This window comes from Corvus moneduloides, chromosome 11 (assembly GCF_009650955.1).
Source record: "Corvus moneduloides isolate bCorMon1 chromosome 11, bCorMon1.pri, whole genome shotgun sequence".
NCBI classification, from domain to species: Eukaryota; Metazoa; Chordata; class Aves; order Passeriformes; family Corvidae; genus Corvus; species Corvus moneduloides.
In genome coordinates, this window is record NC_045486.1 from 7,673,807 (window position 1) to 7,795,128 (window position 121,322).

Sequence of the window (121,322 nt, forward strand, 5' to 3'; positions counted from 1 at the left end):
AACAAAATGAGTCTGGAGGAGCTCAGCTACAGAGCAAGTGTGGTCCAGAATGTTGGGTGGGATCCTGCATCCCACAAGATAGCCCTGGGCACCAAAAATGCCCTTTGCAGGAGCCAAGCACCCTGTGCCTGCCCCACCACCCAGCTGTGTTCCACTCCAAAAGCACTGTGTTTTTATCTTATTGCCAACTTCCAAGGGAATACAGTGGCTGATATACAAAGTGTTGTAAAGAATAAAAAAAGGGTTTGACTTCAGGTATCACCTGGGGATGAACCTCAACGACTCCACACACAGGCCCTATGGAGGCACAGGTTATGCCCCATCTGTAACATGTGGCACAGACAATTTGTGGACAGCCCTGGTGAGGAGAGAGAGCGCAGCAGGACCAGGGCCAGTGGGGTGGGGTGACACATGGGGACCACCCAACCCTTCTGCCACCATTTTCACTCGATGTTCCCAAGGGAGGGAACATGCTCCAGCACTGGCAGTGTTTGCTGTGTGAGGTTGGGAAAGACAAAATCAAAGATGTTTAATAAACAGATGGAGAAACATAAAGAAAAGCAAAATGAGAAGTAGATCAACACGGGCCAGAGTCAGGTATGACTTCCGCACAATCCTGGATGAGATACAACCAAAACCAGGGTTGTTTAGGCCCTTTATTTGCCTTCTATTTGTTTTGTGCCACAAGCTCTGGTGTAACACATTCCAGTTCCTTTCTGAAACTACAAAGGCTACAAACCCACTTTTCCCTGTAACTCCTTCTAGGTCTGTGTCCCTCCCCTGTGCCCAAACAGCAGACAGGCCCTTGTGAACAGCCCCTTCCTAGGCCTGGTCAGCCTTGAGAAGAGAGAACTGAGAGGGGACCTCATCAATGTCTGTCAGTGTCTGCAGGGAGGCTGCCAAGAAGACGAAGCAGGCTCTGCTCAGGGGTGCCAAGCAATAGGGCGAGAGACAATGAGCACAAACTGATGCACAGGAAGTTCCACCTCCAGATGAGGAGAAACTTTCCTGGGCAGTGACCGCACACAGGAACAGACTGTCCAGAGAGGCTGTGGAGTCTCCCTCACTAGAAATATTCTAGAATCATCTGAACACAACCCTGTACCCTGTGCTCTGGGATCATAGAATGGTTTTGGCTGGAAGGGGATTTTGAAGATAACCCAGTTCCAGCCTCTCTGCCATGGGCAGCGACACCTTCCACAAGACCAGGAGCCCCTTCCAACCCGGCTTTGGACACTTCCAGGAACGGGGCAGCCACTTTCCCTGGGCAACCTGCACCTGTGACTCTGTGGCGACCGTTTCTGTGTTTGTGTGGCCACGCTGCCCTGTCTGTGGCCAGACCCGCTCCCGCCGTCCCCCAGCGCCCCCTTCACCCGCGCCTGCCACGCCGCCGCCAGGGGCCGCCCCGCGCCCGCGCCGCCTGCCCGCCAGGGGCCTCCGGGCCGCCAGGGGGCGCCGCGTGACGGAAGCGGGCGGCCGCTTCCGCCCGTCGCGGCTGAGTCACTGCGCCGCGCCGCCCTGCCCGCCCGCCGCCGAGAGCCGCCCGTCCTGTGGAGCCCCAGCCCCGCGTCCCCCGTCCCGCCGCCACCGCCATGCCGCTGGAGAACCTGGAGGAGGAGGGGCTGCCCAAGAACCCCGACCTCCGCATCGCCCAGCTCCGCTTCCTGCTCAGCCTGCGGCCCCGCGCGCCCGACCCCGCCGCGCGCGACGAGCTGATGGCGGCGGTGCGGCTGCACAGTGAGTGGGCCCTGGGGAAGGCTCTGGGGGTCGGGGGGGGCAGGGTCTGTCTGTCTGTCCGTCCGCCGGCCCCCGGCTCCGACCGTGTGTCTGTCGGGCAGCCGGGTAGCTGTCTGTGGTCATCGATCCCCGGGCAGGGGGTTGTGTACACGTCCCCCCGCAGTTCGGCATCGCTCTGCCCCCGGGACTGACTCCCCCGGGGCATGGACAGCTCGAGAGCAGCGGGGTAGGGCGAGGGTTGGACGTACCGGTGCCGTGCCCTGTCCCCAGCTCTGACCACTCTTATGTCGTGCTGGGGTTGTAAGAGCTGTGAGTTGAGCATCACGGGCTGCCGTGCTCACAGTGGGATAAAGAGAATCATAGAACATCCTGAGCTGGCAGGGACTCACAAGGATCATCAAAGCCCAACTCTTGGTCCTGCACAGGACACTCCCAACAATCCCACTCTGCCTAGAGCGTTGTCCAAGTGCTCCGTGAGTTCTGTCAGGCTGGTGCTGTGACCACTGCCTTGGGGAGCCTGTTCAGTGCCCGACCACGCCGTATGGGGGAAGAACCTTTTCCTGATATCCAACCTAAACCTCCCCTGGCACAGCTCCATGCTGTTTACTCGGGTCCTGTCGCTGATTTCCAGAGAGCAGAGATCAGCGCCTGACCCTCTACTTCATCTCACAAAGAAGTTTTGACAGCTTTGAGGTCTCCCCTCAGTCTCCTCTTCTCTTGGCCGAACACACCAGGTGATCTCAGCTGCTCCTTATACATCCCCTCCAGACCCTTCATCGTCTTCATGTCCGTCCTGTGGATGCTGTCTGACAGCTTAATGTCCTGCTGGTATTGTGGTGCCCAAAACTGCACCCAGAACTCGAGGGGAGGCCACCCCAGTGCAAGGTACAGAAAGTGCAAATGGGAGCAGTGTAAAGAGCAGTGATGAAAAAGGATCAGTGAAAGGAAGCATGAGGGGCAAGGCCTGCAGAAACAGTGGCTGTGCTGTGTCTAGATCAGCAGGTACCTGGTCATAGAAGGGGCGTCTCTGGCATTGACAGTCATGTTCTTCTCGGAACAAACACACTCTCATTGTAGCAGTGAACAGCAGAACCCTTCCTGCTTCTCTTTTAGACATGGCTCCATACTATGAAGCCCTGTGCAAGTCTCTGGAGTGGCAGATGGACACGGATCTGCTGAGCAAAATGAAGAAAGCCAATGAGGAGGAACTGAAACGTCTTGACAATGAATTAGAGGATGCGGAAAAGATCTTGGGGGAGAGCGAAATCCGGGATGCAATGATGGCCAAGGCTGAGTACCTTTGCAGGATTGGGGATAAGGTTGGTGACAGCAGAGGCTTTATGGACTCGTAGAAAATGCTGCATGGGAACCCTGTTAGCTGGGCAGGTCCCAGTGAGGGCTGGGGGATGTGCAGATGGTTTTCTCTATGGCACAGCTCACACATGGCTGGCAGATAGGGAGGGGTCTTATTGAAATTTAAATTATCCAGAAAAAAAGCAGTCCTTGAAAGAAAACTTGTTTTTTCTTGACAAGGGGAAAAGTTTGCAGATACCATTATTCACTTTCCTTGCGCCTTTAGACTTTACCAAGCTATTTAGATCATACTGCTGAATTTCAAGTTACAGAGTAGATTTGCATAGTCTTTAGCTTTAAAAGACACATGAGGAACAGCTTTTCTAACTTGATTTAAACTTGGATATGTTAAGATTATTCAGAATGCATAATGTGAAAGTCGCAACTACCAGTGGGAGACAACACGTGTTCTTACAGCAGGTATTTTGTCAATGTTCTGGGTGCTTTTAACATTCTTACAGTAGAAAATACTATTTTGCCAGGAGGGAGCTCTGACTGCATTCCGCAAGACTTACGACAAAACTGTGGCCCTGGGGCATCGTCTGGATATCGTGTTCTATCTGCTAAGGATTGGCTTGTTTTATATGGACAATGACCTCATCACACGGAACATTGAAAAGGCAAAAAGGTACTGCTTGGGTTTTCTGAGTGCACTAAAGCACTTTTGAAACAAGCTGTAAAAAAAGAAATGGAAGATAAATACCTTTCTGTCCAGAAATGACTGGGACTGGTAGTGAGAGAGAGTTATAGTCATGACTGGGTGTTACCTTGTTTTAGAGCACTTCCTACTCCTGGATTTTTTTAGTGGGGGGGAAGAGAAAAGAAAGGTTAAAATTTTGTGGTAGCTGTTTTCTAGCAGCTGGCTCAATTTGTATTTATAGCCCAGCTCCCACTCCCACTTTGGGTGTGACTGGACTGTGCCAGCTGAGTCCAGCTGCTCCCAGTGGCACCCAGCTGGCTCTGTAAAGAGGGAGTTTTTCCTCTAGAAGCAAGAGCGGCATGGTGTGTTTTGGTGCCACTGTCCTTACCGTGTTCCACTGGTAGCTTCAGTGTCTCTGTGCTCCCAATGTTTTGAACCTCAGCAGTTCCTGTAGCACGCTGTGGTTCCAGTCTCTCTGCTGCTGCCCTGAGACACCAAGGCAGAGGAGGTTCCCACTTCTTTTGTTGCCTTCTCAGCAGTTTTGTCTCACCCATGCCCTTCTTACAGTCACACCAATTTTGTGCTGATCGTTAAAAAGTGGCAACTTGTAATTGTTTTCTATGCCGCTGGTTGAACAGCTTTGATTTTAGCAGCAAAGGCAGCGGAGATCTGTTGCCACAGTCCAGGCTGACAGTAATCACATAGTGACCTGCACATCTACAGAGACTGTTGTCACAGCTGAAGAGGCCATAAACTTTTCCTTTCAGCTGAAACTTGCACTGTGTAAAAGCCTCTAGCCTCTCCTGTCCCAAGGAAGCCACTTTCCTACACCAGCAGATGTACAAAACCTGGGCTGTTTCTACAAGCTGTAACGTAAACCAAATTATTCTTTCTCTAATCTTGTGGTATCAGTTGATTTGTACTTGTTTCATATAACTTATTACATGACACGTTTACATAAGTAAATATTCTTTGTTCTGTTTTAAGTCTAATAGAAGAAGGAGGAGACTGGGACAGGAGAAACCGTCTCAAGGTGTACCAGGGCCTTTACTGTGTAGCCATTCGAGACTTTAAACAAGCAGCAGAGCTCTTCCTTGATACAGTTTCCACGTTTACATCCTATGAACTGATGGATTACAAAACCTTTGTAACATACACTGTGTATGTCAGCATGATTGCCCTGGACAGGCCTGATCTGAGGGAGAAGGTAAGGAAAGCATGTGGAAACACTGGTGCAAACTGACAGAGCCTTTCCTTAACCTGTTCATCTCGAGGCTGAAAGGGGTGGTGGTTAAAGATGTGTGTTTGCTTTCAGGTGATTAAAGGAGCAGAGATCCTGGAAGCCTTGCACAGTTTGCCAGCTGTACGGCAGTATCTCTTCTCTCTTTATGAATGTCGTTACGCAGCCTTTTTCCAGTCGCTAGGTAAGGCTGAGTTACGTCCTACAACACTTTCAGGTGTTCCAGTTATTTGTTTCAGATCATAACACAACTTTTTTGGAGTAGCTACAGTCTAGAACTAGAGCTACATGCAGAAAAACAAACTATAGAGATTGTTTTTAACAGTGATCTAAAATTTTCTGCTTTGATTTTTCAAACAAAGAAAGACAAATTTCACATCCAATGAGCCTTGCGAAAGGTCACATCTGATTAGGTGAAAAAACATTTTGAAGATGGCTGTGAAACACCATCTTACCTGAAGAGCCAAATCAGGAAAGCTTTGAAAGGTTTTATCTTCATAAGAACCTATAGGAGTTGTAGTCTAAAGGCCCTCAAATCTCAACCTGTACGAGACATTGCATAGAAATTTTTCAGTGTTCTCATTGGCTTTCTGCTCTGGTTTCTGTGTAAAAGGGTGACACCAAAGAAAAGCTTTTCAGAAAATCCTCATTCTTGCCAGTTCTCAGACTGCTTGTTTTTCTTCTGTGAAATCTAGAATACAAGAAAATGAGATATTTAGGAAAAGCAAGGAAGAACCCTTGATTTTGTGGAAGACTAGGCCTGATGAGACTGAGTTAAAGGGCAGCATCTTCCTTTTGCCGGCCTCATCCCAAGCCAAGAACTGACATTGGCAGGGAAAAAATTACTTAAGTGCCTGGAAATCCTTTTAACTAATTTAAGAGCTAGTAGCAGAGAATTAATTTTATTTCCTTATACAGGATTGGGTAACAATGTTTTTTCAAGTAGTTACATACGAAATTCTGCTTGTTACCCATCTCCAGGCTGCTCCTGTGGGCAGCAGATCCAGCTCTTGCCTTCAGCAAGGTGGTCCCTCTCACCCCTGAAAGAAGGATGCTGTGCTGATTACAGCCTCTCATTAGCTCTGCCACAATGTTGACTGCTCCTGGTTCCAGAACTGATACAGATTACATGAATTTACTTCTCTTTAGTGCAGAATCCCTTTCATATCTTGAAGAGTGCAAGAATACAATGTAGTTATGGTCACACATATTACTTATTAACTGGTGCCATGTGTTTTATTTACATAACTGATATTTGACATTTCTTAGAAATTACTGGTTTTTTTTATTTTGCATCTTCTTTTTTTTTTTCTTTTCAGCTATTGTAGAGCAAGAGATGAAGAAAGACTGGCTGTTTGCACCTCACTACCGATACTACGTGCGGGAAATGCGAATCCACGCCTACAGCCAGCTTCTCGAGTCCTACCGGTCCTTGACGTTGGGGTACATGGCAGAAGCCTTTGGAGTCAGTGTAGAATTCATAGATCAGTAAGTTCTTTGGCTTTTTCAGTTCACAGAGATCTCCCTTTATACCTTTTAAATATTTATGATGATCTCATTATGAGTAAAAATCTTTGTTCACTTGTATTCTAAATATGCCAAGTTATGTTTCTATGGAAGAGTGTGAGAAGCTGGTATTTTATTAATTACTTTGTTCTTTATATTGCTGTATTTATTGACCTTCATGTGCTATGAAACTTTAGATTTCAGAGGATAGCTTAGTTCACAGCTGTGCGAAAACTGAGCTGTTCCAACTTTGAGGATCTGCACATTTTTTGTACTCTGCCAGTCTCCCTCTCTCATTTTGCTTGGTTTCTTTTATGTGGACAGGATCTGATGTTTTTCACTTAAATCAAACATACCCTGGAGTCCCAATTTGAAATTCTTTTCTAGAATAAAATATAACAGATTTAGATTATGATAAGAACTAAGTGATGAGAGAAGTGAGAAACTTACTCTGTGTACATGAAGCACATTATTTCAAATGCCTTCACAAGAGTTATTCTTGTTTCAGAGAGGTTTCAGATTTTCTAACATAGAAAACTTACAGAAATATTAAAATGCTTGAAATACTCAGAAATTAATAAGTGTTTCAAGGAAACCAAATACCGTTCAATTCAAAGGTAATTTTTTTGAGTCATACTAATTCTTATGCTTTCCAGTAATTTATTATGAGTTGTAACTTGTCTTACTGTTGAGCACAGGAACATTTTCTTCTACCATCAGTGCTGTAGATCACCAGTTGATTAAACAAAACAATAAAAATAAAATTTTTAAAAGCATTTGAAAAAATTAAATATTATTGAGACACTTTTCTAATTAATTTCTAATTAATTGACTGGCATGACAATACTTACCTCAGGATAAATTCCAAACAGGCACACTGCATGACTGCTGCCTTTGGATTTGAAGAGTAGTTGGTACAAAGCTCAGTGATAAGTTTCACTAACTCAAGTACAACACTTTGGCCTGAGAAGAAAGAACTAAGAGGTTTTGTGTTCAGGTCAGGTCATGAAAATGATTATTTTTGGGTGCAATGTCCAAGGCTTAGTACGATGAGGATGCCTAAGATACCTTATGAAGATCCATAGGCTGTTGCTTCAAAAATACAGCAGCAGTTTCAGTGCTCTTAGGTCTGCAAGTCCCTGGTGAAACCAGATTTAACCAACTTTTTTTTTTCTTTAGGGAGCTTTCAAGATTTATTGCAGCTGGGCGATTGCACTGCAAAATAGACAAAGTAAACGAGATTGTAGAAACTAACAGGTATGTAATAGTTCCTAGAGGTTGTTTTTGACAGACCAGTTGAATTCTATATATTTTGATGACATTTACTACCGAAATGTTTAGTGCCTTGGTATAAATAATATTCTTAGTTCTAACCCCTTTTTTTTCCCCCTATGATTCCTAGGCCTGATAGCAAGAATTGGCAGTACCAAGAAACCATCAAGAAAGGAGATTTGCTGCTAAACAGAATTCAGAAACTTTCCCGAGTAATTAATATGTAATTTTTTTAATGCAAGGGAATGCAAAATTTAGATGTTTAAAACATTTTGGAAGTAACCTATAAATATATTGTATAACTTGGTATACTATAGGGAAAAGAATAACTAGCAAGGAAGGTAGTGTTTTAACTTTCCACTTCATTATGTACACACTGTTCTGTTCTGGTGTATGGAACCCAGTTCATTAAATGTATGATACCATTGGTGATCTTTTGTAATAGACTTTGTTCCTTTCCTTGCCTGTGTATCCAGTGTTCAATATTGAACAGCAAACCTGTGAACACCAAGAACTTATGGCCATTTTATGCTTGCTTTTTTAGAACTTCTGTATTGGAATCAGAGGTGAAAACAATCAGTTGCATAATAGTAAAGTGGCCAAAAATTTTAGTGAAGAGTGCACACTGTCCAGATGGGACAGAGTCTTGCGATGAAGGGATTACAGCTTAAGGGAGAAGGAATAAGGATGCAAGTGATTGGAGTGAAGCAGTAATATAAGCACAGAAACTGCGGGACTAAAACTTTGGGAACATCTATAACAAAAGTAGCCTCTCTTTATTTTTTTGCTAACTGTTGAAAAGGAAGTCACCACGTGAACAAAGCATTACATTTGTAATTATTGCCTGAGTTAGATTTACAGATGTCAGCGATGGTGGGAGCTGTGGAAGGGACTACTGCAGTTTGACAGAACTGATCAAGTCCTGCAGGGGTTACAGTTCCTTTCTTCACAGCTGCTGAGGAATGAGTGTCTCACTAGGTTGCTGCCATGCTGATGACATACGGTTTCTGGCATGGCAGAGCCTCCAGCAGCAGCTATTTACCCTGCTGGCCTGCCTTGAAGGTTTTTTTCCCTCCTCTCAAAGAAGGTCTGTGAGTGAGTTCTGTGAGCTTTCGATGCCACTGCATTTGGAACAGAACCCATTTACAACCTGTATGCATTGCAGCTTCAGTGCTGGAAGGAACCCCGGCAGGTAGGTGTACCCAAAGAGCAATCCAAGCGAAGCTACCGTGCCACAGACAGGACAGTATGGAATTTCCCCTGCCCACCCCTCCCACTGCAAGATCATAGAGGGTCTCCTGTCCTGAAATCACTGCTGCCTGCCTGAGGTTGGACTCCTTGGTGCTGAGGGGCCATTACTATTCTCTGATGAACTGTTCTGAAACCCAAAATACAACCTCATGATTTTTGGTTTTCTTTTACGACTTACTGGAAACGGTTTTGGTTGTTTCCCTCTCCAAGAAGCAGCTACTTAGCCAGAGTTTAAAGATTTAAATTTCAGACAGTACTAATTACTTCTTCAGAATAGGCAGAGTAATAAACAAGAACTCTAGTTTACCCTGTGGTCAGCTATGAATCTGTTCTGTGTGTTCACACACACACCATTTCCTGTAAAGTTTTAGTTGAACCCAATATTCAGAGTTTTCAGACCTGCCTCTCTTCGTTTTTGTAGATCCATGACATGCCAGATAAGTAGAGCTAGCTAGGAAGACTTAAATCAGTCTTTCAGGAACATCTTTTCCACCTTCCATAGATGCAGGTGTGAAGCCTATCAGAAAACCATACTGTATTTATGTCTTCACTGAATTGAGGAATTTCTATTTGATGCACAAATAAATTTTCTTTTCTAGCATATTTATACATGAACTGGCCTTAATTAACTACACCAAAGCTTCCATTCAGCATATATATTAGCATGTATTTTTTTAACTGTAAGGTAAAAGAGAATAGAAACGTACTCAAGAAAATTGGGCTAACAGGGGCTTCATGCATTCCAGAGAAATCTTGCTGCTCTCTTGGTGTAGGTAAGAACAGCAGAAAAAAAGGGAAATCGCTACTCTGTGTGGAAAATAAAAGCATTGCTAAAGAGTTTTAGTGCTCTAAGATACTTGCAGAGCTATCAACCATTTTATTCTAACCACGGCTATCATCCAGTGGGAGCAGAGCATTTCAGAATCCGGTGTTCTCTGCTCAGGTGGGTGAAAAGTAATGTTCCAAACAGAAGTGCACAGTTCTACCACAGCAAAGACACCCCCTCTTTAAAGATCCCAACTTGCCTCACACATTTCCTGATTTCAGCCTACGTTCTGCAAAAGAGGATCCAGGGAGAGCCTGGAGATCTTCTGGGCAAAGATTTTTGTGCCACGGCCTGGCAGGAAAGAGTCACAGCAATTTTAGCTGAACTTTTTAAGGCTTTGTGCAGCAGTTCATCTTCTCAGCGATGCCAGATAGTGGTGGGATAAAAATCTGGGAAAGGCGAAAGGCAATACCTGCTGAAGCCCACAGCTGGAGGCACACAGTTTAGCCAGAGCAGCTGTTCACACTGTTCTCCTGAAAAAAAAATAAAAAAGCAATCTGATGCATAGGTTTTCCAAAGAGTAGGAATACTGAGGGGCACAGGGTGGTCAAGCCTTGAGCTGATCAAGGGCATAATCTTGTCTGTTCAATTAACTGCCTTCTTCCATCTGCATGTCAAATCAGAAGCATTAGAATTTCTACTTCCTGAAGTAATTTCAAGTTAATTTTTACTGTCCCATGGTCATGTTAGTTTTATCTTCCATTTATCTGATCTCATGGTTTCCCTTTACTTAACTCTGATTGTGAGCAGCACTCCAGACACAGATGTTCCTGTCTCACTTTTGACACCTTTCCATTGATTTACAGTCCACATGCCAAAATTGTACATTCTCTCTTGTAATTTAAGCTTGGGCAGTTCCTTGAGCTAATGCCCTTCTCCAATTTTGCTTTGCAAGGCTGACTTCACCATTGCTACAAGGTAAGCCAGAACCAGACAGAGATTTCAAGCCGCAGCTTGAACCTCTCTCTGCAGCATTCATTTCCTGCACTAATGGTGGGGAAGCAGGTGGGAAGGGCAGGAGATGGGGTGGTTTAGGATTTGTTAGTAAAGCTCTGCTACAAAACACTTGAAATTAAGTTTCTGTGCAAGTTTCTGTGCAGTTTCTGTCTCACCTGCCAACACCTCTGATGCTTCTCTCACTGAACACTGGCCTCCAGAGCTCAAGGTCCAGCCTTGCAGGCAAGGGAAAAGGCAGTTGCTTTAGGAAAATGTCACCTGTCATGGACAGGAAAGGACTCGAGTGAAGGGACCTCAGCTGCAAAATGGAGGACAAAAAACTTCCAGCACTGTCAAAGACCACCGAACCCAAGCAGCAACAACACAGTCCCTGCTGATGCTGAAGAAAACTTTTGTATCAATTTGAGCACAAATATCAACACCAGCTATTTCTCATAGGCTAGGACAAAGCTTTACTGCTTTTCTCAGGCCATTTTTCCACCTTGGCAATAAAGTTTCAATCCACACTAGTTTGGACAACTTCCGTAAAGGTTTTTGAGATTCCCCTGAAGTTTGTTGGGTCAGAAAAAACACAAGCATATGCCACTTTTCCATAACAAAGCTCCCATGCTGCTTGTTAGGAACAAATCCAGCAGCTAACAGCTCTGAGCCAAAGCACTGAAAAAAGCATCCAGTCAAAATACGAAGTCCCATGGTGGATCCTACAAGCCACATTTTTGTGGCTTTGATACCAGCTTTGATACTAAATGGAAAGGGTGCTGACAAGATGCACAAACTACACAGGGAACCTCTGATCCTGGGGTTTCATCACATGCACTGGCAGTCTCCTACATCACCAAGTAACTGTCCCAGATATAAACTGTCCTATGAGACAATCACAGATGGGAAGGAAACTGTTTTCCTCCCATTCAGGAACATCTGTGCTCACTGAGTTCTACTCCAGTACCTGGTCGGACAGCATTTCATCACTAACCCCTTTAGTGAACCAAGTCACCAGAAGAGAGAACCCATGGAGCAGCTTGGCTCTGCTCCAGGGTCTGGGCTCCCTGGCACTGCACTGCACCAAATGCAGCAAAGGAAGGGTAGAGGGAGGATGCTCCAATCCCACTGAGCTCCAAGATACCTCTGAGAACTCGGGGTTACACGGGGTGAATGCACCTTTTTTTCCCTTTCTTCACCTTGCCAGTTTTACGGGACATTGAACCCTGTATTAGATGCAGTAAAATGCAGAGTTATTCCTTCACCGTTGAAGCACTCAGAGTCACAAACCTGCCTGAACATGATGCCAAGCACAGAGCTCTGCTCAGCTGCACAAACGCCCGACTCCCGTGTGCTCTGGGCTGTGGTCACTTGTACAGCTCAGCACAACCAGCTGAAGTGCCAGCAGCTCATGCAGAATGGTACAGGTGGTAGAAATGCTACTAGGAAGGAAAAGGATTTGCAAGAAGGCAAGACAAAAAAAGAAATAAAAATACTCAGTAATGCAAAAAGTAAATGTAAAACTACTAGAGGTGCTCATTATAAAAAGATGAAGCAGAACTTGCCTGTTGTCTGAACCCCTTTTATAGCTTGTAGCATTTATTCCAAACATTAAGAAAAACTTGTTATAAGAGGGGAAAAAACCCAAACCAAAGCAAAATAGAGACAGAATAAAGGAAGCTTTGCCACAGATGTCACTCTGAAGTCCTGTCCCACTAAGAGGAGTTTAACCGGTTTTACCAACCGCTCCGAAGTCGCCCACGACACGCGAGTCCTGAGTCACGTGCAGAGAAAAGCTCTGCAGTAGTGTTCAACCTGGATCTTCAAACTGTGAAAACACAGAAGATACTTTTTTGGAAGGAAAAAAAAAAAACCAGGAAACACAACAACTCAACAACCACACCTGGGGCTGTAACAGCTGCTGCTCATTATTGATTAGAAAATTATATTATAAAGTGTGAACCTTAAGTACCAGAAGGTCCTTTGCACACAAAAATGCTGCAGAGCCCACAGAGGCACTGCTCAAAACCAGGTACCAACCCCCTGTAGGATGGGAAAGCTCTGATCCTACTGGGCTGATTCGTGATGCCAAGGGACAGTGACAGAATTTGACCACATCCAATTCTCTGAAATTAGTTCACATAGGCACTGATACAGATAATGTTTTCCTTTAATAATGAAGGATTTTATAATGAAGCAGAAACATATAATATATTCCATGCAACCAACCTCATTTATTGAAAAGTCCTAACTTTATTGCCTTGTTTAGTAACATGTTTGTTCAACAAACTAATCTTTTTCATGAAGCAAAGCACAACTTTTTCTTATAAATAGTATAAATTATTTTATTTACAGAAACTTGTTACAAAACAAATAGACTATATATTTATTTTTCTTTTAAATATCCAAAGTAATTTTTCTATCCCATGACATTTGTTCATGTACTATACAGCAGCCAACACAGAGTTCAGCTGATCAGATGCTCTTGATTATGTATACAAATTATCAAACTATTCACACATTTTACACAGGAGATTGCTTTTAGAACCAGGCTCAACACCGAGCAAGATGCTTCCAAGGCCTACATTCACATTGACATTATGTAGTGCTCATTTCAAAATTATCTTTAAAACGTAAAATATCTCACACAAAAGGTAAAAATTATTATTTTCTGCCGAACAGTGAAACATTTAAGAATCTTTCTAAGCCCAATTCCCTCCTCCAGGACAGAATGAGTAAAAGACGAGAGATTCCTTGGCAAGAGAACTTTTACAGGAAGACAACTGCCTTAGAAATGTCATTTGGAAATCACATCTTTATTTTTTTCATGGTTTTTAGAGGTACTTACTTGGGATTTTTTGTTTGTTTTGGAATACCAACAATTTTGAACATTTTCTAAATTATTTGATTAATGAATATTGCTCCCTCCCCTTCCCAAAATGAGACAGTTAAATAAACTGCTGGTTAAAACTACATTTCAAACCCTTGGCAGTATACTAAATATGAGTTATCAATGGGATTGTTCCAACACAAGGTATTTGAATTAAAAGATTATACAAAAGTTACCAGCATAATTTGCTTTCTTTTGTCAATCCATCTCAATATCAGAAAAATAGATGTACGTATGTATGTATATATATACACACACATATCTATTATATATAGGTGGAAAAAGCAAGCTCCAAAATTTCAACTGAACATTCAAGTCTTTTAAGGAGAAGCTGTCTAAACAGTCCAAGCTTAGAACTAGTTATATCAGGCACTTTCAGTTTTTCCATTAGTTTTAAACCACATGAGACCCACACGGATGCACACGCGCACACACACACACACACGAACACTAAAAAAAGAGAAGCAGTGTGTCACTTAACTAAATGGATCTTCTGGGAATCAGGCAACTGATAAGCAATGCCATATCAACCACGTGGGCTCTGGGCTCCTGAGGCAGGACCCGGCTGCAGGACCCAGGCGATCCTCGGCATGGATCCACCCACTCCCAAGACAGGGCAAAGGGACACAGCTTTCACAAAACGGAGGCATCCCTTACATTGCAAAGTAGGCATGTTTACTATTGGCTTGGCAGTGAACCACTTCAAATTATAAAAAGGTATTTGCTTTTTTTTTTTTTAATTAATTAATAAATAAATACTAGATGATCTCAATTGTACCAAAACTGGATATAAGAAAAAAAGACCTGTGCAAAAATACATATTTAAATATGTACAATCAATTAACAAAATATGTCTTCTGAAATAGGGATACTTCAATATTTATAATAGAACAAGAAATTCCAAAATAAAGATACAAAAGTATGTTTTTTTTTCTTGTATAATTCTTTGTTCATCATTGCAGCAATTTTTTAGGTTAAGAAAACTGCAGGAGTCATAATGAGAAGTTGGAAAGACTATAAAAACTGTATCTCTTAAATTAATACCAAAATCTGTCTAGAAACAACCCAGCCACTGCAAATTCAATTTTGCAAGGAAAATTAATTTTAAGCTTCCTTAATTATTTACAGTAAGAACTATGTAACAATAAAAGCTTCAGGAACAATGTTCTGCTTATAACCAAATCTAAAACATAATTATTTAGAGCAGGTCTATAAGAGCAGACAGAATTTATGCTCGGACTCTTTGCACCCAGTGGCTCAAGCCCACACGGCGCAGGTGGCTGTACACACTGGCTCTGCAGGAGCAGCCATCAGGAATTCACTTTGTACACATCTGCATGCTACTGAAGGAGCGCAAATTTGCCATTTTGCTTTCAGATCAACAGAACCTTAAAAACCAGAGGAGAGTTCGATCACAAATTCGCCAGTGTCCAATCTTGCTGAATTTTTGTTTCCTTTACCTTTGTTTCTACCAAGAGTCAAATTGCACTTGTGACTGATGCTATCCTGAAGTGGAAGCTCTGCCCCTGGGACTTCATCAGAGCATGGATTTCTCTCCAAATGTGCAGGATTTAATACACTTGGATTTATCTTTGTGGCGTTTCACTTTGGTTCCTTTTACGTTAAACCAATGCACAGTTCTAACAATCCTTTCAACAGGGCACCCTATTAAATATGAATCCTTTTGTTCCTGAAAAGTTGTCTATTTTTTTTTTTTAAAGTTTGCATAATAAGAGTCTCTAGTACATTGCTTTCTCAGTGTGATCTTTTGTATCAATTCAAAGCTAAAGTGTCTGCATAGAGGCTTCTTGTTGTTTTGCTGTATAACAATGATTTCATAGGAAGTTCAGGAGAAACTGAAAGCGTCGTTAGGTAAACAACTAAGCAACTGCTACTCAGAGTGGCTTTGGATTCCCTGATGTACTTACTACTTGCCACCAGAATGGGGAGAAGGCTGGGCTACATGAACAGCTGGACAGGCTCAGATTGTCTCTTCTCAGCAATAGCTGGTGCCCCTTTAAGGCAGAAAAAAAATCTTCTTGATTAGGATTTCATCTTCCTTTGCTTTGCCCCCTTAATAAAAGTTTAGTCAGTTTTAAGCCTTTACCTGATGTTTAAAAACTTAACAAAAACATCCAGATGAGTCAAACCATAATACAATGAGCCCTTTAGTGGAATTCATTTTTAAGGTGTTTGGAAGCAAGACAAAATGCCTCATAAAAATTGGCTGGATTATACAAAACTGTAAAACCCTCCATGCTCATAAGGCCTGGGTGGGCCTGGGATGACTGTGATGCACAAACCAGTGCTTCACAGTGAACTCTGCCATCAAATTGGCATTTATTCCAGAATTTGACTAAAAAAAAGGTCTTACTGAGTGGTAGAAGGCGTCACACATCAACAATTTCATTACACAAACAAGGCAGAAAGAAACTGACTTTTATGGTTGTTAGAAAATACTTAAATATTTTAAAAACTTAGTTTTAAAAGGGCTAATTTTATCAGCTGGAAGAGGAAGACAAATCCAGCCTAACTTCACCAATACAGTTATTTTTTTAAAAAAAACCAAAGGCCTGTGGTATACAGTAGAGGTCAATAAATATGTTCTTTGGGCATAGAGTGTTAGAGGTTATTTGCCTTTGTCTGCTTGATATTTTTGGAATTTTTAAAGAACAAAATTAGCTTTTCTTCCACAATCAAATCTCATTCGTAAGAATAGAAAATAGGTTTTGTATCACACAAATATGACATTTTTATGCTTATTTCTGAGCAACGGCCTCAAACAAGTTTTTCTGGTTTTGTTGGGTTTGTTTTGTTTTAAAACTCCTGATAGCTTCTTATCCCAAATTACCTGCAAAAGGCTGGGCAAAACAGACTATTTTTTGAATTGTGCTGTACTTTATATTCCATTAAAGGAACATTGCTATAAAAACACTAAAGCCATTCCCTTCTTGAGGGCTTCTTTCCATTGTGCCTCACACATTTTTCCCCTTGTCACAGGGTCCTCTCCATTGAGGGTGTCTGTCTGGTTAGCTATCACCTACAAAAAGACACCATCAGTATAAAAATAAGTCCACAGTAATGTTTATTTCCCCCCAGAAAACATTCGTTTGCCCAGCCAAACTATGTCGAATAGTGGCAAGATGATGTAGTCCTGTAAGGAAAATCTCACAGATTTGTAGCAAACAGTCCAGACCACTGTTAACACTGATAAGAGCAATTATGTGGCTGAACTTCATCCAGTGTCCATTTCTAGTATATTCGCTGCTACAGACATGGCTTCAGGGAAATTCCTTGTTTAAGTGACAGTCCAGTAGATTTCCACACCTGAGGACCATGGGAAGTTGGGAAAACTCAAGGCATCTTGGAGTCCAGAAATCCAGATGGAGGTTTTGCTTGTAGTGAAAACTGTCCAGTTTGTTTCTCACCATGGTGCCTTCAGCTATCAGGGACGGGCCTTCGGCTTGGGGGCAAGAAAAGAGAGAAGGATCAGGGAGGCAGGCTGCCAGAGGCACTGAAATCAAACACATTTTGTGGCTAACAAGGGCATATTTGGGGGAAAATCTCAGGCACAAAGCAACCTTGACAACATGAGGTTGGCCTCTCTGAGGCTTGACAATCCTCAACTAAACCTCTTCAAAGTTATAATGGTTTCAGGCATGATTTCCTTCTTAATTCACTCAAATTATATTTCTCCTTTACTTATATTGCATAGTTGAAATAGTAATTATTAGGTAAGTCCAAAAATAAATTCAGCCATCTGAAGGCTTTTCTTGGTTAAGTAAACACACATAAAGGTAAAAATCTTCCTCTGCGGTTGAAACTGAAAATTAAGAAACCATTCTGAAAAAGCTCTTACTGACCTCCTGGCTCTCCAGCTACAGAAATTTCAGGTTTTTAGCAGCAGAGAAAAAAAGGTTTCTTGGATTTTTAATCCTGAACATACTACTTTTCCAGTGAGATTTGTTCAAAAAAAATCAAAACTCCAAACTAATTTTTAAAATTGGATCTTACATATTTATGAGATCTGCTTCCTTTATAGCATAACTGTTTGCCTTACCAACTAAAAAGGTTTATTATCTGATTTATTATATTTAATCTTATTATTACTAAGAAGTTAGTCAATGACATCTTGGGATAAGAGGCTTATTTTATCACAGTTCTGTTATCAGCATCATTATGTTCCATTTTGTAGAATGTTTATTCCTGACACAAACAAGGAGTCAGGCTTAGGCACCCAGCTCAGCTCCACGGCAGGCTGGAAATTTCACTTTTAAAATTAAGGTTTAAAAATACAAGGAATGAATTTTATCTGAAAGCAATTCACAGGCAACAGCATCTAAGGAACTTGAAACATCCCATTTAAGGTTTCTTTCATAAAGTGTAGCTTTTTTATTTAGAACATTTATAAAAGTCTTGCGTAAATGCACTCTAAGAACACTCAAAATGAGTAGTGGACAAAGAGAAGAGCTACCTTTTACTTGAGCAGGATCTGGAACTGACTACCTATTTAATACTTAAGAGAACACATGTACAAGCATGTGAGGAGGCATTTCATGCTGGCTTAGTTTGAGACAAGATTTCCTACCTGATGAAACAGAGAACTGTTCATCAGTCCTTGCGTCCCTGGGATTGCACCAGTATGTTTTGCATGAACATTGTTCACCGATGTCAATTTGGCAACTTTGTTTGATTTGCTGCTGCTGCTGTTGATGCTGCTTGAACCAGGTGAGCACTTTCTTTTCTTTCCTATTAATTTGTCAAGGGAAGTATGTGAATGTGAAAAACTACTGTGTGAATTTACAGTCAGCTCACTAGACTGATGAACAAATGGCCCTAAGGAGAGTGTGGAGTCGCTGCTGTTCATCATCACACTCATTCTCTTTATGGATTCTGCAGGGCTCCCGGTTGGAGGACCCCTCCCTGATTGGTCATGTTTGAGGCTAACAGAGTTAGCTTTGCTAGTCATACAGTTGAGGCCAACACTGTGGGACGAAGCTGTCACTGATGGATGATAGGAGGTCCCAGAGTTAACCACACAGTTTTTTCTAAAGGACTCTGTGGAATGAGAAGGTGCGAGCAGTGCGGAACTGTTTTTACGCTTCTTTCCTGAGCCGCTGCTGCTACTGACGCTGCCGGTGCTGTTACAGGTGCCACTGCCAGCAGGAGATTCCTTAGGTTTAAAAGATTTGCTGGATTTCATTTTCTGAGGTTTGCTGGGCATAGGTGAAGGTACAGAGGAAAGCACTGTAGGCATTGAAGGGGATGAAGACACTTGTCTTGATTGCATACTGCAGACAGGATCCACTGCACCCAAAGCAGCGGGACTGGCATTTAGTGTCGTCCCATGGGATGGTACCGATTTGTTGTTCAGAGACACACAGGAAGGAGAGACCAACGCTGGCGATGACATAACTGTGGTGGGTAAGAGGAACCCTGCTGCATTGACACCATGCTGAGAAGCAGGCATCGAGTTTGTCCGATGCGGGGCACGGATTGATGCTGTGTTACTAGACGCTGGAGGAATTTTCCTGCAGGTGAAAAGAAAAACACAGATAAAACCCCACATAGCCACCATTCTTCAGGCTAATATCCAGTCTAACAATGCTACCTTAAAATGATTGTATCTTGGGGTTAATTAATGCCTTTGCAAGATTTTATTAAACTGATAGTTAATTGTTGCAAAAAACGTAAAGAACAGACCATCAACCTTCAGTCTGAACACAAGATTATCGTTATTTAACTAGAATCACAGGTTCCATGTACTTCTACAAACACCAAGAAGAATAAGAACTCTTTCATTTCTACTCACTTCCACATCTGTGAATTAAGATGCTTCTCCAGCATGAAGTCAAGTGCACATCGAATATGGTTCCACCGCTTGTCAAACACGTAATAACCTCTTCCAATTTGCTGACTACCAAATGTGCAAAACTGAAAAGACATGATTTTTATTGGTGTTTTCTACTTTCAATGACAACTCTCTGAATAACAATTCGTTTATAATAAATATGATTTTAGATGTTTAAGTAGAGGATAAAAAAAATACAAATTAGAGGTTTTATGTCTATGGCCTAACAACTATTTTGAATTTTTCGCCTTGATATATTGAGATAATTTTCTTCTCTTCTGATATTCCCATATTTAATAGAAGAAGCCAAATTTGAATTCCTCTGATTGAACAGAGGAGGTTAGCGGTACGTCTTTTTATGTATAAACATTACACAGACACACACATATTTATGTAACATCTATTTCTGAGGACCTACCAGCTATCTGCTAGAAGTCTGTTTAAAAAAAAAAGGGTATAATTTGACATCCAGGCTAGGCAATAAATTTGCCTTTAGTTAGACTAACTAACTTTTGTCAAGATTTAAATATTAAAATACCTTACTGCTACCTTTAATGTGACATTGGTAACTTGAGTAAAAAAATGTGTGCGGGTGTGGAGGGGGGAGTCCAATAAGAAAATCGCACCAAAAAGACACTGTTTACATGTCCTTATTCCAAAACCATAGCCCTTTAGAGCAGTTACCAATTTCATCTTTAGTATTCTGGCATTTTAGTTTCTTTTGGATTGGGGAAGTGAGCTATGAACACATTTTTTAAACATGTTTATTTTGCCACTAGTTAAACCTTCACTGCCTACTAGGCCACAAAATAATTTTCTCAAAATATAGCAAAAAAACCCGAAAGTCACATATTCCACAGAAAACCACCTGTAAAACCCCAAAGTAACTTGTTTACAATTAGAGCCAGGGAGAGACTGAGGTTAACTTTGAAAACATACAGCGGCTGGTTGAGGATGATGACCTGAATAATGACAATCCAGTTTTTCAACAGGCTCTTCTTTTTCATCACATTCTCCCTCATCACTGGATAACCGAGATGCTGGCTCAGCTGCAGGCAAGGGAGGGTGTGGGGACTCGTGGACAGAAGGAGACTCGCTGGGGGCATTTCCACTGTGCTGGGCTGGACAGCCTGGAGGCCTGGGCAAGGCAAGCAGTAACCAGGTGTTATTGAACCAAGTCCAGCTAAAAATTCCACCCTTTAAGTGCTTACTATTACTGAGAGAAAGAAATCTACATTAACAGATTCCTGGTGTGGTCCGTGGTCTTGTAACCTGCCAAGGGAAAGCACAGGGTATGGTGGTACCCCTGGAAAAGCAGTATCGCCCAACTGTTGCTGAACTGCTTCCAGTGATGCAAGTCATCTTTTACTACTTCAACCACCAACCCCTCCTCGCCAGGAGTTACCCTCAGCAGGTAATTGCTAACTGCAGACAGGCAACAGGCCTGGGGCAAACACACTGCCCCATCCAACAGATCCGTATTGCTCCCTCAAAATCCACCTCATCAAGCTCCCAGTATTCATTTCATACCACTGCATCTGCAGATTTTCCTTACCTTGGAAGACTGGGGGGGTGAGGTTTGGGTTTATTAGGTAATAAAGGCTTTGATTCTGTAAGAGTAACTCCATGAGAATTTTGGTGCAGCTCCTGGGAAGTTTTAGTAGGTGAGGGATGTGGTTCCCTGAGAGGGGGCATCTGCTGATGATGATCCGAATGTCGAAGAAGTTCCTTTTCCCTGGTTTTGCTCTTGTGCTCAGCTAATAACACATCAAATCGTTTTCTTCGACCCTGTACAGCCCTCCGCTGGGTTAAGGAATGTGTCTGCAGAACCAGGAATAAATCATTAATCGCGGGCTATGACATTTGTGGAAGTCAAACACTCAAAACGCATGTCTAGAGCTCCAAAACAGAGAAAATCATCACAGTCCTGTTTTAGTAAACAAATGGAAATATGACTTAGAAAACAAACTTTAAAATTGCTTGGTGGATGATTATATCCTTGTCTGATACAGTGTAACAAAACCAGCAATTCGGTAAAAGGCTTCTTTCAAACTTCCTTTTAGAAACCAAACTGCCAAATTTTTAATATGGTTAAGACTAGAACCAAAAACCTTTTTTTACATTGATACTTCAATTGCCAACTCCTGCAAAACCAAAAAGAGAAAATATTTACTTTCACTTACAAAAATATTCAACAAAATAATGTTAAAATCAGACTTCTACTGGGAGACCTGAAAAATATTTATAAAAGTACTGTGCTGCCTTCTATATACTAATATATTCCTTGAAAACTAATGTAATCAAATAGATATTAAGGAATTCAAAACATCCAGCAGAACCCAGAGTCAGTCAGGACTCAAAATTCTTTAAGTGTCCTGAACACTACAGACAGTAAGACATGTATGTGTAAAAATGGCACCAATTCTAAGTAAGGTGAAGTAAATGGAAGCTGTTTTTCTGACTTGTTAAAGTCACACACAATACCTTTTTAATATCGCATAAAGGGCTTGATTTGGTTCCTTTTAGTAGGTAAAAATTTTTATCACATAATTTAGGCACAAATAGCAATTAAAAAAAATATTTTATGAGTGGCATATTCTAAAGAATTGCTGAGAAATGTTCTTATTTTTTTCTTTTCCACTTTTGGTTTGCTATTTCTCTTGTAAAATCTTGCAGCTTTTCCCTCCTCTATTAGCAAAACAACTTCCTCCCCTCTGTAATTCCAAAAGGGCAATGTGTTCAAGTTCAGTTCCTCTGGGTCATTAGTGCCAGCTTCATTTACCTTTGTTCTGTAGGTGGTTTATTTACCAGACGTTTCCCAAACGGAGGGTAAAGCTGCTCTGCAGGAAAGCAGCAAAATATTACACAAGTACAGGGGATCTGGATTCTTGGTTCCTTGGGACCAAGTGGCAGTCCTCTGTCCCCCAGGATTTTGGAGCCAGAGGATACATTTTGTCTGACTGAAAGTTTTTATGGATTGTTTAATTTAGAGTTTGACCTCTAGGCGTGCTCCATGGCTCTTTCAGGAGCTGGCTGTAGCAGTACATCCAGCAGCATTAGCATTTACACAAATTCCTACAAAGCACCTGCTGCAGACTCTGCTGGGGGGAGAGGGGAGGGTGTCAGAGAGGAAGAGCTTGAATTATTTAAATCCTGCATAAGCAATATTTTCAATGCTTATGAGGAATTTTAAAATTCATAATTTACAACCTGAAGGTTACCCCCCAAAGAGAGGAACACACTGGTCCCCTGCTACCTACATGTGGAGTAACACAGTTGGTCGCATGTAAACATCCATGTTTAAAGGGTTTATACAAAAATACAATTCTCCAGGTTACTTTAAGGAATACTTTTTGAATAAATAATTAACCAAACTTCAAAAACAATTTCTTCTTGGTTCTGAGCAACATGTTTTGAGAAGTACCATTTACAGTGGTAATTAACAACAGCAAAAATTTGCAGTTCTCCATTTTCTATCATATTCCTCAGGAATTTGAATAAAAACTTCACAAAATCTTATCCTGATTCAGATATCCTACCTTGCATGTTAAAGACCTAGTACAAGGTTTTCTGGTTTCCACATCAATGACACCACAGTATATATCAGGATCAAATTCTCTCTCTGTCAAAGACACACAGTATTGAAAAGTTATCAAAAGATATTTTGAAATACTAACATTTAGTTTCATTATAAAAATTAACCATATTGGAAACTTTTCAAATATGACGCAGGCAAATGTACAAATAAAAATGCGCAATTCAATTGTACAAATAAATTTTTCTACACTCTCAGCAAGCTTATGGTTTGCTGAGAGAGAGATCTCAAGTCTACAAACACCTGTAAGTGACCTCAAAGGAAGATTGGATGCTGCCTATTACGAGCAGAGATTACCACTATGGATTGTGACAAACAAATGGTGGGTTTTTGCTTGTTGGCTACGGTGTCAAGAACATTTCTACCATTCTACTAACACTCAAAATAATTGCGTTAAAAAGTGTGAAGAGTAGATTGGGTTTCCATTTTTGAGTTTATGAGGTGCTAGTTGTTCTGTTTTCTGTGTACATTTGGACCTTCCATATAGAAAGAAGGAAACTAAAATCTTTTCAGATAGTAGAAGAGTGTAATTTTAAAACTGTCAGAACTGACAGGCCATTGAGATCTGTGCAGGTTTCTGAAAGGAAAAGCCAATTTCAAGGTGTTTGCATCCTTAAAGTGTATGTCAAATTACAGGTTTCAATTATAATATTAAATAACTCTTACTACAAGTTACAGTATTACAGGAGTTTTAATTTACTTCTGGAACTTATTTCCATATATGTATTTCTACTAAAAGGAATATAGCTAATAATAATTAAAAAATAATTACCTGACAATCTTTTATGTAAAAATTTCCTATTATTCGTATTTTCTTCAGGTTTCTTTTCCAAAAATGGAGGCACAGAGAGAAGACCTTTACCATTCAGTATCTGTCCAGGGGAAGGCAAGGGTGGCTTTGGTATTGAGGGACAATTAAGGCCAGTCTTTATTGAGGAACTCACAGTAGTAGAACAAGTTGGACCAACAGCAGCTTTCAGTTGGGCACCATCTATCTTTGGATGAATCTTTTCCACTTTGACAGATGGAGTCATACTGTTATTTATGAAAAACAAAGAGAAAAAAATTGGAAAAAAAAAGTTAAAATATGTTATTATTCAACAATACTCTGTTCTATTCCCAATATAAATGTAGACCTCCCTCCTATTATCTTTTTAATTTTCACATTTTTTCCCCCATTTCCCTGACATTTCAGAGTGTCCAGGGACTTCAGAAACCATTATTTGCATTCCTGAACAGAGAATACCACTGCAAACTGTCCAAAGCAACTGCAATGGACCCATTATGTCCAGGGAGAAATGCACGATTCTGTAGCAGTAAATTTTATCAGCAGTGCTGTTATCTCAGGTGCAGGTCAAAAAACACCTGAATCAGAGCTAAAACTCCCTTATGATCAAAGTATGCAGATTATATCAAAGAATTAGGAGCCTCTAGTAAAATGACCTTTATTCATGGTGATTTAAGATGCAGCTTTGCAATTGTTCTTCTTCAACACAGTTATGAGCATTAACTATAATCTTTGACTAGGCTGCAGGAAAAAACCTGGAGGAGTTTAAAATTATTATCTCTTAAACCAAAAACCCTCTGAAACGAAAGGAAGCTTTCTTGACACAGCAGTGTCTATGCAAGTAATGACATTTAATTCCCTATCAAAAGGCATACTCACATTTTGTCATGGGGAACTTTGCTGTGCTGTACCGAATGCATCAGCCTGTTGTTTCCGCTGATCTGCAGCTTGTCTTTGGGTGATTTCAACAACTTGGAATTTGATGATGATGCACTAGTACCTCCACTGGATGAGCGATTGCTCCCACTTCCACTGCTACCTTTGTTTTTTGAAGGGAAAGATGAAATGAGGGAAAATACTGAAGAGGCGGGAGGAGTTAAAGGCGGCTTGCTGGAGGAGCTGTGTCTTCTTTCTGAAAGAGTGAAAAGGGATTTTAAGCTCCCATATAGAAAGAATTCATAAATACTTCATGTTGTCATTTTCTCCATTAACATTTTTCCTTTACTGGCTTGGGAGGTCCCCTTCCACACACAGAGCATAGAGTACTCAAGCCTCTCTGTAATCCATGAGCTTCCAATCAATGCTGGCTTCCATAGGATTACCAGGGTCTCTTTAAGCTTTGGGAGCTACATTTTGCAGCCACTAAACCTTAGTTCTCCCTCCACCTCAAACAATCAGCTCTGGACCTCAGACACACAAAGGCAAGAGACCCCTATCCTCAGGCCAGGCAAGCTTAATCGTATTCCCTTAAAGGATAAGAATTATCTGGAAGTATGTCTCCTAGTCATCAAAATAATATTAAATCCAACATTTTCACTTTTACTTCATGACAAACTTTCGGTATGATCTATCAGACCTTCAGTATGGAACACCTCTGAGAACATCAGCTCAAATATTGACCTGCATTGGGTTTTTTGAGCATTGTTGCATTTTGTTTGGTTGGGTTTTTTCCCCTCTTGTTTATTTAGCAGCAACATCAAAAGCAGCAACAGATATTCTTCTACAAGAACCTGAGTTTTTGTAGAAGATTCCGTCACTGAACGTGTTATTTAATTAACACCAAACTATGAACACTTCTACGTTGCTAGCAGCATTTCAGGTAAAATAGTGTCTATTGTAAAGGCAGTTCTTTAGAACCATGAATTCTCAAAACATCTGGCAGCTTCCAGCTCTGCCTACATAGACACATTAATGGACCATGTCCTCACTGATAGAATGGACACCTTTGATCCCTCAAGGATCTGTGTAACCAACAACTACTTAAGAGACACTTCCAGCAATCAAGTAAACGAAAACCACAGATCTAAGAGACACAAGGAAGAGGTCTGTCAGGGGAGTGGAAAGGCAGTGGTAACACCTCTTTTGCAGCCAAGTATTGCTAGAGGTGCCCAAATCCACCACTCATCAATCTCAGGATCACCTTACAGATTTTGACTTAAGTGAACTGTGGAAGCAGCAGGCTACTCATGAAGTTACAACTACAGTCAAGAGAGACAGCCAAGTCCAGTGCCACCTGTGCAGAAGGCTGTAACACTCTGGGAAATGTAAATTAGTACATCTGTGTTCTGCTTATATGACTTATTTCCCTTGATCTTGAATAGAGCAATGACATGTCACTCAAGTGATGGTCAGCCAGGACTCCCCTGGTAGCTGGAAGCCATTGAATAAGAGAGCACCAACCCTGCACCAGTGCCATGGGGCTCATCACCCCCAATGCAGCCCCTGCAAGCGGGACTGTGACAGAACAACAGCAACAACCAGGGGGAAAACTGAGCTGCTCCAGCAGTGCCAGAGGAAGACACAGGAGTCAGACATCTGGCAAGCCAGTTTTTGGTGGAGGTGGGGAAGTAGCACTTGAAATGTGTTCATTAGCTCAGAAAAATAAAAATAATGAATGAATATAGAGCTTAGACTAAGAAAAAAACTGAAAACCAACTCCTGTGTGTTTCTCTGTTTAACTGCAAAAATGGGTGCAAACTACCTAACAAACCTTCTGCAAAATTTTGCAAAATACTCATCACTTCTGAATAGGTAATTACCAAGAAGACAAGTGGAAAATGCCTGACAAAAATACCAAACAAATGCAGTAACTTATCACCCACCTCAAGGAACCACCTGCTTTAAAATTGTAGTATTTAAAATGATTAGTTATCAAAATCATCCACTTAGTTTTCTAGAACCAGCTGCCATTGAAGAGTCTATAAATGAAATACTTTAGCTTATTTTTGTTCTAGTAAATGCCTGTGCTTCTAATATGATGCAGTGCTTATTGCCAAATGGCTTTTTATAGCAATGGCAAGAATCCCTGAGCAGCTCTGTTAGGTTACTATTTGAGGGGCATTAGAGTTCAGTGATGTTACACCCTGTGAGACAATGAGAAATTTTGCTTGATACTCTTCCACGTTCTGTATATTTAGAAAATTCAAAATCCAAGTGCTTATCACAGTTACAAATAATCTCCAATAAATCAGTGGATGACTAATGCAATCCTTGGGAGTTTGTTATGATGACATTTGCTTTTTGAAGGAAGTGAGAATATTACTTTTTGAAAAAGCCTAGCAAATAAAAAGAAGAAGGGACTAGAGTAAAATCAAGAACCTCCTTGCATTCCATCATTAGGAAGAAACTAGACAAAATAGTAATCTCAGCTATTAATCTGGATGATAAGAACATTTCTCTTCTGACAACTGTAACTGGCACTGTTCTGGCACCAAACTGAGATGCTACCGCTATTTGCATGAATGCTTAATAGCACCAGGCTCGACCAAGTGAGTTTTATATAAAGTGTCGTAAACTGGCGATAATAAAAAAATTATCTAAGAGAACTAAGGCTAATGGCTGATCACACACAAGTTTACAGTCTACCTGTCAGAGAGGATTTCCATACACAGACACACCCAGAAAAAAACCCATCAAATTAACTTTTTCCAGATCCTGGGATAATTTCTGAAAGAGATACTGTAACACTGCAGGCCTGTGAAATCTTCACTTACCACTTCTTTGCATAACCATGACTTACGTTGTCTATCAACAAAACAAGAATAATTTTCAGCTCATTTTTCATAACCTGCCTAGACCTGTTTTTTTGTTGACATACATACAAGTTGAGGTAGGGCTGCTACTACAATTTGCTTATATTTAATGTTTCAGTCTTTTTATAACATACATGGCTTTAAGTGAAATCTGCTTAAGATCTGTTTTGCAAACCATGTGAAGAGCACTGAAGTCTCATCACAATAGAGAAAGCTAATATTATTTTTGAAACCAGATGTATTAAGAATTGCATATTTGATCTAATGAATACAGTTACTGACAGACTGACAGTCTTTTATAGGAAAAATTACTACATAAACTGTCACTGAATAATCAAGACCACCAAGCTTTTATGCTAAGCATATTATAATAATAAAATCTACTAATCTTCTGCCAATTTAACATAGCTCCCATTTGTCATGAATTCTGATTCAGCCCAAAAGCATTTAAAAATATAACTATCTCCAGGTGTTCAGTTTTCAGATTTTAAAGGTTGGCACTCACATCCCTTCCCTTCACATAATTCTTGAGAGGAAAACAATTTTTTAATGTCATGATTGATTATATAATCATCAAAGTGATATTTCCAATTCTGCACCTATGTATGATGATTCAAAACTCTAAAATTTAGGGGAAGGAGGGGTTTTATTGTTGTTGTTCGGGTTTTTATGTTGATTTTTTTGTTGGTTTGTTTTGCTTTGAAATATCATAAATGTAATTTTTGGCTTTGGACAAAGAACCAGAAAGTTTTCCTTGATGCCACAGCACTGGAAACAATCTGATCTAAAATGAAAGCTGTGTTCAACACTAAACTTTAACAGATAAAATCCTCCTTAAATATCTTTGCATTTTTACAACAGGTTTGTGACACTATGGAGAAGGACCGGGCAGAGTTAGAAAGCTGTGAAAAGAGATGGCATCCCAGCAAATGATGTCTCTGCTCCATGACCAGGATAACTGTTAACTATCAAGTTGGAAAAACACAGCATCTCTGCGCTATACCTGAGCAAGAATTATATATGCATCAGGCCGAAGGACACAGGACTTCCTGATAAAATAGATATTGATAATATAAATCTCTTCCAGAGCTTGAAAAAAGCTTTACCTGGCCTTTAGTCTGGCTGCCAATTTTCTTGGGTTTAAAAATCCTATTTTCCATTGTTTATTTCCTCAGCATGCAGCAATCTCTGACAAAACGCAAAAAAGTAACCAGGAAGGGGCAGAAAAAAGGAAAAAAAAAAAAAGAGAAAGCTGCTCACCATGTTTGGCTACTACTGCTTATTCTTCTATCAACGAGTAAATACTTGGACTTACTGTGATTCATAATTTATTGCTATATTAAAAGATGATAGCCTTTTATAGAAAAAAGCATTTGACTTCTCATAAAACACTACTTTCTTTGCTGCATGCTTGTAAAAAAATTAAGAAAAATAATTTAAGAGCAACAATACTCTTAAAAATTTTCAAGACATTCCTCCCAGGTCTATGCTTATTTCCCAAAAGCTAGGAAGTATTTTGTGCTGTTCATTCTCTCTGGACATCAATTAATAGCTTTGGGCAGCAAATACAAGATGTACAGATCAAGTTTCACAAACCCGTTTTTTTTATACAGACTCCTTACATAAGTACTGGGCAAAAAGTCAAAGTGCCCTGTGTCAGTGCTGGTGCAGCTGTGGTAAAAACAAAGCACAACCAGGAGAACACACACAAGTTTGGTTCGGTCAGACATGTTGTAACTTCAGTGAACGATCAGAAAAAGACTTAATACAGTTTAAGAGTATTGTGTAGAGTAAGTGTAAGAGTACTCCTCAAACTGTAGGATTAGATGTGTATATCAAAACAAAGTATAAAAACCCCTTTATGCTTAAGCAATTGTTATTTCATGTCTGCCTGTATCACAAAGTATAAGCATGATAACAGTGAAAGCAAATTTGTCCTTTTCTCCATCACACTGAGCTACTGTGTAACTTGTCATTTGAGAAATTTAGACAGGCATATTAAAACAAACATCTTTTACCTGAGGATGAAAAATTTATTTGCTGTCAGTAAGAGTATTTCATTCCCAGAGTAATGAAGAACTAATTGACTTGGAGAGCTAATTGACTTGGTCTTCTCATTTCTCCAGGAAGTTCAGATCAGTGTCATGACAGAGCACAGACACTGCTATGGAAGGGCACCTCAACATAGCTCCAGATTTTACTTGGCAAGCAACTAAAATCCCTTGTGCAGCTCTAGCCCACCACCACTCTAATCTCACCATGACAAAGATAAAAAAAAATTAAATCCACAAGGATTTTGCAGGAGAAACTGGGAGCTAAAACAATCCCAGGCACAGCAGGCAAATTACTCTTCCTTTGCTGCCACCCTGGCAGGGTGCAGCAGCTTGGTCTGGGCAGGAGCTTGATCTGCTGCTCACTCACTTAATTGCTGCTTCATTATCCTGCTCTAATCACAGGACCTACATACCAAGGATTCTGCCTTAATCTTCCACTGATGTCCCTTTAATCATCCCAGCAATTCTGTGCATACTGTAAGTCAGGATGAGGTCACTCCATCTTCAATTGTGTGGTGTTTGACCATACACATTTAGCTGAACAGAGAGCAGCTGAACAAAGTCATCTTCACTTCAGCAAGAAGGCTACAAAACAGAATATTCATGGAGCCCAAGCAACCAGTATGACAGACCAACAAGGCCTGATGGGCACCAGTACTATCCATCGCGTCCTGAGATGCTTTGTCTTACTGTTTCATAAAAAAGCACTGGTTTGCATCTGGCAGCTGATATTATTATTTATCACTCAGTGTTAGCAAAATTATGAAAAGAAGCCAACTGATAGTCACGTATGCTTGTGGCACTAAGAAACAGCCGTATTTAGTATCTTTTAAACAGACGATGGCCAAGCAATACTGATGCAACCTTATGTCTTGCACTTCCTCCCTTAAAAAATATTCAGCACAGGAAGTTTATAGTTTTCCTAGACATTTCTTTTGAAGAACCAAAATCCACTCACAAGTGATCACTGTGCAAGATACATTAGATAAAGCTGTTAAATTAGGCGTAGGCAGGGTATTTTTGTTGCTGCCACTGAAGAAAAGAGAGGGAGAAGTGGAAAATTATCATCCTCACTAGTAAGATTCTGAATGCCAACTTCAGTACTTTGAAATATTTCAAAGAGGAGATAATCCTGTAACTATAATTTAGGACAACTTATGCTTTTTATGGTATAATTACAGCATAGCCAGGATGGATTTTAATTCTCTAGTAGCACACACTACCTGGGGCAGGAATGCCATCTCCTCGTAACTGCTGCAGAACAGCCCCAAACCCAGCACACCTCCCCTGACATCTAAGATTGACACCACAGAAAAGAGAGTGAGGAGCAGATTGCAAACACAGTTATTAAGAATTTAACAATAAATTAATGTATTTAAATAAATAACCGTCAAGTATCTCCGTTTCCCAACTGCTGCCTCTCTACAACCAGTTTTTAAATTTTTCCTTATTTGTTACCAATCCTTTCAATACAATACCCTTGGTATTCAGCACACAAGCAGTTCTGTAATCAATTTCAACAGGATTTAAAATTCCTCCCTAAAATACATGGGTTTTCCCCCAAGAGATGTAAAATAGCCTTTGAAGCATCAAGAATAGTGCCATCCCAAGCCTGCAAACAGACTGGGGCTTTCTGTGCTGTGTAGTGGCTAACTGGAATTAAGGACACTCCCATCAGGTTTGCTTGAGCTATTCAGAGCCCCCTCAGACCCGTAAAACTCCTGAGAACAATGTGAGAAAACTGAGAAGCGGGACACTAAATTATTCATGGAGCAGAACCACAAGCAAAAATGGAGCCAGAGAGATGAGCTGTTGGAATGTCTCCCCTCATCATCCAGAGAAGGATGTTTACCCAATCCTCCTCCTTGCTCAGGTAAACCCAAACGCAAGGGCTTTAACATGTCAAAAAGACAGCGGCATAACATCCAAGCTCAAGCTTCTGGTACAGCTTCCCAATGAACTTGCCAAGAGGTGTGGTCAATAACTGTCTTGTAATCTGTTAGGCACTGAAATACAAATATGGCAAAGTTATTATGGAAGGACAGCAGGCTATCTTAGATGTTAATCGGGCCATAGAGAGATTATAACATCCCCATTATGAGCACTAATCTCTGCGTAGCCTGTTGATGACAGTATCTGCACTGTCTGATTAAAAGGCAGGTGTTGAGTAAGTCACTCCTTCACTATTAAAAAAAAAATCTTATTTGAAATAAACTTCAGAAAAGCCACAGCAATGATAAACAAGAGCATCAAACAGACAGAGGTAAGCAGTACAGATCAACTGTGCCTCAAGATGAAGTATGGGTCAGCTTTCTCAAAAATATAAGACAACAGTTTTCCAGCTGTGTATGTTTACCCTGAATGACCATAAAGAAAAGCTTCAGTTTTTCAAAAAAAGTATAAAGCAAATTCAAAACAAATACCACGGCCCAACATTATTCCAAAGTTTTTATTAAACTTTGGTAAACAAAAGATTAATAAAGAATGGTGTATTGAAAGATACAAATAAAGAATTAGGGGAAGAACCACCACCTAATTTCTTCTTTTCTCTCTCTCTCTACACAGAAATTAGGTTTATGTCTTTAACACCATGCCCTTCCTCTTCAGTATTAACAGTGTTCCTTAGAAGACCTTCTCACATAGTATAATATTGTGTCATGACTTCAGATGAGCTTACTTATCCAAATGCTTGCCTGGCTTTCATCTTCCTAATGCTTCTATTCACATCAGATTGAGAATTTGAGAATTAAACATTTTCCCCTGTAGCTATTTCTTTACATGTAGCAAACTTTAAATGTTGTATGTTGACTGTCAGACTCGGTTCTGCTACAAAAAAATAAGATGCTGACAATGAGAACTTGCTTAAAAGCTGTTAGTGAACCAAAATACAAAGGGGGTTACAGGCTAACTCAAAGTCCTGAAGATGGGTGTAAAAGAAAGGCCTTGAAATGGAAAGCTCTCCATGCTAAAGAGATCAAGAAGAGGGAAATTACTTTGAGTGTGGAAATAAGAGGAAATATCACAGGGTATACACAAAAATAGTGATGTCGGCTAAGGAAATCACATTCTTTGATTTTGTCATTAAGAAACTAGAGGATAAAAAGACACTGAGCACAAATATTTTTCTTATGCACTGCATGATTAACTAGTGACATCCACTGCCATGATACAAGAGCTTTTTAAGATTAAAAAATAAAATATAAACATGTACATGACTATTTGAACTGGCCAACTACAAAGCCCCTCTCTGCCCACAGAAGAGTCAAGGAAGTGCTGACTGATGGACCTGAGGAGGGAGCTCCTGCAGCTCTCTCTAATGTCACACCCATGTCTCACCTGTCACCATACATGCATGGACACCCTACGGCTGTGACAACCCATGTGCTTCCCTTTGGCAAACAGGACATACTACACTTATAGGCAGTGCCCACTTGCAGGAAAAACTCATCGAGAAATGAGAACAGCATGGGAGATCTGGCTGAGGTGCTGCCTGCAGAGCTAGCACCCCACTTTCTGTTCTGAGGTTTTAAGTGCAAAATTCTTAACTCTTTCACAATGGAAAAGGACAATGGGAAGCAAACCTGTTGTATTGCAATATTTTTCAAATTTCCAAAATTTGAAATCTCTTGATATGTAAACATACAATTTGTAACATCAATGGAAAACAAAGAACTTGGTTTCTTCTTTCAAGTCAAATCCTTACATTACCCCAGTTTAACATTTTTAGGCATTAGTAAGTCTTGAAGGATAAAAAAGGATCATTGCTGCTTATTTCATTAACACTGGTCACAACTGGCATAAAGCAACTGTTTTCATGTTCAAAAACACTGACCACGTTAACTATACACTAATTAAAAATTTACTGCAGCAAAATCCCAGTGAAATCACTAACACAGTCAAATGAGGGCACAGACCTACTGTGCCAGCACAATAGGGTCTTTCAAATTAAATATTACCAGCCTTTTCACACTTCCTTTTGAAAGAATGGAGCAGTGCTGTAATCAGAATGTGCTACCTAAAATGTTTGTGCAGTTTAACCTTTTAAATGAAAAACATGACTGCACTTGACACATGCAGGCTGTGCCTGCATTTCCCACTTCCTCCGGAGATGAAACGAGACAGCACAGACCATCCTGCCAACAGCCAGCCATCCACAGACCTGTAACAGGAATGTGTTTGCTCTCTGATTTATAAATGACACAGGTGAGCACGCTCAGAAAAACAAGCTAAAATGAACACACTCCTAATAGATCCTTTAATTACCATTTTGATTAACAGCTGCCAATTTATCTAAGGGCCTGACAGGACTGCAAGTGGCTAAAGTTTGACTGCTACTTTTTCTCTTGCCAGTCTCCCCATCTGAGTTGTGGCTTTTGGGGATTTTTGAGTTTCCGCAGGGAAACAACTCAGAGCAGTGTCTGGCCCTGTCAGGTACTGACTCTGCCCGGCCTGCAGCTCTGGACGATCAGAGCTCCTCGGTTTGTACCTGTCCATGGCCAGATTGCTGCCTGCCTGCTTTTGGAGCTGTGCCAGACAGCTTCGGTGACATCTCAGAAGGGCTCACGGGGCCGCTTACAGCGCTTAATCCCTCGCTGTGGGATTATCCACGTCGTGCACAGAGCTCGCCGAGGCCCACGGCACCGCGGGCAGCACCGCCGGCCACATCCGGCCACTGCAGCTCCAGGCTGGCCTCGGGCACCCTGAAGTCAACAGCTGCCCCCAGACCCCTGCCCAGGCTCAGCTTCACCCACTGCCAGCCCAGCAGCCAGCCACGGGCCCTGCAGCCGCAGCACTGGCATCAGCACCAGTCAGACACAGCCATGGCACCAGGCTCTGTGGATGATCTCGTGATTCTCCCGGCAAGCTGCCAGCCCTTGCCAGTGGCTCCAGGACAATTTCTCCAGCAAATGCGCCCGTCACCAGCCACCCCACCTTGGGCTGGCATCGCCCAGCCTGGGGCGATCCACCATCCCCACAGCTGCAAGCTCCCTGAGTTGTCAGTGGTCTGGCAGAGCATTCCTTGGATACTCCTGCTGTGCTTTTCCAGCAGCAAAAATTCACTCCATTATTTACTGTTCTGAACTTCCAGATGGGTCTCCAGATCCTAAGTCTCCACACTCTGAGGTCTAACTATCAAGGTCTGATTTCCACCCAAAGCCAGCACATGGACAGTAAAATTTAATTTTTACCAAATGATTAATTTCTGGACCATTTCCTAAGTAATCACTTATAAAAATTACAGCATATCTGCTGACAAATGGAAGAGGGAAAAACAGTTTGTGGCTCTTACTTTAAATTACCATAATCAAAACTGAAATTTTCAGTCTTCCCTCGCATCTCAAATGACACACAAATTCATTTTTAAAACCAAGCAAATTACTTTTTTACTAAAATAAGAAGTTTTCCAAGAAGAGAGGCAGCTGGCTTGTACAAACACCTTTGTGTATTAGCATCAGTGTGTTAGCATATTACTTTTCTTCATTAAGAAGGTTTAAATAGAAGAAGGGAGTACCATTTCAGCAGACTGGGCTTTGTTTGGGTTGGGGTTTTTTTCTTTATTTAAAGAAACTTTCAGAAACCTGGAGGCTACAGCTCCCATTACCATGCTTAGAAATTAATACTAAATCCTAAACCACAGATACTAAATACTAATGTTCCCATGTCTAAACACACAGAATACGAGACAACAACCAGCTCCTCTGTGCTCCAGCTCCTCCAAATTTCAAGAAGTTGACAGCTCATGTCACCTACCCATTAATTGTTAAGGACAACTCAGGGATACAAAGACATTTCCTTGGATTATGCTGTTTTTAAAACACTACTCCTTCCACCACTAAAATGAGTACCAGAGGCGTGCATGTTTTTGGAGGATTTGTTTCTATTGTACACTCTTCACACCCATAATTAAAACTGGCTAAGTCTCCAACAGATTTTTAGTGGTTCACAAAATTCTTGACTTCAAACTACTACGTGGGGAACCAGCACTGACGTATTTATCTTAGAAACTAGAACTCTTAGTCTTTGATTTGGCCCATTCTTATTTTAGGGACAAAAGGGCAAGTAAGTTCTATTTTGTTGCTTGTTCCACAAATAGACTGACCAAGATCAGGCAATGTAATTCCCACAGGGAACAATGCAGAAAGCTGTCTTCCTTCTGGGTAAGGATGAGGACAAAGAACCAACTGCTAAGAAACCCCAGAAGCTGGGCATCAAGGCAGGAGCTGGCATGGAAGGGAGAGGCATGACAGGACACTCACACAGGGAGAGAGCAGCCTCAGCCCATGGGAAGGCACACAATGGCACAGAGAATGCAATGGGATTTTTTGCCTGCTTATGTTATAGCAGCAGCATATATGCCAACTGTCTCAATCCACGCATTTTTACCTACTATTTTCCAATGTCTAAAGGCTTCTGAGTAACATTATGCAGTAAATATTCACAAGGTTTCACCTTGAAATGGATTGTGTGTGTGGCACAGTGAAATCACGTGTTGCCAGTGTACTGTGACAAATGCAAAAGTAATTTTACTTAACGTAGTAAAAACAACCCATTATATAAGGCAATGAAATTAGTAAGTTCTGTTCCTGGTACTAAACATTGTAAGAGGTTTTATTTTCTATCAACAGTGCTTGAAGCCATTGAAAAAAATCCCCAAAACATCAACAGCATTAGATTCAATATAAACACTCACACCATCAGTTAATACCCAAGTTCAGAAGCCTAAAAATAGCCCTGCAAGCTGTGATAATGCACTGCGCAGATCCCCACACAAAGAACACCCACCTGCGCACGCCACTCGCTCCCAGGGAACGAGGCTGCAGTGAGGAGACTCCTGTTCTGGCATGAGGACAGTGCAGGAGGGAGAGAAGCAGTTTGATATGAATCACTGCAGAGAATCTAATTTCCAGGTCTTTGGTGTTACACAACCACCCAAGAGGGACAACTTGAACTGTGCCAAAACCATTGCAATGGAAGAAAGTTTGCTTCCTACCACTCCAGATAACAAAGAACAGCATCAAACGCCTCTTTTTTCTATTTTCTCACTGAACACATGTAACATAAAAGGTACTTATATAATTTGTGATGCTATCACTATACACACACATACAGTAGCTCCCTTGTATAAATGAGTACTGCAGAATGTCAAGAAATGGAAAACAAACAAACAATAATAAAATTGGGGGGGGGGGGGGGTCGGGGGGTGGAGGGAATCCACAAGTTGAAGTATCCTGCACATTTTGCATTGCAAGGAAAATTGGTTTTAAGATTAAAAATTCCCTAGCCAATCTTTCACTTTCATTACACTTGTTGTCTGGTTTTGTAAAGTGAGATAAATGCAGCTCTATCACATCCTTCCCCTTGCCTACATTATAGTGTTCTGTTATTTCAAAATTGGGTGGATTTTAGTAAAACTGAAGAGCTGGATTTGAAATGGTGCCCTCCCACCCCCTGCTGGGAGATGTCCTGAAGATACTGGTGTTTATCAATAACAATAAAAGCAGCAGTCTGACAGCAAACGTAGGACTTCTTGGTGCTCTTACTGGAGGAAGGCAGGAAGATCTTTGCTAGCTGGACACCATAAGCACATTCCAGCCCAGCTGTACATGTGTCTTATTAAACTGGCCAGCAAAAAAGAAAAAAAAGAAAAAGGCAAAACATTATATGAAACCTGAAGCTATGTCTGTGCACAGAGCAGGAGGTGCTGCAGTGGGAGAGTGATGGCAAAACATACAGGACAAAGCCACAGACAACCAGGCTTCACTGTCTTCACTGCATATTAAGACTCACTTACCCTTTTTCAAAAGTCAGCAAACTCAGGCACCAATTTCACAACCACTTTAAACTGGCTGGTGTGAGCTAATACTGACACAGGCAAAAAGCATTCCTGCCCTCTCCCCCAATCCTGACCACTCAGTCTGAGCCTTTGCACCATCTGCTCTGTCCAAAACAAAGAGCAGAACCATCCACTCAAAGGCCCAACCCAAAGGTGTCACAAACCAAACGCCTGCTTGTGCCAAAGCTGGCAGTGAACTGAGTGAGGACTAGCAAGAATTAAACTGTGACCTGATCCCAGGGAGAGGGATGCAGGCATAAGGACTGGCACAACAACGAACTGGGTTGTGAGCTGCAGTAATGATGAGTTTCCCGGTTCCTAGAAGCTCTGAGGGGTACATAGGAAAAAAAACAGACTTCCAAGGAATTTCATCTGATTGATATCAGCAGTGCATAAGCTGGGCTTGCTTACACTGCAGCCTGCTTATGTTTACATTTAGTACTGTCTAAGATGATTTTGTCGTAAATATTTTGCTTTAAAGAGATTGTTTGGTTACTGGCTGCTATTATCCTGGAAGGAAGAGAAAAATGGGCCTTGAGCTAACATCATACTTCTTAAAGTTGATCAATTGAGGATTCCAGCATGGTTACTTGGAAAATTGACTTTGCTGCTATATGGGGTGCATAGAAAGAATACCAGCATTTGCTACATGCCACCACAAAGCCAGCCTTAGTAAAGGAGCAGCAAAATCAGATAAAACGTAGTGCTACTGCCTTGTATTTGGAAACAAGTGCTCTGAAGTACAGCATGAATTAAATTCCCAGAACCTCCAGAACCACAAGGCAATGGCTTTTGAAATACGTGGACTTCTATTCCTCTAGAAGCTGCCACTTTGGAGAGTGTTTTACATCCTGTAGAACAAAACACATATATTGGGCAAGATTACTGGTTTTGATGTTTTCTTTTCCAAGTGAGCAAGCTTAGAAGTTCCTCAGGTTTCAGAAAACTGGAGCGAGTCCAGAATAAAACAGATGACCGAGTACAGAGGAACAACTTGACAGGCTTGTTGGTGCACAATCAAATGACAGCGTTTTATGCCTTAGAATCAACTCCACTTACACAACAGGCTTGTTTACACCAGAAATACAAAATATAATTACTACTCATGTAGCATGTGTGTACACAGAGAATGAAGGTTTCTGTACAGAATTATGTCATTTCCAGGGACTAAAATCAGGAAAGGACATTGAGTCCATTAGATTTCAAGTGTATAGCCACAGCTATTGTGAATCTCTGCCACCTAGACAACTGGGACAGGGCAGAGGAAATAGCAAACAGCCCAGGAGCTCATCAGGGCTTTCAGCACATCCTATCTGCCAACTCCAGCCTCCCCGGATATGTTCTTGCGATCACAGAAAAAGGGGATGAGTATGGCCCTAAAGGTCAGTGCCCATCCTCAACCTGAATAGAGACCAATCCTACAGAGAGAAAAACTTGGCACTGACCAGTTCCTAGGTGTCACTAGCTGTCATTCTCAGTGTGTGGCAAGCAATAAGTGAGCATCAAGCCTTGCAATACTACACACATATGTATTTTCTATGGCCATTAAAGCAGTTCCAGGTATTTTTAGAAGATAGCTGGTGGATTGCTTCATGATCCACATGATGACCTTTGGTTAAAGAGTACATGGCACTGTGATGGGGGACTGAACTATGGCAGTTTAAAAACCTTTCCTCTGACCTTAGAGGCCAGGAGAGGGCTAGTGTGGTATCTTTCCAGGCATACACATGGTTACATGTAGCTTATTAGAGGCTGCAAGCCAAAATGAAACTGAAGAAAATGAGCGCTAGCTAGTCCCATGCCAATGATGAGCAGGGCCAGAGCTTTACAGAGTACTGTAAGGCTTCTCATTATAATCTAGAAAAGTGAAAGAAGTAAAAACAATTACTTCACTAAGCCCACCTTAATACAGCAGAAAACCAAAATGCTTAAGAACATAGTAACAAAAGAAACACAGACAATTTTCCTCTTAGCAAGGAGAAGAGCCATGAATTCCATGTGAATACCATATATACCATCACACATTAATAAACAGCTCTTGAAACTCTCAGTGTACATCACACAACTTCTGACAGCTCAAACCCAGCTCTACAGATAATCCACAAACATTGGAAAGTCTTAGGCTCAAAATGGAAGGGTGCCCTGAAAGGGGCACACCTTCTACCTAATGCACAGAATTCACCATAATGTTCCACAGAAACCAGGGCTTTTCCAAGAGCCAGACGTGACAAACAGGTTCTTTGCAACCAGCAGGGTCACACAGAGAGGACACAGCACAAAACCACTCCTGGCCTGGCAGAGGGAGAAAATCCTGTGGGGTAAAAGCATAAGAAGGTGATCTCGCTAAAAGAGAAAAGGCTACCTTTTCTAAAAGGGAAAGAGAAAAGAGTACCTGGCTAAAAGACAAGAGTACCTTTTGGAAAGCTACTCTGTAAAGAATTGTGAATTAAAGGTTTTCTGACAATCTTGCCAAACAACAAGGAAAAACTCAGTTATGCAGGAACTGCTTCAACCCTCCAGAAGCCTGGTCTAATTGCATCCTGTTACAAAGCAGTGCAGAGTGAGAGTGTCATACCAACCTGGACAACTCATTATTTGGGGAAAAGAGAACAGAAAATAGGACAAGAATCTCTTGACAGTGGTCCTTCTTTCTCTAATACAACTCAGGGAAACAAAACATCATTGCTGTCTTTGTGGCCAGCAGAGCTCTCTGACATGGCAGAACTTGCCTAAGGCACCAGAATAGGCAGAGTTTATCAGGAGTTTACGTATTAGACATACTGATGGCTATTTTCCTACATTTTTTTGGTATTGTTGAAAAGATTAACCTGTTACCCAGCTGCATGACAACTGCAGGAACATCTACACAAATTATAGAGTAAAAATATTTATTTTCTATACAAACACTACATTATGTATTTGTTTCATCAATAGGAGATAATAGGGTTTGGAAGTATTTTGGCTGTTATTACCTGAGCTAATAATGGCCTATTAGTCAATAATATTACCACAAATTTACGTAAAATTACATATAACATTTATCTATTACTGTTTATTTTCTACATTTTTAAAAGGTATTTGTAATTGTTCCATACTGTTATGGAGCTCTCACAGAGTTGGATAATGCAAGAGCTAATCCAAGACTGCTACTGAAAAGCTGTTTGAATCTTTGTTACAGGTAGACACAACACAGAGCACTTAGGAATCTGAACTGCCTTCCAGGTCAATTACATTACTTGGATATAATTATTTAGTGTTAAACTGAATTAAGCCTAATGAGAAGCTTAAAATGTTGGCATTAATTGTATTATTTTGAAAGTGAATTTGAGCCTACAAATATTTTTTAACTTAGTATATAAGTCATGTGGTTATTGATTGCTATTCATCAATAAACTTACACGTTTCATTGTATAGAAAGTGTTATACACTCCCTCTTCTGGTAATATCTTAAAAACACAGTTTCTAGACTAAAAGTGTATCATATGTTAGATTTTAAGTGTATTATATTGCTTGGAAGAAAAAAAACCCTCAAAGCAGTATCATGTTTCCTTTTAAAAAGCCAGCAAACTAGTGATCAAAACCAAATAAATAACAGGTGAAAACTACTTGACATAATGGCCAACTAAAATAAGCAGCTACCTTTTAGCTGTGCCTAAAACCAAAATGTTATTCATTCTTTTTAATTTGGTAAGAAAAATATTGTCCCAAGTTTTTCCAAAAGTGTGATTCGTGCCCAATGCCTGGTTACCATTCCATGCACTATTGCTGTAGGTGAGAATATAGATTTTAAAATGCTGCCTATTTTTCCTGAGGTGGCAGATGAAGTTCCTACAAAACATTGTTTTCATGTCAGTCCAGCATAGATAACCTTCTTCCACCTAGCACACTACATACACCTCCTCTTCTCTGGGGGGCATTCTTCTGGTAGCAGAAGCAGCTGAAGGCTACACATACATCCTACTGTCTAAAAAATAGTATTCACAGTATAGAAAATGAGAATTGTTAAATAAAATTAAGAAGTCCAAACAGAAACAGTAAAAGCAATGCATAAGAAACCAAAAGATGAACTATTAATAAGTGCTCACACATGCATATATCCATCTCTTCCCTTGATGGTTAGTGCCTGACAAAGCCAAGAGATGTGTCTCAAGTAGGAAACATTCTTGTTCCCCTCACCCCCCACCAAAATGTGCAAAATCCAAGAATGCCACAGTATTACACAAACCACATTAATAGTATTGCTGCCGACACACTGAGAGAGGAAAAACTTGTGAAAAAGCTTTTGTTTGTTTTGCCCTGTTTAGCCTCTCCTCATTTCTACCACTTTTACCCCTCATTACAGAGTAATAAAACCAGCACTGTACCTACTTCATTCTCCCTCCTCCAAGGTAATTTTGTCCTACCTTCCTTATTTAGCTTCCTCCATATTGTCTTCATCTATTTCTTTTTACATGTATTTTACTCAAGTTCTTTGTTTTACATTTCCCCTTTTAGCTATTCCCTAGTGTCCTCTCTTTCCCCTTCTCGGACACACACACACAGACTGCAAACCACTTAATTCCAAGCTGTGCTGAGCCAGCTCTGCCAAAGCTGTCACCCCCCTGCCCATCAAAGCTGGGCACTGCTGCCCCAGCCATGTACTGCACAGCTGTACCGGGTGCACTGGTATCTTCGCAGAAAGTAATGTAAGTGATGGTTACTGGTGGGATTTCCTATCTGACCTATGAAGTTGTGCTTGTAGAGAAAAAGAGACCATCCCAAACACAGCAGTTGTTCAAGGGTCAGATGCTGGGATGAGAGGGTACACAGTGTGTGCAACTGGAAACTATGTACTTCCATGGGAAAAAAAAGGCAAAAAAACAACCAAAAAATTATTTTCTTTGTGACAGTTCAATACTCAAAACAATTTTACAAGCTTCCCAGAACACTCCTCCCTGGAATCACAAAGCGCTGTGGTGTTCATCTGAGGTTTGCAGTTCTTGGAATAAATGACACAGTTCATGAGAACACACACTTCTCCCCAAAAACTAAATGAGAAAGTCCTTATAAATAATTGATCTCTATGTGGTTAGCTTTTGAAATTAAACTACTTCTAATCCCACCTTCCAAGACCAAGTTCGTATCTCCATGGCTCTGACACATTCCCATCTCTCCAGAACAGCAGAAATTTGTCTCTTTTTTACTTCAACTTGGGCTTCTTCCACCTCCTCAGCTCTCAAACAGGTTGCAGCCTCATTCTCCTGCATTCAGCTTAGGGCAGTGTGCCAGACCCTGAGCGCCCATGGCCTGTCCTCAGTGCAGGCCACCTCCCCTGGCTGGGCTCCAGCCTGGAGGAGTGGCTTAGGCAGTAGAAAGAACCCTTTTAGCTGTGAAGGAAACCTTCCAAGGATGTGGATCACGTAAGCTGATGCAAAACGGCCTTCCCTGAACCTGCAAAATATCTGGAATGATGGTTGGGAGAGCTGTGCCCTGCTCCACATGCCATTTCCTCTCACAAAATGAGTTTTGAGTGATGAAACTCAACCTTGACTTCTAGATTGGTTAAGTCTCTCATTGTCAGTTACTTTTAATTGTAGACTGGATGCAACTATCCCGGGTGGCTTCTTTCAAAGTGAAGCTGTAGTCAAATACACTCAATAGCTACTTTTTACTGGAATTACTTGTCCTCTTTAGATCTCATTCCAATCTACACACTTTCTCCCTCTTGCTGAACAACTATTTCTGTGACAGTGAACATGGCACTGCTTCTTCTTTTCCCACAAAGATAAATACTATTCTTTCTTTCCACTTGTTCTTCCCCATCAGCATTTACTTTGAAAAGCAAGCAGTCAGTCCCAGTCTCCAAGCAAATACCCAGCAAGAAGATCACTACAAAGGAGCAGGGTTCTCATGGAACCCTTGCTAATTTTGTATGTTAGACTTGTTTTAAATACTTTAACATTTCAGTAAGGATAGAATAATAAAAAAAAATACTCTCTCTTCAGCCAATATTAAACCAGAAGGATTTTTGCACCTAGACCTTCTGCTGTGGCAGAACAGCATAAAATTCATTTCACAATAACCAAAAGTAAGAAGAGCCTAAAGCACATCAAGCACTTGAAGTCTGTAGTATTTTAGCACACACAGTACTGTAGAGAGAATAACATGAGTAACACGGTAAGCAGTAAACTGAATAATCAGTATCTCTTAAATCTGAAGCTAAACATCACTTCTGTTCTTAGCTGATACTTAAAATTTGCTTTATTTCTTCAACTAGAGCTTGACAAACCACGTACTCACAAAAAAGGAGGAAGTTTTACTAGAAAACTGCCATCAACTTCTCAGACTCCCTGTGCTTTCATGTAATAAACAAAGACCACAGCCATTCTGTGTACAAAAATAATTTTCTGCATGTGAACAGTTTGTAATGATACAAGTAACCACAGCACCGAACTCCACTGCTCCATAAAATCTGCATAGCACATTTGGTATTCAGCTAATGGCTTGGGGGTGCACATTTCAAAGCTCAAAATACGTTTACAGAGTTTCTTTCCACATTATAATAATTTCTTATTTAATTATGCATTATTTAAAAATTACTTAATAGTCAGCTGAAACGTTTCTTTTCCTTCTGAAACGAATTCTGTGCTGACCGCTGAGCACATTCCCTGCTATATGCCAAGATGATTCTTGCAAAAGGTACAGAATTTCACAAATCTCTACCAAGAAATTAAACTAGTTGCTGGACCCACAGATTAAGATCCAGCTCCTGGAACTTGGACTGTGTGAATTACTGTGAGACTGTGCATTTAAACAGGAGCTCCTGAACAGAAGCTGCCAATGATAATTTGTTTAAACATACACATTAACTGGAGCCATAATATGCCAAATGCCACCTGTGCACGTTTGGCAATATGCTTGGCAGATTGCTTCAGCACATCTGTGACACACCACAGAATATTCAGATTTATTTTGGTTGTTAGACTCCTACAGAAGATCACTGATACCCAAGAAAATTCTTATGATTTAAAAAAAACTTTTCACACTGCTTTAAAAATACTTCCGTGAACAGTGGACATTAATTGCTGAAACAAATTGCTTGCTGCCAGAAGTATGCAGGCCATAATGAAGGCTTATCCCTCCAAAATGAGGATGAGCTCAAGCAATGTTCCATGAGGGGAAAAAAACCCACACACACACACACAAAAAAACCAACCCAAAAACCAAGCAACAAACAACCCAATCCTCAGGTCTAATGGCTTTGGAACAAGATTCAGTACATTCCTTTCTTTTCTTATCAGCTTTAAATGCTGCCTAGTACAGACACTTTCTCTTTGACTTCATAATCCATGAATCCATGCTAAACACACTCTCTTATTCTACTCTAAACAAGCAATACATATACAAAATACTTCAAAAAATACAACTTAAAAATATTAAATACTGTCAGATTTTTCAGAACAATTAGCTGCTGCTAAATTTAACAAAAATATAGGACAAATTTACATTCGATTCATAGTGTGAGAAGAACCCGAACATGTAGTGCTGCAGGGACTGTAATACTTAAGTTATGTATGATACACATCCAAAATACATCACCACAATGACAGAGATAGTTAACAGATCATTTTTCCCAATTGAAATCACAAGTATCACATGTTCTCTCTGAATCCAGGCGCTTAACACCAAAAAAACCCGTAGGACTCCCAAAGTGGAGACCTGCAAATGAAAGGTGGTTGTGGGCCCTGGCTGAGGGAGGAAGGACCTTGGTTATAAAATTAGATGGAGAATCACAAAAGATCTCACCCAGACTCGGAGAATGGACCCAAGTAACCAGCAAACATCTCTTTCTCTACGGCCAGGATCTGCCCTCCGAGTATACGGTTGTGTGATGACTTCTCTATTCCAATTCCACAACCTCCTAGAAACCACAATAGATGGACATATCTGTACAGTAACCCTGCTTCTGATTCCTATACCTCAGATTTAAGCCTGCACTGATTGGAAACCAAAATGTTTAAGTAACTCCCCACCAGCTCTCAGGACAGCAGCAGCAGCAGGCAAAGCTCACTGTGGTTGCTCACCTTTGCCACCATCCCAAACCCATGGAAGTTAATCAATATACTCAACATAGCTTTTTAATAGCTCAACAGCCCAACACACCATCATAATCTCTTTCCATCATGTACTGTATTCATGGTTTTCACAATCACTACATGAGTCACAGGCACTCTCAGTGTAAGTTTTACAGGTAGCCTTCATTATTATTGCTGAGAGTTTAACCTTATTTTGTATTCATGGATACTAAGGCACAGAGAGAAAAAACAACCTCTGAAAAAAAACCCATAAGGGAAGTAGAAGGAAAAAAACTCCACACATCTCTATGCTGATGCTACTTTCACACTGCTGAGTTCTCTCTGAGCAACAGAGCAGCCCAGACAGGGCAGAGAAGCAGCTCCCATCAGCCAGGAGGCTGATAACCACAGGGAGATGAGATAAACCTGTGGAACAGCTGAAATGCCAACAAAAGGTTACACAGCCTAAAAACCACAGCACTTCAGGGTTTCCACGAACAACCTGAAATAACTGTCGCAATGGCTTCCTCAGAGAGCAACCTTTGGGTGCAGCACAAGAACTGTATCTAACATGTCTCTGGGAAGGAGAGAATGGAAATCAAAAGGGAGACAGGCACATCCCGTTGCCCCGAGGAGCATGACACCTGGCACATGATCATCCAGAGTGCAGAGAAATACTCCTGGAGAAAAACACTTTCTGGGAATAGGTCATATAAGTGATCTCAGGTGTTTCACCCACAAGATTCAATGCCTGAACATTATATCTTTTTTACATCTTTCACCTCTGAACTGATCTTGACTCATCGAAGGAAGATGCTGATACCATGAAAGTGTAGCCATTCACAGAACAACAGCAGGAATAGTAGCAATGAAGGACTTCAATCACTTGCCTGGCCCCCCAAATGAAAACAGCTGTGATCTGACAGAACAACTCTTCCTTGGCTGGCTGGCATGCTCCGGCCCCACCATGTCCCCAGCAGTGCTACCACCCTAAGCCAAGGGCCTAAAGCCATTGGACTGCACTGCCAGCCAGATACTATACCCAGACTGGAAGGAATACCACAATTTGACTTCTGATATCTCATTAGGTTAGATTGCTCTAAAAAACAAACCTGCATGTGGTGTTATGTGTTGGAGTGAAAGCTCCTCTGGACTCAGGCCCAGAGGGAAGCCAAAACATACGGGTTGAATTAAAACCTTTGGACAAGCTGAGATACATGAAGCCGCACCAAAGTGAAATAGAAATACAGATTTTTAACTTTTAGTAGAAATATATTATGCTAAGTGCCTTAAACATTAGAAAGCTGTAGCAGAGACCTTAAACACAGTTCTTGCTGCAGCAGTGTTACCTTTTCACAGAATTCTTTACTTTAGACAAAATATAGATAGAATTGTACTGTTCACATTTTTTAGATAGAGTGTTCACATAAACAATAAGAGCTGATAGAAACTGTATACACAAATCTGTGTAACACTGGTGTAAGGCTTACTATTGTTAGAATTAGACCAGGATAGGTTAAGAAAGGAAAACTAGAATCGTGTGTTCATCTTACTGGTCAGTTAACAAATATAATCCACACTTCTGTAAGAAAAAATACATAGAGTACAGAGCATATAGAGCGTATGGAAGAAGAAGCTGTTTCTGCCTGCTGTTTGCTGTTTCTGCTTGCCTTTATCATGTAACCTCCTTCGAACTCTGCCTTCAAGAAAGCTGTGAGACTATGAAATAAAGAACTTAGCAGAACAGCAGCCTCCTCTGCTCTCTTACCCTGGTCTGAGAAGGAAGGGTGTCCCATCAAAAGCTCAACAGTTATGGATACCAACTCTACAAATCAAGCATAATACATATACCAACACTATTGAATAAATTATTAAAATGGAAATTCATAGCTCAAACACATTTGGATTGCCTAAAAAAGTAGAATTTAATTTTGCATTAATATCTTTCCTAGTCAAATGCATGAAATAGAAAAGAATCAGTTACATACACAAATCTGTCATTTGTATCAATAAAGTATTTTACTAAAAAGGTTCTAATTAATAAGGTTGCATTTAAATTATTTCTGACTACTTGTGATCCAAAGAAAAAAGCCAGCATACGTCCTGCAAAGCACTTTCAGCCTACCTAGTTAAGTAGTTTAATCACAAATATGCTTTGGAAGAAATTAATTAGCTCATTACGTTTAACTAATAGTTTGTTTAGCTTTCCTTTGACAAAAGTGACATTTTAACAGAGCATATTCTACTACTTTAGAAAACAAAAATCCACATGACAAATTTCAAAGAACACCAAGTACCAGCAACATACACAGCAACATACACAACCAGGAGCTGTAGAATATTTTAAGAGATTAATACTTCTCTGGCAGCAATTAAAAGACCCTAAGAATATCACAAAAAGATACATGGATGGACTGCAAATTTTCAGAATTTTTCAATCCCTGAAATCATATCATCAATAAAAAACTTAATTCAGAGTAAACTGACTGTGGTGAATCCAAAGGGTGCTTTACTTTCTTGTTATCACAACACCACACTTTCTGTTTTAAAATAACCAAGTTTTTTGAAGATTCAGCAACTTCCTTCTCCTGAGCTATACAGGGTTTAAAAAAAAATAGATCATTGTCTGGTAATCTATCACCTGACATACTTATCAGCTTTCACATTTAATTTTATAAATTAAGGGACAACTGCATACGGATTTCAAAAACGGGAAGGCTGATATAAGGCTTTGAGAACTAGTGCTACACAAAATCACCAAGTCAGCCTTCTTACGTTTCTGAGGCGATTAGTTTGGCAAACTAAGGTCCTTTAATGATGTTCACCCCACCCAAGCCTGTTTTTCTCATTGGAATGACCCCACCTGTTTCCTCTGCACGCCACAGCCCGTGCCAAGATTCTTCATTGTTCAGAACAAGCTTAAGAAATACTAAGAATAACCTCATCATTTCTATCTCCTCCTTCTACACTTCTCTTAAGAGTATGAATCTGCCACTGATGTAAGGTTTGCATTAGAGAAGTTTTCACATTTAGAGATCACACTTCTACAGAGTGATACAGAATAGAAACATTATGTTAGTATTTATTACAACTTTTAAAAATACTTTCATACCTTCATTTTGCAGTTCCCTGTTCACTCTGCGCCTTTTAAATTGCAAACAGTACTTACAGAAGAGTTTCAGTTAACTTGACATAACAAGTCTAACAGCAGTACAAGCAGCATTAAAACATGCCATGTTTTCATGTCTATGCTCAAGACATAATGCTGCTTCTATTCAGCTCCTGAGCTGCTTCTGCCACCTGTCCATAAGGGCAAACACAATGCTGGTTCCTACCATACAGACGCCAGTTTGTCAGACTTTAGAGATCTCCTCATTTCACAAAGACAACCTTAGGTGTCTGCAGCTATCCACAGCTCTCCATCACTACCATATTACTGACCTCAAGATGAAATATTCAATATGCCACCACTCAGAACTCTGCATCATCTAGTCCTCCCCCATAAATTTATTTTTAGCCATCAGAATCAGTTTAATATGAAATTTTAGAAGGAGTTATTGGACATCTTAAGCTTATATTCAGTGACACGTGAGGAATCTCACTGGCAAGGGGTATACTTGTTCCTGGCTAACAAAAAGGCGTATAGCAACCAGAGCAAGAAGAGCAGATGGCCTTTTCTTCTTCTGGTTCCCAACAGCTCTGGAGACTTATATCCAAAAAACTGTGGGTTTTAAAAAAAAAATTAGCACAGCCACCCACAGAATAACAAGCAAACTATTAAGAATTATGACACAAAACTTATTCAGGTTCTTCTCCGAGTCACTCTTTGTGACACAATTGCAGGATCCAGCAGCAAGGGTAGGGCTATAATCCATAAGGCAATAGAACACAAAGCCAAGCGAGAGGGAGAAAGGGTAAGTAGTTCACCCTCTGCACAGCCCTTCTCCAGTCTCAAGGAACCAGAAGTGAGTATATATTTTCTTGCCAAAACGTTGGATTATTTAAGATGCATGAGAGGTTATCCATTTTTCTCAACACCAGAAGAAGCTCCCTGCCCATACCCAGCCCATATCCTTATAAACACCAAGCCAATCCGTAGGTGCACTGGCCTAGAGAAAAGAGACCATGTACAAATACACGCACACCTGGGGAGGAAGGACTAGTTCAGAAGATGCTTTGTCCACCATGTTTATTAGGAGTTGGTCAGAAAATATCTGATGAATTTCTTCAGAAAAAAAAGCTGAATTCCAAAAAACCTCCTATCCAAATACTGGCATGAAATTGTTCGAGGTTAATTTCTAGTCTTGAGGCGAGCATGGAAAAGCAGAACTGCCAACCACCTCCAGTCAGGCCTGGAGGAAGTAACTGAGCACTTGAACTGGCATAGCACTTCACATTTTCTTAGTCCTCTCTAAACACTGGCCAACCAACACAAGAGCTTCCCCACATAGTTTATATACAAAACCACTGGGCTAGTAAAACAAATACAAACTGATAATTCTGAAAATAAATAAATAAGCTTACTGGGTATTAGAAGTCTACTACGTTTTACAAATTTCACTGTAAGTTTAGCTTTCAGCTTCAGTTCAGAATTCACACTGTACTAGAACCCATGTAAAAATAATCTGTGTAAATACACAAAGAGAAATGACACAGAGACAAACACACTACACATATTGGCTGTGAAATACACTAGATGTCATTTTGAAACTGAACTGTAGCTATGCAGCATTTCAAGAAAGCATTAAAAAATTTAAAATAACAAGATCTATACGTAACTGCATTACAATGTATATAAAATTATTAAATACAGGTAGGTTATGTTCTTTGACATTTTTTATAATGTAATGATCTATGTACCATCAATTAAAAAAAAAAATTGCCAGGCTTAATCCTGATTTAACCTCACCCTTAATTATTAAAAATAGTTAAGCACTTACCATAATGTGATTGAAATGCCTGTGGTTTTACGACCTGATTACAGTGGTTACACATCACCAAATAGAAATCATCATGAGCCGGGCAAAGACCAAATATTGGCATATCTAAAAACAAAAAGACAAAATGGCATCTCTCAGCTGCTGACAATTATAGAAAAACAGTTTAATTACAGAGCCATGACACTAGTGTTGAATCATAATTTTAGAGACATTTGTATCAAATTTGAAAATGAGGAGAAAAGAGCATATAATTCAATAGATAATTTTGTGCTGGAGTATTACAAAAGCAAAAATCTTCCTACAAAGAAAAATGTAAAATGAGTGATTACTTGTAGAAAACATCTATTAGAAAACTGATTTAGGACTGATTATTTTATACCAGATGCAAGAATGCAATAAAAAAAGACTGACTTCAATTGAGACAAACACAACAGAAGTGGGGATGTTTTATGTATTCTGAAAAGGGGTTCGGATTTTATTCCAGTGTCATTAAATGAATTCAAAAGTGAACTTCATTTGCTATCAATTTTTTAAAAACCATTTTAAACACACAGTCATTTACCAGGCAGAATTATATGCCTAATGGTTTTATTTGTTTAACAGTGCATTATAGTCCAGCCATCTGGTGCCAGAGATCTGTGTAACAGCTATACAGGAGAGAGAACTAGAGATAACAGTCTGTCAGAGCATGTGTGGATTGCAGAGATAAAAGACATACTTGGAGACTTTTACTAATAAAATTAGTTTCTACGATTTTGTTTTTAAGAATACAGTTTGTTAAGAATATATTTAACAGTTATAATTGCATTCAGAGACTACTGGAGTAATAAATACAGCATTTACTACACAACTTAAAGGTATAGTACATTTATATAACTAAAAATGTTATTCAATCATTAAAAGACAAAAAAAAGGAAACTGCAAACATAATATGTGGCTAAGGGATCTGTAACACTATTTAAAGGTTAAAAATTGACATAAGCAAACTTACTTTCTTATAAAAACCCTCAAATAATAGATTTGTCTCAACAGTAATTATTTTCTAAGTTAAACTTATTTACTCCTGCGCTAGAACTGACCCCAGAGTTTTGTTTTACAGCTACTAATTTGCCTATGTATACTTTTAGCAACATCCACTGTTTTGTTCATTGATAGAAAAGCAATTATGAAATAAATTGTGTTGCACATTGAGTATGCCATAACACTAGGCAACCACTGGCAGAAAGACACCGTCAGCCCTGTCCACTTTGTTTCTCACAGACAGAGAACATATCCACACCAAAACTACTCCCAGAATTAGTATGTACCTTCATCATAAAAAATTAAATACTTTCTTTTAAAAGACATAAGGTCTATCCCACATGTTCCAAAAATCTTACTAGTGCTACATCAAAATTAAGCATGACACCTGCAATAACAGCCCTAACTGGATTTTGCAGTTGGATGCAAATGCAATGACCGAAGACGTCTGACTTGACTGAGAGAGATCACAGCCACCTTCACCTAAGTCACAGGCACCTTTTTGCAACTGAGGTTACATCAAATAAACATATAATCTGATTTGCACTTCTTTAAGTGGCAACTCTTGCTTATTTATTTATATGATATTTATTGAAAAAAATATTAAAACCTCTGGCACAACCAACTACTGCAAACTAGGTGAAACTAGTAAATATATGCTGAAAATCAGATAGGAAAAAAATAAACTATTTTTCAATATCTACTTTCTGTGATGTAATATTAAGCTACGTAAGAAAACAAGTATAAGCTTAAATTTCATTGCTAATATTTCATGCAAGAGTATCATCTTTGGATATGCCCATGTATCAAAGTTTATACACACAAGCAAATACTCCAGGGTCAATGGGACAGTGACAGCATACACTGCCTGATATTTACGTTGTTAATAGCCCACAGAGAGGCTACTCCTGTGTGATGCCTAGGGAACGGTAAATCCACACCCTGGAACCCGTTCCTATAGCTGTACCTTTCAGGCTGGATTGTCAGCCTTTACACCAACTTGTACTGAATGCAGGGGGAATCGGTAACAGGAGAGGAGGATTGCAAGATAAAGCGCTCCTTCACACCAATGACAAACACCACATCCATGTACCATCCCTCTAAGAAACCTTCTAGGAATATTTGCTGGCAATACAGAACTACAATTTTAAATGGCAACTGAGACAAATTGACAGAAATTGACGTAAACGAAAGTGCTTTCCTATTTCAGTTTGAGGATCCCAAGAAATCTGAATAATTTACAAAGGTCCTTTACACTGTGAAAACACCTTCAGTTTTAAAATCTTAGCTCCAAGTGACACAAAGCAATGACAGAATACCAGGAAATACACAAACTCACAAAGGACCATTCTAAGAGTAAAACCACTTGACACTGAGAAAAGTTATTTGCTGCACACCCAAAATCACAACCTGATTTCAAAGGAAGTCGTGCACAAGACTCCAGCCAGATCACACAAATCAGTGTAAGATCTTGTAACCCACAGTGGTCTCCTACAGCACTGATATTAGAGCAACATCTGGACACAACTGTAGCAACCCAGAGTACTGAGAGTATTTCTCTGCCTGTTTTGAAGGGTTTTACCCCCCTGAACAACACTGTTTTGACTTCCAACCTTGGACAAAATTACCAACGATCAGACAAGAACTAGAAAATACACTGGTGTGAATTAGGTGATAGACTACTATGTAAGATTGTCACAGGGTGAAAAATTTAGAGGTTTTGGGCTTCTCTTTGTAGTAAATAGATAAGAGCAAAAAATATCAAAATGGAGGATTGTTGTTGTTCTCCAAACCCTCTTCTTCTACTACTGCTACTCCATATTCTGCAGTAAAAGTAATTTCGGATGATTGGATAAAGAATTGCACAGTTCCTGGCCGTGTTACTGAATAATTGGTAGGAAAGTAAAAACAATATATGTTTCTAGTAACCATTGGTTAAATTATCTTTAAAAGGCTGTGTAAATCTTGATAATTTGACTTCTCTCCTGCTTTCTGTGCTCTATGTTATGCCTGGGTCACGCTAGTGGCTCTGTTCCTCTGATAAAACTTAATAAACAACTATCTGGCAGCACTGAAACTCAAGGAAAAGTCTGGGTTTATTCTTTGAAACTCCTTGCAAGGACTTTAAAATATTCTCCCCCATCAGGAGGGATTTGATTTACAGCACGGTTTAGTGTCACATAACTAGTAAGGGAGTAGCAAAGTTTAGAGGCCTAAATGCAATTTAACAATGGCGTTGGGAACTGTAAGGAGTGTGATGCAACCAAGATCAGTTAAGGCAACTGGAAGAAACCCAAGTCCACACTTCCCAACTCAGGAGCCTCATTCTTAGGCAGGTAAGCTCTCACATCTTTAATGTGCCTCACTGTCAATTAGTTGAGCAGGGGAAGAGTAGGTTTCAGGGAAATCTTGCTTCTCTTTCTGTGTTACAACAGGACAAACACGTATGTGGTACTGTTAGAGGAATGACAAATTAGACCATGCAAATTTTAGAGAACAATATACAGAACAGTTTAACAAAACTTACATAGTAAGTATGTACCAGGAGTAGGTGATGGATGCCTAATTTTTCTGTCCTGTCAGCCACTTATGAAAGTTCACATATATCATGCAGTTGATGTTCTAACATCTAATACTTTATACCTAATCCACTACATGACATTTCTATTTAAAAGTCTAATGAAGTTTATAGTATTTCACCAGTGTCATCCAAATGCACTGTTAGTCTTGGTTTGAAGATGACTTTTTGAAATACTTCACTATGTAAAGCCTGTGCCTCTCAAGGAAGAGCCTGGCAACCGTGATTCATATGCTCCTCTTTCAAAGCTGGGCATCTGGGAATATTTTTCAAGGTCACACTAAAAATTTAAATCAGGACTTAAACTTTCCATGTATTTTTCCATAAATACAGTATTCATAGTATCAACATACAGATACTATTATAAGACCTGTTAGTTACATTAATTCTATTAACACCAGAAAGTAAAAAAACTTCATTTACCTCCATAATAGGAAGCCACTGGACATTGTGACCTCCAGAATTCACTTCTCCTTTCAAATGTAACTGAGTTTTTAAAAAGTAACTTTAAATGATGCATTACTGCACTCTTTATCAAGACTAGAACAAGCCCATGCCATACACAGTTCTGAGATAACTGCATCACTTGTTGAGCATGTAATAAGGAAAATGCTTCTTACTTGAAAAAAGTCAGTGTAGCATCATTTTCTAACAAAAAAAGAAAAAGCAATAATAGATAATTTGGCATATTGTACATCAAGTTAAATGGAGCTCAGCACACCTCATCTGGAAAACTTTCTTACACTGATCTGCCATCTCTTTTTCTCTGAAACACATTGCAGAAACACACAAATGATTGAATAATTTCTTAGTTTTTCTAGCACTCTCTTTCAGGACAGCTACACCAAAGAAAGTCATTCTCATGCTCATTAACTGTGCCTGTGTACTCTTAATCTCTCAATTCTATTACTTAACATCACACAGAAGACATAAAACAGGCTAAAACCACCTCAGGGAACAGGCCAGCACCTTGCATTTATTTAGCCACTAGATTTCAGTGACTACTACAGCTACCTATTTCAAAAGGATTTTTCTTTTTTAACTCCCCAAATTTATCAAATTTCCTACAAGTCTTGTTGTTTCTTTTCAGACTGCGGCCATTGCACAATCCATCTATCCTAGTATCTAATAAGACAACATCCCTTCTAGAAATGAAATAAAATATCAACAAAAAAAGTGAGGTTAAGATCTTCTCCAGGACAGCAACTGCTGGAGGAAGAGAGTAAAGGGAGCCTGTGTGCAGAGACCAGAACACCAGTTTCCTATTTCCCAGAAGGCTGCTTATTGCAAGTCAAAGAAGGAGGAGAGTGAAAACTGAATCAGAGGAAGAGAAAGCAAAACTACCAAGGGCAGAAGTGAAATGGCAAAGAACAAACTATCAAGGTTATGACAAAAGAATAGAAAACTTGATCAAAAAAGCAAAAGGAGTATGTAAAAGCTCTGCAGGAATATTTTTAAGCCAGAACACTGATAATGCTCTTTCTCTCCTTCCCACTCTCAGCATAAACATCTGCTTATTAAGATTAGTTTTTAAAGTCCAAGCCTGATTTATGACAAACATATACATACTACTCACCACTAAGTGTAATTTTACAACAGACATTGTAGGCTGATGCCTGATGTGAACAGTAAAAAGTTTTGGCTACAAAGATTCCACAGAACAGCATAACATGCCTTCAGCACTACACCAACCTGGTTATACTTCCAGAAAAATTTTAATCACTATAGTTAATATTAAATGCATTAAAACCACAGTGCCCTACACTATTAAATTTATACTCACCGCCCAGATATAACTCCCTATTATCTTTACAAACTCCCAAACACAGCTTTTTTTTTTTTTTTTTCTTCTCTGGAGTCTGATCCAAATCCACCTTAAGTAGATGCACCAACTTTTATCGATTCACTAGGTTTTCCTTTAAGACATCAGGGAACTGTTTCAGAAGTACTATATAAGGAAATTGCAAATAGATCCCATTATTTTGGAATGCTGCCACAATCTGGATTGTTTGAACTATTTACTTCATGGACCAAGTAAGTTCAAATAATGTCCACCAACAGCTATCTTGAATACATTTGCTCTGTACTAGCTGGGTTTTTTCTTCTAGTTAGAAGGTAATTAGTCTTGATCATACTAAGGTAAAAAATATGCAAGTACACCTTGTTTTAACTTAACTGGTAGATCTCTTTCTCTACAGGCACACTTTTAGTAGAAATTTTAAGATAACACAACTCTCCATTAACATCTGAAAAATTTTGAAAAGGGGAGAAAACACCACAGTTGTAGTAACAAAATAGCTGACATCTTAAAGGAAAAGAAACTTTGTGATAACTCCCATAATTTGCTTGTAACACGTGTCTCAGGTACTGTCAGATCTGATAAAGTAATAAAAATATTTCTATTGTTTTACCTTTTATGGCTGTGGTAAACATGTCATTTATTATCTAAAAGCAGACAAAACCTCCCAAATTACTATTTTTAAGGGCTTATGACCTTGAGGGAGAGGCACAAGGAGGGAGAAGGAAGATGACTAACCTGCACTGAGGACCACATGAAACAGATTGTACCAAAACCAGGCAAATTTCAGACAGAAACTTCAGCTCTGTTACCACCAGACTAATAACTTGCAGTCAGCCCAAAAAGCTAAACTTCTGCCAAGAAATCTGCACAGCAGGTAAGTCCTGCTGAATCTATTGCTGACATTAATAGTCAGTAACAGGTAATCTTCAGGCACAAGGAGAATCTTGACTGCAAACTGAGGCAGCTACAAACAGCACTGCAACGTATCTTAATTAACCTGGTTATCTTAAGTAAAGCTCCCATCTATTCAAAGTAACATAGGCCCTTATTTGAACTGATATGAATGTTTTATTAAAAAAACTAAGCACTCCAAGTTAGGACCTCAAAACTTCCCTTTCATACACATATACTTCACTTTCTGCAACTAAACCATTATTTTCTGAACAATATTTTCCAAACTATTTTGGAGAAACACTCAAGTGCTTATCATTCACAAACACATGTGGTTTTGTATACTTATCAATGCTGAAGTAAAATTAAACTACTGCACTTTTTTTACTGTGTACCATGCAAGAGGATAATAAGAGTATTTCTAAACAGATACTGTGAACAAAATAATTAAACCCATATAGGAATTAGAGTGCTCTGGTTTTCACAAGTTTTGAACGAAAATAAGAGATTCTAGTAAAACATACATACTTCAGGGTTTTCAGCAAAATTTCAAGTAATGAACACTTAGATACTACTAGAACACAAGTATTTTATGAACCATATGTGCAGGCCTAACGAATTTGTGCCTGCAAAGAACATACATATAATCAAACAAACCAAACATAAAATGATCAAATCTACACACAGAAACACTGTTATAAAAAATCTCTCCTGTAAGGTTTATGCTCATGTTACCTCAGATACAGAATAGCCTTTTAATACAAAATAAAACAAACTAAACGCACATTCCCATATCTGAGCTGTTTCATGTAACTTCAGAGGGAAGCATTGCTGAAGTATTTTCTTCAAGGTTACCCATTTTTAAAATTCCTTGCCAACTCCGCTCTGTACATTAAGTAACTTACATTTCCTGCACATACAGCTTTGGAAGTCCAGCTACTTGAGGGGACATTTGAAAGGCAGCACTCTTCTTGGGTTCTGAGCACAAGTGCATGAACTTTGTTTCACTGAGTAGTTGCTGATGGATCAGCTGAAGGAAGGAACAGCTGAAGACTCAATTAACTGTTTTTACTGTGTTTTCCACTTCGGCAAATAACCTGGCGTCTTATTGAATACTCAAACCTCAAAGTTTTGGCTCAGAGAAATGACTTTCAGTTCAAGACCAAAAAACCACACAATCTGGTTTAACTAGACACAGGAGCTGCATTGTGAGATTTGATCACTGTCATAAGTCTCTACTACTGTTAGAATGCTTTCATCATCTCTAAAAGACGAGTCCTTTCTGTTCGGTCGCCTTTCAAAACTCATGACAGTCTGTATTTCCAAAGCCACAGCTCTGTAGATTTTACTTTTTGCTTTTCCCAAATTCAACTCAGACTGTCATCTGGTGAAAGGGCAAAGGATGACCTACCTCTTTTCCAGAGGTTGTGTTGCATTCCCAAAACCCCATCCCCTGCACCACCCCCTCAAGCTTCACTTCCAGCAAAAAGGTTTGCTGCAGGCAGCAACACTCCTCTGTGCACACACAGGCGGCAAATCCAAGAGCCATCCTTGTGCAAGGCTACGGGCACAGCAATTACCCCAGAGCCCTTCCTCCCTCCCTCTGTGAGAATGCAGAATGAAACACTAAATTTTAGTTCTCTAAAATTTAACAGTTCTGGGAAATGTTTGTATTGTACCCAAGGATAAAAACTGAGCAGCAGATACCAAAGAGAAGTGTGTCATGCACACCTGCACCTGTAGCCTAGTGCATAGCTAGGAGTTCTAATTTTAGGCTCCCAAGATTTCGATGTTCCTGTAATTATATATAAAGCATATTAAAGTAGACATTTAAGTATTTAGTTAAATTCTTTGCATATGAATTCAACTACACACAATTTTTTGGAAAATCTTAACACAAAACATGTCAAATTGTTCATTCAAACTATTAAACAGATTTTCTACGTTTATTGTACAGAATAATACATAATTTCAGTGAACAAGCTTACAGAAGATTGTCTATAGAAAGACTGATGAGTAAATTTCTCAGTGAAACACAAGTAGCGTATTTTAATCTGCTGAAAAGCTTTATAAGTCTCCCTACACACATTGTATCCTGTTACATCAATTTTTCATCAGCAATTTGAATTAAGTCAGTCATCTGCAAAAACCATTCCCATTTACTTTTTAATGAGTTTTCAGACCTAAAGATATCTTTAATTTCTCCAACCAATTTGTATATTACACAAATGTTGAACACAATTTGTCTGTAAGATATCTTCATTCAAAGTCATGCATTATTTTTAGGTGGCATGATCTCATCATGCCACTGCTGTATTTTGGGAAAGCCAACAAACTATTATTTATGCTTTTCTGTTAAGAAAAACCAAGCCAATTCTAAAGTAGCTTAAGGGACCCTCAAAAATGAATTGAGTTTTGCAATTATGACACAAAAATGAAACTGAATTCAGAGAATAAAAACCCTATAATTTGCACAGTAAAATTAAAATCTGGACTAAGCTAATATGAAAGGGTACACAGAAACACTTCAATTATTATGCAGAAAACCTATTAAGAGGCAGGAGGAAAGTTCTGGATAAGCTACTAGTCAAACACAGCCTCAATTAAACTGAAATAAATTATCCATAGAATATTCTAAAATGTATCTTAAGTCACATAGCCTGAAGCACACTACAATTATGAATTGTTTTAACATCAACAGGTTCAGTACTTTACTCCTGTTTTACACACAGCATTCCATATTCTCTGCAGCAGCTGTGCTTCCGGAGTAGGAAAAAGGAAGTTTGTTTTATTTAAACCTAAACTCACAGTTTAGCTAAAACTGCTAATCACAGGGAAAGTATCTTGGTACAACATGACTGCAAATGGTGAACACGTTCCAGGCTTCTCAGCCTCTCCCATCTCCTACCTAGACACGCTTTTAAGGGAAAAAACCCTGGCATGTGTGTGGCATTTTTGCCACTTTCCTGTGTGACTGTCCATATCCAGCCATGCGACTGGGCACTGGCTGTAACTCAGTAACTGAGGAAGCAGAGCAGTAACAGCCACTCAGATTTACGTATTTTCTTACTAAATGGGAACTGAAGGAATACAATGTGTCCATGACTACATCTTTTGTGATAGAAGAACACACCAAAATCTAGCAACAATAAAGTGCACCTTTTTCCCTGCTACCTGGGACATGCACAGCACTCATCTTTCCACCTCTTCCCCCTCTTCCCTGCTAGCCACAGCCTCAGCTCCCATGTGACAGCAGCATGGTGTTAATTCTTTAATTGTGCAAACACAACACATCTTTGTGCAAAGAACAATCCAGCCACTTTTCACATTGTGCACCTGATACCTGAGAGAGCAAATCAGCATATTCAAAAAATAATTTTAAAAAAATGAGTAAAGAAAAGAATACACAGAACCTGTCAACTGAATTGTATATCAATATTTTCTTTCATAAGGCAAGCTAACTACCTAAAACCACCCCACCCCTGCCACTCCCATTCTCCATGCACTGGAATATCCACCTCAAAAATATGACTCTTTCAATCATGCCTAATATAGCCACAAGGAAACTGATGCCTGTTGATTTTCACATACCAGCTTATACTTCCTCACTCATCTCATTAGTTTTTCCATTAAAATTTACTTCCTTTGCTTAGCAGATTTACTGAGAGTTGATTTGATACAATAGAAAAAATAGTGTGAGTTGTGCAGCAACAGGCATATAAACATACTATAGCAAAAAAACCCCAACAGCACAGTGACATTCAATATGACTAAAAGAAAGAGGAAAATAAAAGTGTTTTTGTTATTATAATGCAGTAAAAGGGCTAACCTGCTTATTATGTATTTGAACACACATGTAGTTACACAAAGTATCTTGAACTTGGCTATTGCATACCTTTAGACATACAAATATGACTATTTCAATTATTTAGCTACGGAACTGGTAAATCTTGAGTCTTTACTTCTTACAGTTGATATATTCCAGCACATACAGAGCTACTGTCATCAGAGCTTTCCTTCCAAGAGGGGACCCACTTGTTCAGAAGGGTTAGGCTTTAAACCAGTGCTAGCTGTCCTCTGACACGCAGTTATACAAATTAAATAAGCAAGCAGGGAAGAAAAAGCAGGCTACCTATTCACAGAATAAGGTCAGTAATTTCACTGCTGGCTATTTGTGATACAACACAAATACAGTTCAGCCTAAAAAATCTTCGGGGAAGTGAATTTTTTTTTATTGGTATGGAATTTTGACTTCTTCTAAAGAAGAAATTTAGGTCTTGCCTTTGCATGTCACCTCCCCTTTAGAATAAACCCATCGCTATCCATATTCCAAGATGTATTTCTTCACTGTTAAGAGAGATTCACCTTATTTTCGGAGCCCACCTTCACAAAATCCTCCAAAATTCCATCTCTAAATGCTACACATAAAATACATGATATGTGTGTTACAGGGGGAAAAAAAAAAGACTTTGAAAACACTGGGTGAACAAATCTGCACCAGGTATTATTCTTCCATATCTAGCACTAGCTCTCTGCTACCGAAATCATGCATTTCACTCTTCAACAGAAATGGGTTGGGAAGGACTGCAACTTTTAATATTTTTAAATTAAGATGTATTTAAAAATTAAGATCACTTAGATCATATTACACATGCAGAAGATCTGAAAGGACTGACATGTTTTAAAGTAGTTTTTCTACTACTTTCATGGTTTGGGCCTCTTCAACATAACTGAAACACCAGCCCACTTGTGATGTACACAGAAGGTAACACCTTCAGCAGAACAAAACAAAAGGAAAGGAGAAAAGAATATGCTCAGACTACTTAATATTTTGATTTGGTTGGTTTGATCCAACTCACATTTTTGACAGATACTTCTAAGACTACTTCCCTCCTCTGGTCTCTCTGCTCCCCCAGGAACCCCCCCAGAGCTCAAGTGGTGGTCCTGATGCATTGTGTTACAAGATGAGGCCTATTTGCAAAGGAGAAGTCACAGAAGACATATGGGGTCAGTATTAAGGAACAGGCACAACAAAGAACACAGAGCTGGTATTTCAAAAACACACAGAAAAGGACATTTCAGAGCACCAGCTAACTGCCCCTGGATGACTCAGTAAGATTAAATAGACAACAGAAAACTGAAAGGTAAACAGGATCCTTTGATATTTTAGCAAATTTGTAGAGTTTACCACCCTTCAGTACACTGAAAACAAATAGCACATCCACCTTCCTAAAGCAGACAAAAGATAACTTCTGCAAACATATCCAGAATAACAAAAGCATGGTTTACAACAGAAGCAGATCCTCTGCCAGGCACAACAGTTGCACACACATGACTTTCAGGACCTAGGCTGGGATCTTCAGCTCAAACTCTCTGGGAGACTAGGGCAATCTCTACTGCTGCCTATCCAGGGTAGGCAGGAAGCCAAAGCTGCTGCCGCCAAACTTGTTGAGCCAGTCCTCCCAACACTGGCCCACAATGCACTGCTTTGTGTTTGGAAATTGCTCAAAAGCTTTTGCTTCCAGCAACAGCGTGGAGCACTTGGGGAAAAATGCCAAAGGAGTCCAGGAAAGGCTATTGCCAGGCCACCGTAACAGTGCGGACACCTCAAATGCTCCCATGAGTCGGCGACATCACCCTGAGCCACTGCGATGATGAACACCACCACACTTCCTGCAAGACCTCTGCAAGAAGTCATGACACTTCTCACACAAGTGCAGGAAAAGTCTTGGAGGGATTAAATTATAAATAAAACTGCTGATGCTGCACCTTACCATCATGTCTTCCTATTTCACACTGAAGAGCACCATCTATCCAGGCTGTGATTTTGGCCCTTTCCTGGGATAGGGGCCTTTCTTCACATTGTTGTGGTTATCCAAGACAATTTTGGATGGCATCAGCAGGACAGAGAATTGCAGTGTTGCACAGAGAACCCCTTTTGCATCCCAAGCAGTTGTAAACAAGGCTCAGATGAGACATGTTCACAGCACACTGAAGATTTTACTCCTGTGCTCTACTCTGAGGATAAAAGTAGTATTCTTATCTCCAAGGCTATCAAGCTAACACTTCAGATCATTAAATTCAGGCCACAAAAACAAGAAAAGAAACTTACAGGTTTTATTCTAGTAAATGACACAGTGGTCTGTGCCCCTACATTTCAGGGCACAAGGTGGGAGTCAGGCAGAACCAAAAAGAAATTTCCCACACAAGGACTGATGTGTTTAAGACTTCTCCAAACACCCCACGGAAATAGTGGTGCTGAAAGAGCCAGGCACAGTCAGCTGGCTGTTAAAGCAGGTTCTACAGAAGAAATATCAAACAAGAAGAGGGCTCTGCCCAGCCTAGACACAAACCGTAATCAAACCATATCAGGTTCCTCTCAGACATTAATATTTCCCCTAGAATCTCACAACACAGCTGGTAGTAAAAGTCCTCCTTCAATCACTTGGCCACAAAAAGTCACAACCCTGTATTCAGGACAAAAATTTGCAATCTATTATATAAGCACATATTAGACTGCCTTTGGTAGGCAACACAGATATATTAAATTTGGCTCAAAACTTCTCCTCTATAAATTACAAACTACAACATGGAACAGAAGCTCCTTAACAAGCAGGATTTCTAGACAGCTGATTTGAGTAACACAACTTCACAGAAATGAAAAACAAAATTGCTTTTGGGAATTCATCTTTAAGTATTTTTATGAAGTAAATGCTGCCTATTGGGAAACTAATTTAGGTCTTTCCTCTCAAATACTTCCATTTAGTACCAGTGAGAGCAGGACAACTGCCATCTCTCTTAGCAGAGCAGAACAGACAACAAAGAATGTGTTCTATGTTTTATAAAACAAATAATCTGAACATCTGTGTTGGTTTTGCATGGCCTAGTTTTTGGATTGGGGGGGCCACAGAGGTGGCTTCTGTGAGAAGCTGCTGGAAGCTTCCACCATGTCCGGCAGAGTCAGTCCCTGCTGGCTCTGAAGATGGACATGCTGCTGGCCAAAGCTGGGCCAATCAGAGATGATGGGAATGCCTCTGTGATAACATACTTAAGAGGAAAATCAAAACAAAGTGGGACACAGTTTTTTCCTAGCCAGGGAAGAGGAGGTGGTGAGAGCATGTGAGGGGAACAACATGGAGACACCAAGGTCAGTGGAGAAGGAGGGGCAGGAGGTGCTCCAGGCGCTGGAGATGAGATTCCTCTGCAGGCCATGGTGAGGACCATGGTGAAGCAGCTGTGCCCCTGCAGCCCGTGGGGATCCATGGGGGATGCAGAGATCCATCCACAGCCCATGGGGATCCCCAGGGGATGCAGAGATCCACCCACAGCCCATGGGGATCCCCAGGGGATGCAGAGATCCATCCACAGCCCATGGGGATCCACGGGGGATGCAGAGATCCATCCACAGCCCACGGGGGAGGTGCCTGTGCCAGAGCAGGTGGATGCCTGGAGCAGGCTGTGATCCAGTGGGAGACCCAGTGGAGAGAGGGAGCCCCTGCTTCCAGGCTGGAGCAGCCTGGCCTTGGAGGACTGCACCCCGTGAAGAGTGACCCACAGCGCAGCAGTTCTGGGAGGACTGTTTGCCTGTGGGAGGGACTCACGTTTCAGCAGTTTGGGGAGGACTGCTGCTCGTGGGATTTGGAGCCACGCTGGAGAAGTTCACAGGGAACTGTCTCCTGTGGGAGGGACCCCACGGTCTCACAGGGGAAGGACTCCCCTCCCTGAGCAGTGGAAGAAAACCTCGGGTGATGAACTGACCAAACCCCCATGCCCTGTCTCCCTGCACTGTTGGTGGGAAGGAGGGAGGGGCTGGGGAAAGAAAAGGTGCTTTTAAGGGCTTATTTAACTTCTCATTATCCTCCTCTGATTTTGTTAGTAATAAATTCACTTTGTACATCTATGTTGAGCCTGTTTTGCCCTTGGAGTGTTTTCTCCTAGTCCTTATCTCAACTCATGAAGCCTTCATTAAATTTTTCTCTCCTCTGCCCAGTTGTAATGGGGTGGGGGGGCGGGTGAGCAGCTGTCATGGGTGCCTGGAGTTTAGCCAGCGTTAAACCACAACAACATTCTAAATCCCAAAATTATATTCCTTATAAACCAAAGCCTAGAAAAGCTTTCTAGATGTCAGAGGCAAGTCAAACTCCTTTAATACATTTCTAGAGTCATTCTAATTGAACAGGAATGAAACAGATGATTTTAGCATTTCCTGTAAAAAGTGGGGAAATTCTTTGGAAATTGTATTATTTTGAAAAGTGCTTTCCAAATTGTTTTACATGGCTGTCTCAATAATCCAACACCCACACTGTCTGACTGTTCGGAACACTTTCTATTCCTTTGACATACCCATCAAAAATACTGCCAGTTAACCCAAATCTTTGCAGCATTTGAGGCTTCTAGGTATTCCAAACAACTACAGATTTGTTCTGAGGGGATAAAAAGAGTATTTGGTATGGAACACATTTATGTATACTGTATAAATTATGCTTCTTTCTCCTTTTGGCATAATTTGCAACAGCCCTCCAGTAAGAGATAAAGATAAATGATGCTGTAAGTCTTGTTCAGCAGAGTAACCCAAATTCAAAAGGTATTTTCTCCAGTTCACAAAGTTACTGGGAACCACCTCAGGAATGTTAGAAAAACTTCTGATTTCTATTACCTGGCCTCCTGAAATAACTAATTACAAGAAAGGAATTAAAAAAAAAATACTAACTAATAATAACAACTAGTTCTTGTTTCGTTTTCACAATACACCACTTACAACTGATCCTGATTTACACTGCGGTTATTCACTGACACAACATCTTTAACACTCAAACATAAACAAGATATAAGATCTATTATGCTATATAGTCTTGTAGGCAGACATGTAAAAATCAGATCAGATTCACTCTGAAAAGATACATAATCAAGCACAGTCCAATGGATTCTAGATTTTCAGACCAAACACATGATGGAAAAATTCAGGTTCCCCTTTAATCAGCCATCACCTTGTTTTGGAAACAACTTTATGGTTAGAATACAACTAATATTTCACAAGTGTTTCACTGAGCAGAGACAGAAGAGCTACTTAACCCAGCATTACTAGGAGGGAAAAAAAAAAAAGATCGCAGAACCACACCCTAGGTGTAAACTGATACAGATTTTCCTCTGTAGTTTTGCCTGAAACAATAGCCAGAGGGTGTAATTTAGGGTATATACACCTTGACAAAGCCATGGCTATAATATCTAGGGAGTGACAATTAAATGTTTGCATACTGAAGTACCTTTGGTGGCTGTCTGATCACGAGGTTGCAGTGAACATGGCTGTGTCCTCTCTCACCCACTGAGCCCCACAATCTGGTCCTACATTCTCCTTCCAGTCACAAGAAAAACACTGCTGACTTCAGTGGCTCACAAGAAGACCTCACATCCCCAGGTAACGCTTAATAAACCAGCAGAACTCCCATCTTTCTACTCACAGCATCTACTACACCACTTATGCAGTCAATGGACAAAACTGTAGACTGGAAGTTAAATTTATGAAGGGTAAAATACAACAGCATTTGATGTCCATGGAAAGCAAACATCCCATTTACTGTGTATTCATCATAGGACTTGATTTTCAAATTTAACTCATTAAAGCCTCCACATTTCATTTCAAGGCAAGCTGCTATAGGACTTCCAGGCAACTGTATCTGCAAGAAAGCATCCAACCAACTCGCTTGCAAAGAAAAAAAACCATGAGAGCTCTAGATTTCAGAACCAAAGTGCACAACGTGGACTTAGCCTCAAAATTGCTCCCTATAGAATTTTAGTCCTTCAGCTCCTTCGTACACATTTTTTCAGTGCCAGCTGAGAAAGCTGCATTTTCTGTTGTACTACAGACAGTCGATGAAGATTCAAGTCCTGCTTAGCAACAGAAGGAAGAGCAGATCAAGAACACTACATGTTTTCTGCCTATTATAATCTCCCCAGCAGAAAAAGGAGGCATAACCAATTATCCCTTTCCCCTATATTATCAATGAAGCTCATCCATGGGCTATGCCAAAGCTATCAGAAGTGGAGATCAGGGTAGGGATGAGCTTGTAAATAAACAATCTTTCTCATTTGGAGCACATGTTACCACAAACCAGCTTATTCCACAGGGCTGATGGGCAGCGTGCACACACAAGTAACTGAGCATTTGAGTATTTCTAATCTACCTGAGACAATAACCCAGAGTATTTGCCATTTCCAAAGCTAGCAATCATGACTCCAAGCAATGTGGAAGCAGCTGCATGTGCAGCTTACTTGGATGAAGTCATATCCTGTCATACCCTGTAGTGTCTGGGGTTACCACAAGTATCTGACTTGCCACAAGAATCAGTGTGAGAGCCACCATCACCAGTCCTGGCTCACAGCTGCACACAGCCTGCACAAGAAGGGACAGCTTTTGACTGGGCAAAGCCTTCTAGCAGTGGGAACACAGATTACAATAAATTTATAGCCTTCCATGACAACTGCTTTTATAGTCATGCTACTCTGCTACATTAGACTATGAATTCCCTTTGTCAGATTTGAACACTTGCTGCTAAAAAACTTGAAGTGTAAGTACAAAGTTCTATTCATCTCTGTGCTGTCACCTACATTGTACGAATGTCTAGGAAATATCATTTAATATCATATATATGGGGAACTTTCACAGCAGTGGATGATTTCATTCATTACATAGGAAGAGAAACAATTTTCAAGCATCCTAGAGATTATTTAGAATAGTTAATTACAAGTCAAATATTATAATGGTTTGTGAAAGACAAAATCCTTTCTGTCTTGTAAGAGACGAGATCACACCTATCCCCAGACAACCTTCAGCAGCTCCAGCCACAGGCTGGGCACAGCCAAGAGAGGTGTAAGAACTAGACACATTTGCTTTTATAGATCTGCTGCAATGGAAGAAATACCTTTCCAAATACTTACCTTACAAAGAGTAATCTGCATCCTCTTAACCCAGTTTATTTAAAAGTATCCCTCACTAAGCCTTTTTGTCTTTCCTGCTCTACTTAGAAGATAAAATTACCACCTTGTATGAAAGTCACATTTCTACATACTTATTGCATTGTTCTTCTCTCACTGAGTATTTGTTGTTAAATATAGCACAGAAACTACACAAAAGCCAATCTTTAACGAAGTATTATCAAGATATCACCTCTTCTGCACAGGGATAACCTAGCTAATCATACATACCGCTTAAGAAGCATTAGATAACAGTGAATTCCTGACTGTTACATATGTGTACAGACAACTATTTCAAAAGGTTCCTATAAAAAAGAAAATATCCTGCCTTCTCACATATTATGGACAGATCAAGACAGTTTTGTGGCTGCAGCTCCAGTCGAAGTCCCCAAGGCCTTGCAATATCACACTAATACTATGGTAATATCTAAAACCTGCAAAGTATCTTTAAAGCATATGAGATGACACAGTTCTAACTTGCAGTCTAACATCATAATATTCTATTTATAACATCTGACTCATCTTGCCAGAAATAATTAAATATTGTAAACAGAACTTGGATTTAAAGGAAAAAAATGCCAAGAAAAAAAATTAGGGCAAATCACTGCAGAGAATTTCAAAAGTAACATCTTTCAAATTGCGTGTTTTTCAAGCAATCTCATGAAACCTCTACAATTTTCTTACACAGTTCAATGCAATTTTAAAGTCTCCCTGTAATTGTTTTATGATAACCAGTCCACAAAACATTAAAATACTTTGTGTAAGTAGTCAACTAAAATGCAATGAAATGAAGAAGAGATTTATCTGATTACAGACTGTGAAGAGCTATGCAGAATGTCAAAAAAGAAGCATGGCACTTTCTATTGCTACCTTAAAATATTTATTTCAACCTATTAAAAATTCTTACAAGTGTATTTGCAGGTAGTCAAGGACTACAGAGCCCTCTAAGCATCTCTGACATGATTTGACACAACAAAAACCAACTCAACTGAGCACCTCCCAAGGCTGAATAAAAACAAATTTAAATTTGAAATACGATGCTGTTTCTTACTTGTATTTACAACTTAGTATTGGAACAGAAGTTTCACCAGTCCTTTAATTATTTATGGAACCTGCTGCTGGGAAAATTCTAGACCTTGGGTCTATGTGATAAAGATACTTCTAGTGAGCCTCCCAGGCCTGGATTTCACTGCTCAACCCTGCCTAGAAAGAGCTCTAGAAGAACAAGGGTTCATCGCATGGCTCTTGGTACTGTCACAGCTCTGGTAACTTCCATTAACAGCAAGTAATATAATCAAACCTCAAAGCTTCTGCTGAATGCCCTAGAGGTTCACAGAGCCTTTTTTTTTTAATCCCCAAGACATATTAGCTGTCGAAGACCAGAAGTTCAACTGTTACCAGGTGACACGATGCTGAACAGAATTTGCTCCCACCTGCTCTCCTGACTGATTCCTACTGTCACTAAGCCTTCTAGAGCATCTTCTGAAGGAACCTACCAAAAACTGACAATCTGCATTCCCACAGAAAATTCAACACTTGCCTTATTAAAGACAGTATAGTCTGAAAGCTGTAAGACTGGTACTGCACCACATCACCCCACAGTCAACACCAATTCTGACCTGTGACCCAAGTTACAGATGTTTTGTCCTCCTCCTCAATTTGTTGCCAGTTAACTCTAAGCTATGGTGACAGTACAAGTAAAGTGCTTGAAATAGACAGTAACAAGGGAGTCGCCTCTCTATGGATGTAACATGCACACAAATACCCAAACAAACTAAAAAAAGGGGCTGTATGTGTAACTGAAAGAATGAGGTGCTTAAGCTGTAGTAGACAGCATAGTTTCAGCACGCACTGAATACGCTTTAAGAAGAATTAAAAAGAAACACTCAATTTTAAATTGTCTAACCAAATCTCTTTTCTGCTCCCTATGCTTTTATTTTCCCATTTGAGATGCTATAGTTTCCTTTTTTATAGTTCTACGTATTTCAAAAAATTTTTATGAGTCAATATAAGAATATAGCAGACTTTTATCCCAACCACTTCAAAAGGGTTGTACAAATTAATAAGTAATACTGTAAGTAATGATGATGTACATGGGTTGTCTCTCTCTGACTCTTCAATATAGATTTGGGGGTGGAGATGACTTGGTTTTGGGTTTCTTGTTTTGGATTTTTTTTCCATGTTTTTGTTTTATTTAAAGAAACATGCATGATAAATGGTAGCAATTGAAAATTTACTCTGGGGAGAGTCAGAGTTTCTTGAGTGGTGGGAGAGTGTTATGCCCCCAACTCCAATAAACAACTTTGGTCCTCACTGTTTCTAGCCACAGCTTCTCTACTCTTCCACAGAGCAAAATGAGCAAACCTGTTGTTAAATTTCGCAAGAAGCAACAGTTGCCTCCGTTGAAGCCTGTCAAAGTTACCACGCATGAACTCTACACTCACAGGCACAGTTCTATTTAGAGATCCTCTTCACAACAATGGGCTAGAAAAATTTTTAAAAGCAAACTAAATTCAGCACAAGTTAGCAAGGATCTCCTGAAAAACTGTTTCAAGCACTGATTATGAGGCTTAATACAAAGAATCAATTTTTTTCAAATCCATGTCAGGTACTACAGACACATCAACTTCCTTTTAAGATCTACTGCACCTCCAAGGTGAACTGAGTGTCTGAAAATGTTTTGGCTGCATCCAACGGCACTCATTCCCACTATCACACAAGTTTGGAAGATGTACTTCAGCAAAGTTTCATTTTAAAATATAGGAAAAATGCATGAAGTGGATGAGATTTTGTGCCTTGCTGTTTTGGAATTCATCTACATATTATATAATGCAACATGCTATCCTTGCTTCATCACAGCACAAGTGAACAGCAGGAGATTCACACCTTTAGATGGTTCACAAAGCAGTAAATAATTAAGTGACTGCACGAGCCAAAAGATTCTGTCACATCAATTACATATGAAAATGACTAATAAGCACAATTGCTTCTAACTTGTTCTTACCTTGATAGGAGTGCTCAGCACAAGGTTTCAGTGTACAAAGTCAAAGTAAATTTTAAGGCTTACTTTAAAGTAAAATCTTCCCATCCCACTGGGCATCCCTCTCTCATTTCCATCTCCTGGGGATTTTCCATACCAAGTGCGAGTCAAGTCCATTGGGCCCATACCTTATTCCTGCAGCTCCGATTTCTACATCAAAGCTCAGTATGGACTGTTACTGTCTCAAAAAGCAACATGTAGGAAAGTATCCAGCGAGTTTCTCACTCTGATGAAGATCTGTGAGGATCCCACCAGGAATGATTTAATATAACGTATTAGCAGAACAGAAAGCATATAAGAGCAGTGAAAAAGAAACAGGGAAGTATGAAACACAAACACTGGGAGTCTGGGAAGCCCAAATTCAAATTCTAGTTCTTACTTCAGTGTGAGCTTGGTTATGACAAGGAGGGTTAGATACAGAAAAAGACAGGTTTGAGACTATGAACTAATTTTAGTTTCCTGATCCCTGCATGGAACTAGCATCATTGACAGGTATTAAGGACTCATCAGGCTTCACAACCACTAAAATGCTGAGAGAACAGCTGCCTGATCAGCAAATAGAAAGTGCCGCTGACAAAGGTGTGCCTGAAATCCTGCCTCTCTCCACTGCTTGCAAATGTTGCCCTGGAATGACACAGTTACATCCTCCTTCATTCCTTTAAAAGAAATAACATGCATCATTTTTTTTCCTTTAAAGCTTAACAAAAGGAGAAGCTGGCAATGTTAAACCCCCTTTTTAATACAGTGTTACAAGAGAAACACTCACTCTTCATTCAGGAGACTCAGACTCAACTGCCTGCGAGGCTGAAATCCACATCTCCCATCAGGCACGCTGAGGATGAGGCCATTCCCACCAGGAGATGCAGAGAAACAGCATGTGGGAAAAGAAACAACTACCACCCATATCCCAGTGGGTACACAGGCCAGTGGGAGCCTGACAAATGTTAAATAAAGAAGATCGTTCTTGGTTTTGAACCCAATTCTAATATGTGGGCTGTAAAGTCATGTTCCTTCCTTTCCTCCCTCTCCAGGCCATGAATATTTAATTATTTTATGCAAACTGAAAGAGTTGCAATGCAAGGTTAAATTAGCCTAAATAACCTTGAAATCCTTTAGTGAAGTTGGGCCTCAGAGTCAACTCCCAATCTGTAGAGAAATACCCCTCTTACATGAGGAGCTCTGTTATTACTTGTATTAAAAATACTGTGGGGTACCATGACAAAAAACTTGAGGTTAAAGTGGATTTAACAAAATTTATACTTTTGGTTTACCTTTCTCTGTTAAGAACCAAGGTTTAGACAGTCCAATTATTTAATAAATGTTTGTTCCTCAATTTTAAATGCAAAATTCTTCCTGGGAAAAGGAATCTGTTACAGTATTTTCATAGTTTTATTTGGTAACACAACACGTACATATGCTGGCATGTTTGCTGCTCCCCTAGTTCCTTAAGTTAATTTAAACTTAATTAATACTACTTTAGCTCTATTTTGCAGCAGGCCAAGCTCCCTACAGACCAGCTACAGGTATATGCCAAGTCAGTGTCTCATTCATATGTCATAAAGCAACCAAAATAAACAGACTTCTGGAAGCCTGACAGGACTACTAAGTTTCACTTTTAATTCTCAAAGTATTTTATGAACTTCCTTCAACTCATAACCCTACAAATCATTCACATGGTTGGAGTCAGTGCAGAAAAGCTGTGTCTCAGTGACCAGCCTGTGCAAAAACAATTTCATGATCTCGCTCCAGAGGGAAAAAAATAGGATAGATTACTCTTTACCCTGCCAGCTAATCTTTAGAATCTGGAAACCTTAGATGCTTGCATTTTAAGAGGTAGAAATAAGACCAAATGTTTGAAAATCCTTATTGGTAAAATCTTTACTAGGATAATGTGTATGTTTATTATTGTAAATGCTGTTTTAGCACTTGAATGACTTGCCTATTCAGAAAAACGAATTACATATCCAGCACAACTATTAGATTGGAACTTGGCAATGAAGTAACAAGTGATTTTTCAAGTGCCTAAGAACTTAAGAAGATGGCAAAACAACACAAGTGAATCTGAATGCTGCAGCACAGCTGCCTATTGCATCTTTCTTCCATGCCACTGACTTTGATCCTAGAAACTATATTTTCCAAATTTCAGCAACATTAGGAATGCTACAAAAAATAGCCATTTTTATTCAGACTCAATACGGATCACTGTCTCCCAATCCAACTAGCCCATGACACATTGCTTTAGCTTTCATTTGCTGCTTGCAGCTCACAAGTCTGTAAGTGCTGAATCAGATCATCTCCTAAAGTCACTGGCAAGTTCTGCCTCCCGTGATTGTAAACCATGTTTACAAACCCAGTCTTCACTTTCTAACAACATCAAATAAATGACCTGGGTCTAACTGCTCCAGTATTTAAAACAGCTGGGCCTGTTCTCTGGCACATGTCTCAGGCAGTCAGAGGGAACCAAGAACCAACAATATTAAGAAAGGTTCTAAAACTTTCTCTGTTATAAAACAATTGTTAAACTGGAAAAACAAAAAAACAAAAATTAACATCACAAATCAGACTCATCGCTTCCTTTTTTCCAATACCTGTTAGAAAGTAAATAATAATCTGTAGCTTTCATTCATCATCTGCTTACAACTCCAAGTAGCATTGTTACTCTTGCAACAAACTAGGCCGTAATGGGCTTTTGCTAATCACAGGTGAAAGGTCACTCTCATTTAGCAGAGTACCAAGCAATAAACACAACACATTGACATGATAGAGAAAAGGATCAGTATCAAAATACTGACATGGATTATACCAAGAACAAAAATTATTCTAACTTAAGACAAGATATTATCAGTGTTGATCACAGGGCTTCCTTAGGACAATTTATAGTCTAAAGACAAAAAAAAAAAAAGCCACATAGAAACACAGTGTAGACAGTCCATGCCCTAGCTCACAGTTTTCCGAATATGTACCACTTTAATAATAATGCTAATAACACCAGTCACTGACAGGCCACCAGTCCTAAATCCAAACCGATAGGAAACGCTGATCATTTCTCCTTCCCATGCCTGACCCTCTCCTAAGTAGTTATGAGCAAGAAAACTTCTCCACACACCTTTCTTCAAGAATGAATCACACTCACCTTCTCGGCAAAGTCGCATTGCTTCTCGGTTTCTTCCATATTCCTTGAAACTTTCTTCTAATGGTGTTCCTAAAACCAAAAAGCCACAAGATCTCAATCCATGGAAAAGCCAGAAGGTAGGGCTGACCCCCCGTTCGTGACCTGTAGCCCATTCCCCCGTGGGCACACACAGGGACACGACAGTAAACACAGGAGCAGAGGGACTGTCAGCGGCGGGATGCCTCACCTGCGGCGGGAGCTCCCCGCCCCACGCAGCGGCTGAATCGAGGGCAGGAGGTGCCGGGCTCCGGGGACCGGCTCCGACCTCCTCGCACCGTGTCCCGGATTACAGGAACTGGGGCAGGCGCTGCCCGCTCCGCGCCACTCTCGAGCCCGGCCGGCGGGCGCGCACCGGACCACGAACTCGGCCGGGAATGCTGGGGGTGGGAACGGACCCAACCTCCCCGCCGGGCCCGGCACCCCGCCGTGTCGTCGCGGGGCCGCGCCCAGGGCACCCGCAGCCCCGCGGGGTGCGCTGGAGAGGAGCGGGGTGGGAGGGGGGAGGGGGGGGGGGGGGGGCGGCCACTCACCGTCGTTCCCGTGAAGTTTAGCAGCATCGACCCAGTGGCTCCAGGGCTGCCCGAGCATCGCCTCGGGGCTGGGCAGGGACCTGCGCTCCCCGACAGCCGCCATTGCCGCTGCGGTGGCGGCGGGGCCGGCGCCGCTCCCGCCTCCTCCGCCTCCTCCCTCGCCGTGGCGGGGCCGCCGCTGCCGCTGCCTGGCGGCCGCGCCGCGCTGCTCCCTCCTGACGTCACCCGCGGCCCGCGCCGACATTCTTTCCGCTGCTACAATGTAACGAGAAAAGTCAGCGGCCGCTTAAGGTGGCGCCGCGCTCTTAAGGCAGCGCCGCAGCGCTGTCAGACCGCCCGCTCGCTCTGCTTCCTCCCCGCGGGGAACCTGCGGCCCTGCGGCGGCGCCGACTCACCTCTGCGGCGGCCCAGGGGGCAGCGCCCGGGTGCCCATTATTGTGCGGGGAGCGCTGCCTTCCTCTTCACCATGTAGGTGAGGCGCGCTTGTGTTCGCGCTAACAAAGCGGCGGAAGGGAGCAGGGGCGGGCAGGGCTACGCCGCCTGCCAGACGTACCCCAACTCCATGGGCCGCCTCGCTCCCTCCGCACCGCGGCCCCGCGACCCTACAAAAACAACGGCCGCATCACAACCCCGCCTGGCGCCCGCTGCCCCGGCGAGGGGGGCGGACCGGAGAGCGACGCGGCGGGCGGAGCCGGGCGGGCGCGCCCCGCCCTAATCGCCGGTCCACCTTAAACCCGGCGCCTCCTTAAAGGCAGCGACGAGCAGGAAACTCGCTCCGGGCGGGCTTGTCCCAGTCCCTTCCCTTCCCTTCCCTTCCCTTCCCTTCCCTTCCCTTCCCTTCCCTTCCCTTCCCTTCCCTTCCCTTCCCTTCCCTTCCCTTCCCTTCCCTTCCCTTCCCTTCCCTTCCCTTCCCTTCCCTTCCCTTCCCTTCCCTTCCCTTCCCTTCCCTTCCCGGGGCGGCCGCCCAGCCTCGGGCTCAGGGGGGATACCGAGCGAGTTTCCTGCGCGCTGCTGCCCTCGTTATACCCCTAACCTGTCACCCAGGGAGAGGGTCTTGGCATTGGTATTCCACATTTCTTTTTTAAACAGCTTTTTTTTTTTCCTTGACTAAACTTTGCCATGACGTCGAGCCGTGCTAAAAGCGAGGATTAAAGTACGCTGTCGTACCAGGTAACTCTTAGTAACAAAGTCTAAGTTTTGCAAAATCAAGTTCTTTGATAAAAAAAAATCTGGATTTAGAATTCATTTATTACAGGGTTTTCTCTTCACTGAAGTGTTGAAGTACCAATGTCAAATTAAACTGTCAGGCTATGATCTGCAACGATTTCTGGCTATGCTTGATGCCACTGTCAGTAACAATATCCTCGAAGAACAGCTGAAAATATATAAACCTGATGTGCTGCCTCCTCTTCAGATACTCGAGAGCACGGGACTGACACTATCAGTGGAACTGCTCACAGATCTCATACATGTACTTGCAAAACTACATAGCAGAAATAAGAACTGCAAATGAATTTGTTTAACCTGCAGAGGTGCATATACATGCAGGCTTAGCTAATTTTCGTTTTCTGTTTTCATTTGAAGTGTGAGACAAGCTAGAGATGTTTCTTTTCAAGTTTATGCATATAAAAGATCTATAAATTCAGGCCTATCACACCATAGTCATATGGGATAGGATAGGCTGTAATTATAAGAATAGTTTCAGTGTTCCACCCAACTGATAATTTATGTCACACTCAGAAGTTATCTCATAAAACTGCAGATATAATACAGAATAGCTAGCGTGATTTTTCTCTCCCCCTGATCACTGCAAGTCTAACTTAACTCCTTCATAAAAGGCCAACACCATAAAATTTAGGCAAAGAGAGCAACATTGGCTTCTACTGCAGACATTTGCAGTAGAATGGTTAATTATCAAAGGCCATCAGCCTCTTGAGCTGGCCCCATCAGCCTCTTGAGCTGTCTGATGTTTCAGACAGTTATACTGGCTCTTCGCTGCCCTGTCTGTAGCTTCCCAAAACTCTTCATCTTAGTCTGAGCATGAATAAAGGTGTTCATGGAATCAGAGTCTAAAGATGAATGGAGGGCATTATTGTTTGATTAATTATCAAATAGCATACTTTATGATATAGAAAACTACTTATAATTAAAGCTAAGAACATCACTGGAAGAAAAATGTCTGTCAGGTGCTGAACAATTTCTGAACAGAACATCAGCTTTTTTTGTGGTAAAGAAGCCAGATAGGAAAAAAAGTCTATGACTGATTTCTTTCAAGCTTAGTTCTTCAACAGTGCTTCACAAATGGAGTCCAAGATAGCATCCATAGCTGGATTCAGACACCAGCCATAGGATAAAGCAAGTTACAGACAGACCTATATTCTCTGTGTCAAATATTCTCATTTATATTACGAACTTCATTCATGCAGTTCTCCTTTGTCCTGGAATAAAGCTGTCAGAAAGCTGCCTCAGCTGCAGTTTGAAAAAGAAACCTTGATATGTCCAAGTGTCCATCAAATTCATAAAGGGTTTTTCTGTTATTTACTTTACATAAATCGTAAAGCAAATATAGTGACAAGTGACCAAACAGAGCCATAGAATACCATCACCTACCCTTTAACTGACAGTCAACCGTGGCAGATCAATTTAATGTTCGCACATCACAGGATTCTTTTCTTTAAACATTACCAATGTATTTATGTCAAATTATGCAAAAATTGGCAAAATTACATCAATTAACTAACTACATTAACAAGCCAATAGATTATCAACTTCTTCATTTCTAAAGCTGACACTCATCAAGTTACTCAGAAGTGCCTCTTGCTTCAGAAGTGCCAGCCACACACGTAAAAGCACATGCCACTGTTACTTCATACAGCTTTGATTATCCCCTTTATGGCTCTTCTCTTTCAATCTGGCTGTTACACTTTTTTCCCCTCCCTCTTTCACGACTTTTCTTCTTTCCCTATATATTCCCACTCAAGATCTAATTCTGCAGTCTGGGCCTCAGCCTGTCCTTTAGTAAACCTTCCGCTACTGAAGTATTTTCTCACTGTGCCATGAGTACATCAGTGTTCCAATAGAGGGAGGGAAGTGGCAGCGGAAGGACCAGTTCATCAGTTCAGTGCCCAAGACCAATTAGTCAGACAGCAGAAATAGGGGCAGAAGCAAAACTAATTTTACAAGAACTGGAAGTGGCGAGAACTTTCCTTTCCTACAAAATCATTAGGCTGAATGTGTTGTTTGGGTTCTTTAAATTAAGCACACTAGTTCGATTTTCTTACTTTGTTTCCATAATGCTGTACATGGATGCATCAATTATTTTAGGCAAAAAAAGGGAAACCCCTGAAAATCCATCATGTTAGAAGGAGATCAGAATTGAAAACACATGTACAAGCCGTAGACTTTAACAGATGTGACTCTTACAAATCTGAGACATCCAGTTAGAAGTGCAGTCATCCAAAGCTCCCTTGGTGGTCAGCAGAGACGAGGGGATACTTCTGGGATCAGTTTGGTCCCTCCTGGCACAAAACACTATTTGAAGAAGCCCTTCTCTTCCCACTGACCACAGAAGTAGCCATGGGTGACCACACACATAAATTAGGCATCTGCATTAGACATCCAGAATTAAGTGGGGTGAATCTGGTCAGGAGTGGGGAGAACGTTCAAGTGTGGAAAACTGCCCAGAGGCCAATGCTTCTCTTTAACAGAACAAAAACAAGCTTGGAAATGCCACTAGTTCTAAGAATTTATCTGAGGAAGCAAAATAGCCCAAACAGTAGCATTGGGACTTAGCCAATGTGTGAAAAAACATTAACTGCTCATACCTGTGAATCAGAACAAGTATTCTGCAAACAGAGAGAAAACACAAGGAGGACTTAAGCTCAAAGAGAAAGTAGAGAAGGAAAAATATGAGGCAGAATACAGTGGATGATAGAGAGAAAACAGTCAAATAATGATGTGAAGAAAGCATAATGAACAAACAAAACATGTAACACAGCCTGCAAAAGCAAAGAAAGGAGACAAAAATAGAAAACAGAACATACAGAAAAGGAAAACCCACAGTTTTAAAGCTAACTAAGTAGATTTAAAAATATATTAAACATGGCTGATAACATAATGATTAAATGTATACCTACAAACAGCATGCAACTGCAGAAAACTGCAGTGAATGGTTATTTCGTGGCATGACACTGCAGGCGTTTTTTCACCTGTACCAGCAGGTTTCATTCTTTTGCCAGGTGGTCCGGGAAAGCCGTTCAAACAGGGAACACCTACTTCAGCTGTTCAGTTAGAACCTGTATGACAGCCTCCGTATAGGACCTGAGATATGACAACTCTTAACTGGAATGAAAAAGGAAGGATGAATCTGCAGTTGAACTCCTTTAAGAGCAGAAGTACAATGATACAATTCACCGATGATTTTCCACAATGGAAGTGAAAGGATGTGAGAGTTGAAGTGCAAAGGGTGAGACAGGGAGAATCCATGGGGGTGTCACTTCATCAGTACTCAGAAGAAAGAAAAGAAGAAAGGAAAATAGTGAATTCACAAAAAGTCTGTGAAGGAGAAGCTCTGAGGGGCATTATGGCACTAAACGACATCAAGCAAGTTAATTCTAGCCAAAAGGTATGAAATGACCAAGAAGGGCTTAAAAACTAAGAACAAATAGACTTGTTGGTAGATGGGATTCAGGATAAAGTGACAACTCGAGCAGCTGACATGCTGAAGTCCTGACCCTCCCATCAGCTCCTGCTGACAGCGCTGGAACAGGGAGCACATTCTGTGCATTTTAAAATGTATATCCAGTATGAGAAGTGTAAGACTATAACTGGGCAAGTATGGAAGCAAGAGATAAAAAGTTCACATAAATCTGAATATCCAGACGAAGACAGAACTACCCAGCTGCAACAAACAGACCATTTAATTTAAGCCCCATTATGAAAAAATATTAACACACTAAGAAAAACCCATTATGGTAACCTGTAGTTCACTCTGACATCCAGGAAATTAAGCAACTCCCTTTATAACTATACACAGGATTGTGGTTCTGCAAAATAATACTAATCATAAGCAGCACACAATAAAAAATTATATAAGAAATCATGCCAGCCTATTATCCTTTTTCCCACAGATCCTGGGAACAGGTTGATGTGTATAATTTTATTTATGAGTAACATTTCAAAGGTGAAAGTGGAGATGCTCAGAAGCATTGGGACATAGCTACTTTAAATGCTGGAATATAAATTATTGTGCATACCTACTATAAACCACCTGTACCAGGGGAAAGAACAATACTGTTAAGATTAGAAGAGTAACTTAAGGTATCCTTTTCTGAGAGGGAAGAACTGGGGAATGGAGGCTAATAAGTAAATCTGCAAAGAATTCTGCATTAGGATGAAAATGCAAAAGATGACCCTAAACATTTATCCAAACATCACAATAACACTTTTACATCCAAATTATAAGACAATGTCATTGCCATGCATTAAGAACCTAGCAAAAGACTACAACCACTTCCTTCTTTAGTTCACTTTCAAATATGTCTGCAAGAATTAATGACACAGTGATCTAAAGCAGAATAATGAATAGAGGAGCACAGATCTTTGCCCTGCTAATGTCACCACATACTGTCAATTCTTGAAGGGAAATTTACAGAGAAAACACTCCGTAGCGATACAAAGTTTCCAAGTGTTAAAGGTAAATAGGCAAAACTACACAAAATACAACCAGTTAATGATCTGGAAATCAAACTAATGTTTACGAATTTTACATAAGGTATTGAAATCACTTTTTGAATTTGAAAATGTTAAAACAATTTCAGTAACCTAACTGTGCAGATGAATCATTTTAATCAGAGGAATCATTAACAGGTATGACCTTGTAGATTCTCATTTATACACAGAGAATATGATATTACAGCTTAGAATTATTCAAGTACACAGCTATTCAAGCCAATTGTAACAAAACATTATTACTGGATTTCCATTTATTGAAACCAAAGCACTTAATGGGGACAATTTGGTACTACTGATCTTCTGCTGGAACCTAACTACCATGCAAGGTTTCATAACCCTGCCTGTTTTCTTGCCAATTTAAGACTCTGGGTCCAAGCACAGCTCACAGGACTCGAGTTCCTTGAGGCCATAGCCACGCTACCTATGATGGGAAGCTACTGAGGCCCCATACCCTCAGGTGTCTGATGTGCTTTCAACATCAAACCAAGGATCCTAAGAACCCTGGCACAAAGCAATTTCAATTTAAACTTTCTTCTCATGTTTGACTGCTATCTGCTGATGCTTTGATGATGCTACCTGCTCTGACCACATGCTTAGCAAGTTAACAACAAAATATTACCCAAATTGGACATGGGCAGGTCTATGGGACTTGACAGGACGCACGTGAGGGTGCTAAAAGTTTGAAAGGTCACAGATGGGGACCATGAGATTGCTGGCAAACTGGCTAAACTGCTGTTCTCAAAGGTTGGGAATGGCTCAAAATCAAATGGCAATCAGTCACAAACAGAGTTCCCTGGGGATCAATATTGGGCTCAATCCTATCTCATATCTTTTAGTATTATCTGGAAGATCGGAATAAATACATCATCAAGTTTGCAGGTGACACAAAAACTTGGAAAACAAATAGATCCACCAAAAATGTCCCTATGTACAGAGACTGTGACAGGCTGGAAGACTGAGCCATTTCAAGAGACACATTAAAAAACTGGACAGGGTCCAGCAGAGAGCCAACAAAGTGATTAGAAGGTGGGAAAACTTTGTGAAAAAATGAGAAGGAATTGGGTTCGTTCAGCCTAAAGAAGAGAAGATTCAGGTGAGATGTAATCACAGTCTTCCAAGTAAAAGATAATTATAGGAAAAATGGAGGTAACTCTCTTCACAAGGAACAAGGTGACAGGGCAAGAGGCAACAGGAAGAAGTTGTTTCAGAAGTTTTGTCTAGATACAACAACAAAATGTTTACTGTGAGGACAACTAAATATTGGAACAGGCTGCCCAGAGAAATTGTAAACTCTCTCTTGCCAAAAAATATTTAAACCTTAGCTTGACCAGGCCTCAGATAACCTGCCTTAAACAGAAGGCTGGAACAGATGATGTCCAGAGGATTGTTCCAATCTAGACTTTCCTAGGATTGTATGAAAGCCTGATAGATGATATGGCCCTATTCAGTGATGAGGAGCAAGGAAAGAGAAAGAACAAAGCCAGTTTTTGCAACCCCAGACACTCTGGGTTCACTAAGACAGCCACCTCTCAGGCTGCTAGACAACCCAGGGAAGCATTTTGCTATAAAAATTTCAGGTATTACAGTTTCCAATGTTGCATATTGCAAGATCCAGGCTGTAACAAACATTCCTCACAGTTCTTGAGCCTAGGTTAACTCTGCCACTTAAATAAGCTCTGCAGACCAGATCCATGCTACTGTAATGGCCCTTTCTGTTGCAATCTATTTTAGAATATACTAAAAGGTGATTTGCCCAGCAAATACTGGCCAGACTGTAATAGTCTGGATTCTTCATGTCTGTGCATAACAGTGAAGTCTTTTTTTTCATGGAGTTAAGCAAAAATATACAAAATGGTGAAATGCACATGATGATAAAGAGTAGAGATAAATGTAAGGGAAACAGAGAAAGAAACAGATAATCTTTCAATGAATTAGCAGTACCTGATAAAATAATCTGTACCAGCAGCCCTTCAGACAAAATTTCAATTCATTATCATAATTTTCTCTTTTTTCTAACATTCTGCAATGAACACTAGTCATGCAGAATAAACCCACTCTGTTAGGCAACTGTACAGTCTTACCTCAGATTACAATTCTACTTTCTGAATTTGTAAAATAATAGGACTGATGCAGCTGGTAGGCTATGGCATATGCCAGAGCCTAACAGCCTTCAAATGCTTTAACATATCATGGAAACAGAAAAAATAATTATTCAGAAAATGAAGGTTACTTCTTCTAAAATATAAAAAATAATAAATTTAAAATACTGATTCTATTATATTCCCTATCTGCCATAATTTACTTTTCCAAATCACTTCACCTAATTGCTTGAAAGATATAATCCAGTTTAGTTTCATTTTTTGAAGTTTGGCAGTTGCATGCCAAGTTGAACTCCTTTTAGGTTGACTGTAAGGTTGCTTTATTCCCCACTGAAACACACATTAAACATCTGCATTTAAAAAAAGTCTCCCCACTGCATCTGGGAACACTTCAGACTTGCTTTGCAACCCTGCTAATATCCTGTTCTCTACACTTCTCACATCTAAAACATGAGAATCTTTTGCTTGAGGAAAATATTTGGTTAAGCATGTCACAGTACCTTGAAAGTAGGGTGAATCGCTGGGTTGATTTATCAATTTATCTTCATCTGTTCAGATTTTGGAAGCTTATCCTAACTTGTACCTGATTAATTCTGAAAGAAAAGAAAAAGAGTACAGCACTAAGACATCTGAAACCTTAACTCCGTTTCCTAACGATACATGTATCTATTTAAAAGCTAATATGAAGCATTTTATCAATTTTACAAAAACAGTTTGTGCAATGGATTTCAAATTGAAAGGTAAGCAGGGAGCTGTTATGGTGTCTGCTGTACAGAGCAGCTCTCTAAATGGCAGTCTGACATTACCAGAAAGGTATGCATTGGATGAAACCTCAATCTTCAGCCCAGTTACTGCAATTGCATCGACTCTTACTGAACAGATTCTCAAGCAGATGGTTGCGTTTGTAACACAAGCTGGAAACACAACAGGGCTGGATTTTCTGCACAGGATTTTTCTAAAATACAGCACAACTCCAAGAACAGGGACTTTACCACCATGCCACAGAACGTGGAGAGCTAAAAATGATCCTTCATGTAATCAACATCAGGGACTATCCCTGTACCACTAATGAAGAATTTAGAGACATGTATAGATTGAGGCCTTCCCACAAACAAGGACCTTTATCATCTCAAGCTCAGGTTTTTAAGATCCTTTCATTCAATGCTTTTAAACTGGTTTATATAAACTAAACTTAAGCCCAGTTTCCTTTGGTTTAGCATAAATCAATGCCTAACTGGTTAAAGCTAAACCAAAGCCCTGTTAAAACTTAGAAAAAAGTACAACTATTTTCATGCACAGCTTATATTTAAGATCAATTAATTGATTTTTACAAGGGCTTTGAAATGAAACTGCTGATCATTTTTTCATCACTAAAAAGCCATGAAGATACATATAAATAAGCCAACATAGCACTGGGACTGGATGACACTTTAAAGAAAACTATTTTTCTCCCCTCAAAGGACTAAAGTACAGACAAGAGGAATGCAGTCCAAGAGGGCATCCACGCTGTCCCCCAGTCTGTAGGGCTCTGCTCCAGTGGAAGGTACAGAATGAAGCTTTTCCTGGCTTCTGGCTGCTCCTCTGGGAAGATGTCTGCTAACTAAGTTTAAGTCTTTAAAGTCTTTTTATGCACTGTGGATAAACCCTTTTTTCATCTTTTCCTTTAAACTGTAGCTTAGTAGCTAACATTACCTCAACAAAAATCCTCTGGAGATATATTTACTATTTCTAGGATTGACTCTGCTCAGTGACATAACTGATCCTAACAAGAACATCCTCAATTATATCCTCGTTACTGCATAAAATCCAAATTTTTCTTGTTTTCAATGGACAAGAGTTGAGAGCAAGTCCAGGATTTTTTTTTTCTCTCTTCTGCAGGCACTGTTCTGCTTTGTGCTTAATAGAAGTGATCATTAGCAAATTTCTGCATCAGTAGAAGTCTCAGAAAATGCTGTATTTCCTTGTTACACATACAAATCTCACTGAATACTACAGTATAAAATTTTCTCTTCAACTCCTGCTGCTGCTAACTAGGAAAATGCAACACGGTGTTTATCAAAAATCCTTTTTGTCCTTTGTTAGTTTAGGACAGGAGACTCCAAACTGATATGGATCATCCCCTTCCCAGAAGATCATTCAAAGTTCAGCCTCAAAGTCCCAAGCCCTTTGAGCATATGACCTACCTGCTGTGGAAGTAACTCACTCCCCTTCTCTACCCCAATTTTTTTAGGGGATATGAGAGCTCTGCATGCAAAACACTCATTCTTTTATCCTGATGTAAATGTTACTTTCTCATAAAAGGCAAGTTCTGTTCCTTCAGGCAAAAATGAAAACAAAAACTATAAAGCAGAAGACATCTCAAAAGACTTACAAGTCTAGAAATAGGGTAGTAAAGAAACAGACAAGACAAGGGTGAAGGAAGGATCAGCAAAAATTTTATTCCTGTATATAAAAGATCAGAGCATACTATGTCACCACCTGTGAATTTTGCTGCAGGGATTACACCTGCAGTTGAGTTTGAAAGAAGTTAAAAGAATAAGTTTCAAAAGAATAAATCGACACCTTAATGACCCTTTAAAGAGAACTCTTTCTCCGGAAAATGGGTGGCAGAGAACAGGAATGATTCTTGTTGAGAATTTACAGCAAGTCAATTACAACCACAACTGTCAGTAGAGAGTAATGCAAGGAAGTCATGGGATGATTGAGAACAAGCCAGGTGGAGCTCTCTCCTTGGTACCCTGGAAAAGGGAGAGCTAGTTGAAAGGTGAAAAATGACAAAAATAGCCAAAGCAGCAATCCAGGAAAATGGGAAAAGCCCTGCATTTCCGAACCAGTGAAGCATTATGTCACTCTCATTGCCTGACTATCAAAGAAATTTGGATGAAATTGCTACTTAATACTTTGAAGAGTTACTGATATGCAAGACAAAAAAAACACAGCCTGGCAGAGCAAAAGCTATACTCCAGTCAAAACTGTATCTACACAGATTACATATCATATAGGAGAGTTACAATTATGAATGCATATTATCCATTTAAGGGGAAACACATTTACATGAAAATTGTAATTGCAAATCAACTCATTAAAATAAAGAAAATGGAAATATACATGATAGAGCATCCCTAACTTTTGAAAGCATCAAAACTAATGCCTCAGCTATCACGGTCCTTTAACTCTGTTTCTTTTCAGGTGCCAGAAATATGCACCAAAGAATGTGCCTAAATTTTGGAACACTCTTTCATCTATGTTATCTACTAAATATTCAAATTTAAGATAAAATACAAAGGTTATATTTATATAAACAAGGATGTGAACATGCAGGGTATAATCATACCCAGTACTGGGCTTCATTTAGGCATTTTATAGGTCTGGGGATAACCTCACAAGGTCTCATTCTGCCCCTTGGAAAGGCAGGAGCAGGAGGTGTGTGTGGAGGGAGCAGGAGCCAGGCAGCAGCAGGCCAGGGGCTGCTGTTACGGCCAGCTGGCAGCTCAAGGGTAAATCCCAGCAGTTCTCGGGCTAACCCTGCCTGTGCTGGAGACTGACTCTGAACTCACCAACTACAGAATCTCAGGGGGTCAAAGACGGTATCAGAACCAACAATTGCATAACTGGCCCTGCTAGTCTCTCCAGGAGACACAATTCTTCACATCTTCACAGACTTAAAAACAACTACCAGCTCCATGCTTCAGAGATTAAATACCAAACTTCCGTAAACACCAATTACAAAATTACAGCTTCTCAAGATTTCATGTATTTCCTATATTCCTAACACCAAGAGCAAGTGTTTCTCAGAATCAACTAAATATTTACTATTATTTGTGCAAACACAAATGCAACAGAATATTTGGTGTAAAATATAATAATGATACAAGTTATTCTGAAACTATTTCAAACATGCATAGGTATCTTAATTAATAACGAGAAAGGTCAAACTTTAATAACTAATACACTAGTTACTACATAACTAATACCTTAATAAATGGAGAAGCAATAACACCTTTTGGATAATTGATAAAAATTGCAAAATAATTATGTACAGCAAAGTGCACTTGATGGATCTTAACTTTGTCCACCATAATTTTCCTTTGTCTAATGACAACAGGCAATGACCAGCTTTCATTATCTTCCTCAACAAATCATGTCATCACTGATTTTATCTTCCAACAATTTCTCTCTTAACTTAGAAGTCTTCTTCAGCAGTAAGATTAACAAAATCATAAGAACCCTCTGCATATTCCACTTCAACAATTTAAGTAAAACCACACAAAGCATTGAACAGAAAGGTAAAAAACATACCTCCTTTCAGAAATAATGCAAGATTTTCTATAAGCAAGTATTTTGTCTTATATTTCAAAACACTTACATCTTGCAGTATGATTCATGCCACTATTTATTTGAAAGTTCAATCCATAAAACACATTATCTTACTGCAGCAAACTAAGATAAATATGGACAGTTGAAATTATGTTAATACATTTCTTTTAAAATGGTATTTATATATGTCTGTAGAGAAGAAAAAGATATTTTCTGCATTTTAAGCCACGGGAATATTTCATACCAATTACAACTTGTATTACATCAGAAACAAACAATGAAAGCATTGTAGATAGCAGTAAGACACTGGACATAATGATTTTCCATTTTTAAAATTTAAAAAAATCCTGATTGGATCATTTAAAAGGGTGCATGAAGTAAAACAGTAATGAAGTAAAAAACTAAGAAAAATATACAAACATAAAATATAAACGTATTTTTCAGGACAGAAAGGCACAGCTAATCAAGGCAATTGAGAGTACATGAATAATATGATTTGCAAAAATTATTACTGAGCTTCTCTGTTAAAGGTAATATTATTCAAACAACACTGTCACAGTTATTGCAGATTAAGGTTTTCAAATGAGTTCCTTGTGTATATCATTATTTTGAGTGGCTGCATTTTATCTGTCTAATTTTAAATTACTGCAGGCAGATGAAAGTCATCCTAAAATCTCACTCATAATTCAGGTACCGTACCACTAACCTTAACAGAGATGCTGGTTCCTACACACGTACAACACTATTCCCAATGTAAACAAAGGACACTGGCATGCACCCCAGGCTAAGGATGCATTTTTCAAACACCTTTCTGACTGTTCCATTTTATGGTGATGCAATATGACCTACATTTTCAACGGCCAAAGAGAGACAGAGAGATAGAAAGGGAGGAGATAGAGAAAATAAAGACAGACAGACTTTTGCTGTCCTTATCCTCCGCCAACTACAGCTTTAACGGTCCCTCATGGGGGGTGGTAATGGGCAAGAATAAAAGCAGAATAACCTTATTGTAAATTCTGAATGAGAAGCTGAAAGATAGGCAAGTGTAAGAAATAGCAAATTTTTTTCCTAAAATCCTGTGAACAAGTACATAGTGACACCCTCAACAGGAAAGAACAGAATCAATAATTTTATAATCAGTTGCCAGAACAAAGCTGTCTGCAATACAGATACTTATTTTACTACTTTGTATTTCCTCTCATGTTCCTACCACTTCATTTCCATGTATTCCCTTAAGATCTCAAAACGAAACACAAAATAATCCACATCATTATCAACATTTTTACAGACAGAGGAATTGAGGAAGGAGGAGTGATTTGCCTACACTTACATAGCAGGCCCAAGGCAGGCTTGGGAACACAAAGTATCCCTCTTCATTATCTCTGTCCTCTGCAATCTATTAGGGACTATGATACCTGTCACCCTAATATATAATCTTGACAAAATACCAGAATTATCTCTCTCTCTTGTATTTCTTGCACATGAACTTCACACAGAAATCTGTACTAAATTACCCCTAACTCTCAGAAAGCCTTCCCTCAGAAATGATGGTCCACATTTCTCAAACTGGCTCTAGAAATGCACTTGACTGAAGTGTAAAACTCAGCTCTGGAAGTGTTAATGGTCTTTTTCATTATAAACACATGAAAATATAGATCTAATTAAATCTTTGGGTGGGTTTTTTTGGTGGTTTGGTTTATTTTATTCTTCTGCAGATAAAGCACCTTTCTTTTCAAAAATCTGTAGTTTTCCACAGTTAAAACTAGTATGTTAAGAAATTAAAAGCTTGTTGCTAGGCTTGTATTAAGCAAAAATCAAGATCTTTTGTGTTTTGGTTACTCTTTTTTGGTGCAAAAATATCCTGCAGAATAGCTGCAAAGTGCTTAGAGGATCAGAGTTCCTTTACTAGAGCTGGTAGTTAGTACAGTATACAAAATAACAGTAAATAATTTCTTTATCTTTAAAATTGAAGGTCAAAACATGATCTTAAGTATACCTCTGTACATCCAGAATTACCTCAGCTCTTTCCAAAGTTTCTTGGGATTTGCAAATAGGTAAACAAGACTGTAATTTGACACTGCATTTGAAACCAGAGATCAAGAAAATGTATCGATTAATCCTGGGTTTGAACTGTGATTTTATGGTAACAGTAGCTTTCTTATCAAGCAGCATTCATCTCCTGAAGTGCAATCAGCCCTACACGGCAAGGGGTGAGAAATTGTTGCTCATTTGCTTGAGTGCTGCTGCTTTCTCCAACAGCAACTTTCTATCAAACTGTTTAGCCGTGATAAGGAGTTAGAGAGGCAAATAGCACCTATACCATGTGAGAGAAAGAAAAACCTTAAAGCCCATCCTACTTCAAAGGGAAGAGACAGCATGGAGAATCAAGAGACAGACTGCTAACAACTATGAAGGAATTACCTGTATAATGATGGGAAAGAGTTTGGAAATTGAGAAAGAATGGACACTACAAGGAGGATGGGGATGCAGGTGGTAGAGTGGAAGACACAAGGTCTTAAGCAAAAAACAGAACTATTTTTCCTTCAACACTTGCCAATAAGACCGTGGGGAAATCCTCACTCGATTAAATTAAATTATAACCACACATTTCTCCACTCCTATTATCCCTGACTGCACTTTGGTCAATCTGTTTTACTCTTTGAAACTGAATTTAGTGAAAAACTGGTATTTCTTCCATTATAAACAAATGTATGTCTGTTAATCTAGGACAGGAGTCGTGCTGATATAATAGAAATCTCTTCTGTATTGTCAGCATTACTAAAGCTCTCTTTTGTGAATATTTCACTGCAACATTTTCTGTCCTTTCTTTTCCTTTTTTTTTTTTCTTCCTTTCTTTATAGTATATCTGTTGCAGTTCAAAACGGAAAGCAGAAGTGACACTTTTTTTGCTGTCCAACAACATAAACATTTCAGCTGGAGAAGCCAATCAGTGCAGGGACCAAGCCCAGCATCCATCTCAGAACGACTCTGCCTACCAGTGACTGCCATCTAGAGCCAGAGTGCATCGCCTCACACGAGCAGGACAGAAACGTTACAGCAATGACTGAAATGTCAACCCCAGTCAAAAGAAAAAGAACAAACCAAGAACTCACACTCTAGAAAGTTACAACCAACTTAAAAGATTACATGAGTTAGGTTTCTCTTCTTAACATGTCTTCTGAATAACAAGCATTTGGTCCATGTCTCCCTGTTTTTCTCTGAAAACTGCTCTTTTGTTATACAATTTTAAGTCGCATATGCAGGGAAAGTATATATATAAAATAGCACTATACTGCTTTTCAAGTAAATCCTGTGTTTCAGTTTGTTTGCTAAGAAATATGCTGGGCCATGCTGAGAAACTGACTACAGAATCTCATCACTACCTGAAGATTCAACAGTGAAATTTCAAAGACTACCTATGTTAAAATGCTGACAAGGCTAATATTCATGACATTAGTGATATTAATAAGACAAGAAATGTCTTTTTAGTGGCATCAAATTTAATTTTAAAACCCTAATATTTTCATTTTAAGAAATACACTCACGCTGACCCAAATATACCAGTGGCTTAAATGTCAACAAAAGCCCCCCAAGCAAACAGCACTTCTGACACATGGAAGTTTGACATATATTTATAAACTGTATTAATTCACAGCTGTTTATTATACTGTATAAAATCATATCTTTTTCTAACTACTACTTACGTAACTATTAATAACATGCCTAATTCTCAAGCATTAGTCAAACAGCCACTAAATACTCTTTAACAGAATAAAAGGAAGGATTTTTTTGTTATCGTTTACCTGGAGAATATAATAATTTGCATTTTAAAATATTCAAAATAGCAGTTCCCTTCTCTGCAAACTATACACAGATGCAAAGCCAAAGCTGTGTGAGTGTTAGCACATTCTTTAGCTATTAAAATAATTTATTAGCTATGACTAATAATGCCTTGTGAAGAAATTAGTTCTCCAGTTTCCTCACTCTGCTGCTCATGGACAGGCAGACTGATAATGGGGCATTATAGAAACAGAGGATGTATTCTCACATTTATCATTCCATTAGATACACAACATCCAGGTTCCACAGTATCCCTCCTTTTCCTGCTAGTCCCACTAAGAAAATAATTTTTCCTAAGGGGATACATACTCACAGATAAAATGAAATTAAATGGAATTACAAATCTTACTGTTGAACACACCTACGTATGAACCAAATGTCAAGCTGTAGTTACTGAAATCAACAGTTTGAATGCAGCCAGCTGGAACAATTGCTCATTCTGATCCACACTCAGGACATGCTTTCCCCCACAAGGCACTCCACAAATCCCCATAATTTTTCCAAGCAGAATAACAATTCTGTAACTGGCTTAGATGCAACATTACAGCAGAGAAGAATATTTAAACAGAAGGATGACAGGGATTCACTGTAGAATTGTCCTGGAGGATGACATGAAAGAAGCACTGCCAAAAAACCCAAACCTGTTGAAAAACACCACCTTTCCTTGACAACTACCACAGCCTTTCTTACCGATACAACAAATTCCACTTGAACAGGTTACAGAGCTGGAACATAGGTTTCAGCATGATCCTATTAAAACGTGTCCAATGTGTATTTAGAGATCTGTTAACCAAAGGAGATGGAAGGAACCTCCAAAGGTCAGCCAGTCCCTCCCTCGGCCCCAGGGCATGAAAACTAAGTTACCTGGTGGGAAAAATACAAGGAATCAAACCTGTTCTTAAAGACCATCCCACGGGTGATTATTCCAGCTGGTCAATACTTCCACTAGAGAACTGTGTTTGTCCATGATCAATCTTCATTGCTTGAATATGATCTGTTTCTTTCTCCACCAGCCACAAGCCCCCTGCTTTGCAATGCCCTTCAACAGTTCTGTATTCTCACCCTCTGAGTCCTCTCTTTTTTACCATAAGAAATTGCACTCTTGTGGCAGGCACACATTGTTTCTGCATCATGGTTTTTTAGATCTTTAAGAAACTACACTGGCATCTCCACACCTCCTCTTTCCTAATTTCATTCAATCCAGACCTGATGTCCTCCATGTGTGCAGTTAATGAATACTTTATTTCAAAACTAAAGCAGATCAAGCAGACTTATTTCACAAACTCAGGATTCTTAATATTATTATATAGATTTATTTTGGTTTTTTTGTCTAAGAAAGTTTAGGAAGTTCTAGAATACAGCATGCACTCCTACTCTACGCAGTGATTTTACATATAAGTAAAACAAATAAAAGTACAGACAATATTCCTATCACTTTAAAAATTCAAGTCCTGCTCATGAGTTAATGAAATGTCACTATTATGGTGTGAACACAAATACTAAAAGAAGGTTGGCCCCATTGCCCTGCAACAAAACTATGCAATTTCCCATTGATATCAGAGATGGTGCTCGAAGAAAAGTTGTGAAAAAACAGAAACACACAAAACCACTCATCAAATGGCAAGAAAAATAAAAAGTCAAAAATTGATCTGAAAGTTTCAAAGTAAATCTTCACAAAATATGACCACATGAAAGCGAGGTTTTTCTTTTATATATCCTCCAGTACTATATTTATGTGCATAAAGTCTCAGTAGTTATGTTTCCTCTTTTTGAAGTATTTCTTTTTCTAAGGCAAATATCACTCTTAAGCTTTAAATTCTCTGATAACAACAGACAACTATATCTCATATCAACACCACTCTCAATGAGACACTTGCCTGGGAAGATCTTTGACGACACCAGAGATCATAGAATTTCCAATTACTCCTTCCTCCTTTCTCAACAAAAAGGATAATGGAGCATAGCCAAGTCTGGGCCCTGCTGACAACTGGATTAGCAGAAACCATTCCTTTAACTACAGTTAAGGTAATATTTTCCTATTTTTCTATATCTTTGTCAAAAAAAAAAATTACATTTTGTTGTGAATTGCTGTAACACATTTCTCAACCACAACACATGGTGCTGTACCCTACCCACACCTCCCAGAAGGCGCCCTGTGCTAGGGCTGCCTGTTACTTGTTTTTCCCCAAGCCATGACAGTATTGCAGCTGCTTAAAAGACACCACCTGCACAGAAGCCACCAGAGAACAACTGCTTATTTAAAGACAACTTAACTTTTAGAGGCCTCTGCAAAGAAGCAACACATTCGCATAGCATCCATCTCAAAAGAAGATGCAGAACAGCAATTTCACTAACTGATATTAGCAGAAAGAGAAGAAAATGTAGGTTGCAAATTGGCTGTCTTAGAGTTGAAACTCTCTGTGCCAAATTTAGTAGGCCAGTCCTAGAAAGACATGAGGAACAGACTCTGTGAGGAGGCAATTACAAACCAAGATTCAATAAGAATAATCCAGTCATTGGGAAATCTGTTACCTGTATTATCATCATAAGTCTACGTCAACATTTGAGAGGATGAGTAAGGTTCAAAATCCCTTCAAGGGCTTGCAAGACCAGTCTTTATACATTTGAAAACGACAGCTCTTGAGCTATTTCCTTCCCTTTGTTTGGTGACATGAACTACAGTTACAATCAGTCACTCCTGCTTGTGCAAGTCTTTCACGTAATAACAGGAAAGAAAAGCTCCGTCAGAAAATCTGACAGTAAATATCCTCCTATTCCAATGCAGACAAAGTGACTGCAGCTCAAGTGCAATTTGGGTACTTCTAAAATTAAATTACAAACTAATGACATAAAAAAAAAATCTTGTATGTTTTATTTTAATATACATATGCACAATTTTATTTCAGGATGTGTTATTGTTCAACACCATCCTAACTTTATACATATGTACACACACACACCAAAACTCACAAGCAGTTCTCAAAAATAAAAGAAAAACCCACCAACTCATAACTGCCAAAGTGACACTGGAATGAAACTGAAGTGAAAATATTTACCATGAACCACAAAATAACAGGTGCATACTTATTATTAGCATGGCTTTCTTTTACTCTGATCTCCTACAAGCCAATCTTTATTAATCTAAGCATAAAGTCCAATTTATCTGCCTTGCCTCTTTTATTAGTTCAATTCTCTCTATGTATAATATGTATAAAATGTAAATTTTTATTAAAATAAAAGCAAAAGGCAGAGGACCAAAAAGAACTCATGGTTTTCAAGCATTCTGCACTGATATTTTGCAAAAAAATCCCAACAAGCGAATCTGAATGCTTGTTGATAGCCTCTCTACTAAAACATTCTTGTAAAAAAGTTACTTTGTAACCTACATGAAATAAAACATTGCAAGAATAGATACATTGTTACCTAGTTTCATAACCACTACAAAGAGAAATAACACTTTGGGCTTAATGTTTAGGGCACACATATAGCCACTTTCATAACTCAACGGAAAATTTACATGTATGTATACATACATACATACACATATTTTATAGATGATGTATTCTGTGTCCAATTCCTCTTTTTCCCAATGCTTGACATTAACTTGCCTATTTACCTTTTGTAACTCACCAAAACATTTTATGAGGCAGATTATTTTATTCCACTATTTGTTGGCATTTTTCTTCCTGTTCCTTGTACTTTTCAAGCTCAAATTCTATCCCTGCTTGAAAATAATGTACAAAAATCACCAGGGAGGCACTCGTATGTCTTTGAACAGAATCTGACCTGAGATCCAAAAATTATCTTGATTGTTCTTTTCTTGCGCTTCTGAAATTACTGGTTTGCTTTTATGAATTACTCCCTTAAACACCTTAGTCCTCAGTCACTGAATATCTTTTGTGTTGGGTTTCACTGCTGTGTTCAGTCTATCATTCTGACAGCAACACCACCTCATACTAGTCAACAGTCTGGTGATTACAAATTCACTCTGATGGAAAGAATTACGGACATTAATCCCCTCAGGAAGGAGGATAGCTGGGTTGAAGTCTCCCACACGTGTGGTGAGCAGTCTAGCGGATAACAGCTCTGCTAATGATGAAAAGGGAACCAAAACCATCACCACCTCCTGGGTTTTGAACGCAAAGATTGACCTTTGCTCCCTTTCTGAAAGAAAGGGCTTATGATCCTAATTTCGAGAGAGTGTGAATCCAAAATGCTCCCTGGAGAAAGGTGCTTAGCCCTGGGTAGAGGCAGGATTTAAGCATGTTCCTACTTCAGCTACTGCATAGAAAATGTGAAGATTCACCATTTCCTTCAAGCTGCGCTGGCTGGTATAATTTTAACAAAACACCAACAAATACTAAAGAATTTGGCCCTCCACTTTCATGGAAACATGAACCAACTGGCCTCAGCCAGACCAACCTTCCCTTTGATACAACCAGCTTGAGTCACAACCTGGATCTGCCCTTCTGGACCTGACAGTCTCTGCTGGAAATGCCCAGTTATCCTCTCATCACATTTCTCTTGAAGTACTTGTTTAAACCATCTGTTTTGACAGTAACTGAAGCAATAGTTTAGAAGATACATTTGGCACACCAGAAAAAGAAAGTGAAGAGAATATGCCATATTCCTAAGGCCACAACTTCACTTTGGGGTTTTACACTGTTTCCAGTCCTTATTGGTAGGACAATAGGTAACAGTGGTCAGAAACAAAGTTCAGTATTTTCACTGAATCATAGCATCACAGAGCCACAGAATATTACGAGCTGGAAGAAACCCACAAGGATCATCGAAGCCCAACTCCTGGCCCTGTTCAAGACACCCCAACAATCCCTCCCCCTGTGCCTGAGAGCATTGTCCAAACACTCCTTTAGCTCTGGCAGGTTTGGGGCTGAGGCCATTCCCTGGGGAGCCTGTTCAGTGCCCAAGCAGTGCCATCTGTATTTCATTCAACATTTTACAAACTAAAACCTGAGCAGGCATCACCCAAGCATGTAATCACACCTCCAATTATTTCTATTCCTCTGCTCAGGTTTGTACCTCAGAAATCAGGGGTGAGAATGTGCGTCAGTCTATCACGTTTAATGGGAACTGTAAATTGTAGCTGTGCTTGAACATTACCCACTAGCAGAGTTTCTCTATTACAAGAAAATAAACCATAAAATAATTCAAAGCAAAATATAAACCCAATTTAAAACAAGAAACAGATGTTTATCAATAGACCTTATACTCTTTCTCCATCTCCTGAGACAGAAGCCTTTCTTTCAACACCTCTCCATGATGTGGCCAAGCTCAAAGCCTTGTAAAATTTCTATGTCTTCTTTTACAGTTTGGGACTGCTGTTAAAAAATAAATAAAAGAAAACAAACTTAACCAACCAATTTTATTAAACTTCGAAAAGCTGACTCAGAAGTTGTGCAATAGCTCTGATTCAGCTTTCTTAGCTGAGTCAAAGCATCTGGCCACGTGATTCAAAAAACACCGCTCTGAAGTCGGGCAAGAGCTGCTTTCCAAAGGAGGAAATGCCTGTTTTCCCTTGCAATCATTGTGCAAAATTTCCTCAGTAGCACTAACAGTTATTTATTTAAACTTGATACAAGAAATATGATATTCACAGCTCTCATTGTTCATCCAATGTTTCAAACCACAGTTAAATATAAACATTTACCATTTGGCCCAATGCCAGCAAAGACAAATTCTTCTAAGTCAGTGGTAAACCTTCATTAAACATACACCTCTTCCTCTGAAAACCCTGGCACAACACAGATCACTACCAAAGCCATGAACTGAAGGAATGAGGAAGGAAAAAACACAAATATTCTCTTTTCCTTAGTAAAATAAAATAAAGTCACCCTGAAAACATCCTGCCAACAAATTAAGAGAATGCTAGGTAACTGACTAATCCTGTAAAAAAAAAATTCCAAAAGAATAAATGCCTGCTTTCTTAAAAAACACATGAAACAGAATCACAGAACAGCATGAAATGCCACCCTAAAATTACCTGAGTCACTTTAAACCACAGAATGCAGACATCATGTGGGATCTCCAAGCCATCACACAGGCAGCTGAAGTCTACAGTGTTAATGACTTTTAGATTAAAAGAAAATTCTAACCAGCTAATCTGTCTCGCAGTAGCTTCACAACACAGAATTTCTCAAGACACCTGTTAAAACACCTTGACCTTCTTGCTAAGCAGGAATCTACCAAGTCCCTGGGAATAGGTATCATGACCCACGGTGCCACTCCTGCTAACTCCACTCCTAAAATAGAGCCCCTTTTGGCACACACACAAGGCACGCCTTCCTTTGCATCCCTGCACCTGAAAGCTCTGTCTTCTACACTCAATACCTACACTTCCAGTATAATGGAATTTCAAGTTGAGTTCGACAAGCTTTAATAAATTAGTCACAGATCATCCTAAAATGTACAAAAATTGATCCTCAAGCTTCATAAATATTCAGGAGGATTTGGATATGAAATTCGGAAAGCTGTTACATAATTCCTGTGAAGATAGCTGAAAGAGGACAATATCAGAATGCCACCTGTGTAACTGAGATTAACTAAGACACAGAGCCCTTACTTTGGAAAAAAATATTTCAAAGGACCATGCAGCACTATTTTTTTATGACTAAGATAAGCTTTTCTCCCTTCAGGAGAAAAGCAGTAGTGATAAAATGTCTTTCTAATGAACAAAATATTTCCAGGACTAGTATTTTGCAAAGTGCTTCTGTCAAAACTTCTGGAATTTTACAGGCTTCTTTCAGTTACAAAATAAAAAATAACAAATAAACCCAGTACTGTAGACCACAACTTGTGGTTACACTATTATCTGATAGGAGACTGGTTTTTAAAGTATGGGATTAACAGTACATTTAATCAATCTTGGTAACATGGGCAGTGGACAGCAAAATTGATTATTGTTCAGATAATAAAATGTTGCATTTTAAAATTATTGGTATTATCACTATAGTACAACAAGTATTTTCACCCTCCCTTCTCTTGTTCTGTTGTAATTCTACGAAAATGTGCTGGCTTTGCAGAAACACAAGGGTCCATATCAGGAAAGCTTTTCACGAGGCTAAGAACCACTCACTACTTTTTTTATATCTCAATCACTGAGTTGAAAATTTTCAGGTTTATCTGCCAAGAGTGACTATTTTAATATCTGCAGATTAGACAGCCAGTGTCTTAGAATTTTTACAGAACAAGATGACAAGCTCTTGGAACACTGATGCTAATTTTTAGTAAATGCTGAGGCTACAGAAGACTGCATAAAAAATAAAACACTAACATAATTTAAAATGAGGAGAACAGCCTGACCCCAATAGGTTAGCTTGGTATCAGTCTTGCACAAAATCCTGGTATATAGTCAACAGAAAAATAAAGGATGGTGGTAAAAAGTAATGCTAAACGTAGGCTTACAGAAAATAGGTCTCGCTAAATAAATTTGGTATCACTTTCTGACAAGAATATAGGTTGGACTGGATAAAAATACCCTGCAGTTTCTGACCTACTATACTTAGATCTCTGCAAGATTTAGTGCTACACAGAAGTCTGATTTAGAAGTTATTCAACATGAAGATAACCTGGAATCTAAAACCACCTCATAAATTATTAGGGAGGCTAAAGAAAAATATTTTAAATCCACTTCGTCAATAGCTAAAGCTGTTTTCTTAGCTCTTAAAAATCACAGTTTATTATAGCCTGGAATACTATAAAAAGCTTCTTCCCTTTTAACTTTTTGTGCAATTGGGAAAAAAATTATATATACACACACAGTTAAAGAAAAAGGGAGGAAGTATAAAGTTACTTTAAACTTTGACTCTCATAGATTATTTTTCAGGAAAGAAAACTTCAGCATTAACAGATTTCCTTAATAAAAAAACATCAGTGCACTTCAAAGCCATATTTTTTGGGAAAAAAAAATATATATACTAATGAAAAATCAGAGCCAGTTCTACCCAAGTTTAACACCTTGCAGTACTAAACTTACCTAGGTTACACTTCTTGCATCCAGAGTCACCTAGAAATATTACAGAAATTTAACACTTTTGACAAGGACATGTGTGTAACAAATTATTATGTATAAGCTCCTCCAGGGTCATACCACATGGCACACATAAAAGAATTCAAGGAAAGAGGGAAAACTGCATCACATTTAGCTTGGTTGGAAGCACACACAGGTACTTATTCCAAAAGAGCTGGCACAGAGTCAGGTGCTATCCCCCATGCAAGACATTTTTTCCTATTGCATGAATCTCCACTACTGATGCTTTAGGGAAGGTCCAGTGCTACTCAGAGTTTCTGCTGGTCAGCGAAGGATTATATAAAAGACTGCAGCTGATAGAATCTGCACAGAATACCCCAGGTGGTGAAGGACAAATAAATAAGAGTAGGTCAACCCTGCTCCAGAGATCTACATCATACATCACACTGAATTAATGGCAAATACATGACTGTATACAGCCCAGTGCAACACCTCCACACACAACAAACAAGGGTTGTTTCACACTTACAAGATGAGGAATTCTACTTTGAAATGGACCAGATCAAAACAAAAACTCCTAAGACGCAGTGAATTCTCAAACATGTACAGAAACCCAGCAAGCTGGAACTGGCTTCCCAAGCAAAAACATCTCACGGACACTTAATATGTCAAAATAGAGAAGGAGAGAGAACAGGCTATTCCATCAATACCTACCTAGCCTTAGTGAGATTCTTGATGATGTATTTACCAAGTTTTACTTCCATTCTAAAGGAGAAAAGTTAATGAACATCGATGATGCCTAAAAGCCCTGTCTTCAAAAGAAAAGTAATGGCTTTGTTCTCAAAATTGTTCTTACGAGCCTAAGACCTAGAAAAAAAAATTTCATAGAAGCTTGTAATTAGTAACAAATACGAAGAATGGCACAAAAGTCATTGAATATTATTAACTAGTCATATGGACTGCTGTATTCTAAATGAAATACTCAAGGACTATCTACTTGTCATTGTGGAGAGCTTAGTAAGACTATCTGACCAAGAGTGGAATGATGAACAAAAATTGAGAAAAGATTGTATTGGATTACATGATAGAAAATCACACAGAAGTTCTGAAATGATTAAATAAATAATTGTGGATTTTCAGCTACAATAGCCTTCAGTTCTGACCAACTGTGGTAAAAACTGAAAGGAAAGAAACAGAAAATGGAAAGAGCTCAGAGAGGTGCAAGAAAAATATTAAGTCTTGATTAAACTGGATGTTTCAAGATGCTTAAGACTTCCAAAAGGAAATAAGTGGATAAAGAGAGAAAGGCAGTAACTGTATAAAAGTTGCATAGAGAAGTTCAGCTAGGTCTTCTTCTCACCCCTTGGCAAAATACTAGGGCTGTACCACAGCCATAAGAAAAATGAAGTTTTTAGTCAAACCAACTATAATAAATGGCAACAATATCAGAGCTCATAAATGTGATCATTTTTAGTAGCGCATACATAGTTCATGAATGCATGGCCCATTCTTTGGCCCAAACCTGGGTAACTGGATAGATAGTTAGGTTTTCATAAAAAATTATTTCACTCACCAATCACATAAGAGTACATAAAAATTTCAAGAACGGAAGCCACTTATCCAAGTTTTCTATGTTGGAAACTCTTTATTCCTAGACGTTCAGGCAGAGTTTTAATGACCACTCCCAGTAACGCTTTCCTAGTACCACCTTCCAAATGACCTGATCAGTTGCCTATTCAAGACAAAGTACTGACTTGAAACAATCTACAAATCCGTGAAGAGCTGTTAAATGTCTCTATCCAGAACAAATAAAGCGCCTCTTAATCACTCTCAGCTCTAAAACCAGAAACTAACAGATTACAGCACACATTAACTTCGTTCTTTTCTCAACCTGATTTTCCCCACCACCTTAAAACTGTCAATGAATAGCGCTAAGCAGAACAACATCATAAGCCACTCAACTGTCCAAACCAAAATGAAGAGGGAATAGAAAGGTGTCAGGCTCTGGCAACGCCGCAGGTATTGTGATATACACTACAGTATACATTACCAGCTTTAGCACTGTCCAAGCATCCAAGCTTACGGACCAAAAGCCTAAAACTCAACACATGGTAACACCTTAACATCTCTTTTCTCCAGACACCTCTAGCCACTTTTTCCAGCGCCAGCTTAGTTTGCCAGGACAGGAAAAAACAACTATTGTTCCTATCTGCTAGTGATAGTCAAACCCGCCAGGAAACATCAGAATAATGATTTTTTTTTGCACGCTCCAGACCCTGCTGACTGTCCTCCCAGCATCGAGTGGGACTGAGCCCAAGCGCAGCCAGGGGAGGCCAGCCCAGCTCCCCGACACCTGCGCCATGGGCATGTCCTCCACACCCTCACCAGGGAAAAGGCACGGAGGAGTCCGCACTCCCGCTCCCTCCAGCCACAGGGGCTGGACAGCCACCACAGCGGATCCCACCACCCTCAAGTGCCATGCCCACGACACCGGGCACCGCGTTGAGACCATCCACCTGCTCCCTGGGTCATCGCCACCACGGCGGGACCGTCTACCTGCTCCCTTGTGCCATCACCACCATCACTGCAGGCAGAACGACACTGCCGCGGCCGTGCGGGAGCCCTGTGCGGGGAGGTCGGGACCACCGAGGGCGACGGTGACGGCACCCCGGGGAGCACCCCCCGAGCCAGGGCCGTGGCGGGAGGGCGGCCGAGGCGCCCCCGATCCCGGGGGCCTCGATGGCGTGGGACCATGTGCCGGGGGCATGGCGGGGCGGCCGGGCGGGGGGCGGCGGGGCCGGTGAGGGTGGCGGGGGCGGGGAGGTGGAGCCTGGCTGCGGGACCGCCGCTTCCCTCCCCCGTCGGGCGCTCACCTGGCGGGGCCGCCCCTCGCCAGGGGGCCGGTTCCACGCGGGGCGCGGGACTCGCCCGCTCGCCCTCGCCGTGCCGCGCGTCCGCCGCCCGCCGTCTCAGGCCCCAGCAGCCGCCGCCTCCCCCTCCATGGCCGCCGCTCTCGCCGGCTGCATTGTGGGAAGCTGACCTCACTCGCTGCTGCCGCCGCCCCGCCGGCTCCGGCACTCGCCGCCATGGGGGCCGTGACCGACGGTGAGACCTCCCTCCTTCTCGCTATCCTCCCCTCTTTCCTCCCGCCCGGCGCAGCGACCCCCGTCGGGGCTCCCCGCAGCGCCGCGCCCCCTGCTCGCCCTCCTGGGAGCGGCTGCCTGCGGCCCCCGCGCCCGCCCCGGGGCCGCTCACCCCGCAGACGGGCCTCCATCGCGGCCCCGGGGCCCTCCATGCGCCCCCCGGCTCCGCAGCCCCCGCGATTCAGCAGATCCGCCCGCTCTGGCTCCGGGAATCGCTCTCTGAAGGGCCGGGGGAGACCCGGGCGCGGCACTGGGAGGCGGCTGCCATGGCGTGAGTGTTTAACAGGAGCTTTTCCTCAGATGAAGTTATCCGCAAGCGGCTGCTGATCGATGGCGATGGAGCTGGTGACGACAGGCGGATCAATTTGTTGGTGAAGAGTTTCATTAAGTGGTGTAATTCCGGATCTCAGGAGGAAGGGTATCTGTTGGTTTTGTTTCGATTTTTTTGAGTCTTGGAACTGCTTAGCTTGTGTTTCAGTGGAAAACAGGGCTCGATCCATTTGAAAGAGATCCGTGTTAAAATGTGCACAGCTGCTTTTCTTTGGCTCCGTGGTGTTTCCAGGGCAAACGCCGAGCACTGTGCTGGGAGAGGAGAGCTACAGACGGGTCAGAAATCACTGAAGGCTGCGGGCTGTATCGTGAAATCCGCCAGCACCGCTCGAATGCCCTCAGGATTGCTGTGCCTGCTGCGTGATCCAGCCCTGAGTCCCGCTATTATAACAGGATCATGACTCGAATATTTTAGTTGGCAGTTCTGTGTTTGTTCTGTTAGGGAAGGGAAATACTGCTGGCATTTCTGCTGCTGTCGTTCTCTTTTTTTTTAAAAGGCTAAAGTGGTAAGGCATGAGAGACAGCCTTCTGTGGGGTCTCTGTTAGTATATGTTAGATATATGTTAGATATAAATTCCCAGAGGACACAATATTACAAGTGTGTATACAGAGAAGCACTGCAGTATTAAAATACTATTTCGGCGGTCACAGAGCCAACTCTAGCTGGAAAATTTATAAGCCCTGGGTCAAACTGCTCATTGCTTTATTACTCACTTTGCACTGGTAAGGACATGATGGTGGAATTGAAGTGTACGGTGTTTCTAACTGCACTTCCAAAAAATTATACATTGAATCTTTGAAGTGTTTTCTTCATTGAATAATAGCTGTCCCTTATGCTCCATGAAGTTTTGTTTTCTTGCTCTGTAAAGTTAGGAACTATTTTTATGCTGCTTGGGATTAAATGTCTTGTCTGTTTTCAGATACAGCCAGTACCAACGAATGCTGAGTACTTTATCACAGTGTGAATTTTCAATGGGAAAAACTCTTCTGGTGTATGACATGAACCTGAGAGAGATGGAAAATTATGAAAAAATCTATAAGGATATAGGTAAATATGAGAAAATGTTACTCGTTTCTGTTTGACAGTTTCTCTTATGAATAAGCTCAAGCCAGTTCTCATGAATACAATATATACATCTGATGAGTTGGTTTGGAGGTTTTTTGGGTTTGGTTTTTTGCCTACTAGATAGCATTCATATATGTGCTGTGAGCATCTTGTAATTATATAGAATATATCCAAACGAGCTTTTTTAACCTATTGAAGTGTACGTAGTTTTTAAGCTGATGGAGCTAACAAGCCACCATGTCACAAACAGCTCTTTCTCTTCTATAATTTAGCAGAATGGCTTATTTACATGTATTGTTTGAGTTCAATATAACTCTGTATCTTTCTTTTATTTTTTTTTTAAGAAAATAGTATAGCTGCAGCCCATGAGAAGATCTCTGAATGCAAAAAACAAATCCTGCAAGCAAAAAGGATTCGAAAAAATCGCCAGGGTAAGGCGCAATGTCTGTATTTACAGTGGTGGGCTTCATTATCTTGTTATCTTTTAGAATGCATTCTACTGGAAAATAGATTCTAAATTTTTGAAAATGCAAGGCATCATGGTTACTATATTCAACCTGGTGGGTTCCACACTCACTACTGAAAGTTTTGGGTAGATGACACAGGCAAGATTGAACCAGGAGATCTCAATGACATGCAGCATCAGGAAAACATAAAACAGTGTCCTTTCTGAACACCTGTTTTAAGAGGTGTATTTTTTCCCTCCTTTTAAAAGTATATGCTCATAATTCATGGAAACTTAAAACATTCTAAAAGATGAGCAGTTGAGAAGAAGCAAAAATTTGTTTTTTCATGATAAATGAAATGCCAGAAGAAAAATTTTAGAAATAAAACATGAAAGGTTTTAAATACAACAGTGACCAATGCTGTGCATAACTTTGAACTCAACTGGAAATCAAAATAACCGTAACCAGTAGGAATGTAGAGTTCTTACGTCTTCACAAACATAGGTCTGAAGTGTTTGCTTTTCGATGTGTTCTGTCCAGTCTGCAGCACAGATTTTTCCTTGTGAATGAGGTAGTTGACAGATGTACGGTCTTACTATCAGGAAGCAGCTGTGTTAGTTACCTGTATAACCATAATATTGTTCTTAAAGTGTATTAGTTTTTTAAAAAATCCTAAAAAATAAAAAAACCCACAAGCATAATTTTATACTTTTTTCTAAAAATCTTAAAGGTTCATGTGTAACATCAGCACCATTTTTTGCACATATACATTTTATTGTATCTAAACCAAATGTTTATGAATCAGACACAGAAGACTAAGTGTGTAGCAATGCAGCACTATCTAAAGGTGTTTTGAAAAACATTAAAGCAGTTTTTCAAGAAGGAAAAAGAATCTGCCATTCTGTGGTACCTGAGTTTTGGCTCTTGAATTGGTATTTTCAGAAGTATTTAAATTAACTATTTAAATGTCTTTCAGAATATGATGCATTGGCCAAAGTCATACAGCATCACCCAGACAGACACGAAACACTGAAGTAAGTATAAAACTATATTAAATTATAATAGGGCAGTAAACTAGGAGTCACCAGACTTGACATTTCCTTGCTTTCAGTTTGACTTTTCCTCACTTTTATATAATTTCCTTGACACAATAAAAACTTGTGTTTCTGTGCCTTTACGAGCTTTCTTTAATCTCCCTCTCTATGTGTCAGAAGCATTGAAATTTTAGTTGAAATTTTTCCACTGTTATAGTGAATAAGTGAACTGAGATGTAAACGAACATCTGATGTCAGTTTACCTATGAGTTGCTCAGAAAAGGGAAATGGTGGCAAATCCTTTAACTTGCACCAGCCAGAGATTCAGTAGTCACTTGAAATGCAACACACAAGCAAGTAAGGTGGAATGAGAGAAAGTAGGAGGAAGCTCTTAGGGTTCTTTTCTCTGTTTTCCTTCTGGTAGCTGTTCCTGCATGCCCGGTTATAAACAGCTGTGTTGTGCACCACACATAACCTGCCCTGGCATGCAGGTCAGACCTACCTGTTGTCCAGCTTGTCTTGCATGTAACTCACAGTGCTGCTTGTCACATTCTAGGTTTGCATCACTATCTGTGCTTTTGGGGCAGTTGTGGAGAGATTAACTTTATCAAGCCATAGAAACATTCCAGGACTTACTGCATCTATGAGTTTGTTTTTCTTAAACTGATTAAAGATGCGATGTGGGGTTACTGTTCCCATTTAAGTGCAGCTGTGCACTTATCCTGTTGCCTACTTTCAGTGAAATTGCCAAGGGAGGCTGTCTTTTCATATTCCATTGCCTTTCATAGCAAATGGAAGTGTTTCAGTTATACTATTACTCTAATAGTAGCATTTTTATAGCTATAAGCCACTGACAATGTTTCACACATTTCTTTCTTGTATATTGTTTTTCTGTGCCTCGATTTCATTACTACAACTTTGATTATTACAGGCAATTCTCATGAGGCTTAACAATTTCTTACTTCATTAGTCAGCATGTGCTATTTATCAAGTGACACTTTAATAAAGAACTACCAAAAATGGAGTTTTTCAGATAAGTCAATTAAGAATAGAAACAACTAAATGAGAGAAGCTGTGACTGCCCCTGGAAGTGTTCAAGGACAGTTTGGGTGGGGCTCAGAGCAGTCTGGTTTAGTGAAAGATGTCCCTCCCCATGGCAGGGGGTTGGAACTAGATGATCTTTATGGTCTCCTCCAACCCAAACTATTCTATAATTCTGTGATAAATGATACTTTTTTATCTTAGAGGATGCTGAGTTGTTTAGGTTTGGAGGGATTATTCTAATTTTGCTTAACACATCCAAGCTTAAGTTTCTTAGGCAAAGCTAGAGAGAGTGGTAAGTTACAGCTGGCAAGAATGCAGTCTATAGGAAAGTATACAGAAAATGATACAATGAACCAAATGCCACCCTTAATTCAGAGTAGAGGAAGCCTCACTAACAATGTCACACTTCTCATGGAATTCTTAATCACTAAAAACACTTGAGAAAACTTCTTGTGAGAAGAAACATAAGGGTTTATTGCAAGAGTTACATTTATAGCTTTTGCAGGTTATGTGGCACAATAGAACAAAGTTCAGAAAAATACTTTCTTTATGCTTTTAAGAGTCTATTTCTTGGAACAACAAGTTATACAGCACAAAAGAACCTGTTAGCAGCTTAGTCACAAGTAGTGCACAGGAGCCAGTTCAGGAATTGATAGGCGCTGAACTACTAAACAACACTGCCCACAGTGTAATTAGATTAGAAGAGCTGTTCAGAGGACCAAGAAATGACACTGAGCCTTAGAAAAGGAGACATGAAAGTAAGAAGGCTAAGCAAAGATTCTCTGGAATGTAAAGTAAAAGGAGTAAAATTCCAGATGTAGCTTGGATGTTACTAGAAAAAAAAAGTCTGTCCTCTCAAAGTCTGCTTGCACCTGACAGCAGAGTGTAAACAGCAAGATTTGGCCAAATGGAAGTTTTTCAGAAACTAGAAACTAAATGCTTGCAGAATCAGTGTATGAGCCTATAAGCTGTTAGCCTGTTTCCATCAAAGGAAGGGATAATGTCACACCCAGCTCTCTCAGGCATTCCTATTGAGGTACCAAGCATGCTGGCTCAAAAAAACCCACACTCAGGTTGCACTAAAATAGACCTTTTCCCATCCACAATGAGGTACTTAGGACTAGAGGGCTTTTTGTGGTTCCCTACCCAGACTAGTTGCAGCAGCTATCAATGGCTTCAGGAAAAAAAGATTGATTTCCTTGCTGATCCCTGTATGACTCTGCCTGCTAATTAATCGGGGATGATCAGCCTCAATCCACTTCACCTTTAAATGAACAGTTTGTTCTCATTGCATGGTGCATAAATTATGATGGGCATTAGAAGCAGAAGTGCCAAACTGGAGGTTTGTCTTAAGAGCTGGTGCTCCATCCTCATTTGAAAGGTATATTATGGTACCTGCTATTCTTTCCCTCAAAAAGGATTGTGGTGGTCCATGGTGAGTTCAAGTGAGAGCAGAAAGTTCTTCCCCCAGAGAGTGGTTGGGCACTGAACAGACTCCCCAGGGAAGTGGTCATAGCACCAATCCTGACAGTTCAAGGAGCGTTTGGACAATGCTCTCAGGCACAGGGTATGACTCTTGGGGTGTCCTGTGCACGGCCAGGAACTGGAGCTGATGATCCTTGTGGGTCCATTCTGGCTCAGGATGTTTTGTGATTCTATGAATCTGCTGCTTTAACTTTCATTGTATGGTCAAGTAAATAACATGTGTCAGGACTGAATTGTTACAAATGCCCAGGGTGCAACTGTATTCCAGCTTTTTGTAAAAGTCCTGAAATTACAAGTCTAGAGCATAATAGTTTAACAATTACATGAAATGACCTCTAAATCATTTCACTTGTTTTGTTTACATAAGCTGTTTATTTTATAGTTCTTTCTCCTCTACTTAGAGCAAATCTGTTTTGCAAGAATTTTACAGAATTTTTTGAGAATACTCTGACAATTTCTTTTCAGGCAGCTAGAAGCTTTGGGAAAAGAACTGCAAAATCTTTCTCACATTAAAGAAAATGTTGAAGATAAGGTAGGTTTTTCATAGAGATGTTTATATAATAATTTATTAGGAATACAGTTAATGTAGAATCTGCTATGGGTTGTTTGGCTGTATGTGCTTTCTGCTTCCTACAACACCTATTTTATCATTTCAGTTGGAGCTGAGAAGAAAGCAGTTCCATGTTCTCCTGAGTACCATCCATGAACTTCAGCAAACCCTGGAGAGTAAGTGCTGTTCTTTGGTAATAGATATAACTGGGTTAAGTTTCAGCAGATCAAAAGGAATCACAACTTCTGGCAGTGGAATAGCGGTGCAACTGAGATTGGTAACCTCTTGCATTGGCAGGATTTTTTCCCCAGTAGTAGTCCAGAGCCTGAGACTGCTGTGAATTTTTTTTCTTCTACCAGCTACCCACTGTGCTATTTCCCGACTAGCTTCAGGTTACTTTGTAGGCAGCGGAATACTTTAAAGTGTGAGGATGGAGAATAGCAATTTGAGGTTTGTTGGGTTTTTTTAACAGAAAGTATTTCTTACAGAAAATTATTCTTGTGCTTATTTCCAAATATAATTTTATAATTACTATTGCTGTAGTTTTGAACATGTCACTGCTATCATGGTGTCATTTGGGGCTTTACTAAAAAAATTTAAATACAAGGAAGGTAAATGACAACCTACTCACACTGTGAATCTGTGATAGAGCAGGGACTAAAACTGTCAGACACAAGAGCTAAATTCAGGAATTAGTTGCACAAATTCTTTTGTCATACAAATACTTAATATTTTCAAAACAGCACTAACTTTTCATGCTCTAATGTGGATACTATTGTTTTAAATATTATTTTCTGTATATTTGCCATGTCTTTCAAAGACAGAGCAATTGGTACAGCCTCTGAGCATGACCTGATTAAATGCTGAGATGGCTGTAAGAGCAGACTTTCATTCTCTAAGGCTGTCTAGATCTTCTTAAGCAGAATGAACTGCTAATCCTAGGTGCACTTTAGCAGAAGGTTATTGTTATTATGTATTACTAACACTTGCTTAAGTATTAGTCTTGGAAAATGCTTTTTCATGTGAATATATAGATTACCTTTCAGCGTTCAGGATTTTGTGAAGGAAGTAGCAGTTTAGTGCAAAGCACAGCTTTAGTATGAAATAAATAAACCATTAGTAGGCAAAGAGAAGGAAGGGGTTAGAAGCAATCTGGTACTGTTTGCTTCAATTGATACTATAGAATTTACTCCATATTTCCAGTAACAGCTTTTAGAGATAACATCCTTAAAAACTTTGAAGGATTCTTTTGTTTGTTTGAACATGACATTTTATAGAATGAGATACTCAACAACACATTTAAGGCAATCAAAATAAAATACAAGTGCGAACAAGTTCTGCAATATAGTCTGTATATATGACCAAGCATATTTGACTAATAGTAATACTGAATTTTAGATGATGAAAAACTTTCAGAAGCTGAGGAATCCCAAGAAACTCAAATGGAAGCAGAGGCCAAGCAGTAGATGTAATATGAAGACTGACAATACTACTTAAGAAAGTCCAAGTATCTTCACTTTGTGTTGAAATCAACAGTAAGAGAGATGGAGCTGAAAATAGTTTTCTACTGCTTCTGTGAGTTTTTATACAAAAATACTTGTTTTGCATATGCTTCAGGGGAAAACAGTTGCAAATGTTTGCAGGCAGGCACTAAATGGATGTTAATCCACAAATTTAGTAATTTGTGACAAATGTACTTTGTTTCACAAAGGATGAAGCTTCTACACAGTACTTGTTAACTAAGGTGTTTGCAAAACTTTGCCAATAAAAAGAGTTTTCATAGATTTTCATATTTTTAGTAGGTTTTATTTTATAAGGGATTGAGCCTTATAATCAGGGCTTCTTTTCTTACGTGACATCAGACTGAGGGCAGTGCGTCTTTTCAAGAGTCCCAGCTTCCCTACCCTGTTCTAGATGGGACCTAAATCTGAACTAAGTAGGGTCTTAGTTTTTTAAAGTAGCTGCCATTTTAGAACTTACTGTGACTAGACTAAATTTGATAGTTTCATATAAAACAAATTACTGCTATAGAATTAATGCTTGTTAAGGGTTATGAAAAACCCAAAAATTATACTGTACTAGCTTTAATTTTTTCCTCAAAGTGATGCAAAGAACTGCAACAATCCAAGCCTTGCTCTGCTGTGTTTGTTGTACCAAATCAAAAGTCACCTTGTGAAATGGCACATTTAAAACTTCAATTTAAAAGCTTTGTTCTTGAAGAACCAGGAATCCAATCCTGATACCATTTATAATCTACTTCTGGATTTTATCCGTCAGTTGACTATTATCAAAATACATAGTAATTTCTGAAACAGGTGGTGGAACCCTTCTTCTCTCATGATGAAAATCTACAGAGCAATAATTGTGATGTTAAAGAATCAGAGATACTTTTGCTATTAATAGGGAAAGTGAAATCTATGCACCTGGATAATCCTGATGTCTGAGCAGTCTGTTGGGAAGTAGGAAATACAAGTTTCAACGTTCCCCAAAAGAGAAGAGAATGGAATACGCTCTATGCTTTTGTAAGGCAGGGAGGAAGGAACAAGGGGCAGTGGTAGGTCATGTTCTAAAAACACCCACTAAATGGAGCCTTCCAGTGGTTTGGGTAAAGGAAAACATTTGGGATCTCACTCAGACTGTGCTGTAAGCATACATGGTTCAAGTGAAATAACGATGTTACACAGAATAGAGCTGCTGTCTCACTAGATGACAGGTGAGGGGAATTTAGATGATTGAGACTTTGGACATTTATAATCTAAATGCCATATGATTCCCACTCTCAGTGGCTGTGGATCTGTGTGGATTGGGCTAAACAGACATATCTGAGCTTGTTTTGCTCACATTCCAAGTTCGCTAAAGGCAAGCCAGCTGAACTAGAAGTCACACAGCTTCAGTAGTGCAGTGCAGCCCTGAACTAATAAGCTGTCAAAAGTCTTCTAGTTCACAGCTGGTCAGCTCAGAACACAGGGGAAGCTCAGGTCTGCCTGATGGAGCCTGTGCAGACATGCAGTGCTTCTCATGCACTACAAATCTGACAGGTTGGGGGTGGTGAAACAAACAACAGGCGTTTAATAGGAGAAGTACACCATCAAAAAGTATTAAGTATATGGGGTTTTTGACCTCCTAACAACAGGGAGTGGTAAAATATTTTGTAAAACAGCAACACTAAATTATTGGCAAATCAGGGAGGAGTCTTTGTCATGAATGTATGAATTATGAAGATCAAAAGTGAGAAGGACTCAAGGACAATTTTAAAGCATATTAACTTTTTTTTTTGTGGTTGAAATGCCTTCCATGAGCTATCTGGACTGTCTTCTGGTGCAGGGGAGGATGACATTCACCAGTTGAAAACAGTCTCTGTAACAGTGAAAAATCTCAAATTTTCCCATTCATTGTTTTACATAATTCTTTGGAAATTACTTGGATCAGTCAAGTATCTTATCTCAGAACTTGCACTGCTTTGTGTAGAACCTGATCAGAAACCTGCCAACACCCGAGTCTGTCCCTCTGGTAAGGAATATTTGCAGAGAAATAAGAGTTGTACATGAGAGAAGCAATACAAATGCATGGCAAAGACTAGAATATATTCTAGTTTGAATTACAGTGATGCAATCTGGAAAAGAAATTACTGCCCTAGAAAATCAAGTAGTGCAATGTGGCAGCAAGAAGGTGATGTCACCAGGCCAAAGAAAAAAGCAACATCAGTGCATTGCAAACAGCCTCAGTGAGACACCCAAAATATTTGCTCCTGTTTTTTTCAGTATTTATACCTCTAACCTCTTGAACATTAGATTTGTACCAAAAAAAGAAACAAAACCAAATGGAATTCATATACCAGCCAGTATTTAACCTGCTTTGTTACCAAGCCGCAGGTTCCAGCTATGAATATGCTGGAAATATATATATGCATCTCCTTTAATAGAAAGCTGTCCTATGTCATGCTGCTTACCTGCATTGACTCTAAATATGCATGTATAAGAATCTAGGTACATAAATTCAGAATCTCAACAACCACACTATTAAAAAATATATTTCTTGGATTTATGCTTTGCCTTGACCCTATCTAAGCTGAAAGATTACGATATGCCTAAATGTTCCATCTCAGTGCCCTTGTCATGTGGATGCAAAAATACAAGCAGAAAGATGTTGCCGTGACCCAGCCCACTGCCAATCAATCCCAGCCCCTCCCCTGGATCGAGTTTCCCGAAGAGGCAGACTCAGAGGGTGGGTCGAGGGGCGGCTCAGAAGCCTAAGCTGCACCCCCTGGGCGGTACCCGGGTCCAAGCCACCTCCCCCGGTTCGGGAAAATTCCCGGTAACTCGGTTGTTCACTGCTTCTCTGTTATAACTCCCCTCTCGGTTTACCCCAGTGGTTCTTGTTGAATTGTATCCTCCCCTTGGCTTGTAACTCATTGGTTGTTTTCCCCTTTCACCGGGGTTTTCAAACTCCCTACAAAACTGAGGACAAGCCTCCGGGGAGGATTCCCCCCGCATTCCATCCCTTCCGAGCTTGTTCGGGTTGTGAAACTTCTCACAATAAACCTGTTAGGAGCCAGACCAGAACAGCCTCTCTCTTCCTTTGTCTCCGGAGCTAACGTGAGCCGATCCCATCGGCTCCTGCCGTGTTCCCTCCAGCGAGCCAGCCCAGCCAGCAGCACCTTTCCTGATCCCGAAGTCGCTTCAGCGACGCACAGGAGAACGCAGCTGGACTGTCTCTGACCTGGGGCACGCCAGAGCTCGTGCCTCGAGCACCAAGAACTGTGTTAGCAAGAGAGTTGCTGAAGTGATAAACTGACATTTTCAATGCCAGGACTTGCTTTTCTGGCCAAATGGGAGCAGTAGAGGGAGAGTGGAACATTGGACAGAATTGGTAACTTGGGCAGGATTTGTTAAGACAGATTTAGCAAGCTTCGTGAAGGGATGGAAGAAGGAGAAGAAGGAATGTCACCGTGACACCACTGTCAAGTGATGGGATATCTCTGAAACCATGTTAATTTGAAGAAAGCTGCTGCCAGCAAAGAAAATTGCAAAAAATATATATCCCAAAGATTTATGAGCTAGAAATTGTAAATTATTTGAGATACTTGTAAGGTTTTCAGCTGTCACAGCTGGCTTGTACCATGGTTTCCCTCCTTTACTCAAGGCTCAGGTAGGTCTCCTTTTCATGTGAGTTTAAAAAACTAAGAAAAAATTCAGAAATGTTTGTTCTGCTCTGGGAACCAGTGTGGTTTCTTTCTTCTAGACTAGCTGCATTAGGGGCACATTATACCAGTGTACGAACCACTTTATAGATCTATATGCAACAGACTCTGGGGAAAGCAAGTTAGCAACAGAGAAATACTCCACCTTTTGTACTCCACCCCGATTGTCAAACGCGTTCTTGGGTTACCTCAGCCTTCATTTCCCAAGTCTTATTTTAATAAAGGTTGTTAGCACTGTTGCAGAATTCCCTCCACTCATAGCCCAGGGCTACACAGCCCAGGGCTCTGTGTTGCTGTGCACTGTGCAAAGACAGAACAGACAGGCTGTTCCTGTGTGCTGGGCAGTGCCACAGCAGCCAGGAGGGAAAGCCAGGTTTGGCTTTGGTTTGTGTCCACCCTGACCTCATGTGTTCCACCTGCCTGCTGGCAGCAAGAAAGTATCCAGCAGGAGCTGGCATGGCTCTGTGAGGGTATTCAGTGATGTGCTGATGAAGGCACTTGGGGAATGGCACACCAAGACATCCTGGCCAAGGAAACTCAGCATCCTTGTACCAAGGAACTTCCCAGGTATTCAAGAGTAATCCTAAAGTCAGAGATGCAGTATGCTGTGGACTTTGCCTGGGCTAGCAGAGTCCCGAAGGGGAAGGGTGAGGGGCCTTACACCTCTATGCCAGGTGAAACGATGGAGGCCTTGTTTCATGGAAAGAGGACCTCTGGACCTGTCCTGGCCAGAGGCAGAGCACTGGTTTTGTTGGGCAGCTGTTGCTGGCTGAGCGGCAGGAGCTGCTCTTAAATCGAGGAACCCACAAGGAAGGAACTTGTGAACAGACTCATTTTTCTACACTTGTTACATTTACGTGTGTGTAGCTTTTGTGAGGGGCCACACGTTTGGGGGACACAAACCACGGCAGCTCGGGGGAGCCTCGGGCAGCGATCCCGTGGGACCATGCCCAGCCTCCCGCCCTCGGGTCCTGCTTCCGAAAGAGGAGCCACGGGGCTGGGCTGGCGGGAGGCAGCAGAGGCCGGGCTGGGCGGGTGCGGTGCCTTGCCGGCCCAGGCATCCCACCGGCCCCGTTCCCAGCCCTTTCCGCTCTTGCGAGCCCTTCTCAGACCTTTGCTCCTTAGTTTCGTTTTTTTTCTTTCGCGTTTCCCATGCGCAGCCAGTCCTAACCCAGTCTGGAGGGGTTAAAATTCTAGAGAATCATAGAATATCCTGAGTTGGAGGGATCCACAATGTTCGTGGAGCCCAGGTCCTGGGCTTGCGCAGCACAGCCCCAAGAGGGTTTTCCCTGCTCACCGTCACACTTAATTTTCATTGTCTTGCCTGAACTACCCTGATTCTTAAAGCCTCTCTCTAAACTGCCACAAAACACATAAAACACTGCCAAGGATCAGAAGGTGCCATCCCAAAACCTCTGCTCTTTCGGTTACCCCATGATGCGATGCAAGTGTATCCAATACTTCATTTTCCCACTGATGATAACAGATCCCAAACCCTCCACACTGCCTCTCCCGTGCAAGGGCTGGAAAAGCAGAGTCTGACAGTGTTTGCAGCAGGAACCAAGCATCCTCTGGCACGCAAGACTCTGCTGCCTCAAATGCATCCAGCCCCATTATCCTGAAACTAAGGCAATAGTTGTTCCAGGATCATTCCATACTGGGTTGCTCTGAATTTGCTTCATCACAGTGAGAAATTTGGCAAAAGTTTGATAAAAGCATTATAATGCATGAGAATCCCTAATATATTTAACAATGAAGACGTATTTTAAATATAAATAAAGGGGAAATAAAGAGCAAACTACCTAAACAACCTTTTTTATGCTTTGCCAGTTTGCTCGCAATGAAAAAGTCACCATCAAGAGAATTGAAAATGATGGTTCATCTCCAAGGAGGAAAGGATATGGCTATTCTCAACACAAAAGTTTCATCAGAAATGTATGCTGGAAATAACAGTGTGTGCTGCATGTAACAAATAGGCTCCACTAGGAGCCCATTTGGAATAAAAACAAAATACATAATTTATGATCTGGCAGGGCAGGCTGACTGCAGCCACCTTCCCAAAGATTTACATAAAATATTACTACACTTAAATTTTATATGAACCTAAATGAAATTCACATTTACATTTGCTGTGCCAAAATCCTGTGCATGAGCTCCTGTTCCAAACTATGTATCTTCTCAAAAGTGCTGTATTGTTACTAAAAAACTCCCAAACAGCACTAAGCTTCAAAGCTGAAAACAGAAGCCTCTGGTTGATTACCAAGCATAAGACACAAATTTAGACACAACACATGGAAACAATCACCACTGCCCAGTGCAGCTTCTCCCAATTACATTAACGAAACTTCTACAACCTAGTGGAAATTCAGAGGTGAAGATGTTTTAACTTATATGAGAGAAAACATGGGGAGAAAATTCTTGCTTTTTTCATAGTGCCTATTAATGTCAGTATCTTCTGACTCACTCTGCATGAATCCAGAGAGCTTTCAGATTAATTCTCTTTTGCTCTGTTACTGTAGTTGCTAGAGATGGGAAGGGTCATGGAGCACTGGGTCCATCACACCATGGTATTAGTTTCCCCAGTGCCCAGCAAGGTGCAAAACTACAGTGGGAATACCTCCTGCAGTGGGAGGATCCACTACCTGCCTACACAACCACGAATGCCCTGGTGTCAGGAGACTGGTTGTGCTGGGGCTTTTCCCTTGGTGGCTGACACATGCTGGTTATTTGTGTGAGATTTCTGCCCTTCTGACATACCAGCGTGTCATGTTATTGAGGTGACTTGAGGCGTGATTGAAGGCAAACTGGTGGTCTTGATGACAGAAACCTTCCCTGGGAGACCTGTGCCTCTGTGAAATAAAATGTGAGTAGCAAAACTATTTGCTGGTATGTAACAGCAGCAGGATTCACTAAAGGAATGAGAGAACTTCTGCACCTCAGGACTCAGCCTGTCAGGGGCACACATTCATTCTGTTTCTTAAATAGAAAAACAGGTTCTTTCCAGCACTTCTTGGCATGTTGATGAAAAGAACAAAATCTCCAGAACCAACCTTTCCCAACCCACAGCACTCAGCAAAGTGAAGGAAAGCTTTCTCCCCCATATGGGCTCTGGCAATGCCCGTGGGTGCCTTTGCTTGTGTATGTGGAGCACAGGGTGGGAGTGAGGGGGGACAGGACCTGCGCTGGCCAGATGGGCACTGCTTTCCAAGACCTGCCTGGACAGAAAAGCAGTGCTGAAGAGCTGGGGGAGCAGAGAGGCGTATTGGGGTGTGTTTGGGTTTGCCTTGCCAGTACTGCACATTCAGGAGGATGGCGTAAAAGTCAGCAAATCCCTCTTTGAATAGACAGATTATGTTTGTATTTAGTTTGTGATGGTTTCTTTCCTTTTCTCTTCTTTACTGCCTAAGCCACCAAACCTGCCAGCTGCTGCACTAAGCTCACCAAGCAATGGCAAAGGATCTCAAGGCACATGGGGAAAAACTCTTGCATAATCTTGTTCCAACACTGTAAATAGCCAGCATATTTACTGAATGTAGAGTGGTTAAAAGGGGATTTGTACTCCACTGCATCATCTCTCAAGATGCAGGTAGAGACATTCCCTAAGCTTGATAGGACTAAACCCAGACCCCAATCCTACAAGAACATCAGCTAACACTGTACCATCCTAAACCAAATCAATGAAAGAAAGATGTTCACCTCTATTTCAGGCCTCTCACATGATGCAAATTTGCTAGATATCATATAAGGGCTGCAGCTAGCACCCAAGTGAGTTTTAGGAAGGAAATCACATAGCTCCTGCAATCTGGGTAAGGGGCTGTGCAGAAAATGATGCAGGGAGGTTGCAAAACCATTAGGATTAAAAAAAAAAAGTGAGGAAGAACAAAAACATCATGGCATGGTTAGAGACCAGAATCCTGAGGGAAGCAGCAGAGTTGTTTGGCATCACAGAATTTCCCCACAGTGTGGGCTGCAGGAGGAGCAGCAAGGCTGCACTGTGCAAGCCCAGCCTTGGTGACACAGCCAGGACTGCAGGCTCTGCCCAGGGCTGCCTGCTCCCTGCTCCTACAAGCCTGGGCCTTGCCAGGGTATGCTTGGCCTGTAGATAATTTTTAATCCAATGTCATGGGCTTTTCAAGTGTGCCAGTTGCTGCTGTAGCCTGCTGCCAACTGATAGATGGTTTATGCCATTAACAGTGCTTGAGGAGGAGAATTGCTAAAAAGCAGTGGTAATATTTACTTTCTCCTGCTAATGCAAATAGCAAGCAGAGAATTTCAAAACCCTTGTAACCTGCATGTAGTCAGCTGCAGACCAAGTCTGGCTGGGAGCAAACAGAAACCACGGGACACAGCACCATAGGGACAAACAGCTAGAACACAACAAATGCTCAGGGCAGAGTGCTCAAAGACAGGCTGCAGCATCAAACCACTGCGCTGCCTGCAGGGAGTGACCATGGAAGGGATGCGAGCCAGCAGGCTTATTGTCTTGGAAGAGCAGAAAGGAAGCAAAAAGAAAGAAAAAGCAAAGCCAATTAACTGTGAGCTGACTGTCCATTCCTCATTGCCATTCTCCAGGACAAGGCCTGTAGCCTCTCTATGTGCGTAAATGCAGGCATATGTGCACATTTGCAAACACACACACCCTCTGCAACTGGAAACCTTGCAGATTGCTGGGTACACTGTACAAAGCATGTCTGAATGCTTAAACTGATTTAATCAACACACATCTCAGTGACTCCCATTTTCTCCAACTGTAGCTCACAGCCTCGCCACCCATTGCTACCACAGCTTCTCAACTGAGCCAGCCCAGAGCCTCCTCCAGTGCCTCCACTCCCACGCTCCCACCAACAATAGAAACACAGAGCCACTGTGGAGGAGTAAATACTTGTTATTATTTGTCTTGACACTTGAGGAAGCACTGGAAAGTTCAGCTACCTTGCTGTTTTGCATTGTCCTGTTACCACCCATTGTCAAACTTCCTCCTGTTTGCTTTACAATTGCTCATCCCTTGAGGGAGCAGCAGGGAAGGAGACTGGGCACATGGAGCAGAGAGCTGCAATTTCACTGAGAAATAATAGTAACCAACCAAAATGGACTGATTACATGGATGCATCAGCACAAATGAGACAAGAAAGATTCCCAGTTGTGTTATCTCCAAATTGCTCCCTGACAGTCTCTGTGACTGTGATTAACCACATCAGACTCAGCAGGCTAGGTTCAGCACCCCATCCTTCTCCTGCTCATTAATTTCAGTAGCCATTCCCAGGGCATGAAACAGCGGCAAGTTGTGTTTGTTTGCTAAAATGCTGTAAAGCTCTGTGGATGGTGTGCTCAAGCCACAAAGACACTGAGTCACGCTGACCTGTCTGTTCCTGGGATTCCACAGCAGCTCCTGGTGTGCTCGTCAGGTCCCACATATGCTGTGTGGGTGCTGCACATCCCCCCATCCCCTCCTGCACCTGCGCCTCTTTGCCTTTTCTTAGCTCACATGTAAAAGTAAGGTACCTAAACTGGCCATATAGGATCATTCAATTATTTCAGCTGAAAAGACTCTTTGGATGTCTCTAGTCCCACCTCCTGTTCAGAGTAGAGCCAGCTTCATATTTAGGCAAGCTTGCTCTAAGCCTGAACCTGAGAATTTGAGTGTCACCAGGGATGAAGGTCCCACTGCCTCTATGGGTCCCAGTTCCAATATTTGACCACTGGGAAATTTTTTAACCCAAAAGTTAAAGTCTGCTACTGCTTATTTAGACAAAGCATTGAACAGGTTAAAAAAACACCTCTATTGATTGTGCTCTGGTTTTCCTTGCGGCAAAATAGCAGGTGAAGAGTTAGAACTGCACATAAGACACGAACTGAGCTCTCAGGCAGTGTTATTATCTCCCTACCATCAGTGCAGCCACCCCAGCTTTTCAGCAGCCAAGGGGAGAGACCAATCAAAGCATTTATCATGTCAGATTCTACTCTCCCATCAGACTGGATGGCTGAAAACCTCACCCCGATGCTTTTCTTTCTGGAAGCAGTTTTGCCTGCAGTCACCTGCTGAACACTCACACTGTGCATTGCACTAGCACGGCCCACTCCTCCCACTAGCAGAGTGACAGGATGAACATATCCTTTCCAATAATATTTTATTTGAAAATCTTGAAGAAAAATAATTACTCATGCTCCCCAGCAGAAAGGCAAACAATTAGAGTGGTGAATGATATTGTCGCAGTGCCTGTAATTAAGGAACTGCCAGCATTTTAATTATAAACTAATACCTTCAGTGGCTGACAATCCAGCTGTTCAGCAGACCCGTTGTCATGGTTTGAAGCTGGCTAAGCACCAGGCACCCACAAAAAAACCCATCTACTTATTTTCCTCTGCTATAGCTGAGCAGAGGAGGGGAAATTGAAAACTTCATTTTCATGAGTTGAGATAAGGATTATTGAAAAAAAAACACTTTAAGGCAAAATAGGTTCAAAACTCAAACAGTATAAAGAAGATTTATTATTATCAGAATTAAAAATAAAAAGGGTAATAAGAACCAAAGCAAACCTTCGGAACACCTTTCTTTCCCAGTCCCTCCCTCTTTCCACCGACTGCGCAAGGAAACAAAACATGGGGCTTTGGTCAGTATTTCACTTCTTAAAAATCCTTCTTCAATATGCTTAAGGAAAATAATTTCTTCTGTTGTGCCGTGGTATCCTTCCCACGGGAGGTAGATCTCTGTGAACTTTTCTAGCATGGTTTTAACTTCCACAAGCAGCAGTCCCACCTGAGCCTGCTGCAATGTGAGCCCCTCCCATGGGCCAAGCAGTCTTCCCACAACTGCCTAGCGTGGGTCATTTTAGTTCATGGGGTTTAGTCTTTTAAGGATGAGCTGTTCTAGTTTGGAAGCAAAGGCTCTCTTCCTCTAAGTCTAAAAGCAAGGGTCATCTCTCTCTGAGTTCCTCACTAGATTACAGCTTTTCAGCATCCATGCACTCTAGCATGAGTATTCTTCTTCACGGGCTGTGCGTGGATCTCTGTGCCCCCCTGCACCTCATGAATTACAGGGAAACAGTTTGTTGTATCATAGTCCTCACCATGGTTTGCAGGGGAATCTCAGCTCAGCGCTTGGAGCATCTCCTCCCTCTCCTTTTTTTCACTGACCTCAGTGCTGCCATGTTGGTTTTCCTCACATGTCCTCACTTTTCCTTTTTCTCTGACTTGGAAGAAAGGTGGTGTCTGTAAGTTACAGTTGAGAAGTTGATTTTGTCCGGGCTCTGCATCGGGGAATTGCTCGCCATGTCTCTCGCTGCTGGCCAAGTGGTCCCTGCCACCACCGCACAGGCAGCTCTGGCCTCAGGAGGGTCCCGGCCACACGGTCCCAGCCTTGGGAGGGCTCCAGCCGTGCAGTCCCTGCCTCAGAAAGGCTCTGGCCACGCAGTCCCGGCCTTGGGAAGGCCCCGGCCACGTGGCCCCCGGCGGTGCCCCGCTGGGATGGGCCCCAGTGGCCACCTCACCACCCCTCAGGAGAAGAAAGAGAGAACTTCCCGAGGTTTTTCCTTTCTTAAATACGTCATCACAGAGGCATTACCAACTTCTCTAATTGGGCTAGTAACCTGCCTATCATTAGAGCCTTCAGTGATTGGCTCTGTGCTGGACATAGAAGTTTCAAACAGCTTTTCTCCTGCCCAGACTAAAAACCAGGCTGTGTTAAACCAGCACACCCGTTGAAAGTGAGATTACCAATTCCAGAGTTACAGACCAGAGACTAAAATTATAGGGAGGTTTTCTGTACTTCTTGCTTATTAAGATGTGTTTCTGGCTTGTTAAAGGCTTTGGGGAAATTTCAGTAAAGTCCTTATGTGAATGAGTAGTGAGCTTTCCTTTCACTTTCAATGATTCCTCTGTCACAACACGGGGTGGGGACATCCTGAGGCCAGCAAGTGTCTCACCAGGCTTTCTCCCATCACACTAAAGCCAGCTCAGTGCTGCTTTAACATTTTTCACCTTCAAATCATTGGTCCAGTGTCGCTGTTGTCCCCAGGGACAGCGAGAATCACCACACGGAATTCCAGGATAAAGTGGGATTATTTAATTAATTATCACCTCGTTTATATAACTTGGTGCGCAATAGAGAAATTACGTTATTGGCTGCTTGACCGTACACCTCCCAGAGTGATTGGCTGAATGCTACGACGCCTATTTCAAAATATTTACTTCAATAAACCAAAACAAGACCGTGCAGGTGCAAGATAGAGAGTTAGTTTACAAAACCATCTTTCACTGTTTCTCAGCTGAAGCATGAGAAAGGAAAACTTCACAAAATGCTTCAGCAGCTGGAAAATTTCTCTGCTCCTGCTTTTTAGCATCCACAATTCCCCCTTTTTGTTTGAGATCAAAAAGGTCATGTTTGTAATCCTCTGCGAGATCCCTTGCAGCAAGGAGAACAAACACAGCATAAGGGGTCTGTTTGGTAGTGGCCAGTTACCAAACAGAATCTAAATCAGACACCAATTTAAAGCAGGCAGAGAGATTCTCCAGCAATACCCGGGGAGAT

General features: G+C 40.5%; 3 protein-coding genes and 1 long non-coding RNA gene across 8 annotated transcripts; 3 read left to right on the forward strand and 1 right to left on the reverse strand.

Moving 5' to 3' along the window:
* Positions 1-1,490: 1,490 nt before the first annotated feature.
* On the forward strand, positions 1,491-8,260 carry PSMD6 (proteasome 26S subunit, non-ATPase 6). The gene is made up of 8 exons (XM_032121371.1): positions 1,491-1,737; positions 2,851-3,056; positions 3,573-3,718; positions 4,718-4,937; positions 5,046-5,154; positions 6,290-6,458; positions 7,656-7,733; positions 7,879-8,260. Exons 1-8 carry the CDS (start codon positions 1,593-1,595, stop codon positions 7,973-7,975), a joined length of 1,170 nt encoding a protein of 389 aa, XP_031977262.1. The 5' UTR covers positions 1,491-1,592; the 3' UTR covers positions 7,976-8,260.
* Positions 8,261-12,913: 4,653 nt separating this feature from the next.
* ATXN7 (ataxin 7) lies at positions 12,914-101,925 on the reverse strand. 4 transcript variants are annotated; one of them, XM_032121369.1, is made up of 13 exons: positions 101,753-101,925; positions 82,854-82,946; positions 74,522-74,776; positions 73,953-74,021; positions 50,519-50,623; positions 24,764-25,016; positions 23,870-24,132; positions 23,042-23,124; positions 21,058-21,323; positions 20,442-20,640; positions 19,464-19,585; positions 18,240-19,182; positions 12,914-17,114 (listed from the first exon to the last, which is right to left on the reverse strand). In XM_032121369.1, exons 3-13 carry the CDS (start codon positions 74,763-74,765, stop codon positions 17,097-17,099), a joined length of 2,565 nt encoding a protein of 854 aa, XP_031977260.1. In that variant the 5' UTR covers positions 74,766-74,776; positions 82,854-82,946; positions 101,753-101,925; the 3' UTR covers positions 12,914-17,096. The 4 variants fall into 4 exon arrangements, with proteins under 4 accessions (XP_031977260.1, XP_031977259.1, XP_031977257.1 ...); XM_032121368.1 differs by lacking the exon at positions 101,753-101,925 and adding an exon at positions 101,371-101,458; XM_032121366.1 differs by lacking the exons at positions 82,854-82,946; positions 101,753-101,925 and adding an exon at positions 74,917-75,183.
* Positions 75,414-79,622, forward strand: LOC116449653. Its single transcript, XR_004242481.1, has 2 exons — positions 75,414-75,691; positions 78,760-79,622. It is a non-coding gene; the product is annotated as an uncharacterized LOC116449653 (long non-coding RNA).
* On the forward strand, positions 101,341-109,385 carry THOC7 (THO complex 7). Of its 2 annotated transcripts, XM_032121372.1 has the most exons (8): positions 101,341-101,602; positions 101,941-102,058; positions 102,891-103,018; positions 103,381-103,467; positions 104,459-104,516; positions 107,511-107,577; positions 107,702-107,771; positions 108,994-109,385. In XM_032121372.1, exons 1-8 carry the CDS (start codon positions 101,584-101,586, stop codon positions 109,059-109,061), a joined length of 615 nt encoding a protein of 204 aa, XP_031977263.1. In that variant the 5' UTR covers positions 101,341-101,583; the 3' UTR covers positions 109,062-109,385. The 2 variants fall into 2 exon arrangements, with proteins under 2 accessions (XP_031977263.1, XP_031977264.1); XM_032121373.1 differs by lacking the exon at positions 101,941-102,058 and having other exon boundaries at positions 101,439-101,602.
* Positions 109,386-121,322: the final 11,937 nt, after the last annotated feature.

Excerpts from the sequence above, each read along its gene's own strand:
- PSMD6 (XM_032121371.1), top strand. The coding sequence starts at position 1,593 with ATGCCGCTGGAGAACCTGGAGGAGGAGGGGCTGCCCAAGAACCCCGAC. Across the intron at positions 4,938-5,045 it reads GGCCTGATCTGAGGGAGAAG|GTGATTAAAGGAGCAGAGAT; the intron begins GTAAGGAAAGCA and ends GTTTGCTTTCAG. Across the intron at positions 6,459-7,655 it reads AGTGTAGAATTCATAGATCA|GGAGCTTTCAAGATTTATTG; the intron begins GTAAGTTCTTTG and ends TTTTTTCTTTAG.
- ATXN7 (XM_032121369.1), bottom strand. The coding sequence starts at position 74,765 with ATGTCGGCGCGGGCCGCGGGTGACGTCAGGAGGGAGCAGCGCGGCGCG. Across the intron at positions 74,022-74,521 it reads TAAACTTCACGGGAACGACG|GAACACCATTAGAAGAAAGT; the intron begins GTGAGTGGCCGC and ends TTTTGGTTTTAG. Across the intron at positions 50,624-73,952 it reads AATGCGACTTTGCCGAGAAG|ATATGCCAATATTTGGTCTT; the intron begins GTGAGTGTGATT and ends TTTTGTTTTTAG.
- THOC7 (XM_032121372.1), top strand. Across the intron at positions 103,019-103,380 it reads AAAAATCTATAAGGATATAG|AAAATAGTATAGCTGCAGCC; the intron begins GTAAATATGAGA and ends TTTTTTTTTAAG. Across the intron at positions 107,772-108,993 it reads ACTTCAGCAAACCCTGGAGA|ATGATGAAAAACTTTCAGAA; the intron begins GTAAGTGCTGTT and ends ACTGAATTTTAG.